The sequence below is a fragment of the Dama dama genome, chromosome 13, assembly GCF_033118175.1.
Source record: "Dama dama isolate Ldn47 chromosome 13, ASM3311817v1, whole genome shotgun sequence".
NCBI lineage: Eukaryota > Metazoa > Chordata > Mammalia > Artiodactyla > Cervidae > Dama > Dama dama.
This window is the reverse complement of record NC_083693.1, coordinates 65,553,281-65,696,852: the sequence shown is the minus strand read 5'-3', so window position 1 is coordinate 65,696,852 and position 143,572 is coordinate 65,553,281. Positions and strand designations below refer to the sequence as shown.

Sequence of the window (143,572 nt, the reverse complement as noted above, 5' to 3'; positions counted from 1 at the left end):
TGGATGGGTGGAGTTTTGTTTTAATATCCGAGTCATGATCTCAGAAACAACAAGAAGAGATACTCAACAATAAGACTTTCCTTCTTGTTCCTTTGCTAAACACGCAGTTCTTTTGTGCATGTGTGCTAAATCACTTCCGTCGTGTCAGACTCTGTGCGACCCTATGGACCATAGCCTGCCAGGCTCCTCTGTTCATGGGATTCTCTAGGCAAGAATACGGGAGTGGGTTGCCATGCCCTCCTCCAGGGGATGTTCCCAACCCAGGGATCAAATCTGCATCTCTTAATGTTTCCTGCATTGGCAGGAGACATTCCCCACTGGACCACAGGGGAAGTCCAGCACACACAACATCTTTATAACAACATTTGACCCAGTTGAACTTCCCTCCTAGAATGGATGCCCTAGTCCTCCCAGGTGCTTTCCTGCTCTCAATCTTCCCTCAGTCTAATTGGGTCAGGCTCCCGGTAAGCAGCTCTTTCCTGCCAGCCATGACCCAACTGGGCCAGCTTCTCTCCTGCCCCATCTCCACCAATCTTACACAGCAGGGCAAAGAAACCAGGATGAGTTCTCCTTGAGTTCTACTGGCAAAGGGCTGACTCGCAGAAGGTCTGGGTTGTCCACACCCTGCACATTCCAGAGAGAAGTCTGGCCCTGGATCAGCTCCTGAGATATAACCTCTTCATCCTGGAAATAGTCTTCCCAATGTGAGTGTCTTGGGGCCATGCCAGGTTATCCACACAAACAATGTGATTTATGGTGGGGGCTTTGGGCCACGTGGTACCAGTTTGACCTCTGGAGAGGCTGGAGACTAAGGTCAGCCACGTGGACCATGTTTTGATGTGGACCCCAAAACTCAGGTGAATATCTCTGGCTGTCACATGTTGCGACATGAATTAGCTCTGTCTATAAGACTCTGCTGGGAGATGATAAAGGGAAGTTCATGCCTGGTCTTTCCTGGCCCCGAGCCTGTGCCCCTTAACCCCTTAATTGGTATCCCCTCATTGTTACAAAGCATAACCATGAATAAAAATTAGCTCTCTGAGTCATGTGAGTCCTATTCCTAAACCTAAATGTGACCTTGGGGACCCTTCACTGTGTCTGCTGCCACAGCATCCATCCTGCTTTATTAGGTGTCTGCACCCCACCTCCACCCCCTCAGCCCATGAGCTAGGATCTTCATCCCAAGTTCCCACCATCCACACTAATCCTTTGCACCCTGAGCTGAATTCAACAGACAAGGCTCCAGCTTATCATAGCTTTTCCCTGAACTACCTTCGGATTTTTGCTTGACAAATGGTAAACCTGGGTTTCTCAGGCCATCACGGTCCATGACTGGCAGTTACACTCAAGCATTGTGGATTTCATTCTGGGATAATAGCTCTGTTGGCAGCTTTTATGGACAGCTCCTTGGTCTTTGATTCTGGATGGAAATCCACAATGAGCTAAGCTGTACAAGCTTGGCAGAACCTCGAAGCCTCCTTGCCCCCATCCCCATCTTCATTGCTGATTGAGCCGCCTCCCTTCACCTCACAGCTCTGATCCCAGAAAAAGTTAAAGGCCACTGGGAGCTCTGAGCAACACTTTCATTCATACCCCAAGCCATGGAGGGTCAAGGTGGCCATGGCCCTCTCAGCAAGGGGCCCCTTGGGTACCCCCCAGAGAAAGGCCAGAACTCCCCTCTGGAGGATGGGAAGAGTGCAGAACCTTCCAAAATTTGGTTTCCTTGGCAAGATGTTTTTTTTAAAAAAAAGGAAAACAGCCAAGTTCAAGAGCAAAGAAAATCCTATTTGGTGACTTCATAGCTGGACCAGCGCCTGGCCTGGCCCCACCACAGGACTGGCTGGAAAAGGCCTTATGACCCGCAGCTATGATGAAGCCACCTCCTCTCATCCCACCCCTGCCCCTTCTCCCCGTGTCCCTAACTTCTCAGAAAAGAGACGGCCTGAAAGGGTTCTGCTGTTAATGGAGGTCTAGAGATATGAGAAGGGCATATTCAGATTCTTTTTATTTTTTTAATTTAATGTTTCTGTTCAGGCAACTGGCTCGACCTCTTGAAAGAAGACAGGAATCTGAATAATATTTATGTTTTATGAAACACTTTTCCAACCATTATCGTACTTGATCTTCATCACGATCCTGGAAACTTGGCAGGGTAGGAATTTTCCTTCCTCCCCCACATTCTGCCCTTTTCCAGACAAGAAACAGGATCAGAGAGATGATGTGGCTGAAAGGGCAGAGTTAGACTAGGATAGGGGTGTTTGTATGCTGGTGACACGGTGGACACTCTCACCAGAAGCACTGGCTCTGGGAGGAAGAGAGCTGGAGGGGGAACAGGTCCCAGCCCCCTGGAGAATGGTGCCGGGCTCTGCAACTGTGCAAAGTTTGCTCACGCTGTCCCCTCTGCTGGGACCCCTCTCCCTGTTTGCTAGTCGGGCTCCTACTCATCCTGCAAAGCCCCACCTAAATGTCACTCCAGATAAAAATTCCTGGGTACTTGTGGGCCAGCTGGACTTTGTAGTTCCCTCGGCTGTCACAGCTTCTGGGATGACTTTATCACCCTGGACTGTCATTTTATTTTTTTGCCATTTACCTTTCTCATGGGATCCTAAGCTCCATCTTATATTTCTGCAGCTCCTGTTCCTAGACAGGGCCTGTCCCAGAGGACACACACTCTTTAATATCTATTGGCTATGTGGGCAGATGAATGAATGAATCAATCAGTCAAATCAAGCTGCCACTCCATGTATTTATTATCCACAAAGAAGATTTTCCATTTTCTTGTTGCTTTCTTATGCATTTACTTTCAACTACTAAAGAAGCACATAATTATATTTTTCTTGTAAGCAATTCAAGCATCACAGAAAAATCCCAATTTCCTCTTGTCAGCCTCCACTCCAGTCATATCCTATGCCTTTCTCCAGTCCAGTCCTTTCCCTAGAAGGAACTCCATCATCGGTTTGGGGTGTCTCCAGACCTCTTATGCATTGACAGACGTTTATAACTACGTAGGGGAGCATAAGGCATTGTGTATCTTTTAAGATAATTTTTTTTATCTCATTTTACATCCTATTCTGCAACTTGCTATCAACATAAAATGATATATCTTGGACTTTGCTCCTTGTCAGTCTCAGAGAGCTCCCTAAGCCATTTTTTTTTTTTTTTTTTTTTTTTTGCTCCACGGCATGTGGGATCTTAGTTCCCCAACCAGGGATTGAACATGCCTCCCCTGTGTTGGAAGGCAGATTCTTAACCACTGGACTACCAAGGAAGTCTCTGCCTTAGGCCTTTGTAGTTGCTGATCTATTATCTATGTATCTAGATCTTTCTAGATGTGTATCTATGTATCTAGATGTATTCTAGATCTATCTAGCTACATCTATGGATCTAGATGTATTCTAGATCTATCTAGATCTAGATGGGCACTTAGGTTTTCCCCAACTCTTTGCTCAGAAACTTCCCAGGTAGCAAAGTGGTAAAGAATCCACCTGCCAATCAAGGGATGCAGATTTATTCCCTGGGTTGGGAAAAACCCCTGGAGTAGGAAATGGCAACCTGCTCCAAAATTCTGGCCTGGAAAAATTCCATGGACAGAAGGAGTCTGGTGGGCTACAGTCCATGGGGCCTCAAAGAATCAGACATGACTGAGTGAATGAACATACACATACACACACGATTCTTCACTCTGACAAGCAAAGTGACAGTGTCACATTCAAGACACATAATTTCCTTTCCTGGGTGAGTCCCTTCCAGGTCTGCACTGGAGCCCCAGGTAAACCCTGGTCTCCCTCCAGCCCATATGCACAGCAGAGGGCTGAGCTCCGGCCACACTGGTGAAGGATGGTCCGAATCAAGTGCTTGAGACCAAAGGCATTTAGCCCAACCCTCGTCTGAGGTTTGTTGCCCTACAACAGCACGAGTCACTGCGTCCCAGGAACGAAGCCCTTGTTACCTCCCACGGGAAAGTCGCTTCACTGCAGGGCAAACAGACATGCTAGGCTTTGGGGCCTTAGGAAGCTGGGGGCTCAGTCTCAGATCCCTGTTCTAAAGATGGAGGGTGGCACCCCCTGCTTCCAGGGCTGCAGTGAGGATTAAAGGAGATGAGACATCCACCGTGCCTTGCAGTTCATCAGTTCTTCCCAGATGCTCACCACCATCAGCTACCAGACCCATACCCATCTTCTGAGGCTGCCCATCTGAAGCCCAGCTCAGCCCTGACCTGAGCAGCCTTCCTTCCTGGCCTGGCCTGCTTCACCCACTCATCCTTCATCCTGCCCCCATGACCTGATGGTAGGTCATAGCTAAGGAATGGTTTTCTGAGAAGTTTGGAAATATGAGGGCTTCTCTGGTGGCCCAGTGGTAAAGAATCTGCCTGCAATGCAGGAGACCCAGGAGAACATAGGTTCTATTGCTGACTCAGGAATATCCCCTGGAGAAGGAAATGGCAACTCACTCCAGTATTCTTGCCTGGGAAATCCCATGGACAGAGGAGCCTGGCAGGTTAGAGTCTGTGGAGTCGCAAAAAGTTGGAAACAACTGAGCACACACATACGTTGGTTGGTTGGAAATGTGAGCTTTGCATTTCCTTATGTAAGACAGGGTTGGAAATTCACCTGCCACCAAAGTCGCTGACAGTCAGTGTTCCAGGATTCAGAAAGATCTGTACTGGGGCCAGCTCCTTCCCCGACCTCCTCCTGGCATAATTGAGCTGAGCGTGGAGGAAAAGGAGACAGATCAGCGAAGGAGCTGCCAGGGCTAGGGTGCAGACTCCTACCCTCACAGCCTGGGCCCCAACTCAGCACAGGGGGCTCTGGAGTCATGTGGGGAGTTGTCCGGAGTCACCAAGCAAGAAGGACCCAGGCCAGGAGGTGGGCGAGGGAAGTGGTACGTCCCTCCTGGAAGGAAAAGTCCCTCCCTGGAGGAGGCTACGGGTGTCCCAGGGAAGGGAAAGGTGGTCAGGTTGGCTGACATGAGCTTCACTCGTTTACTGTGTGATGTTTGGCAAGTCAATCACCCTCTCTGAGTCCTGGTTTCCTCATCCGTAAAACGGGAACAGGCTGTTCTCTCACTGGTTTGTTGCAGGAGCATGTGTCAAGTTCTTGATGACCTCTAGAGTCTACAGCATCAGGCAGATGCCAGATTTTCCTGCCAGAACACCCTCCGAGGGCAGAGACAGCTTGCAAAAGACCAAGATAAAGGAATTGGTCCTCAGACAGATGATAAGAAGAGGAGTCACAGGGTGAGTGACAGGAGAAAGGGCAAGGAAAAATGTGGACAGGGACAAGAAAAAGCAAAGAGCTTTCTGGAAGCCCATTTCCACTCTTCCTCCCTTTTAGGTTGTTCGTACTGATCCTCAGCTCCTGTGGTCTGGGCTGATCTCTGGCGGTGTTTTGGGGAGCCGGCAGGGACTGGCTGCCACTCCAGGCAGCCTGGCCCTGGGTACCTCCCCTTGCACTTGCCGCTGGAACTTGGAAGCTCACCCTGCCAGGACTTGGAAGCTCACTCCAGCTTCAGCATCCTGATCCTCTGGCTCTCTTCATCCTCCCAAGGAGAGTCCCCCGCTCTCCCCTTCACCCCCACACACAGCTTCCCAAGTCACCCTCCCCAGCCCCCTGGCTCCTGGGAGAGGCCAAGGAACCCCCATCCCACCCTGGGCCTCAGGCCAAGGAGTCGGAGACATGAGATAGAGAAAGAAAAATGGAGAGAGACAGAGAGATGGGGTGCGGGTGGAGCTGGGGGGTTGGCTGGAAGAGAGGTGGGTCCTCAAGGAAGAAATAAACAGAGACGCAGAGATGCAGGAAGGAAAAGAGAAAACTGGAAAGACAGAAATACCAAGGAGTAGGGTCCCGCCCCTTAGAGTCTAAGGTTATTCTGCCGGATGGTCCTAGGTGTTGGGGGTGGGGTGGGGTGGGACAGGGAGTGGATCTATTGTCAAGCAAGTCGGGTGGAAAGCACAGGAGGACCCAGAAAGGTTTCTCCCCTGCAGGGCAGTCCCTGCGGCTGCTGACTTGGGTGCAGTGAATCTCCAAGAGGGGGCTCTAGGGTTTCCCAATGACCATCACCACCGAGACAGCACCGTGACATACACTGACTCAGATTCAGAGGAAAACGTGGACACAGAGAGACAGAGGCTTAGAGATAAAGGGACAGGCAGGCAGACAGAAGGATATAGAGGGACAGACATAAAGAGAGCCGGGACCCGGGGAGAGACACAGACAGAGAAACACACACACAGTCATTCAGGTCTCATGCCAAGGCAGAAGCAGGGGCAAGGCAGAGGTGAAGGCTGATGCTGAAAGAGAAGGGCAGAATCCCAGGGTCAGGAGAGCAATAGAGAGAGACAGGGGACCAGAGTGATAGACGTGATGGGCGGTGCCCCTCTGAACCTCAACCCCAGAAGAGGCTCTTGTTTGTTCTAAAATGTGGAGCCCCGCAGCCTCGGCCCCTCCTGCAGCTGGTCCAAACACCCCTCCTCCCTCAGCGGGCAGCACAGCGTCTGCCAGAACCCGAGGACAAACTCCCCGGGGAATGTCACTTGACCTGCAACAAAACAAATTCAGCCACCCCTGCACAGAAGGCCTGAAAGAGACATCAACACCCCAGCAGACGACAGATCATTCCCAGCTTCTGGAGAATTAAGACAAGGCATTAATAGTTGCCCCCTGCAGCTGTGGCTTGGCTTCCGGAGGGCAAGGCTGAAACAAAGCTCCGAGAGTTAACTGAACCGATTTTAGACGATTTGCCATTAATTTCATGGGTTTGTGAGAGCTTTCGAGATGAGAGATGGACTGGGCGACTTCAAAGACTGTTATTTCATGGGTGTTAATGCAAACTCAGCCCAACAGGCCACCGGCTCTTTTAATCCCTTGAATTTGTGCTTGTTCTGATGAAGAGCAGTCTTGAGGGATTTCTGTGGACACAAGTCCCTGCCACGGCTGATCTGTGTGGATCTTTGTCCCCGACAGCCCCAGTGGTCTAAATTTATGCTCCAGGCAAGATGAACCAAGAAGTCTGCTGCTCCAGGGGGTGATGGTTCATGGCGGTCACATGGCTGCTCTCTCCTTCTGTTCAAATGCCTTCCATGGCTCCCACTTACCACTCTGCCTGCCTGATCCCCTTTCAGTCCTGGGGAGATGTTTAGGCCTCTCTTCTCTTACACCTCTGAGGCCAGTGTCTCCCGTGCTCCCCAGGAACCCTGGATCCTTTCTGCACTGGCTTTGTGTCCTGAGATATGGATTGGCCTCCTCCCTTGTTTTCTGGCCACCTCGAGCTGGCCCGGCTTGTCTCTTGGGCATTTGATGGGCCTGGTGATAAGGTCCAGCTCTCTGGCTCTGGACTGCAGGCTCACCCTTTAGGGTTCTCTGATGCTGACGGCCCTGGTGGGTGTGCACAGGGTCTTGCATTAGGCTACAGGCTGAACCACTGTAACAGAGCACCCAAAAGGAGTGGTGGCATATTGTAAGCACAACCTTCGCCCTAGAACTCAGTTACGCCTCACACTGTGAGCCTTTACATGAGGCAAAACACACCCGTTCAGTCACTAAGCAGAGCCAAGGGCCTCTAGTTACTTCTCAAGAGTCACAGATAATATTCTGAGCCGTATCCTGTGAGCTGTTTTTCAGATACTGAAGCCCCCTTACCTGGGGGAAGAAGGTGACTACGTGATGAGAAGATGACCTCATGATGACCACACAAAAGCTGTGACATAAGCCACTCCACTTCCAAGAACTGTCCCTAGGAAGCGGGAACAAATGCTAAAACTAGAGATTAACTGTACTCAAAACAATGAAGGTGGTGCTGAATGGACGGCCACGTCACCGATATCGAGATGACTGTCGGAGCCAACTATGACCATCATCACCGATACTGAGATGACTGTCATCACTGATATTGAGATGACTGTGCCATCTTGCTCCCGCCCTCTGTCCATACAACACGGAAACTCCCCTTTAGAAACGTCTGCCTCCCAAGCAGCGATTGGGAGTTGGTTCTCAGACACAAGTCCACCTTCTCCCTCGGTTGCCAGCATCTGAAATAAAATCACCTTTCCTTTCCTCCCAACCCTTATCTCTTGAGAATTGACTATCGAGTGGAGAGCAGTTGGGCCTGGGTTCAGTAACAATATGATAGAGGTTTGATTCTTTCTCATATATGTTTCTAAATGTAAACAAACATGGTAAATTATTGGCCTATGTCATCACACCTTTCTGCACTTGTCCTGTTTGCTACATGTCTTCGCACTTTCCCCACTAGAGGCGCCAGGCACTTCTCTGCACCAAAGCTTGATAATGCTCAGCGACTTGACTCGCCATGGCTGATGCTTGTGGGTGAAAGCCGCAATGTGCCCATGAAACGAGGCTATCAGAGGTCTCGCGTGACTCTCAGCTGGCCTGCAGTCATGTGAATGGAATAAATGCTGACGGCTGGGGGCTTCACAGATTTTGCGGTTATCACAGATCCAGGATGGGGAGTCAGCTCCTTCCGGCTGAAGGCAGTGCATGTCGAGGGACTCAGCTGTGAACCACCAGCATTCGGAAGTCCCACCAGCAGGGAGAACAAGGGAATGCCTGGGTCCTGCAGGGGTGTCTGGGAGGTGCACTGCGCGGGTGCTAATTCCAGCTCTGACCACCTTGGCCAAGAGTATTTTCTGTCTCTGTGTCTCTTTCTGCAGACCTGGGGCAAGCTTTGGCCCATGGCTCCAAGGGACACAGAAATAACTAAGCATTAGCCTTCTGGGCCTAGGAGGAAACTTTCTCTTCTGAACGTCAGATCCCTCGAAGTGTCCACCTAAAGGATTCTTACTGTCTGGAGCTGCCTGGGTGTGGCTGCTGAGGTGGGAACCTGGCCCAGCTCTCAGCTGTCCGTGGTGGACTCTCCTCTCCTTCCACACCCCCAGGTGAGACATCTGTGGGCTCAGGGGAGCAGTGAGGGAGAGTGGCCAACCTGGCCAGGGTAGTCTAACCCGAGCTTAACTCTTCCTGGGCTTCCGGGCTCTCTGGGGCTCCCTTGGCTTCCGCCAAGGTGTAGGCATTCTTAACTGTCTCTGTCCACAGACCCCTGAGTATAATGTGATGGAGCCAATCAACCCCTTCTCTGAGTAATGTTTGTAAAATACAGAATTACGGAAATAGATTACGGAATTACAAAATTACAGAAATACAGAATTACCAAAATAAAAAACAAAGAATTATGAAGAAGAACGCCGAAACAATGACAGTGGAATAAACTTCTCAGAATATTGTAAAAACCAATTCTGTGACCTAGTACTACATGTGCTTTTTCAGTGCATTAATAATAAGACTGGGAAAGAGTAAACTATATCTAAGAGTATCTGATAACAATCATAATATCAAAGTAGTAATAAGCAGAGATGATATTTTGAGATATCTGTGACAACTAAAATACAATAACAAAAATATATGTGCTTTGTCTTGGTTTCAAAGTACTACTAACATTACTGTGGTTTGTTGCCTGTGATATCATTTTTCCCACCAAGTTCATGGACACCCTTGAACTCTATCTACAGACCATCTGGGGGTCCAGAGACCCCAGATTGAGAACCCCTGTGCCTTAGTGAGTCAAAAGCCAGAAAAAGTGGAGCCCAGCCTTGGAGCCAGGAGCTGGACTCTGTAGTTCCTTCCTCCTCTTGGCAGCTGCAGGACTGGAGATCGGCCATAGCAGTCATTCACCATGCAGCCTGGAACCAACTGTTACTTGTGCATCCATCCACCTGTCCATCCATCCATCTGTCCATCCACCCATCCATCTGTTCATCCATCCTTCCATCTGTCCATCCATCCTTCCATCTGTCCATCCATCTTTCCATCCAGGTATCACTCAACAGATATTTACAGAGATGGGCTCTGGGCTGATATGTCTTTCCCCAACATGCTGGGGAAGTTTCAGGACACAGGGGGCAAAGAGAAAAAGATGAGAAAAGAGAGAAAAGGATGACAAATCCAAATGCTGAATTTCTCAACAGAGACAAGCAAAGCCAGGAATAATGGAGGAATACTTTCGAGATTCTGAAGAAAAATTACCTCCGATGTAAAAATATGCAGATGGTAGACTATCATTTGGAGAAGGACTTGGCAACCCACTGCAGTGTTCTTGCCTGGAAAATCCTATGGAGCATGGAGGGCTGCAGTCCATGGGGTCTCAAAGAGTTGGACATAACTGAGCGACTAACACACACAATCATTAAGTTTATTACAGTTAGACTATCAGAAATGCAAAGTCTCAAAGTGTTTGCCTCCTGTGGTAGCCAGTCCCCAAGATGACCCCTGTGACCCCTGCTTCTTGCTTTCCCACCCCCTGGGGGAAGCCAGCTGCTCTGGTGTGAGGTCACACACGCAATGCCAAGGAGAGGCTCATGTGACGGGCAAATCAGAGGACTTCTGCCAACAGCCAGCAAAGAACTTGGTCTCTTCAACAGCCATGTGAGAGAGCCATCCTGGCAATGGATCCCCCAGCCTATGTCAAGCCTTCAGATGACGGCAGCTCTGCCTGACAGCTTTACTGCACCCTCACGAGAGACTGATCCACCCCCCACTTAAAGATGCATATATGTGGAATCTGAGAAAATTGGTATTGACGATCTTATTTACCAAGCAGAAAGAGAAACACAGTGGTAGAGAACAGACATACAGATACCAAGGAGGAATGAGGATGGTGGAATGAATTGGGAGACCGGGATTGACACATATACGCTATTGACACTATGTATAAAATAGATAAGTCTTGAGAATCTACTGTTTAGCACAGGGAACTCGACTCAATCCTCTGTGGTGACCTAAACGGGAAGGAAATCCAAAAAAGAGGGGGTGTATGCGTACGTATAGCTGATTCCCTTTACTGTACATTAGAAACACAATATTGTATCGCAGCCATACCCCAATAAAATTATTTTAAACGTTAAATAAATGATTAAACATGATGACTGACCTGGGGGAAGTCTGGGGGATAAGTGTTGGGGGGAAACTCCCTGACCTTTAGGTCCTGAGAACCCCCTCCGAATCACAAGTGAAAATCTCCCACACTAATTAGGATGGATTTGGCAGCAAGTAATCACCCAGCCTCCCGTTCCGTCAGGGAAGCTGTGAGCCTATTTGTATCTTGTAGCAGGAAGTCCAGAGGCGGGTGGTTCCGGGTTAGTTACTTCAGTAGCCCAGCCAATCAGCAAGGACCCGATTGTTGCCCTTCCTCCCCCGGGCCGGCCTCAGGGCTGAGCTCCTCAAGCTGCCACCCTCTGGACTCAGATAAGGAAGAGCAGGCAATGGATCTGAGGACAAAAAACAAATCACTGGCTTGGATTATTTTTTGCCCTTGGCAGAAGCAGAAACTGAACCACAGAGACTTTCAGTAACCTGCTCACGGTCCCACAGCAGAGCCAGATCAGTCTTCTTTTGAAGAGCTCTTTGCCTCCCATCTTCTTCCCGTCCTGTATCCAACCAGCTTATCTCCCTGCTCCTGGTGCAGGGAGGAGCAGTAAACAGGACAAAACCTTCAAGGTTTGGGAAAAGTCACCCTCTCGTGTCACGTGACAGTGGGTTTCATGCAGAATGTTTTAGAACATCTCTACAGTTGCTGCCTCCTGTGTGTCTGAGAATGTCCATGGGACTCAGTCATGTCTGATTCTTTGTGACCCCATGGACTGTAGCCCTCCAGGCTCCTCTGTCCATGGAATATTCCAGGCAAGAATACTGGAGTGAGTTGCCATTTCCTGCTGCCGGGTATCTTCCTGACCCAGGGATCGAACCCACGTCTCCTGCATTGGCAGGTGGATTCTTTACCACTGAGCCACCTGGGAAGCCTGTCTGAGAATGCAATGAGCCCAAATAAGGCTTCAGAGAAATGTGACTACGACCTGAATATTGGGTCGTTTTGGTGAATTATAGTTTATGGTATTAGATGAAACACTGAGGTTATGTAAGAAAATAGCCACACACTCCTCTTTTCTGAGATAAAAATGTAAATATTCATGAGTGAAATGACATGAAGTTTGCAATCAGCTTTAAAATACTCCAAGGAAAAGATGGGAGCAGGGTGTGAACAAAGCTACTGTGCAAACTTCTGAGAGCTGCTAACGCTGGATGCTGGGCACATGGCAACTCACTGTTCTCTCTACTTTTGAATGCTTAGAAATTTCACAATAAAAATTAAAAATATATTATTTCTAAATAAACAGCAAAAGGGCCTCCCAGTCATGCTAGGAATGAGTCCTGTGGAGTCAGTCAATGGAAACAGAGGGGCTAAAAATAGCAGAGAGATTTATTTGGTTTCTCCACATGACGTCTTTGATCATTTATCATCGATGCTCACACTTACCACATTTGTACTCTAGATGTCCTGGATGGAGCTTAGTTTCAGGGAGAGAAAGAAATAGTCCCCCATCCTCACTTGAATAAGTGCTCTTGACACTTCTGATGGTGGATTGGAAGGAAGAGATTTCCCTGCCCTGCCCCTCACTGTGAACCTGTTTCCCCGAAGAATATTAAGCCTGAGGGTATCAGCTTTGACTTCCCCCAATAGGGTCCTTGCAAGGAGGAGAGGAAATGCTGGAACTGAAAATAATTTTTTTTTAAGTCTTAATTTTTCTAATTCATAAGTGAGACGTGCTCATTGCAGAATATTTAGAAAATAAGATAAGCAAAATAAAGAAAGTAAAAATCACTCACCATATTACCCCCAACATATAACTAATATTATGGTGGTTGTTTACTTTGCATATGTTCTATTACTGTAAATTTACACAAACAGGCTCAAATTATGTAACATTTTATTCTCTAAACACATTGGGACATCCTTTCATATTGTTACAAATTCTTCCACAATATTATTTTACATTTTCATCATTCTTCTGTTTTCCATTGTGTGCCTATGTGATCATTTATTTAACCACTCTCATTGTATTAGTTTCCTCTAGGAGCCATTTCAAAGTACCAGAGACGCGGTGGCTTAGAACAAAAGACCTGTATTTTCTCACAATTTTGGAGACCAGAAGTCTGAAATCGAGGACTGATTCCTTCTTGGAGATTTAAAAGGAGAATCTGTTCCATGCATGCCGCCCTGACAGATTCTGGTGACTGCAGGCAGTCCCTGGGATTCCTTGGCTTGTGGCAGCAGAACTCCAATCTCTGCCTTTGTCACGGCATAGCTTTCTTCCCTGTGTGTCTCTGTGTCTCTTCTCCTTTTCTCGTAAGGACACCAGTCATATAGGATGAAGGATCTGTACTTTTCCCACATCATCTTAAGTTAGCTAATTCCATCAGTGCTGACTCTATTTCCAAATTAATTCATATTCTGCAGTTTAAATAAAGAGTTAGAATTTCAGCTTATCTTTTGGGGGACAGAAATCAATCACATTGGTGGGCTTTTAAAGCTCATTTGCTTTACTTTTTTTTCATTTTGCTATTACTAATGTCTCAAATTTTTTAACACATCTATGATTATTTTCTTAAAGTAAATTTTTAGAAGTGGAATTTCTAGGATGAAGATTGTATCAGTCAAAGTTAGTCCAGGAAAAGAGAAAGCATAGGTATTGCAAATGGAGAAGATTTAACATAGAAAATTAATTATATAGGTGTTAAGAAGATGAAAAGCAAAAAGATGCTGAGATAAATCAGAGATTAATAACTGCAAGAAGCAGCAGTCTCCCTAGGACTTGGGGAACCAAAGGGAAGAGTTTATGTTACTAGAACTCAGGACTGTGGCGGAGAAGCACTCTAAGCTCATGCTTGGACTCCTACAAGAGACACTGCAAGGTGAATGCTTGGAACTCTTGGGGAAGCGCCGACAACTGGTGCTCAGACTTCTGAGAGGAGGGCCCACGAGTGATCTCTGATGGAGCACCATGTGTCTGATGCTTGGACTGCTGGGTGGTGCTACTTCCAGAGGGTACAAATGGCAGGGCTGCTGCTGGTGGCGAACAGACCTCATCTGGAAGCCAAAACCAGTCATTTCTTTCTCCCTCTCAACTTCCTCTTTTCACCATTGTCTCCTATTGGCCAGTTAGAAGCCAGCAAGGTGTCTGGAAAAGATAGTTTGCAGACTTCCAGCCCTAGCATCACAGAGCAGAAATGAGGGGGCAGGAGAATGGAGATGAAACGCAAGAAATTAACTGTCTTAAAGGCTTTTGATATGTATTATTCCACTGTCTCCAAAAACATTGTACCAACTTACACTACTATTAGCAGGGCATGGAAATGTCTAGTTCCAAAGCTCAATAACATGAATTGTTGTTGTTGTTCAGTCACTAAGTTGTGTCCAATTCTTTGCAACCCCATGAACTGCAGCACACCAGGGTTTCCCTGTCCTTCATTATCTCCTGGAGTTTGCTCAGAATAATGTCCACTGAGTTAGTGATGTCATCCAACCATCTCATCCTCTGTTGCCCCCTTCTCCTCTTGCCCTAAATCTTTCCCAGCATCAGGATATTTTACCATGAGTCAGCTCTTCAAATTAGGCGGCCAAAGTATTGGAGTTTCAGCTTCAGCATCAGTCCTTCCAATGAGTATTCAGGGTTTATTTGTTTTAGGATTGATTGGTTTGATCTCCTTGCTATCCAAGGAACTCTCAAGAGTCTTCTCCAGCACCATAGTTTGAAAGCATCCATTCTTTGGCACTGAGCCTTCTTTATGGTCCAACACTCACACTGTACGTGACTACTGGAAAAATATACCTTTGACTAGATGGACCTTTGTTGGCAGTGCTGTCTCTGCTTTTTAATACACTGTTCAAGTTTGTCATAGCTTTTCTTCCAAGGAGCAAGTGTGTTAATTTTGTGGCTGCAGTTACCATCTGCAGTGATTTTGGAGTCCAAGAAAATGAAATCTGTCACTGTTTCCACTTTTTCCCCATCTATTTGCCATGAAATGATGGGACTGAATGCCGTGATCTTCATTTTTTGAGTGTTGAGTTTCAAGCCAACTTTTTCATTCTCCTTTTTCACCCTCATCAAGAGGCTCTTTAGTTCCTCTTTACTTTCTGCCATTAGAGTGATATCATCTGCATATTTGAGGTCGCTGATATTTTTCCCAGCAGTCTTGATTCCAGCTTGTGAGTCATCCAGCCTGGCATTTTGCATAAAGTACACTGCATATAAGCTAATTAAGCAGGTGACAATATATAGCTTTGACGTACTCCTTTATCAATTTGACAGGAAAAAATTATAACCTGTCTGTTTTGCACTTCTTTAATTTTTAGTGATGCTAAATATATTTCTTATGTTTTTGGCCATGATGTTCATTACTTGTTTTGCGGCTTGTTGAAATATGAAGCTAAAATAATTAGAATGTCAGATTTCATATTCTTTATTCATTTTTATTACAATATTCACCTTTATCTTATCAATTCATAACACTATGCATTAAGGCTATTAATCTTTGCTCTACAATACATGCTACAAATAATACTTTTTCATTGTGGTTTGACATTTAGTTTTATTTATAGTGGTTTTGATGTCAGGCTTTTCAATTTATATGTGGTCAAACCTATTAATCTTTTCTTTTATGAATTCGTCTTTGGTTTATGCTTAGAAAGTTCTTTTCCAGGCCAAGATTACATAAATATTTATATTTTCTTTATTCTTTGTGGTTTCTATACTTTTAATATTAATGTTTTTTACATTTTAGTCTTTGTATGAAATTTATTTGGGATATAGTATAAAGTTAGAAATTACTTGAGTCAATTTTCCTCTGTAATTTGAAATGCCATCTTTACCCTTTATTAAATTTATATACTTGTATGTGTTTCTATTTCTGGACTATCTCTTATTCCACTAGTCTGTCTTATTTTATTACATTCTCATGAAAATGTAAACTCCGTGGCAATTGTCTTGGTGCCACCAGCATCCAGCAAGAATGGTGCCTATCACAAAATCAGTACTCAAGAAATACATGTTGAATGATTGAGTGGACTATTTCTGTGCCAGAATCATGATTTTTTAAAAAAACATGATTTACATTTAGTAAGATGTTTGTTGAGTATTAATTTACATACAGTAAAATTTTCCCTTGTTAGTGTCGTTTAATGAGTTTAACAAACACACACAGTTGGGGAATCACCATCATAATCAATATATAGAATAGCTCATCACCTCAAAAAAATAAAACTGTCTTGTCTTTTTAAAGTTAATTTTTTATATAGTTTTAAAAGCCTCATATAACATAAGGGTTGCCATCTTAACCATTTTTAAGTGTACAGTTCAGTAGTGTTAAATATATTTACATCACTGTGCAATGGATCGCCAGAACTTTTACAACTTGCAAACCTGTAACTCTGTACCCATTAAATACAACTCCCCACCCTGCCTTCCTCCAGTGGCTGGCTGCCACTGCCCTGTTTCTACAAATCTGACTACATTAGATATCTCATGTAAATGAGATCACACAGTATTTGTCTTTTTGTGACTGGTTTATTTTAACATAATGTCCTCAAGATTCATGCATGTTGTGGCAAATGTCAGAATTTCTTTCCTTTTTAAGGTGAATAATGTTCCATGCTATCTATCAAGTCCTTTTGTAGTGAACACCTTCCCTACCCCTCCAGCTTCTGTCTCTGCAGTTCGGCCTTTTCCAAAACGTCATTTTAAATGGAATCCTACAGTTTGCAGTCTGCCTTTTGAGTCTGGCTTCTCTCACTTAACAAAAGGTATGTGAGTTTCATCTATGTCCCAGGTGGCTGGGTGGTAAATAATTCTCCTGCAGTGTAGGAGACACGGACTCAATCCCTGGGCTGGGAAGATCTCCGGGAGGAGGAAACAGCAAACCACCCCAGTATTCTTGCCTGGGAAAACCCATGGACAGAGGAGCCTGGCAGGCTACAGTCCACGGGGTCACAAAGAGTCAGGCACAACTGAGCAACTGAACACACACGCAATCAGGCACATGTTCTTGAAACTATTGGTAGTTCATTTCTTCTCATTGCTGAGTAATATTTCACTGCATGCATGTTTCACAGCTTGTTTATCCACTTCCTAGCTGAAAATAAATTTGGGTTGTTCCTGATGTTAATTACTGTGGTTTCATAATGCATTTTTACAATGAAACCATTTGATAAGATGTCAAATATATGCTAGTTGTAGCCAGAACTAGAGGAGTCTATGGGGATAAAATTTCTGGGAGAGAAGGAGGAACCCACTTGTGATATCATTTATTTATTTGGCTGCGATGAGTCTTAGCTGCTGTACATAGGATTTTAGTTGTGCATGCAAACTCAGTTGCAGCATGTGGGATCTTGTTCCCTGACCAGGGATCGAACCTGGGTCCCCTGCATTGGGAGCAAGGAGTCTTAGCCGCTGAACCACCAGGGAAGTTCGTTCACTTGTGTTAAATGTGGAGAGCAATGATATCAGAAGACTGGTGGGAAACAGCCAGGTCCTGCCAATAGAATTGAGCCATTGGGTTCACAGGCAGAGTCATGGGGCATAGGGCATTAAGAACATGAACTCTGAAGACAAGGAGCTCTGGTGTGAGTCTTTCCTCTGATGCTTCCTTGCTGGTGACAGGGCAGCATCTGACCTGCTGGAAACCTCGGCTTCCCGTATGTAACGTGGGATCATGATAGCACATTCCTCACATGAAGTGGTTAGTGCAGCCACTAGTCTGGAGTAAGTACCTAAAAAATGTTTCTTTTTATTAACTTCTGTCTTGGGAAAGTGAGGCTGGATGGTGGAAAAGATATTCAGCTATAGATTCATTCAGCTGTCCTTTTTTTCTGATGAGAGAATATACAAACATGGCCATGATTACAGACACTTTGAAACATGGCTGCAAATTCGTCAATATTCTTCCTTTAAAGAGACGAGCCTATTTTGGTGGACGTGCAACTGTTGCCACAAATAGAGTAGGGCAGATGGCGTGTGACCTCTGAGGCTGAGCCGTGGACAGCCATGTGGCGCCTGCCTGGCTCGCTGGGGCTTCTGCTCTTGGAGCCCTGAGCCATCATTTAGGGACAGTCAGAATCTCCTGATACCTGAAGCTGCAGGAGAGAGACCACACACAGACCACACAGAAGAGACCCAAACAGGCAGCTCGGCCCGGGAACCAGATGTGTGGGTAAAGAAGCTTCCAGAGGATTCCAGCTCCCCACCATTTGAGTCATCCCTAGCACTGGGGACTCCCCAACCAAGACCCCAGACACCATGGAGGCAAGCCATCCCCTCTGTGCCCTGCCCAAATTTCTGACCCACAGAATTTGTGCACGCAACAAAACAGTGGGGATTTTTTGCCACTAAGTTTGGGTTGTTTTGTTACAGAAATAGATAGGGCAGCAGTCTAGAAGGGATTTAGGGGGAAATTAGGGGAGAGCCAAAGAAAGATTTATCCGTGCTACACTAGCAGCTGGTGGAAGCCCCCACCCACTAGAGGAGCCTTGTGCACACGGTAGGAGAGTTAATCAACCTTTTTCATGACCTCAGTGAAACATTCCCCAAGGATGCATAACTTTGCTTCCTCTGCTTTTGTGCCTGCTGAAAACCAGCAGCTAATTCAGCCATGAGGGCCAGGAGTATTTGGGGCCCTGGAAAAGTTCAATCAAAGCTGTAAACCAATACCTCTGCTTTCTGTTTTGTACAAAAGTCTCTTAGGACTTAATATGTGTGAATCCCTTAAGCCTAAGGCTTCTGGACCTCCTTAGCAGTACAGTGGAAAGTCATGGGTTGAATCCCAGCTCTGGATCTAAGTTCCAGCTCAGCCACCATATGACCTCGGTGAGGTGCTTGGCCTCTGTGAATCTCAGTTTCCCTGTCTGTGAAATCGATTCAAAAACGTCTATTTCACTCAGCCATGACAGGGATTAAATGAGACAGTATCTGCAAGGAGTTTAACACAGGGCGTGACTCACTATCAACTGACTACTGATATTATTTCTTTTCTTTAAATTTAAGTATAGGTGTTGGTGTTGCTATTCAGTTGCTCAGTCATATCTGACTCTTTGGACTGCAGCACGCCAGGTTTCCCTGTCCTTCGCTATCTCTCGGAGTTTGTTCAAACTCATGTCCATTGAGTCGATGATACCATCCAACCATTTCATCCTCTGTTGCCCCCTTCTACTCCTGCCCTCAATCTTTCCCAGTATCAGGGCCTTAAGCATAGGTGGCTCAGTGGTAAGGAATCCACCTGCCAACACAGGAGATGGAGGAGGCTCAAGTTCGATCCCTGGGTGGGGAAGATTCCCTGGAGGAGGAAATGGCAACCCACTCCAGTATTCTTGCCTGGAGAATCCCATGGACAGAGGAGCCCAGCGGGCTACAGTCCATGGGGTTGCAAAGAGCTGGACACAACTTCATGACTGGACACGCATAGTATTAAAATATATATATATATATATACATTTATATATATATAAAAAGACAGCCTATAGAATGGGAGAAATATTTGCCATTGATGTGACCAACGCGGGCTTAATCTCCAAAATATCATTTCTTAGTTTCTCTCCCCACCTGCTGAAAAGCTTGAGGGCAGGTTCTGGCCACAGTGATTCCCCCCAAGCTCCCCTCCCTCTCGCCAGGCATTAACCCTCAGAAAACCTGGCCATGGGAACCTGGTGTCCTCCTCTCTGACCCCTCCACCTCCAGCTACGGTGCTGCACACACAAGTGGAAACTCTTGGCCTGCCTGTTGGCACCAGGGTGGCTTCCTCGGTGGACCCGGAGATGTGTCTTGACTCTGCTCCTCACCCCACAGGCTCCGAATGGAGAGGCTGAAGAAGAATCAAATAGGAGGTGACAGAGGACACATGGCTGAGATGACAGAGTCGAGTCCCTGAAGGTAAACAGCTTTGTCCCATCAATTAGTAGGACGGGAGAGAAGACGGGCTGGGGAAATTACAGCCCCATCAGGCTGTCATCGTCTCTTGCCTTTCAAGAAAGTGATCAACAGCCCTTCGACTCTCATTTTAAAGATTAAATGGGAGGAAGGATGACTCCACTGGATTTCAGCTCAGGCCACTGGCAGCCCCGAATGCCAGAAAGTGTGATGGATTGAGGGACTGAAACCCAGAAAGAAAACATGAATCACCATATATCACTGGAAGATGCCAGTCTGATCCAAGGAGGCACGTGGTCCCTGCATCTTCCAGCCTCATGGCAGAACCCTGTGATTTCTTGGAGGTCCAGATCCAGGGTCTAAAACATCAGTTTCAGGAAAGCAGGGGGATCAAATGCATTTTGATCAGCACACATGGGTGCTCAATAAATATTGGTTGAATGAGTGAGTGAATGAACAAATACCTGTTCTATCTTTCTAGATATGAGGTTTTGGTCAAGTCACTTTGCACAAGTCAAGTGGCCCGTCCTGGCCTCAGTTTCCTCATCTGTAAAATGGGACCAGGAATATCTATCTACTTCCCCAGGGTTGTTGTGAAGATGAAATGGCATCACACAAAGAAAGCACAGTGGCTGGCATACAGTACAAGTTCCCCAGGCAAGACAGAGGTCAGGTGGGAGACTCAGCTCATGAGCCAAAGGGGTAGGATGAGAGCCAGGCAGGGCAGAAGGATGGCTCTGTGGGGCACAGTCCTGAGATGTTTGGGGGCAAAAATGGCTAAGCTTTGGCTCATTACCTTCACTCCGCCCAACTCTCTGTCTGCGTCCCGTCTGCCTCAGAAGAATCATGCAGAAGGCTGTGATACAGGCTTAGTGAATCGTTCACTCCCAGTGACATGAGAACGGTGTGCACAAAGGATTCACTGAAGCAGGCCACCTTGTCAGGAACGGTTCTGAAGGAGTCATGGAAAGAGGGACATTTGTGTCCCTCTGTGACAGGCAGGGCATGGCTGATGGGGCCGGAATCCAGGAACATTTGTGGGAAAGGTGAGCCAAAAGGCCCAGCTGAGGACTTCACCCTTCATCATCAAGACAGTGGGAGCTATGGAAGGTTCTAGAGCAGAAATGATGACTCCAAAAAGAATTCCTCAGCTTTGTTAAACTATTAGGGTTTTGACTCCTCCACAAGAAGGGGTCAACAGTTCAACACTAGCACCTAGACCATCAGGAGAAAGAAAACAGCGTGGACAGGATGGCCAGAGTCAGACGCTCTGGGTTCAAGCCCCAGCTCTCCTGTGTATGGGCACCAGCCCCACATGTGGCTCACTTCACAGCTTCAAGCCTTGGCTTCCTCATCCGATGTCCGGGCGGGCAGCACAAGGATTCTGCGTGTCAACACCAGGCCGGCTTCAGCACCGGCCCCACTTGGCAGCAGGAGCAAGCAAGACTCAGCTGGGTTTTATTAGCATCTGTGTTAAACAGAGAAGGAGCGGAAAGTCTGGTGAAATAAGTTATCTTGAAAGGGGGAAAGAGGGGCAGGCAGGACCTTGAAGTTCAGGCTGCCAGATGCGAGCATCACCTGGGTGCCTTTGGGAAGTGTCTCTGGGAAGTGATGGCAGCAAAATATAACTGACCATGGGAGGGAGGTTAAGCTCTTCTTTGCCCCCAGGATTCCTCTCCTGTTCCTCCAGTTTTTCCAAAGCCCCAAGGGGCTTATGGCTGAGCAAAGCGGAGTGTGGGTTTCTTCTCTTAGTGCAGGGGCATGCTGGTGGGTGGTTGGATCCTGGGTTTCCACGGGCCAAGGGCTGCCTGGTTACAGATCCCATCTGAGCCTGGGCTTCCTGCAGATACATCCCCACTCCCACGACCGGCATGGCATCAGGATCATAAAGTCTTTCTTTTCCCCCGTAGATGAGAAGCAGACAGAGAGATGGGAGTGAGGATGAAGCCCCAGCCTGGGTCATGACGCAGCCTGCTGGAAAGGGATCCTTGGTCCAGAAGGCACGCTCTGCAGCCTGGCAGCCACTGGCCTTGGCAGTCAGCCGATGATCCCAGAGCCCGTGGCACTGACTGCTTTTCTGCTTAAACAGACTGTGCCTCTGCAGAACGGAGAGAGGGCTACGAGGCCAACGTCCACCTCAGCCCAGCGGGTGTGCGTGTCAGTCACTCAGTCATGTCCAACTCTTTGCAACCCCCGGGACTGTAGCCCACCAGGCTCCTCTGTCCATGGGGCTATCCCAGCAAGAATACTGGAGTGGGTCGCCATTCCCTCCTCCAGGGGATCTTCCCAACCCAGGGATCGAACCCACGTCTCCTGAGTCTCCTGCATTGGCAGGCGGATTCTTTACCACTGAGCCACCTGGGAAGCCACCTTAGCCCAGCAGGAGGGACCAAGTCAACATGTCCAGGCAAGGTTTGCTTAAATAAACACAGTGAGGAAACAGATCTCACTCCTCACTCAAGGCTTTTCACTTGGACCTCCCACACCTGACCCCTAGCTGTTGTTTCCTCCACCTCCAGACTCGCTGCCCGCCCGTTTACCCCAGAGCATGCTGCCAGATTTCTCTTCCCAGATTACAGCTCTCGTCAAGTTATCCTCCACCTCAAAACTTTGCCCGTGGCTGAAAACCACCAGCACACTGCTCACTGCTGCTTCCAGGCCTCCTTGCCTCGAGGCCAAAGGCAAATGCTGCCTCCTCCAGGAAGCCTCTCCTGATTTATGTTTCTGAATGGTTTGTAACTGCCCCCCTTCACAATCCCCATCAGCTTTCACTTACACCAGAATCTGTCCCAGTGCCTGGGATGTAACACGCAGAGCCAAGGAAGAGAAAAGGCTGTCCTTCCCCAGGGAGAGCTGATGGCTTCCCCAGGAGCCTACAACCACACTGCCATCTGCCAAATAAAGAGCAAGGTCACACAGAGAGTCACCCACAAAACTGAGCGGCCGGGGGTGCCAGGTGCTGGGAAGCTCTGGGGTGTGTGTGTTACAGAGAACGAGAGGGAGAGAGTACATGTGTGTGAGGGAAGCTGGGGACCTGGCAACATCCCAGGTTGACAAATTTAAATAAAATTAGAGCATTAGAACTAAAAGAGACCTCAGATCATCCAGTTAATCCTTTACACACACGGAGGCTCAGAGAGAGGGTGGGATGGATTCCCAGTTAGAGATCACAGGAGTCATCCTTTGCTTCGTCCAATCACTCAGTCATTTGTTCTTTCAGCTATTCAACAACCTTACTAAAGCTCTGTTAGATTCCATACCTCTTGCCAGACTTTGGGAACCCAGAGCTGAAGAATAAGTGGCCTGGCCCCCATGAGGCTGAGAATCCATGGGGAGTGACAAGTGCCAGTCTGGAGGTGAGCCCAAGGGGAGAGGAAGCAGAGAAGGGAGCAGAGGCCCTGCTGGTGATGGTGAGGTGGGGGGGAAAAGTGATCCTGGAAGGCTTCCCAGAGAAGGTGATGTCTGGTATGGGCGTGAGGAATGTGTAGGAGTTTCCTGGAGGGTCAAAAGTAGAGTTAGCAGGAGAACCCAGGCATGGGGACTTCCCGCCCAGTGTTCTTCCCTGCCCTGCACTGTAGGATTTTATATCTGAGTGCAGCCTGAAGGGTAAGGGAAGAAATAGGCCCTCTGTCACTCTAGCTTGTTCCAGCCTCCACAGAGCCAAAGCTTGAGGCCATGCAAGGCACGGCAGTGATTATGCAGTTGGAAAGGCCCAGAGTGACTCAGAGGCTCTGCAGGGAGACAGAGAGGAAAAGTAACTCTGCCATAGACCTTGTGTTCAACGATTGACTCCACAGTGCAGTGCTTGACTCTTGGAGAGAAAAGACTTCAGGGCTCCTTGGGGCATTTTACAGATGAAGAAATTGAGGTCTGTGCAGGGAGCACCTCCTGCTCAAGCTACACAAGAAGTCAATAGCAGAGCAGGGACTCACAGCAGGCTTCTCGACTCCCAGGCCAGTGTGGTCCCCTGGCAAGGAGTCAAAGGAAGCAGAGTTGATTCCCTAGAGGAGACCAAAGTATCATCACGCTATTTTTAAAGTCTTTAGGGACTTCCCTGGCAGTCCAGTGGTTAGGGTTCCATGCTTCCACTGCAAGGAGCGTGGGTTCGGCCCCGAGAAGGGGGAAACTAAGATCCTGAATGCCACATGGCTCAGCCAAAAAAAAATAAAAAATAAATTAAAATTCTAAACAAATAAATAAAAGACTTATAAAACTCACAAAATAGATGGAGACAATCAACAACAAATGTAGAGGTTAAAACCTGAGCCAAGATAATTTGTGAAGGAACGTCCTTCAGTATGCACTACCTGAGGTTCACTGATTCCCCTTCCTCCAGGAAGCCTTCTCTGACTCCCTTCCAGCTGCAAGGGTGCCTCTACAGAGCAGCCTGGGTACTGAGGACTCTGTATCCTCATCTATATGTGAAAGCTGCTCAGTCGTCTGACTCTTTGCGACCCCATGGACTGTGGCCTGCCAGGCTGCTCTGTCCATGGGATTCTCCAGGCAAGAACACTGGAGTGGATTGCCATTTCCTTCTCCAGGGGATCTTCCCAACCCAGGGATCGAGCTCAGGTCTCCCACACTGCAGGTGGATTCTTTACCAGCTGAGCCACCAGGGAAGCCAATCCTCATCTACACTCAAATTTAGCAGACCTCGTCTCCATGAAACAAGAGAAGCTCCTTGAAGGCAGGAATGAAATGGTGCCTCTTTTATTGCTGTGTTCCAATTACCCAGCATATAGTAGATGCTCAATAAACACTTAAGTTAATCACTGCACAAAAAGAATGAAAAAGAAATGACGAGAGATGCTTCTTCCTGATGACCAGGGAAAAGAAAAAGAAAGTATGGCCTCTTCTGTGAGTTGAATCTCCATCCATCCATTGTCTCTCTACCCTCCCATCCCTCCTTCCATCCATCCATCCATCCATCATCCATCCATCATTCATCCATCCATCCATCCATCCATCATCTCCTCCCTATCCCCTCCCTCCCTCTCTCCCTCCTTTCTTCCATCTCTCCATCCTGCCTTCCTCTCTCCTTCCTTCCCTCCATTACTCATCTATCTATGTATCCAACACCATTTTTTGAGCACCACTATGGGCATTCCCCTGAATTAAGCAAAGAGGAATGGAGCCTGGTCTCTGAAGTGAAAAGTTCTCTGTTGTCAGGGGCCCTCAGAAAACCATCATCAGTGTTTTGGAGAAGACAGAAGAATAATTTGGAGATGTGATATAATCAATAATTACTGGTCCCCTGAAATCCATCTCTGTTAAGTGACCAATAAAAAGGCAGAGGCCAGGGAAGCACCACTGAGAGGTGAGTGCAGAGAAAACCCAGAGTGACGTCTGATGGGGAATAGACCCACCTGCAGGGTTAGGACTGCTAAAACCCTGGGAACCTTTGTTATTAGTAATGGCTGCACAGGGGCTCCTGAGGACGAATGCAATGTGCAGTGTCCCCACACCCGAAGCTCTGCTGCAGGCAGCGACCACAGGTCTCAGATAATCATCTGAAAATTTCTCCTTGTGGGAAGCTTTATCTCCAGCTTGACTCCCGTGCGCCTGCCACTTGGGCCATCAGCCCTCAAGACCCTTCACCTCCAGAGAACCCGCCCAAGAGCAGCAGTGATGGCCACAGCAGCCTATTTCTGCAGCAGAACAAGCCTTCACATTCTTATCTCCTTTGAACCATTTGAAGATCCTGTTAGTCTTCCCCTTCCCAGGTAGGAAAACGGAGGCCCAGAGGGTGAACCGACTTGACAAGGTGATGAAGTTGGCAACTGTCAGCAGGAAGGCAAACTCGGTTTCCTGATGGGCTGCTCCCCTCACCAGGCTTTTCGGGGACTTGACTCAATATCGGGACATAATTAAAATCCTAAATGGCATTCTCCAATCGACACCCAGAGTGAAAACAGCCCAGTGCAGGCCAGGAAACTAGGAACCCGTATTAGGACTTGGAATTAACCCCCCAGCAGGGTGTTTCTGTCCCCCAGCCCACAGTGGGGGTGAGTTCCCCCTGAGCCCCCACTGCCTTTCAGAGGCTAACAGAGTCCTTAGTCAGAGTTCTGTATCATCCATTTCAAAGCAAAAAAGAGTTCGCGAGGGCTGCCAGCTGTCATTTCTATAATGGAATTTGCTTTCAAAGCCAGAGGCCGTGCTAATGACAAAATAAAGCAAATTTGAGAGAAGTAGGCTCAGCTAAGGCGGGTGGGAAATGCCAGGAAACCTCGGGTGGGGGCGGAGCGCCAGGAGTCGTGACTGAGTTGCCTACACTTGTGTGGGCGCGCACACACACACATACACACATGCACGTGTGCTCACACGCACCCCATGGGGAGGCTCTAGAAACCAGGAAGAAGAGGGGATTTAACCTGGGACGGAGGTCTGGGGGGCATTTGAGAACTGTGAGTATGTGACTATTTAAGGGATTGTTCCCCGGGAGAGAAATCAGAATTAATTTGAACAATGGTTGGACTATGTGCCAAGCTCTGGACTGGGAGCTTTTATCTCCTCAGTCAATCCTTCCAGCATCTGTAGGAGGGACCCTACTCATTCCCATTTAATAGGTGACAAAGCAGAGGCTCAGATGTAAGACCTCTTGTCCCAGTCAGAGCACCGGTGAGGAAGGGAGCTGGGATTTGAAAGCAGATCTGTCCTCATCTTACTACTTCACCTCCATGTAGAAAAAAAAAACAAACTATAATAAGACAAAAGGCCAGTGACACCTCAGGCAGAATGAATCTGGGAGCTGTCACAATGATGAAGCCACTGTCTCAATCCAGGAAAGAGCTAAAAGCCAGGGCTGATTCTAAGTGGAACAAGTGGTGAGACTCCTGTCCCAGGAGGTATGCAAGAAGTGGTGGCAGAAACCTGTCACTGGGCTGACCCGAGGGTCTGTTGGTTCCTGAAGCTGAAGCCGAAAGAGCTGTTCTTCAGACTCCGCACAGCGCACCCACCCCCGTGGCCTACAAGCCGGGCACTGGCGGAGGCCTCACCCATGCCTGGCTCCGCAGCCATGTGACAGCCCGTCCCCGCGGGCACCTCGTGGGCTGAGAGGCCCCCCAGGGAGTTCCCACGTAGGCCCCGCCCCGCAGTGGCTGAGTCAGGAGCCACCTGGGTGTCACCACAGCCCCCCCATCCCACAGCAGGCACTGGGGGGGGGATAGTGGCCCTGCCCACCGCCACTGAAGGTCTCAGAGCCGCCCTCATGCCCTCCGCCTCAGGCGCTGCACCCTCTGAGTGCCTGCTATGTACCAGGGCAGTGCTCAAGAGCCGGGGTCTTGCAGTCCCCCAGTGCATTCCAATTGGGCTTCCCCAGGACCACCCCAGGCCTCCCGGTTCCCCATCAGCAAAGTCTGAGGAGTCACAGTCATGACCCAGGCTGGCAGGAGCCCTCGAGGTGCTGATGGAATAAAGGGCAGAGAAGGGTGCCCAGCACACACTGGACTGCAGTCACTACAGACTCATTGAGTCCACCCAGCAGCCCAGTGAGATGGCAAAAAAGATCTCGCATTAAATAAACGAGGAAACTGAGGCTCAGAGAGGCAAAACCACTCTCATGGTGAGGCACAGAGCCTGAACTGGAACCCACAAAGTTCTGACACCAGTTCCAGGCCCCTCCTCTCTTCTCTGCTCGATCCAAACACCTAGCCATGCCTCAACCATATCCAGCAGCCCACTCCCACCTCAAGCTTCGGGTCACACCTGGGGAGGGTCTCTATGACCACTTCCTCTTGGTCCTTTCTTCCTGGGGCTCCAGGGGGAGTTCCCACACAGCTGGAGGCGTGGCTCCCAAAGAAAACCTCGGCAAAGGTGTGGAGGCTGGAAGGATGGATGGAGCCCCAGGAGAGCAGAGGCCAGCACTCCGTCCTTCTAAGGCAAGTTGTGAAGGCAAAGAGTTTGAGCAGAGTGTACCTGCTGGTTGCTTTGAGGCCAAGACAAGATATCCAGCCGGATAGATGACCACCACAGAGGGCAGACGCTGGACACAAGGAAGGAGGGTCCCATGGGCTGAGGTTCCTACAGTTAGTCACTGGTAACTTTGGGACAGATCATTCCCTGGGTTTCCCATTATAAAATGAAGAGGGAAGAATGCTTGCAGGATTGTTGGGAGGATAAAACAAAATGATGGGAAGAAATCCCGTACCACAGCGGCTGGTATTCAAGAGGCGCTTAGTGACTGAGAATTGGAATTAGGGGTGGAACAAAAAGAGCTCACCTGGTGATCAGAAACACCATCTCTTAAACAGCCTCTGCCCTAGAGCCAGGCCCATGTCTGTTCTGTGCCCCATAAGTCATTCTTTCCTTAGTTCCCCGACCAGGGATTGAACCTGGGCCCTCTGCAGGGAGAGCTTGGAGTCCGAATCACTGGACCACCAGGGAATTCCCTTCCCATAAGTCATTCTAATATTTGTTGATATTAGAACAAGGTTTTCACCAGCTGCTGCACTGAGGCTACGAAGGCGAATCAGGTGGGATTCCCAGCGTCAGATAGTGTCTATCTGGGGATCTTTGACACAAAATAGCTCAAATACATCATGTGATGCCTCCATAAAAGACAAGCAGGTAAAAAGCAATGAGTACACGGAGGCAGGAAAACAAGATTCCAGCTGTGGAGGACGTGGGGGAAGGTGGGGGGTGCAGGGAGGGGGCGGTTGAGGTCAGGAAGCTCTGGGATTTAGGCTTTAGGGAATAAATTTGAATCAGGAGATGGGTGAGGGGCTCTCATCATGGCAAGCACAGCCTCGGCAAAGATGTGGAGGCTGGAAGGACAGATGGAGCCCCAGGAGGGCAGAGGCCAGCACTGGGCGTCTCTGTGCTTCTAAGGCAGGCAAGGTACACTGGGAAGGCAAAGAGTTTGGGCGGAGTGTTGAGGCCAGGACAAGGAGGGAATCCCCGTCCACTGGATCCTTGGCTGAGGCAAGGCTACCAGCTGAAAGGGGGACAAGTGTAGCATTGTCAACTTAGGGGGAGTGTGGGGAGACTGAGGGCAAGGTGGAGACACCCAGGAGGTCATATGTGCAGGTCACAGGGTTCAGTGTGCTCAGAGTGGTCCTCGTATAAATAACCCTGTAGTGAACATCTTTGCATGCCAAGACATGTCTGTTTTGTACATTGCTTCTTCATAATTGAGTCCTTGACGTGGCTGTGGACATTTTAGAGACGTGTGACAGATGTTGGAAGCATATTGTCAGGTGGGTTCCCAAGCATAGTTGCTCTGGCTTTTGCCTCCTCAGTGACTTAAGAGAGAAGGTACCAGTCTCCACTGCACCATCACCAGGACACCATCATGTTATTATTTTTTTTGAAATACCCTCCTAATTGGATAGCAAAGAGGCATATTTCACTGTGGTGTGTACAGCTTTTCCATTTCTTTGATTCATGTTGGAGTGGAGAGTTTTTTCACAAGCTTATTCGCTATTTGTCTTTTCTCTGACTGTAAATTGTCCTTTTGCGGCATATTTAAAAAGTCTCCAAGGTAAGTCTCAGTGGAGTGATGGCCATACAGACCATTAGGAGTGAAGCAGGGAGGGAGCTTGTAGAGAGGGACTTTGTGGCTATTTCTTTTTCCTGAGAGTTCAAAGGCATGAAAAAATATAAAGCCTGGAAACTGAGTCAGGGCCATACACAGCATATTTTAAAACTAATTTAGGAGAGGAGGCTTCTTTTAAACTGTCAGCCCTCTTTCTTACATAAACACAAACACACATACACACAAGCTGATGATAGCGAGGAATTATTTACAGAGTTCTGTCTTGGCTGAGCTTTTTGTGATGACTTTTATTAATTATTGAATAATTCAATAAATAATTCATAACTTCTCTGCTGGTGAAGGCTTCATCAAAAACTCCTGAATACTAGTCGAGCCAGCCAACTCCTGGTCTTCTTGAAGCTGGAATAAACCTTGATTATATTTTCACATATGTGTGAGTGTATGTGTTTGTGTGTGTGCCTGAGTGTGGGCCAGTGAGTGTGGAAGCCTGGTGTGAACAAATGTGTGAGTGGTTGTGTGTCAGTATGTCAAGCATTTTGTGTGAGCATGCTAGTAGGAGTCTATAGCTAGATGAGAAGGAATTTCTCTGTGACTGTATTCTGTACATTGTTATCATTTCTCTGCTTTCTGATGGTAAGAGCAATAGTTCTTTGTTATCTGTATAGATTGTTCTTTTTAGAAACATTTTAGATAAAGGAAATTGTAATAAAAAATATATGCACCTGAGCGGGCAGGAAAATGGGGAAAGATAAGGCATGTCACTTGCACCAGGAAACTTTTCCTGATTGCCCAGGCTGGGCTTCTCAGTGCTTGGCACATAACAGTTTGGGACAGGGCTTCCCTGGTGGTCCAGTGGTTTAGAATCTGCATGCCAATGCAGGGTACATGGGTTCAGTCTCTGGTCCTGGAGGATCCCACAAGCAAGCAGCATGGCAACTAAGCCTACGCGCCACAACTACTGAAGCTCTTGTGCCTAGAACCCCTGCTCGGCAAGAGAAGCCACCACAACAAGAGAAGGCATCTCAGTGAGAAGTTCACTCACCACAACCAGAGAAAGTCCACAGGCAGCAATAAAGGCCTAGTGCAACCAAAAACAAATGAATCAACAAGCAAAAAAAATAGTTTGGGACAAATCATGGAAGAGTATAAAAGATATCAAACAAACTGTGGGAAATTCTGAAAGAGATGGGAATACCAGACCACCTGACCTGCCTCTTGAGAAATCTGTATGCAGGTCAAGAAGCAACAGTTAGAACTGGACATGGAACAACAGACTGGTTCCAAACAGGAAAAGGAGTACGTCAAGGCTGTATGTTGTCACCCTGCTTATTTAACTTATATGCAGAGTACATCATGAGAAACGCTGGGCTGGAGGAAGCACAAGCTGGAGTCAAGATTGCCAGGAGGAATATCAATAACCTCAGATATGCAGATGACACCACCCTTATGGCAGAAAGTGAACTAAAGAGCCTCTTGATGAAAGTGATAGAGGAGAGTGAAAAAGTTGGCTTAAAGCTCAACATTCAGAAAACTAAGATCATGGTATCTGGTCCCATCACTTCATGGCAAATAGATTGGGAAACAGTGGAAAGAGTGGCTGACTTTATTTTGGGGGGCTCCAAAATCACTGCAGATGGTGACTGCAGCCATGAAATTAAAAGACGCTTACTCCTTGGAAGAAAAGCTATGACCAATCTAGACAGCATATTAAAAAGCAGAGACAATACTTTGCCAACAAAGGTCCATCTATTCAAGGCTATGGTTTCTCCAGTAGTCATGTATGAATGTAAGAGTTGGACTATAAAGAAAGCTGAGTGCTGAAGAATTGATTCTTTTGAACTGTGGTGTTGGAGAAGACTCTTGAGAATGCTTTGGGCTGCAAGGAGATCCAACCAGTCCATCCTAAAGGAGATCAGTCCTGGGTGTTCATTGGAAGGACTGATGCTGAAGCTGAAACTCTAACACTTTGGCCACCTGATGTGAAGAGCTGACTTATTGGAAAAGACCCTGATGCTGGGAAAGACTGAAGGCAGGAGGAGAAGGGGATGACAGAGGATGAAATGGTTGGCTGGCAATACCGATTCGATGGATATGAGTTTGAGTAAACTCTGGGAGTTAGTGATGGACAGGGAGGCCTGGCGTGCTACAGTCCATGGGGTCACCAAGAGCGGTACATAACTGAGCAACTGAACTGACAGACTGATAAAAGATAAAGAAAAGGAGACGCTCTTTTATTTTTTTAAATTTATTTATTTTTAGTTGGAGGATAATTGCTTTACAATATTGGTTCCTGCCACACATCAACATGAATCAGCCAAAGGTATACATATGTCCCCTCCCTCTTGAATCTCCCTAGGTTCATCTGTACCATTTTTCTAGAGTCCATATATATGCATTAATATATGATACTTATTTTTCTCTTTCTGACTTACTTAACTTCGTATAAGAGCTAGCTTTAGGTTCGTCCACCTCATTAGAACTGACTCAAATGCACTCCTCTTTATGGCTGAATAATATTCTGCTGCATATATGCACCACAAGTTTTTTCTTTGTTCATTCATGTGTCGATGGACATCTAGGTTGTTCCTGTGTCCTAGCTATTATAAATAGTGCTGCAATGAACACTGGTGGGCAGGGCAGCAATGGAGATGCAGACAGAAAGAGCAGACTGGAGAAGGTGCTTTAAAAATGAAGACAAATCAGACCATCAGTCTTATCAGCAGGGCTTCTAGTGTGACCCTTTTGGAGGAGAGACTGGGGCTCAGTCTGAGGATGGAAGGGAAATGGCTATGGTGGCCAGTTTGAATACCTTGTATACTGCAGTTGTTAGTTAATATGTCTATGCATCTGCCTATAACATCTCAGTAAGAAACCCCTGCTCTGTGACCACCGGGGTTGTTGTTAGAGCCTTGAAGAGAAGTGACTGCTATGTGCTCGGGGCTCCCCAGACCTTCATGGGAGTGGAAAGAACAGGAGACAGAGGACACTTCTCGGCTCCTGCCTGGTTTCTCTACCATTTTCTGGCTGTGCAAAGAGGGGCAAGTCATCTTATTCTCAGTTTCCTCAAGTGGAAAATGGGGCATCATTAACTGTGAGGTGGGAGCAGATGAAATCAAGCAGGACCATGATGAGAATTAAATGGCTAACCCTGGCACAGTGTCTGCACACAGCTAGGTCATGATAGTGGTTTATTCATTTCCTGTTCATCCCCAGTGGCAGCGTCTGAGCCCACAGATAGAAGTCTAGTTGTAGTACCAGTTACTGATAAATAAGCTTTACCATCACCAACTCTGCCTGTAGATAGGTCCACTTCATTAAGTGCTGTCCACTTCTGTTTTATGCTTTTGGAAGCTATGACGTGCCACCACGTTTATGATTGTTATGTCTTTCTGTTGTGTAGACCTCTTTATCATTATAAAATGTTCCTCTTTTTCCCTAATAATTGGCTTTGTTCCTAAGTCTACTTGGTCTAATATTAAGACAGTCACATATCAGCTTTTCTTTGGTTAGCATACACGTGGTACATCTATTTCTGTCCTTTTAATTTAAACCTATACCTTTACAGTTAAAGAACACCCTTTAAAGGCAGCCTATATTTGCTGTTTTATCTAGTCTGACAATCTCTGCTCTTTAATGGAAGCTTCTACCATTTACATTTAGTATAATTATTGTTATGGTTGGGTCTATGCCTACAATTTTGCTTTTTTTTTCCTACTTGTCTCAGCTCTTTTGCATTTCTATTTCCCTTGTGCTGCTTTCTTTTGTATTAATTGATTTCTTTTTCTTTTTTAGTTTTCCATTCTGTATTCTCTATTGCAGTTTTCCTGGAGGAGGGCATAGCAACCCACTCCAGTATTCTTGCCTGGAGAATCACCATGAGCAGAGGAGCCTGGCAGGCTACAGTCTGCCAGGGCTGGCAAAGAGTCGGACACGACTGAGCGACTAAGCTTTGCATTTTTAGCTATACTTCTTTTTACTATTTCTATTGATTATTCTGGGTATTCTAATACACATCCTTAACTTACCATGTCCACTTAGAATCAGTATTGTACCACTCATATTTCACTTTCACATTTCTCAAATTTAAGAACTTGACTGCAATTATATTTATCTTCTTATCTTTTGTGATGTTATTGTCATATATTTTACTTCTACATAACTGATAAACTTAACATTACAGTGTTTTTACTTTACAACATTTTTACTTTAAGCTGTGATTTCTTTGCTAAGAAATTAGGAGAAGACAGTAAAAGCTGATATGTTCTATTTCTCAACATTTCTTATCATTACGGTACTTATCATTCCTACCTTCAGATCTGAATTTCCATCTAGATTCATTTCCATTCAGCTGGAAAAACTTCCTTTAGTGTTTCCTGCCACACAGGTCTGGTGGTGAAATTTTTTTTCAACTTTTGTTTACCTGAAAATATCTTTATTTTCCCCTCATTTTATTTTTTTTTTTAAGAAAACTTTAAATTCAGTACTGGAGTATATATAGCTGATTAATGGGGCCTCCCTGGTAGCTCCCAGTGTTAAAGAATCTGCCTGCAGTGCAGGAGACACAGATTCAATCTCTGGGTCAGGAAGATCCCCTGGAGAAGGACGTGGCAACTCACTGCAGTATTCTTGCCTGGGAAATTCCAAGGACAGAGGAGCCTGGCGAGCTACAGTACATCGGGTTGCAAAAGAGTTGGACACAACTTAGTGACTAAACAACAAAAACGTAGCTGATTAATAGTGTTGTGAAAGTTTCAGGTGGCCAGCAAAAAAACTCAGTCATACATCTACATGTAACCATTCTCCCCCAAATTCCCTTCATTTTTAAACAACTTTATTGAGATGTCAGTCTTAAAGGAGATCAGTCCTGGGTATTCATTGGAAGGACTGATGTTGAAGCTGAAACTCCAATACTTTGGCCATCTGATGCAAAGAGCTGACTCATTGGAAAAGACCCTGATGCTGGAAAAGATTGAGGGCAGGAGGAGAAGGGGACGACAGAGGATGAGATGGTTGGATGGCACCAATAGACATGGGTTTGGGTGAACTCTGGGAGTTGGTGATGGACAGGGAGGCCTGGTGTGCGGCGGTTCATGGGGTCGCAAAGGGTCGGACATGACTGAGCGACTGAACTGAACCGAATTCAAATCTCACTTGATCTATGTATTTAGAGTACAATGCAATGGTTTTTGGTATATTACAATTATTGATTTTTTAAATTGTGGTAAAATATATATAACATAGAATTTGCCGTTTAACCATTTTAGTGGCATTAATTACAATCACAATTTGTCTATCTCCATTATTTACAAAATTTTTCAATCAACCTCAAATGGAAACTGTACCTATTAAGCAATAAGGCCCCATTCCCCATCCCAGCCCTTCTAATCTATTTTGTCTCTGTGAATTTGCCTGTTTGGGTACTACATATAAGAAGAATCACACAGTATTTGATCTTTTCTCTATGCCTTATTTCACTTAGCATTTGTTTTCAAAGTTCATCCATGTTGTAACATGTGTCAGTACTTTATTCCTTTTTAAAGGTAAATAATATTCTATTGTGTGGACAGACCACATTTTGTTTATCCATTCATCTGTAGATAAATAGTTAGGTTGCTTCTACCTTTTGGCAATTGTGAATAATGCTGTTATGGACATGAATATACAAATATGTGTTCGAGTTCCTTTTTTCAATACGTTTGAGTTCATTCTTACTTTTTAAGGATATAGAATTCTATGACAGTTATTGTTTTCTGTGCTTTTAAGATCTTATTCCATTTCCCTTTGGGTTTTCCTTTATTATCTGATGAGAAGTCAGTCTTGATTTTGTGTTACTCTCCTATTTGTGATATGTCATTTTTGCCTGGCTGCTTTTTAGATCTTTGTCTTTACCTTTGGTTCTCAGAAGTCTGACTATGATGTTTCTAGGTGTGTTTTTTAAAGATTTGCTGAGCTTCTTGGGTCATTAACTCCTAAATTTTCATCAAATTTAGGAAATTTCAACCACTATTTTTCAAATATTTTTCTACCCTATTTTCTCTCTCCATGTCTTCTGGAACTTTAAATACATGTGTGTTATATGGCTTAATATCGGCTCAGGGGTCACTGGGATACTGATCATAACAATTTTTTTATATCTCTGTTCTTTAAACAGGGTAACTTCTGTGAATTGTCTTCAAGTTCGTGAACTCTCCCATATGATGTTAAATCCATTCGCTGAATATTTTGTTTCATTTCATATTGTACTTTCAGTTCTAAAACATTTATATGATTCTTCTGTTGCTATTTCTCTGCTGAGATTCCTTATCTGTTCACTCAATTCGATCATCTTTTCCTTTAAGTCCTTGAAAATATTTAGAGTAGCTTCTTTAATGCTCTTGCCTGTAATTCTAGCACTGGAGTCTTCTCTGGATCTGTTCCTACTCAGTTCTTTTTTTTTTTTAATTATTGGACACACAAGGGTTCAAATCCCCTCTCCTCAACTTTTTACATGTGTAACCTTGGGCAGATTAACAACTATTAGAGTGTTTCCCCTTATATCTACTAGGAATAAAAGCAGTTACATTGTAAGATTGTCAGAAGGCTCAAATGTGGTAATATATGTGGAGAACCTAGCACATAGTAGGTATTTAATGTAAGGTGGTTCTCATTGACCTTCAAGGTTAGGCTCATGAGACATCTCTCCCACAAGAAGCTCTTTCTACAACCCTATCCAGTCTCAGTTGCCCCTTCTCTGTGCCCCTCAATATCCTGGGCTTACCTTTCAATGGCACATTATTGTACTATCTACCCATCCCCGTCTCTCCTGCTGGACTATGATTCTTCCAAAGCAGGGACAGGTGGTGAGGCTTCTTGGGTGGCTCAACAGTAAAGAATCCACCTGCAATGCAGAAGACAGAGGGATGCTGTGGGTTTGATCAGGAGATCCCCTGGAGGAGGGCATGGCAACCCTCTCCAGTACTCCTGCCTGGAGACTCCCATGGACAGAGGGGCCTGGCGGGTCCACAGGGCCGCACAGAGTCAGACAGGACTGAAGCGGCTGAGCACACCCACAGGGACAGGTTGTACTCCGCTCTGTGTCCCTGGCTCAAAGTAGGTCCCAAAGCACATTTGTCCCACCCAACCTGTCTCTGAGAAGCCAGGAGCAGTTTCACGGGCAGCACAATTTACTACAGTCTGTAACAGGGCAGAGAGTTGCCGTGGTTCAGAAACTCCCCATGCACCAGCAAACCTGGGGTCCCCTGTGCCTCCAGCCCTGAAAACGATAATTGAAGCTCACGCTGCATTAAGCATTGCTTGTATTAGGCCTCGAGGCAGTGCAGTTGCTCTTTGCCTCTAATATGCTACTGATCTTTCATTTTTGTAGCATCAATGTCTCATTATTACACACGGCTTCTGCCATGAGACCATAAATATCTGGCACATGCATTAGACTCTTTTTCCCACGTGACACTCTCGTATCTGAAATGGTTCCCAATCACTCCGCTTCCTCTAACGCAGACACCTGACTCCTGGACCACTGTTCTTTCCAGTGAATTTGCAAGGCAGACATGGGTGATGGTGTGGATAATTATAAACACGTTCATAAAGAATAAAGCTAATGGACTGAGGGATTACCATGTTCCAGGCAGTGTGTGTGTTATCCCATTTAATCCTTACCAACTCTGAGAAATGAATGTCATTATTCTCATAGAGCAGGAGGACTCTGGAAGCTTAGGGAAATGACGACTTGCCCAAGGTCACATACATGGTAAGAGAAAGTCCGATCTTGCTGACTCCTTGCCCAGTGCTCTTTCCTGCTAACTGTTCTTGGTGCTCAGCAACCCTTGACTCCACGGACGAGTGTTTGTGCCCAGTCCCACCTGTCACAGCAGGATGCCCTTGGCTCTGAAAGCTCTGGAGACTGGTGTTGTTAAAAGGGATGTGCCTATCTGTGATGAGTAAGGTGGGTGAGGTGACCTGGGAGATCTGGAGAGGGTGAGGGCTGGTCCACACAATTGTAATGACAGACCTCATTTGTAAAGGACCCGCTGGAGCCAAAGCACACACTGAGAAACTGGTTTACATTATCTCTCACTCCTCACAACAGTCCTGCAGGGCAACAATTAGTCCCATTTCACAGATGATGCAACTGAGGCCTGGAGAGATTCAATGACTTGCAGTTGCCCTGTGGGCCTGCTCTCCCCTTTCTTCAGGCCTCAATCCATCCTCTGCCTCTTTCCCTGCCTAGGTCACCCCTGGTCCCCATTTGGTTGAACTGAGAAGTCACCTTCCTGGCCTGTGTCTCCACCAGGCTGGATCAGAGTCCTCTTGGCCTCATAGCAGGCTTTCCCTTCACCTCACATCATGGAGCTTCACACACCACTGTCCTCACTCATTTTCTACCCTGGAATCTAAACTGTGAGCAACTCACATCTTACTTGGCTCCATATGTTTAAATGGATTAGTAAATATAAAATGCCTGACACAGTCTCTGGTGCATAGTAAGCACTCAACAAATGCTATTACTTCTTTTTAAGATTTTTTTTTTAATATGGACCCTTTTTAAAGTCTTTACTGAATTTGTTACAATATGTTTATGTTCTGGGTTTTTGGATGTGAGGCATGTGAGATCTTAGTTCTCCGACTAGGGATCGAACCTGCATCCCCCACATTAGAAAGTGAAGTCTTACCACTGGACCACCAGGGCCGTCCCAATGCTGTTACTTTTATTGTCCCCATTGCTTACCATAATTCCAGGTACACAGCAGGCATTAAGCATTTGTTAAATTAAGAAATCAATGACTACCGTACAACTGTCACTCACAAAGCCAGGGATATGATTCCTCTTATCCCCGAAACCCATATATCCCCTCCATCACCCATCCACCTGCTGCTGAAGTGCCTTGACCTCCTGGACGCACCCCTACTCCTAACCCACACTTTGGGAGCAGAAGCCTCTGCGACAGAGCTCAGAGAGGTCATGCTGAAGACCACTGTTGAAAGCACCTTGGGAACGGAGGGTCCAAATTCTGTCTCTGCGGGGCTAGCAGAGGGAAGGGAATGCTCTGCAATTTTTCTTGGAATTCTCCAACATGGAATGCTGACTCTTCTCTTCTGAAAGAACAGGTTTTCAAGATTGGATATGTTAATTGGCCTTCACTGGTCATCTAAGCAAACTCCCTCCTCTTGCTGTCCCCCCTGGGAGTACCAAATGAAGGACCAAAACCTTCATTTTGGCCCAGGCCCGACTCTCTGTCCATTCTCCATGCCCACGGCCTCTATCATCCTGAGGCAACTCTTCTTCAGATGCAAGTTCCAGGCTCCTTTGCTCCTTGTTCAATTAGCTCTAATGATGCATGCCCCACCTCATGCAGTGGGGAGCCCACTGGAATTCCAGCTCCTACAGCCCAAATGCTCTTTTTTATAAAAGATGGTTGCACTGCCGGATCCTCAACCAGTCCTGACAGAAGCAGACCCACCAGCAGATGGGGGCTATGACTGCTTTTCTTGCCCAAGCTAGGAATCGTGTGCCTCAGGCATGTGCCTTGGCACTGGGAGTCCAGTGGGGTTGGGTTTCCCTCAGCCCTCTTTCATTGGCCAGGTTTCCTCTTCACCATAATCATCACCATCATTGCTAACTCTTTTTAAGAGCTTACACTGGCTTACACTCTGTCAGGCACTATGTGGAACACATTACATAGGTAAATATCATTTCTTATAACTAGATCCCTACACTACCTTGGACAACTAGGACCTGGTCCTAGAAAACAGGTCCACTTGGTGGAGGCCCTGAGACGAGACCCCCCATTCAGGTCACTAGACAGTATAACCATCATGGACAGAACACCTGGGAACTCATCCAACCTTCCTCCCAGAACCAAGGTTGTCGATGTCCCAGGTTCACCCATGAAAGTGAATTCCCTTGAGCATTGGCACTAGCCTAGATCGGGTGCAGGAACATTCTAAGACCAGGATCCCAGGTGTGGGTTGTAGGGTCTGCCAGCAGGCCAATGCAACTTTGTCTTCCTCCCCTTCCCTAACTCATGCCTGAATTCCCAGCCTGCCTCATGGCCACGCCCACCTGGGTTAGGACAGGAATTCTCCACTTGACCACCCACAGTGATCAAGTCTACCCAATACCTGATGAACTACTTGATGACTGCTGCCATTTTGAACTGCGTCCTCAATTCTTTTCCTCCTTCTACCGTCTCAGCTTTTGTAAAAGGCAGGATGTAAATATCACAGGTGTGACTCTTGTTAAGATTGAAAAAGTCCACGTAGAGACATGATTATCTTGCCAAAATTATAAGAGAAAATGTATCCCATTTTAGACCAAAGCTAAAGGGTGCCCCATGGAGAGGCTGGTGTTCCAGTTACTGTAGCTGCGAATCAAAGCATAGTGGTGTCAGACAGCCCTTTCTTACGCTCATGGATTCTGTGGATCAGGAATCTGGGAAGGGCTCAGTTGGGCGGTTTTGGCTTGGGGTCTCTAATGAAGGTGAAGTCTGATGCTGACTGGGGCTACAGTCATCTGAAGGCTTGACCAGGGCAATCACATGGCTGACAAGTTGGCACCAGCTGTTGGCAGGGAGCCTTGGTTTCTCTCCACACTGGTCTCTTCCTGATGCAGCTGGAGGGCTCGCATGACATGGCAACTGGCTTCCTCAGGAGTGAGCTATCCAAGAGGTCAAGATGGAAGCTGCACTGGCTCTTACGACTTAGTCTTAGAAGTCACACATTTTCACTTTCACCATATTCTGTAGGTGACACAGGCCAGCCATTATTCTGTGTAGACAGTGTCTACACAGGCACATGAATACCAGAAGCCAATAACCATTGGGACCATCCTGGAGGCTGTTGCCATATGCATCACTCCCAGGGAGGAAGTAGGTTCATGAGGCGGAATGGAATTGGGAACCAAAGAGAAGATGCCACCTCCTTCCCTAGGTTCTGGAATTGGAGGTGTCAAAATGTCCAGCCATGCTCCCCTAAACTGTGGGTGTTCACAACACTGTCCACCATGTGAAGAGGAGACAAAAGGACCCCGGGGTGAAAACCAAACTGGAAATGAGTAATTGTCACCAATGTTCTGGTGCCTGCCCTGTACCCACCCCCCTGGTCACCTCTGATTCCAGCTGTAGCTGTGGTGGGCAGCTCTGGCACCCTGCAGACTGTCACCTACAATGCCAGATACATTTTGCTTCCCTGCCGGATGCTCGCTTGGCCCCCAAACACAGCCCAGCCCAGAAAAACAGAGGGGTTAATAATCCTCTAACAACAGGGATGAGAGTCAAGTGGATACAGAGCCCTTCCTCCCTTCCCTTCTAAGAACAATTATGAGGCTTGTGCTACAGAGTTCCTTGGGGGGCCCCAGTGGAACTGAGCCCCAGAGGCCCACAGCTATGCAAAAATCACTTATCACTGCCTACTTCTCCTTCCCCATCCTCTCCCCTTCAGAATAAACTCCCTTTTCCCAACTCCTTGCCCAAGACTCTACTTTGCAGGGAACCCAAGCTAAGACAGCTTCACATCTTATTCATTATGAGCCCCATTTCCTCCATTCGTAATATTCTCTGCTGGTGCTTTTATTCAGCAGATGCTTTTTTGAGCACTTGATCTGCACCAGACACTGCGGTGCAAAGGTAAACCAGACATGATCTCAGTCCTTGAAGACCTCAGCTTGGCCTATGGCAGTCCCAGACAGAAACACTGACTATTAAAGTGAGTTGATGCGGGCAAGGACCCATGTGTGAAAGGAGCCCAGAAGAAGGTCTCTACATCAGACAGGGATATAGAAGTCTTCTCAATATATAAATGATGCTTGAGCAACTGAACAACAGTGATCTGAGGGGTTCAAAGGATGAAAAGTTGTTAATGAGGCAAAGCATGGGGTGAGGTTGGTTGGAGCCAGGAGAAATAAAAAGGAACATCATTGCCAAGGAACTACTGCCAAGGTTCTTTGCTGTTTTTTTTATACTTCTGGAGAGTTTTCCTAAGTGCTCAGCCCTCACTTGGATTATTTCTTGTAATCCTCATGATAATTTATGTGCTAGACACAAGTGTCGCCATTTTATAGATGAGAAAACTGGAGGTAAGAGTTCAGTCATTTGCCCATGGTGGCTCATCTAATAATGGCAGAACCGTAGTTCAAACATAGGTCAACAAGATTTCAGGTCTTAGCCCTATGAATGCACCTGCTTGTTTGGCAGTGGTACATGTGGAGATGGTGAGAACAGGGCTAGTAAAGGAGGTGGGGGCTAGATCGCAGCCACAAATTCTGAGTTTAAAGGAGGGAGTGGAGACTTCCGTGGTGGCCCAGAAGCTAAGATTCCATGCCTCCAGTGCAGGGGACCTGGGTTTAATCTCTGTTCAGGGAGCTAGATTCTACATGCAGAAAGTGTAGATCCTCAAGCAGGAAGTGTAGATCCCTAAGACTCATCACAGACAAATGATGCTAAAAAAAAAGAAATAAATAAATAAAGGAGGGAGTGACAAGCACACGTCTGGTATTTTCCAAAGATAATTCTGGGCATGGTCAGATCCTTCTCTTCTGGGTTCCAGAGGAAGCAAGAATGGTTTTTGTCCGTACTGGGCCCAGAGGGGTAAAGGGCAAGCAGCGGCCCCATGAGGCTGGAGTAGGGATGGCAGCAGTGATTAGCACCACCCTCCTCCGAGGCAAAGGGTGACTTTCTCCCAGCAGAGTTCAGCAGTCCCCATTCCCTCCCCCACTACCCCCGCCCTCACCCTAAGAAAATGAATGCCCTGCAACACTAACCTTCCAGGACATGGGATTTTATTAAGGGAAGTGGCATTTTCTTTCAGGTTTATCCCTCTTGGAAAGCATAACAAGCATTGCCTAATGAACACCAAGGGCCTCCAGGGTGCAATGCTATGCATGATGACTATTTTTGACTCACCCTGCTTTTTTCCAGAACAATCTTAATTAAGTCGAAGGTGTCAGTAGCTCTAAAAGAATTTACGAACTGCCTCTCAAAGTAACTCTGATTAATAGCAGAGGCACAAACGTGTGGCCATAACCAGGTCACATGACATAATACAAATGACTGTCTGTTGCTATTTTTAAATAATGTTTATTAGAATCCCTTGGCGCGTAATAAATTTAATTTACAGCTGCTTGCAGCCCAACTTACACATGGCCTCCTGTGGCTTAGCTCATTAACACACTCAGGGACGAAATGAGTTTTCTTTTTAATTCTCCCATTCCATTTCTCCCTTCTAATGAGGCCACATTGTGAAACTCTTTAGGAGAGAATTTCTCCACTGTCTCCACTGTGAAAAATTGTTCTTAAATGTTCAAATTTTTAAATTATCACAGAAGCACATGGCACAAATTAATGTGAGATAGTTCGGGGCAGAGCTGGAGGAAAAAAAAAACAGTGAATCATGCATGCTCACGTGAGTGGGTGCGAGCCCACGGAAGGGAGGATGAGAGGAGGAGGCCTGTGGATACGAAGCACAATCCAGTTGGAGGTTTGGAGGCCTTTAAACAAATCCAACTGGGCTTTCCAAGTGGCTCAGTGGTGAAGAACCCACCTGCCAACACAGGAGACATGGGTTCAGTCCCTGGGTTGAGAAGATCCCCTGGAGAAGGAAATGGCAACCGACTCCACTATTCTTATCTGGGAAATCCCATGGGCAGAGAAGCCTGGTGGGCTACAGTCCATGGGGTTGTAAAGAGACACAACTTAGGTACGAAACAACGACAAACAAATCCAACTATAATAAGTCCCCTACATATCAACCTTCAAATTGCAAACTTTCAAAGATGCGAATGCGTTATTTGGTTCCAACAAGGAAGCCAGAACCTGTGTCATCACGTCAGGCATGAACGAAATTGCAGCTCACCCTCCGTCTCCTGTTGCTGACAATCCTGCAGCTCCACCATCTCCCGCCTCCTCTCCCTCCTCAGTCAGGACCTCTTCTTGCCTGTTCGCTCAGTGCCAGCCCCTGTATGCCGGCTGTTGTACTGTACTACTATCCTTTCAAGGTACCATACTGTAAGATTAAAAACATTTTCTTTATTTTTGATATTTGCTTTTTACGTATTATTTGTGTGAAAATATTATAAACCTATTACAGTACTATGTAGCCAATTGTTAGTTGGGTATCTTAGCTAACTTTGTTGGACTTATGAACAAAACTGGACTTAAGATGCTCTCAGAATGAACTCCTTAGTGACTCACATTACTATTTATCAGCTCCTCTAGAAAGTAGAAGAAGAGCTCTGGGCCAGGAGACCAGAGACTGGGATCTCATTCTGTTTCTAAGTTTCGATTAGAAACTCTTCTAGGAATCACATTCTTCTCATTTCTGGGCCTGAGGACAAAATTCAAAGACGAAACATCTCAGTCAAACTATCATATAGAACAAGAGTGGACACGCTTGTCCTGTAAAGAGCCAGAGAGTAGATATTTGGGGCTTTTCAAGCTAAGAGGCAAAATCAAGGATATTGTATAGATATCTACATAATATGAACAAATTTCTATGAGTAATTATTGAAGAAATTAGAAATATAATAATTAAGTGTAAATTCTGTATAATAGGTCCACAATGAGAAGAATGGAATTCATTTTTGTGGGATAGCATTTGTTCAGCTGAGGTTCAAAGTAACTGTTCCCTGTTATCAAACCAATTGAAAATATTCATCTGTAATAATCATTCTTAGCTTGTGAGCTGTACAAAACCAGGTGGTAGACTAGATTTGACCAGCAAACCATAGTTTGCCAACCACTATAGACCAGAAGAGCATCTAAGAGTGTGGGCTCTGCAGGCAAGCTCCCTGGATTCAATTCCTGGCTGTGTCAATGATTGGCTGGGAATTTACATAGTCTCCTGTACAAGCTCTCCAGTGACATGATAATGATGCTAAAACTCAGTGGTGTGCAATGAGAAATATCTACCTAGCTCCTGGATCTGTGGGACCCCCTTGATCTGGGTAGGCTCTGCTGATCAATTGCAAATTGGCTGAGAAGCTTTGCTAATCTTGACTAGGATCACCCACAGGTCTGAGATTCTCTTGACTGTTGGCTGATCTAGGGTGGCCTCAGGTGGGAGCAACCCAATTCTGTCCTTCACCTTCTGGCAGGCTAGCCAGGGCATCATGTGGCCATGGAAGAGAAGCAAAAGTAAGAAAACCCAGTTACATAGCACCCTCCAAGCTTCTGCTTGCATTACACTTCCCAACATCCAGTGGGTCCAAAGTAGGTCGCAGAGGCCCAGAGTCAGTGGGAGGACAATACCAAGTCACATGGCATGGAGGATGGATGCCACAAGGGGCATTCATCTACACCGGTACAGGCTCCTTACCTATAAAATGTACAAGAACTTCTTATAAAGTTGCCATGAGGATATAAGGAATTAACACAGTTATACCTTTGAAACAGAGCCTGGTACTTAGTAAAGTGAAGTTGCTCAGTCATGTCCAACTCTTTGTAACCTCTTGGACTGTAGCCTACCAGGCTCCTCCGTCCATGGAATTTTCCAGGTAAGAGTACTGGAGTGGGATGCCATTTCCTTCTCCAGAGGATCTTCCCGACCTAGGGACTGAACCCGAATCTCTTATATTGCAGGCAGACACTTTAACATCTGAGCCATCAGGGAAGCCCTGGCACTTAGTAAACAGCCAAGAAATATTACTCATTCTTATTGCCTGGTTCACCTAACTCTGGGTTCAGTTCAGTCGCTCTGTCGTGTCCGATTCATTGCAACTCCATGAACTGCAGCACGCCAGGCTTCCCTGTCCATCACCAACTCCCAGAGCTTGTTCAAACTCATGTCCATCAAGTCAGTGATACCATCCAACCATCTCATCCTCTGTCACCCCCTTCTCCTCCTGCCTTCAATCTTTCCCAGCATCAGGGTCTTTTCCAATCAGTCAGTTCTTCGAATCAGGTAGTCAAAGTATTGGAGCTTCACCTTCAGCATCAGTTCTTCTGATGAATATTCAGGACTGATTTCTTTTAGGATTGACTGGTTTGATCTCCTTGCAGTTCAAGGGACCCTCAAGACTCTTCTCCAACACCACATTTTAAAAGCATCAATTCTTTGGTGTTTAGCTTTCTTTATGGTCCAACTCTCACATACATACATGACTACTGGGAAAACCATAAGCTTTGACTATTTGTCGGCAAAGTAATGTCTCTGCTTTTTAATATGCTGTCTAGGTTGGTCATAACTTTTCTTCCAAGGAGCAAATTCTGCATACCAGAATCTTAATTCTATTAGTCGGGTAGAATCTACGTGTGCTAAGAATTTAAAGATAAAAGTACCTGGAAAGAATGATTTACTCTGGGGCTCTTTTAAAGCTTTCTCTACACTCAGTTCGATGTGGAACATGGATTCTGGAGGAAGTTTGGTGGTATCTTGTCTCAGCTTGCAGCTCCACCCATCAAGGAGATGCAGAGAGGCTGAGAGAGAGTGTCTGAGCCTCCGGGTAGACATTCTCACATGTTCCAGGTTGTGTGGCCCTGTGTTGTCCATATAGGCTGGCTGTCTCTGGTTTAGAGCCTGTTTTACGCTCTTGTAAATCTCAAGCTTGCCTCCCTCCTGACGGTTCATTGGACAGCTGCTAACCCGGGGCCCTCAGCCCCCTGCCTCTCAGACCTGAGTTCCATGAGGCTGTCCTCTGTCTTTGCTCATCATCATGAGGTTACATCAACTCAAGGGTCTGCTCAAGCCACCCCTAAGCAGGTAAATGTCACTTTCTGCTTTAGGCCCCCATCACTGGGGGAAAAGGGATATCCTTGAACCTCTTATATAACACAATCAAGCATTGCTCCTGCAACACTGTCTCTGGGGTTGCTTTCTTGTTCAATGTCCTTTGGGTAACATACATTTCACTTTTAAGAAATCTAACATATGAAACTGAACAATGCATATCAGGAAATTGCTAGTTGTCTGACTGTCCCTCAATATTAGTATCTCTCTTATTAATTAGTAATCACATTTCTGATTTTAAACTGGGCACATAGCTTCTCCAAAATGTTTTCCCCAGCTCCTCTTGCAGCTAGGTGTTGTCATGTGATTATGCCCATGTCCACAGGATGTAAACAGAAATGTCATTGGATACTTCCAGAAAGTGTTCTTAAAGGGAGGAACATATCCTTCTTTTTCTCTTCCTTTTCCCTGCTGGTTGGAATGTGAATCTGATGGCTGGAGTTCAAGCAGCCATCTTGAACCACAAGGTAAAAAGCAACCTATATGCTGAGAAACTTACATGTATGCTAGGGTCTAGAAAAAACCTGACCCCTACTCTGTGGAGCACCATATTAGACTCAGGCTTCCTTCTACCAGAAATAAATTACCATGTTTAAAGCCCCTGTTGACTACCGATCATGTCTAGTATTTGCATGGTATTTTAGAGCTGACAAAACCCATTTGCATTTATGTTCTCTTCTGATTTTTCCAGGAAAAGAAAGTAAATAATTGTTCCCATTTTCTAGATAAGGAAACTGAGGCTCAGAGAGTATAAATGATTGTCCAGATCACACAACTAGATAAAAGCTGCTATTCAAACCTGGACCGTGTGGCTCTAAGTCCAAGCTGTCAGCCAGCACTTGGCTTGCCTGCCTTCCATCTGCTTATCCCTTCATCCAAATCCCTCTTCCCCATGATACCAACATGATCTTAATAAATCACAATGTATGATGCTATTCTCTTGCTTAAAACTGTTTAGTGCTCCCCTACTGCCCCCAAAATGAATTCTGAATGTGTTAGCATGGCTAATGAGGCTCACCATGGTCAAGTCTTTACTTCCCACAGCCTCTTTCCTTGTACTTTCTCATTTCTCACACTCTCCTTAAGCCATGCCCAGGAACTATAGCCGGGAAAAAACAGTATGGGAGATCCAAACCAAGCTCTCTGACATCAGAGTCAATATGTTTTTCTCCTGAATCATGAGCCCCTCCCCACCAACTCTGTCAATGACTAATCACTCACACAAGAGGGTATAAAGGGAAGGATTCCCACAGCACAAGACAGGATAAAGTGAGGTGTTGGGATAGGAGAGGGAATGTTTCCTGGGGGAAATGATATGTTAGGACTTGAAATATGACCAGGACTTTGTCAGGAAGATGGAGAGGAAAGCATTCCAGACAGAGGAAACTGTACAGGCAAAGGTAAGGAGTGGTAAATAGCAAATGTGTGCAGAAGATCACAGTTTGGGTAATCTGAAACAGAAAGTACGATTACACTGAGAACCCAAAAGCACTAGGTTCTTCCTGCAAGGTTGCATCCTGTGCTCAGCTCTATAACAGCCCTTCTCGCATCATATTTTTTTTAATTTATTTTATTTTACATATTTATTTTATTTTTGGCTGTGCTGGGATTTCGTTGCTATGCACAGGCTTTCTCTAGTCGTGATGAGTGGGGACTACTCTCTAGTTGCTGTGCGCGGGCTTCTCGCAGAGGCTTCTCTTGTGGAGCACGGGCTCTAGAGCATGCGGGCTTCACTAGCTATGGCTCCTGGGCTCTAGAGCACAGACTCAGTAGTTGTGGAACAGGGGCTTCGTTGCCCTGCAACACATAGAATCTTCCCAGACAAGGGATGGAACCTGTGTCTCCTGCATCAGTAGGTGGATTCTTTACCACTGAGCCAAAGGGAAAGCCCTTCACATCATATACATAATCATCTCCTCCCTCCTCTGTCTCCCCTACCAGCCAGGGGCTCCTGGAGGACTGTCAGGGACCCTGTCTCAGGCATTTCTGATCCCCATTGCCCAAGTCGGACACAATCTGTGTTCTATAAACGCTGACTGAGTGCCTAAAAAGGCATGGATTAGCTCAATTATTTCAGGGACAAACACACCAAAGTAATCCTTCTCATCATACTCCAAGATAGGCATGCTCTTTGAACAGTTATAACAAATAGCTGAGTGCTGGGCTGGTCAAGGCAGGTCTTCAAGCTCCTGGATGCTTCTGACATTTCTGACTAAAGTAAATAGGAAAAAAAAAAAAACCCTCATTCCCTGAAAAAAATCTACAAAGTTCAAAGCCAGGTTTCCAGGCAGAAGTTTCATTCTGTGAAAATCCTAGTGTAAACAAGAAGAAACAAGATTCAGCAAATTCTCTTTGTGATTAAAAAAAAAAGTCACCCAAATATTTCATCACAAAGCAAGATGCAAAATGTAAAATCCTGTAAATTGTCTCTCTTTCTGTTCATTCCTTCAACAAACATGTAGCAGACCCTCATAGGTCAAGTATGCTGTAGGCGTGGAGTGGAGTGGTCTCTCTTGGGTTCTCCCAAAAGCAGAGATGAGACCAGTATTCAGGCGGGTGATGTGTTTGGGAGGTGAGCCCGGAAGGAAGAGGGAGGATCCAGTTAAGGCTGTATTAATCAAGACTGTTACCCCCACAGTCAAAAGGGCCTCAGTCCACTGGGATCCCCCAAGGAATTGTAAGAATGAGCCTCAGAGGAATCTTCTCTTCTTAAAAGCAATTAAGCCCGAGTGCCACAGTGACTGAAGCCTGCATGTCTAGAGCCCATGATTGAAATGAGACAAGCCACCACAATGAGAAGCCCATGCTCCTCAACTAGACAGTCGCCCCGCTCCCCACAACTAAAGAAATCCCGCATGCAGCAATGAAGATCCAGCATAGCCATAAATAAATGAATGAATAAAGAAAGAAAGAAAGAAAGGCCAGGGTATGTGTCCAGAACTCCAGTGACTCCATTGTTCAAGTCCTTCTGGAGTCTTTACCCCCTGCGCTTCGGGTTTCTGCCTGCTTTCCTTGACTCTCAGGCAGAAAAGAGACGAGCAGCTTAGTAGGGAGTTGGGGACAGGAGAACCCCAGTGTGCAGAGCAGCTGTCCATCACGACTGTGCTGAAACCAGAAGTGGGTTGAGGGCGGGGGGTGCAGGATGCAGGAAGTGTCTGCTCAGGGCCATGCAACCCCCTGTCCCGAAGGAGCTTACATTTTGGTGAGAGGGAATACATACTAACCACAGGAAACAAGCTTTTAAAGTGTGTATTACTAAACATGTATTACCGAGAAAAATCAAACCCTGCAGGAGTAGGAGGAGAGCCAGTGTGCGTGGGCTGTCCGTTTAAATAGGCTGTCAATTTAAATAGGGTGGTCAGAATGGGTGCGGTTCAAAGAACGACATGTGAGCAAAGACTTGAAAGACTTGAAGGACTGGGTCCTGCTGAAATGGGAGAAGGGTGTTCCAGGCAGAGGGAACAGCCAGGCCAAGACCTTGAAGCAGGCTTGGGCTTGAGTGTATAAAGAGCAAGGAGGATGAGGGAGGGGTACGAGGCAACAGTGAGAAAGGAGGTTGGAGAGGGAAGGGGACCCTTCTACAGAGGTCCAGTGGCACTGGATTTACTGCTGCTGCTGCTAAGTCACTTCAGTCGTGTCCGACTCTGTGTGATCCCATAGACGGCAGCCCACCAGGCTCCCCCGTCCCTGGGATTCTCCAGGCAAGAACACTGGAGTGGGTTGCCATTTCCTTCTCCAATGCGTGAAAGTGAAAAGTGAAAGTGAAGTCGCTCTCAAATATTTATGGAGCTCCTGTTAGATGTTGGTGGCTGCCAGGTGCCTGCACTCAAAGATAAACAAAACAGAACCCCTGCCCCCAAGGACTGAAAAATTAGGAGGGGAGACAAGCTTGCAACTAAATAAAATGGACATGATTTCTTGTGGACTTGTGCTATGAAGTCACTGCGCTCAAAGCTTTATATGTTTTATTTCTAATACTCCCCCCTTCAGCCCAGCAATCATAAGGGATTTGATTTAGGTCATACCTGAATGGTCTAGTAAAATTTCCCTACTTTCTTCCATTTAAGTCTGAATTTTGCGATAAGGAGGTCATGATCTGAGCCACAGTCAGCTCCCAGCCTTGTTTTTGCTGACAGTATAGAACTTCTCCATCTTTGGCTGCAAAGAATATAATCAATCTGATTTCAGTTCAGTTCAGTTCAGTCGCTCAGTCGTGTCCAACTCTTTGCGACCCCATGAATCATAGCACGCCAGGCCTCCCTGTCCATCAGCAACTCCCGGAGTTTACTCAAACTCATGCCCATCGAGTCGGTGATGCCATCCAGCCATCTCATCCTCTGTCGTCCTCTTCTCCTCCTGCCCCCAATCCCGCCCCGCATCAGGGTCTTTTCCAATGAGTCAACTCTTCTCATGAGGTGGCCAAAGTATTGGAGTTTCAGCTTCAGCATCAGTCCTTCCAATGAACACCCAGGACTTATCTCTTTCAGGATGGACGGGTTGGATCTCTTTGCAGTCCAAGGGACTCTCAAGAGTCTTCTCCAACACCACAGTTCAAAAGCATCAATTTTTCGGCGCTCAGCTTTCTTCATAGTCCAACTCTCACATCCATACATGGCCACTGGAAAAACCATAGCCTTGAATAGACAGGCCTTTGTTGGCAAAGTAATGTCTCTGCTTTTTAATATGCTATCTAGGTCGGTTATCACTTTCCTTCCAAGGAGTAAGCGTCTTTTATTTCATGGCTGCAGTCACCATCTGCAGTGATTTTGGAGTCCAAAAAATAAAGTCTGACACTGTTTCCACTGTCTCCCCATCTATTTCCCATCAGGTGATGGGACCAGATGCTGTGATCTTAGTTTTCTGAATGTTGAGCTTTAAGCCAACTTTTTCACTCTCCTCTTTCACTTTCATCAACAGGCTTTTTAGTTCCTCTTCACTTTCTGCCATAAGGGTGGTGTCACCTGCATATCTGAGGTTATTGATATTTCTCCCAGCAATCTCAATTCCAGCTTGTGCTTCTTCCAGCCCAGCGTTTCTCATGATGTACTCTGCATATAAGTTAAACAAGCAGGGTGACAATATACAGCCTTGACGTACTTCTTTTCCTATTTGGAACCAGTCTGTTGTTCCATGTCCAGTTCTAACTGTTGCTTCCTGACTTGCATACAGGTTTCTCAAGAGGCAGGTCAGGTGGTCTGGTATTCCCATCTCCTTCAGAATTTTCCACAGTTTATTATGATCCACACAGTCGAAGGCTTTGGCATATAGTCAATAAAGCAGAAATAGATGTTTTCAGTATTGACCAATTGGTGATGTACCTGTGTAGCGTCGTCTCTTATGTTGTTTGAAGAGGGTGTTTCTTGGCAAAACTCTGTTAGCCTTTGACCTGCTTCATTTTGTTCTCCAAGGCCAAACTTGCCTATTACTCCAGGTACCTCTTGACTTCCTACTTTGCATTCCAGTCCCTTATGATGAAAAGGACATCTTTTTTTGGTGTTAACTCTAGAAGGTCTTGTAGGTCTTCATAGAACCATTCAATTTCAGCTTCTTCAGCATTACTGGTTGGGGCATAGACTTGGATTACTGTGATATTGAATGGTTTGCCTTGGAAATGAATAGAGATCATTCTGTCATTTTTGAGACTGCATCCAAGTACTGCATTTCGGACTTTTTTTGTTGACTATGATGGCTACTCCATTTCTTCTAAGGGATTCTTGCCCACAGTTGTAGATATAATGGTCATCTGAGTTAATTCACCCATTCCAGTCCATTTTAGTTCACTGATTCCTAAAATGTTGATGTTCATTCTTGCCATCTCCTGTTTGACTACTTCCAATTTACATTGATTCATAGACCTAACATTCCAGGTTCCTATGCAATATTGCTCTTTACAGCGTCGGACTTAACTTCCATCACCAGCCCCACCCACAACTGGGCATTGTTTTTGCTTTGGCTCTGTCTCTTCATTCTTTCTGAAGTTATTTCTTCACTCTTCTCCAGTAAAATATTGGGCACGTACCGACCTAGGGAGTTCATCTTTCAGTGTCATTTTTTTTTTTTTTTTTTTTGCCTTTTCATACTGTTCATGGGGTTCTCAAGACAAAAATACTGAAGTGGTTTGCCATTCCCTTCTCCAGTGGACCACGTTTTGTCAGAACTCTACACTATGACCCATCCGTCTTGGGAGGCACTCACAGCATGGCTCATAGTTGCATTGAGTTAGACAAGGCTGTGGTCCATTATACAATGGAAGAGACAGATAGACTCAAGGGATTAGATTTGATGGACAGAGTGCCAGAAGAACTATGGACCGAGGTTCCTGACATTGTACAGGAGGCAGTGATCAAGAGCATCCCCAAGAAAAAGAAATGCAAAGAGGCAAAATGGTTGTCTGAGGAGGACTTACAAATAGCTGAGAAAAGAGGAGAAGCTAAAGACAAAGGAGAAAATGAAAGATATACCCGTCTGAATGCAGAGTTCCAAAGAATAGCAAGGAGAGAAAAGAAAGCCTTCCTAAGTGATCAATGCAAAGAAATAAAGGAAAACAATAGAATGGGAAAGACTAGAGATCTCTTCAAGAAAATTAGAGGTACCAAGGGAACATTTCATGCAAAGATGGGTGCAATAAAGGACAGAAATTGTATGGACCTAACAGAAGCAGAAGATATAAAGAAGAGGTGGCAATAATACACAGAAGAACTATACAAAAAAGATCTTAATGATCCAGATAACCACGATGGTGTGATCACTCACCTAGATCCTGGAATGTGAAGCCAAATGGGCCTTAGGAAGCATCACTACAAACAAAGCTAGTAGAGGTGATGGAATTCCAGTCAAACTGTTTCAAATCCTAAAAGATGTTGCTGTGAAAGTGCTGCACTCAATATGCCAACAAATTTGGAAAACTCAGCTGTGGCCACAGGACTGGAAAAGCTCAGATTTCATTCCAATCCCAAAGAAAGGCAATCCCAAAGAATGTTCAACCTACCACACAATTGCACTCATCTTACATGCTAGTAAAGTAATGCTCAAAATTCTCCAAGCCAGGCTTCAACAGTATATGAACTGAGAACTTTCAGATGTTCCAGCTGGATTTAGAAAAGACAGAGAACCAGAGATCAAATTACCAACATCTATTGGAATACAGAAAAAGCAAGAGAGTTTCAGCAAAACATCTATTTCTGCTTTATTGACTATGCCAAAGCTTTTGACTGTATAGATCACAACGAACTGTGGAAAATTCTGAAAGAGATGGGAATACCAGACCACCTGACCTGCCTCTTGAGAAATCTGCATGCAGGTCAAGAAGCAACAGTTAGAACCAGACATGGAACAATAGACTGGTTCCAAATTGGGAAAAGAGTATGTCAAGGCTGTATATTGTCACCCTGTTTATTTAACTTCTATGCAGAGTACATCATGTGAAATGTTGGGCTGGATGAAGCACAAGCTGGAATCAAGATTGCCAGGAGAAATATCAATAACCTCAGATATGCAGATGACACCACCCTTATAGCAGAAAGTGAAGAGGAACTAAAGACCCTCTTGGTGAAAGTAAAAGAGGAGAGTGAAAAAGCTGGCTTAAAATTCAACATTCAGAAAACTAAGATAATGGTATCGGGTCCCATCCCTTCACAGCAAATAGACGGAGAAACAACAGAAACAGTAAGAGACTTTATTTTCTTGGGCTGCAAAACTACTGCAGATGGTGGCTGCAGCCATAAAATTAAAAGACGCTTGCTCAAGCATTTTCTTTCACAGCTTGGAAGAAAAGCTGTGGAAAACCTAGACAGCATGTTAAAAAGCAGAGACATTACTTAGCCAACAAAGGTCTGGCTAGTCAGAGCTATGGTTTTTCCAGTAGTCACGAACGGATGTGAGAGTCGGACCATAAAGAAAGCTGAGCACTGAAGAACCAATGCTTTTGAACTGTGGTGTTTGAGAAGACTCTTGAGAATCCCTTGGGCTGCAAGGAGATCAAGCCAGTCAATATTCAGTCCTGAATATTCATTGGATGCTGAAGCTGAAGCTCCAATACTTTGACCACCTGATGTAAAGACCTGACTAATTGGAAAAGACCCTGATGCTGGGAAAGACTGAAAGCAGGAGGAGAAGGGGCTTACAGAGGATGAGATGGTTCAGTGGAATCACTGAATCAGTGGACATGAGTTTGAGCAAGCTCCAGGAGCTGATGATGGACAGGGAAGCCTGGCAGCTGCAGTCCATGGGGTCACAGAGTCGGACATGACTGAGAGACTGAACAGAACTGAACTTAACCCAGCAAAGTGAGTAGCAGCATCTTTCTTTTGCAGACAGGAAAAGTGAGACTCAGAGAGGTGAAGGGAACTTTCCATATTCCTCCTACATTCAAGCAACACCAATATCCAAGTTCTTTCCATTAAGTCCATGCCCTGTCGTATCCCTAACTGCCCATGTCCTGATAATTAAAGAGCCATGATGGAGCAGTGTGTAAGATCAGGAGAAGGGAATCAGGGATGACTGCATAGGAATTAGTCAAGTTGGCAAAAGGAGAGGGGATTCTCAGTGCAGGAAACAGGGTGAAAAGGGCATGGAGATGTGAAACAGAAGGAAGTGCTGAAACATCAAATACAAAGGGGTGAGTGGATGGGAGGGTGAGGGTGGCAAGGGTCAGGGGTGCTTGGGTGCTAGGTGAGAGTTTTTTGGGGAGTTTAAAGCAGGGAAGAGAAGTGGCCCTATTTGCAGTGTAAGGATCATGTATATTTCTTCTCCCTTGACTAGAAAGTGCAGTCTTGGAGGCCAGGATTTGTCTCCTTCACCTTGATGGCTCCTGCTTGGCCCAGCACATGGAAGAGAAGAGATGAAGTGGGCTCTCCCAGCTGGGTGGGCATTTGGATTTGGCCTGCTGGGCCAGAGAGGTTGCCCACCAAGCAGTTCCAACCCAATGTTCTCTTGGACCATATCTGATTGGACTCTCCCATGACAAAAGAAGTTGGCACTGGGCCAGGCTGTGCCACAAAACTTTCCCAATCCAGACACTTTTCCTCAAAGCTTTGATCTGTCTTAGGATTTAAGAAAGGATGACTAAGGTGGTTTTAACAAAAGTTTAAAATCTGGGGTTCTTCCTGACTCTCCTCTATGTCCAAAGGTCTGACCACAAGAAATCCAGACCAAAATGTTCTTGGGGAAAGTGCCTAACTCAGAGCTTGGGGCAAAGCAAATCTGCTCACAGAACCAACCTAGCTCAGTTCTTAGATTACTGGTTGGAGTGTAGGACCAACCTTAGAAAGACCAGTTGAGGTCTGGGACAACAATACCTAGAAAAGACTTGGGTTCTCCCTCCCCCATACGAGGTCCATCAGGAAAATGTCTTTTCTGGACAGAGTGACAGCTGACCTATAAAATATGATATGGATAGTTAAATATTTAATTCAAGCAGAGGTAATGAACAATTTGGACAACACCAGTGTCTTTTTCAATAATTATTTACTTGCAGCATTTCAAGACATAATTAGACTGTGTAATTTCATGGTTCAATGAGTGCTCTTTTGTTGGTCATAAAGTGCTTCCTTTGTTTCCTTGTGTTTTAGTCAAAAAGATCCTTGATGCCAATTAGCACTCCTGCAAAGGGCCGGCATTTTATCCTTCAAAATAATTAAAGATGCCTTCCTTAAACAGTTACTATGCATCAGGCTAAGTGTTTATATGAGTTAGCTCAGTTAATTCTTCCAAGAATTCTGCAGTCTAACTTGAAGTATTGTTATAATTCTTGATAGACAAAGAAAAGGAGGCCAGCTTTACAGTTCAGGGAACTCTCCAAAGGTTCCACAGCTGGTGAGATTCAAGTAGTCTAGGTCAAGATCTGGTGTTCTCAAGCTGCATGAAGTCTTCCCAGCTAGAATTTGCCTAGATGCACAGGAGTAGGGGCCTGAGGAGCACCATTCAGATACTTAAAGAATTTAAGTATTGAATTTGAATTTGCCACAGTTCTTCAGAGTGCAGATATGAAATATTCAGTTTTGCCGTGGCATCCTACTTCATCTTCTACACTTGACCACACCTTCTAGGGTCCACCAAGCTTCTAAGAATTTGTCTAAGCCTAAACTCCCCAGAAAAGGGAACTGGAAGTAAAGCAGATATAATAACACATTTGACACTGGCAGGGAGGTGCATTTCTAGGTCAGAAAGAATGAGAGGAAATAGGCAGGGAGGCAGGGAAGGAAAGAGGGCAGAGAAAATGTGGGGCCTTCACTGGTCCGACCATGGGTTTCACAGGTAGCTCAGTAGTAAAGAATCCACCTGCCAATGCAGGAGATGCAGGTTCGATCCTTGGTCAGGAAGATCCCCTGGAGTAGGAAATGGCAACCTACCCCAGTATTCTTGCTTGGGAAGTCACATGGACAGAGGAGCCTGGCAGGCTACACTTTCAGGTCATATTCCTTGGCCTCTATAGATAGTTGCTAGGAAGTCAGATCCCACCCACCACAGTGTGAGGCTCCACATGAGTATGGAATTGGTGGTAGAAGCCCAAACCTCCATGAGTCTGCTTAGGCTGGGCGTGGCCCCATTGCTGCTGGGGACCCTCCCACAGTGGGCATGATGGAGGCCACAGTGAGGCTCAGCTCTGCCGTGGGGAAGGCTGAGACAGGCACAGTGTTAGGAGATGGGACAGTTGTCTTCTCTATGGAGCACAGTGAGGAAGCAGGTTTGTTGTTATTCAGTCACTCAGTCATGTCCCTCTCTTTGCAGACCCTTGGGCTGCAGCACTCCAGGCTCTCCTGTCCACTGTCTCCCAGAGTTTGCTCAAATTCATGTCCTTTGAGTTGGTGATGCCATCTAACTATCTCATCTTGTCATCCCTTCTCCTCCTGCCTTCAATCTTTCCCAGCATCAGGGTCTTTTCCAATCAGTCAGCTCTTCCAATCAAGTGGCCAAAGTATTAGAGCTTCAGCATCAGTAATTCTAATGAATATTCAGTAATTCTAATGAATACTGATTTCCTTTAGGATTGACAGGTTTGATCTCCTTGCTGTCCAAGGGACTCCCAAGAGTCTTCTCCAACACCACAGTTCAAAAGCATCAATTCCTTTGCATTCAGCCTTCTTTATGGTCCAACTCTCACATCCATACATGACTACTGGAAAAAAACCATAGCTTTGACTAGATGGACCTTTGTTGGCAAAGTAATGTCTCTGATTTATAACTCACTGTCTAGGTTTGTCACAGCTTTTCTTCCAAGGAGCAAGCGCTTTTTTAATTTCATGGCTGCACTCACCATCTGCAGTGATTTTGGAGCCCAAGAAAATAAAGTTTGTCACTGTTTCCATTGTTTCCCCATCTATTTGCCATGAAGTGAAAGCAGATAGAACCAAACAAATCCAGGTGCCTAAATAGGGTCTAGTGCAGTCCTTGCATTATTCAAAACTGATCACATCCTCCTATGCTATTTGTGTCTAACTTGAGAAGAAAATGCCATCAATTTGAGAGCAAAGGTGCAAGTCTGATTTTTGAAGTGATTGATTGTAACCTCCTAACAAGACAGAGAAGGCGATGGCACCCCACTCCAGTACTCTTGCCTGGAAAATCCCATGGACGGAGGAGCCTGGTAGGCTGCAGTCCATGGCGTTGTGAAGAGTCAGACACGACTGAGCGACTTCACTTTCACTTTTCACTCTTCATGCATTAGAGAAGGAAATGGCAACCCACTCCAGTGTTCTTGCCTGGAGAATCCCAGGGACGGGGGAGCCTGGTAGGCTGCCGTCTATGGGGTCGCACAGAGTCGGACACAACTGAAACAACTTAGCAGCAGCAGCAACAAGACAGAACAGCATGAGCAAATCAAGCTATGTCCTGCTGCTGCTGGTCTCAGGGCCATAATTGATTGCATCATCTTCACCCACCCAAACCTCCCACTCTAGATTTCTACAGCCAGCTTTTCAGTTGATCTGGGGTCCTACCTGGAGGGTCTTTGGATGTCTTTAACTGCCCATTCAAGTTATCTCTGAGCAGAGATGCTCCAGAGAATCCCAGAGTATCAGCTCGAGCTGCTGTAACAAAACACCACAGGCTGGGTGACCTAGACAACAGAAATTCATTTTCTCACAGTTCTGGAGGCTGCAAGTCCTAGATAAAGGCCCAGCAAAGTCAGTTTCTGGTGAGAGCTCTCTTCCTGACTGGCAGGGCCTTTCCTCTGAGTACATGCAGAGAGAGAGAGAAAGAGAGTTCTGATCTGTCTTCCTCTTCTTGGAAGGGCCCTAATCCGATAGGATTAGTGCCCTACCCTTAGGACCTCATTTAACCTTCATTTCCTCCTAAAGACCATTTCTCCAAATACAGTCACACTGGTGAATTATGGCTTCAGCATATGAATTAGAGGAGAGTGTACAGAACTCAGTTAATAGCACCAGGTATGCACTACGCTCACTGTGTAACAAAGCCTCCCCAAACAAAGCTCAGTGGGTAAAGAATCTGCCTGCAATGCAGGAGACACAGGAGATCCCTGGGTTGGGAAGATCCCCTGGAGGAGGACATGGCAACCCACTCCATTATCCTTGCCTGAAAAAATCCCATGGACAAAGGAGCCTGGTGGGCTACAGTCCAAAGATTCACAAAGAGTCACACATGACCGAGCATGAGCACAAGACAAGACCCTGTGTAACAGCAATCCAAGATGCCCACGGTGATCAAGGATGATCAGCCTATCACTGTTGCAACTCCTCTCTCTGCTGGTCCACTGGCAAAAGAAGCCCAAGGTGCCCAGGTAGTAATTACAGCTTTCAGTTTTGTGCAACCCTTACCATTGCATTGGTGGAAACTTCAGCTTCTAGGAGCCAGGACCTCTAATCCTTCAGAGTCTACATTTGCAGAAGCAAGAAGCACAGGCTCTGCAGGAATCTCACTGGTAGGTGGGCTCAGAAGGGCCAATCTTACCTCACTTCTTGGTCCCCAGATTTTGTGTCTTTTTACTGTTGGAGACACACCTGTCAACTCACACTACATCCAGGAGAACAATGGCCCAACCCCACAGGTTGTTGTCTCCAAGCTGAGGCCATAGCTCAGCCTTCACCAGATCAGGCTGTCATTCAGGGGAGCACCCAGATGACCAGAGAGAAAGGCTGGCTAACTTCCACAGGATGGGTCATGCTTGTCCAACAGATTGCAGAGAGCCTCCCTGGCAATCAATGCTCCCTGGTGAGTATGAATATGAAACAGGAAACTCGTATCTTTTGCGTCCACTCCCATGAGTGCATCCATTGACTGTGTACCTGACCTCCATGCCCCTGAGTTTTCAGTATTGTTCTTTCCGTAAGCAACTAGTTGAACCACTTATTCCTGCAGGCCCAAGATTTTCAGGCTTGTTCACCCCAGTATTCCCATTCTATATCACAAGGTCCAGCTTCTTACCTATCAGAGCCCTGATGTGAACACCTGTATGGCTCCAAGTGTAGTATGCTTTCCAGCTCTGCCACTCTTAAAATCAAATCCTGAGTCTACTTTTCAGCACAGTCTGCTTTGTGGGTGTCAAGAGATGAAAAGTGTCCTTAAAGCTTTCACAAAACTTGCCTTAATCTGGCAAACAGCTTCCCTATCACTTCCATTCTGCAAAACCTTTAGGACTGTCAGAAGAAGCCATCTAACCTCACAATCCTTATGATTATCATTTCCTTGCATTGATTAAATGTAGTGGACACTAGACCTCCCATAGCCTTGCTTTCTATTCCATCTCATTTCACTAAGCCAGTGGCAAAGCTTTAGAAATAGTAATGTCAACTGCATGCCTGATATGATCTGCTTCCCATCAGTAATGGGGCCCCTGTGGCTTCCAGACACATGGGAAGTGCAGCTCCAACATCTCATTATAAAGACTTACTTTCTCGACCACTTGTGGTACCCACTGTCCCTGGTTTCTTAGGAGAAAGAGCATGAAGCAATGATTGCTTGCTTATACTTTATTGAGGGCTACAGTCCTAGGGCAAGAAAAATAAAAGGAAAAATGAAGTGAGGAAGGAATTGCTGCTGCCTCTAAGTCGCTTCAGTCGTGTCTGACTCTTTTGTGACCCTATGGACTGTACATAGCCTGTCAGGCTCCTCTGTCCATGGGATTTTGCAGGCAAGAATACCGGAGTTGGTAGACATTTCCTCTTCCAGGGGATCTTCCTGACCCAGAGATGGAACCCAGGTCTCCTGCATTGCAGGCGGATTCTTTACCACTGAGCCACCGAAGGAAGGTGGGCAGTAAATATGAGGTTGTGTGTTAATCTGAGCTGGCTGCATCTTTGGAAAAAATGTTGCCAGTTACTCAATCACATCTCCTGGACATCTCCTGACAGGTCAAAGGAACTGCTACCATCCACATGCAGGGCCCTTCCCATCTCTTGTCTTTTGTTGGTCAAAATTTGCTACAAGGTTTAACTTTCCTGAATTTTTGAGTAGAGATGCCTGGCCCAGGTAGGCAGATCCCAGACATCCCAGACAAGGTATGGGTTTCCATCTGGGTCTAGAAGGGATGAGAGGAGTCAAGCCTCTCTGGGTCCTGCCATGGCATGAGGGGGTCCACGACAGAGCCTCGTTTTCACCCTCAGGGAGGTGTCATATTTTACCGTGTTAGGAGAGTTGGGAGAAGGTGGAGCCAGGTGACACTCAAGAAATAGACAGACAGGGTTCAGTACAGGAATACTGATGACAAGAATGGATAACGCAGGCTTACCAGCACACATAACCCACCTAGGTTCTCCTGAAGTATCAGTCTTCTGTTTGGGGCCAGACTTCTGAATCCCAGGTGAGCAACTGTGTGATTCTGGAAAGCCTTATCTCTGAACTTATCAAGTGGGGCAATCACATTTACCCCACAGAGATGTAAGAATTGAATTAAAATCTGATTTAAGAACATTTTTCAGTAGCACAGAGCTCCATATTAACCTCAGGGGCTGCTGTCACAAGAAAAGATTGAAGTCACAGACTTAACCAAATACCCTGGCTAGCTTAAATGGGAAGGTAATAGAATGCGCAGTGTTATTTTAACCTCAGTTGATCAATAGGGTTCATTTGATGCCTCATTCTCCTGCTTCAAACCATTGGTGAAAGAAAGTCATCCAGGAAGCTTCTCTCTCACAACACCAGAACTGTCTTCCCTCCTCCCTAGATGGTGGGTTCCTTAAAGGCAACACAGCTGATGTGTCCACTGTCGCATACCCAGTACATAATGGTCTATCTGATCCTTAGTAGGTATTCCCAGACACTATATATGGAATGAATGAACCAATGAACAAGTATCTCCACATCTTTGCCCAAGGGGTTCCCAATGCTTGAAATATTCCCCCACTCCTGGCAGGTTACCCCATCTTGCAAGGCTTTCCTGACCCTCCCTCCAGTCTTCATTGCTCTGACCTCCGCTTATTGTGGTTTTGTCACATTATAGCTGACAGCAGAATGCCAGTGGGATGGCTGTGGACAGGCGACTGTCTGGCTTTATTATCTGTCTCCTAGTGTGTGCTCAGCCTCAGTCCTGTCTGACTCTTTGCGACCCCATGAACTGTAGCCCCTACAGGCTCCTCTGTCCATGGGGTTTTCCAGGCAAGAATAAAGCACTGCTGCTGCTGCTAAGTCGCTTCAGTCGTGTCCGACTCTGTGCGACCCCATAGACGGCAGCCCACCAGGCTCCTCTGTCCCTGGGATTCTCCAGGCAAGAATACTGGAGTGGGTTGCCATTTCCTTCTCCAGGAGATCTTCCCGACCCAGGGATCGCACCTGCATCTCCTGCATTGGCAGGCAGATTCTTTACCTCTGAGCCACCAGGGATTTAGATGTATCCTAGATCAGACACCAAGCTGTTAGAGGAAAGGGACGGGGCCTCATTCTCGCTTGGATCCAAGCATCTCACTGGCTCAGATGCGTCTGTCTCTACAGAGAGTGTGTGGAGGAGAATCGCCTGGGGTCAGCATTCAGCACAGAAGAGGTCGCTAAGAAATTTGTCTGAAAGCTGGTTTGCAGAGCAGCTGATACTCAAAAAGTGTGTGTTTATATGGGGTAACAAGGATGCCTGGAGAGATGGGGGAAAGAAACTAAGTAAATGTTCCATCGATGAATGAGCGATGATGTCAGGCTCTCCGCTCGCTGTCCTGACCCCAGCTAAAAATAGGATTGTCCATGCCTTGCGGGAGGACGGAGTGGGGTGCTCTGGAAGGCCACTCAATCAATCAAAGCGCTTGCCAAGTGCTTCCACCCCATCAGCAGAGGCCATGCGTACCTGCGGTGGAGGCCGGGGGCCCGGGGCGGCTTGTTTCAGAGAGATATAACGCGCTACTTCGCCACCGACTTGTTGACAATCTCGCCTCAAATAGGAGTTTGTGAAAAGCAGTGGTGGAGGGTGGAGAGGCCCTCCCCAGGAGTCACCGGCAACTCCTTCCAAGATGCAGTCATCTGGCCGGAGCGGTGTCCAGGCCCGGGACCACAGAAGGGAGAACACCGCACTTGGCCCCGGGAGGGGCGGCCTGCACCTCCAGCCCGGGCCACCCGGGCATTTTCTCCTCCTTCGGAATGGGGCGGGGGAGGGGAGGGAGTCCGCAAGGATCGATCGCAACTGAGGGGTCTCCGCAAGTCAGTCCTTACCCCCTTCTCGCCGCCTCAAAGAAACTTGTAAGGGGCGGGGGCGGGAGGGGAAGAGGACAGCAGGCAAGGAGCAAGACCCCTCGGGAGCTGGGAGTCCTCTTCCTCGCGGGTGGATAAATAAATTATAAAGCGCCCAATACACAATAGCCTCGCTAGATGGAGACGAGGAATCACTGCAGCGGCGCTGGCGGCGGCGGCGGCGGCGGGGAGCGCGGGCGGGCGCGCAGCACCAGGCGGGAGGCGGGCGAGCTCTGGCTCGGCTCACGTCTGTTTTCCTTTTCCGTGCATTATTTATTTCGCTTCCGCCCGCGGCCTTGCGGCCCGAGCGGGCGCTCCCAGCCAGCGCCTCTATCCGCTGCTTCTCGCTGGCCGGCGTGAGGGGCGGCCCGAGCCCGGGCACCCCCGCGCCCCGGGCAGCCGCGCGGCGCCACCGCGAAGGGCGGGGACCCAGGGAGGGCACGCGCTGCCGGCTCCGGGAGGCTCGGGGGAGACTTTCCCCGCCCTCCGCCTCCGCCTCGGCAGCCCGCCCGGGCCCTGGACGCGGGGTGCCGCCCCTCCCGCCCCGCGCGCGGCCAGGCGCAGCCCGGAGCCACCGCGCCCTGCGCCCCGTGCGAGCGCGCCCTGCCCGGGCCCCGGGCTCAGCAGCCCCGGAGGCCCAAGCCGCGCGCAAACTTTTGCTCCAGTGCCCGGCGTTCCTCCTGGGCATGTGAAGCCCCTCGGCGCCCGCGCAGTCGCCAGGGTGAGGACCGAGGCCCCGCCTAGAGGGCGGGGGACTGGGGAGGCGGCTGGCTTTAAATGGGGGCCGTCCGGCGGCTCGCGATCAGATTCTGCCTCGGGCGGGGGGAGCGAGCGAGGACCTCTCTTCCCCGCGCCGAAGATCGGTGGGGGCCGCCGCCAGGCAAGGTGGCGTGAGGCACTGGAGGGGTGCGGGCGGAGATGGAGACGCGGGGGAAGCCCCCGCCCTGAGGCGGGAGGCCGGGGCTCGGCGGAGCGCGCGAGGGCTGGCGGGGAGCGCACCGAGGTGCCTCTGTTGCAGTGTGCGCAGTGAGGGCCGGCGGGGCAGACAGGGTGCCCGCGCGCGGCGTGTGATTTCACGGTGCCGTACCTGCGGGGGTCAGCGAGTGTGCGGGCAGGAGTCGGTGGGTGTGAGCGGCAGGTTCTGTGGGTGTGCACGCAGGGTGAGCGGCGCCCGCCGGATTTGAAGTGTGCTCACAGTGGGAGAGAGTTGTGCACGACTGTTTCGGGGAGGTGCATGGGCTCAAGAAGAGCGCTTGGCTGTTTCTGGAGGTGTGCCTGGGGCCAGGGTACGCACACAGGATTTCGTGGGCGTGCGCCACGACGGACTGTGAGTTCCGGAATGCCGGCCTCCGTGAGTGTGCACCGAGGGTCGGCGAGGGTGCAAGCTGGAGTGAAGGGCCAGGCTTGGGTCACGAGGGTGCCCCAGGGTGCGGGGAGTGCCCACCGTGTGCGGACTGCTGCGGGTGCGGGTGCGCCACCAGGATGGTGCCTGTGGCGCCCGGCTGACTCGAGCTTTGCTCCCCTGACAGTTCGCCCCGGGAGCGGGAGCCGCGGGCCGAGATGCTCCTCCGGGATCTGGTGCTGCGCCGAGGCTGCTGCTGGCCGTCACTGCTGCTGCACTGCGCGCTCCACCCGCTCTGGGGCTTCGTGCAGGTGAGCGGCGGCGCGGGCTGCGCGCCCAGGACGACCTCCTGGGCAGGTCGGGGTAGCGGGTGGTTGTCCCTTCACTCCCACGACCCTGGCTTTCTGCGGTTGCCCGTCCGATTGGTCCCGGGAAGAGTTTAGGGAAAGAAAAGATGCTCTGGCTCCCCGTACTTTGGCCATGGAAAGATAAGAAACTCCTGAAGGAGACTTCAGTCCTGGCCTGCAGAGTGAGGCCCGCAGGACAGCACCTTGGAGCACACAGGTCACAGGGAATGCCTTCTGGATGATAATATTCCATTGCAGAAATGCAGAGAAAGAAACCTTAGAGCTTTGGCAAACTTAGAAGGAGAAAAATGATCCCAAGAATATACCTTCTTGATTTCCTATCAGTTCAGTTCAGTTCAGTTCAGTCGCTCAGTCGTGTCCGACTCTTTGCGACCCCATGAATTGCAGCACACCAGGCCTTCCTATCAGAGCCACTAGTAAAACTTCACAGTAGCCTTCTTTAACTGGACTTCAACTCAGAAGTGGTTCAACTCACTACTCTTGCAGGTAGTGGAGCTGAGGATGTGGGACAGATTTTGCAAGGTGGCCACTGATGGGGGAATGTAGGAAGGTGCTGTCCATCTGTACGGACTGCCTGAGGATAGAATCCTCACCCTGGGCCCACCATGCCCCCAGGACAGAGACCAAATAGCCACCAACTCCAGTGACCTGTGTTAGGGTCAGAGAGATGGTTAGATGGGATGTTCCCTAGAGCTTCCCAGAATACAGTCAGTGGTCCATTGGAATGGTGAAGAGGTGGAATTTGCTGCCAGCTCCCTGGGTTGGGAAGATCCCCTGGAGGAGGGCTCAGCAACCCCCTCCAGTATTGTTGCCTGGAGAATCCCATGGACAGAGGAGCCTGGCAGGCTGCAGTCCTTAGGATCGCAAAGAGTTGGACAAGACAGAAGCAACTTAGCACATATGCATGGTGAATTTTGAGCCCCAGCTCTGCCCCTTGCCAGTTGGGGGACTTTAGGCAGTGTGCTTAACCTCTCTGGACCTTAGTTTCTACTTCCTCACTGTGCAATTATAAGTACCTGATGAGACAAAGATGATTTAGTGTGGTGCCTCGACCATGCTAAACACTGAATGGAAGCTGTTTCTGCCATTATTGATGTTAGGAAGTCACCAACAGTAACATCGCGCATCTGTCTGGCTAGCCGTTGATTGCTACATAGTCCCAGCAACACTTTTGAACTGCTAGAGGTTCAGCAGGGTCTGGAGGACATTTTTACCATTTCAGACATTGAAATGCCCACTCTGGGATATTTGCAGCTTCGTGTTCTCCTGGTGGCATCTTGGGGGCTGGGGACTATTCAGATAGTTGCCCTGAGTAGGAGGTGACAGTCCAGAGAAGAAGGGATGGGGCAACCCTGCTTGCCAGGCCACCAAGTTTCACGAGCTGTCCCAAGCGACAGGGCCCCGCTGAGAACGAGCTTGGTCAGTCCTGTTTGGATGGCAGCCCTGGTGGCCACTGGGAGAGAACTAGGAGCCCTGATGCTGGAACCAGCTATCTAGGTGGAGAGCTTGAGAAAGTGGGTCTGCTTGAGTGGGGGCGGTGGGCTGTATACACCACCCCTCGCCAGCACCAGGCCCATCCTCTGCTTTCTTCTCTGACTTGCCTGTCTCACTCACAATTGTTTTCCCTTAGGAACTGACAGCTTTGTTTAATGTGTGAAACAGCAGCTATTAAACTCAGCTGTGCCTTCTTGGGATCCAGAATTTTGTCACTTCTAAACATTTTGGGAGGTTTGGGACCAGTTCTTCTCATTCAACTTTTAGCTGAACCTCAGATGTTCAGCTCACTTCCTTTTTATATTCATTTTGTTTACAGTTTGCCCTCTTCTGGGAGACTTTTCCAGCTAGTATGGAGAGCAACATGGTGACGTTGTTAATCTCCAAGAACTGGAATTCTGCTGTGGGAACTAGCAGGAAAGAGACAGCAGACCTACCACCTCCCCACACACCCCCACCACCAAGAGAAATAATTCTGTAAAGTAGCTCCTTTTTTAAGCAGTGTCCTTCAGCCAGGCAGTACTTCCACCAGCAGATGTGTGTGTATGTGTGTGTGTGCATGTGTGTTTCAGATGTTCTTACTCAATATAAATCAATTTTTGTGAAAATCAATTAGAAAGAAACCCTCCAGACAAGTAGGATGGATAAAATCTTGGCTGGAGGCGCTGGAAAAATAATCTACAAATGATAAGGACTGAGAAGCCAAGGGGAAAGGGGGCTTTGGAATGAATTGATCTGGTTTTTGAGCAACAGAGCTGAATTCAGGAGAAGAGAGGGGAGAAAACTTGAAGTGAGCAAAGCCATGTGTTTCCCTTTAAGTGGAGAGATTATCATGTGTGACGTCATAGGAGTTTCTTGAATAGAAAAAAATCTGTCTATGCTTTCATGAGCTTTTTGCTGGAGGAGTTGTAAACATCTGGCAGTGTGAGCCAGCACAACCAAGTCCTGTAATTAACAGGATGGTTGATGAAGCCAGAGCTTTGTGTGGTCCCTCCAAGCACCAGGTTCCAACCTTGAGATCAGCCCGGAGCCTCTGGCTGCTGCCTGGATGAAAAGAAACTTAATCATTAAAGTCAGATGACATTAAATAGCCACAAGGTTGGTGGGGGCACTGTTAAACCTTTTCTCTTTTTTTCCTTCATGTGTCTGGAATTGAGATTCTGAGTTTTTGTGATTTAGGGTTCTTCTAAGTTCACTTCCAGATGAGTCCTTTTTTTCTGCAAGTAAAGAGGATGACAGGCTGGCGAATTTATTAGGTGTGACAGGAGTGTGTCTCATCAAGTTACTGTGGTGCTGGCCTGTCTTGATAAAAGATGCCAGAAGCCATCATCTTTGTGGGCGCCCTCCAAAAGCAGTCATCGAGGAGACAGGCTCAGATCTGGGCCTGTGGGTCTCTGAGCGGCAACAAGGAACCATCCCGGACCCAAGCGATTGCCAAGCCCCCGCCCCTGTGGACAGTCATTACAGCTTCACTTATTTAGTCAGCTGCATTTATCCGGTACCTACTGTCTGCCAGGACCCGTGTTAAGGGCGAGGGATCTAGTGGTCCCTGCCTTCATGGCACTGACAGTCTGGTACTGGAGAGATTGTTAAGTCATGGTAGGCAAGTGCGCTCAGTAGGAGCAAATAGCTTAGAGATGGAAGCTGGTGGAAGATCCAGAGAAAATGCAGGTGCAGTGCTTTAGCCGAGACAGGAACAAGAAGTCAGGAGTCAGGATGCAACTGTGAGTTGAGTGAAGTGTCCAGACTGTGGAGGGAACAGCCCCCAGGTGGGAGGAGAGGGCAGGGCATTGGAAGAACCCCGGGGAGGGGTTCCCCAGGCGAGGCTTCTGTTGTAAGCCACTAACATTGTGTCTTACAGTTCGGACTTGATCCTGAAGACTCTGGGGGCCAGGAAAGTTTTTCTAAGAAAGAGATGACACAGTCTTAAATTAGCATTTTAGAAATCTCCGACCAGCTTCAAAACAAGATTAGGATTCAGGGAAGGAGCGAGGCAAGGGGTTGATGAGAGTCAGGTTGCCAGATTTAGCTAACAAAAATACAAGCTGGGGAGTTCCGTTGTGGTCCGGTGGTTAAGATTTTGCCTTCCAATGCAGGGGGTGCGGGTTTAGTTCTTGGTCAGAGAGTTAAGATCCCACATTCCTGGTGGCCAAAAAACCAACACATAAAAGAGAAGCAATATTGTAATAAATTCAATACAGGCTTAAAGAAGTGGTCCACATCAAAAAAATTGTTTAAAAAGAATATAGACTGCTCAGTTAAATTTTCAGATAGACAATGGATTATTCTTAAGCATAGGAATACCCCATACAGTCTTTGGGATAAATTTATACTTGAAAATGTTTATTGTTTACCTAAAACTTTACAGGGTGTCCTATAATTTTTGATTCCTATAGTTTACCAGGCAGCCCTGGAGAGAGTCAGGGAGATGTGAAGACGTGGTGGTGCCTTGGTTTAGGGCTGTGGCCGTGGAATAAGGAGAAGTGGATGGATTCAGGGACTCATTATCATTTGTAGATTATTTTTCCAGCGCCTCCAGCCAAGATTTTATCCATTCTACTTGTCTGGAGGGTTTCTTTCTAATTGATTTTCACAAAAATTGATTTATATTGAGGAAGCCAAGTGTGGGAACTGGCTGCCACGAGCCCCGTGTTCCCCAGACCACAGTGCCGGGGACCAAATGCCAGGGACTGTGGGACCTCTCGGGACCTCTCTGGACCTCGGGATTCAGCCTCAAGAGAACACTGCAGAGCGGAAAGGAAGGCAGGTGATGACAAAACTGGAATAAAAGGTGATCACAGGCTTTAGGTGGGTCACTGACCCTCTCTGGGCCTCTGCTCCTTCTTGGTCAAGTCCAGCTAAGAGCAGGTGACTTAGGGGCAAGTTTACTCTCCTGTGAGACTCCCCAGGATGTAACCCAACCAGGCCAGGGATTGAGACAAGCGTGTGGTATCGCGGATTCCCCTTCACTGGTCTAAACAAAACACTGCCGATCCGCGGAACTAGTGGACCCGGAGCTGGTGTACGGGGTAGGTTCCATGTTTGCCCACTGCCGGGCAGACCTTCCACAGCACACGTTTGCACTGAGCACCAGCCGAGTGCCGGGCCCTGGGCAACTCTGGTCCATCACTCAGCCTTGCCCAGCCTGTCGTCCTGTAGGTATGGATGATACCAGCTCCATTTCTCGATTATTCTCGTGGTGAAATCAGCGCCTGTGTCATAGGACTGACACACAGCAGGGCTCAGGAAGTCATGTTCCATCAGGACTCATCAAGCACAGACCCACCTGCCTTTCTGTTCCAAGATGCTCACCACTAAGTGTGTGTGAGTGTGTGTGTGTGTGTGTTGGGGGGGGGCGGGGAGACAGACATTACGTAACAGGGGAAAAGTGCCCCCAAAGAGGAGGGTTTATGGAGTGAAGGGGCAGCTCTGGGTAGCTGGGTCTAATTCTGGGGGCTGTGGGCTTCAGGATAGCTTGCCTGGGAAGACCATGTAAGAGCTGGGCCTGAAGGATGTACAGATGTGGATGAAGGGCCTGTGTTACCAGCTGTCAGTCAAGGGAGGTTCAGCAGCCACCAGCTTGTACTGTCCAAACCAGTGAGGGACCCAGGTGGGCCCCCACCTCCGGGAGAAGGACAGCCCACCCAGGCTGGCTAATAGGGTGATGCCAACATTAGTGTGTTCTTGTGGCTGGTTAAGCAGTTGTGCTCACTCACTTTTCAGTGGGACCATGATACTAGAGACTGGATGCTTAAGATGTAGGGTGTGCCTTCACTTCCCCGCCCCCTTCCACCTCGAAACTCGGTCCTGGTTTCTCTACTTGTAATTTCATCACATGAAGCCCTCTGATCCATCTGTGCCCTCCTAGCCTCTCACAAAAACAGGTCACTGGGTTGGGCTAGGTTAACCAAACGTGCTCATCGTGAACCTTCTCATGTAAACTGCACCTTGGTGGGGGGGCGGGGTAGTAATTGTTTTGGCAACGGCATTGCTTGATGTTCACACACTTGGTGGAGTTCAGTGGAGAAGCGATCTCAGAGGCCAGAGGTTGGGAGAAGGGAGCTTTCAAGCAGGCCCCAGGGTCTTGGAAGGTCGTAATCCAGAGAACAGTCTCAATGATGGGTGATGAGAGGGCTGACCACTGCGCTGGGGGAGAACCCAGTGGTTTGGCCGTGACGTCTAAGGAGTTCATCGTCTCCATAAGATAACTGAGAAAAGGCTCACCATCTGAGGATATGTTCTTGCGAGATAAGATGGCCTTCCAGGGTTTGAAATGCAGTCAGTGGTCCTTTAAAAACACTAAAAGGTGGTGAGCAGGAGCTTTGTGGCCTTGTAGATATTCAGTCAGGGCTGTTAATCAGTCCACCTCCTGCGACCATTACCCTTCCTGCTCACATCTGCCATGTGTCAAGGGAGCAGCTGAGCCCTGCTGGCCGTCTCTGCCAGCCCGGGACACGTGCAGCAGAGGGTCTACACTGGCCTCCAAAGACAGGTCTACACTGGCCTCTAAAGGCAGGCCTAACCTAGCCAGTTCCAGAGAAACTGGGGTTGTGGGTTTCTACTCATGGGAGATGACAGCCAGAGAAATAAACTGTGGGCCTCCTTGAGGTAGCAGGTGACCACCAACCCTTTCCTTCATGTCTAAATCAACTGTTCTCCAGGACAGGCAGAGAATGCTAGAATCCAAGATGTATGGCGGTCTGCCATAGGGAGGGATGCTGGGAGTGGGTCTAAACCAGCCATCCTCTCACTGGCTGCACACTGGAAGTTTAACCCGGGATGCTTCAACAAAATTCGCATGCCCAGCTCCACCTGCAGAAATTCTGATTTGAGTGGCATGAGAGAGGCTCAGACATGAGTATCTTTTAAAGATGCCTGGAGATTCTAACGTGCAAGCAAGGCTGGCATCCCCTAGGTGAACACCCACCCACTTTTGCTCCCCTTTGTAGCTTACACATGGGGAAGCTGAGACTGAAGTCCAAAGAGCACCAGTCCAGGATTCAAGAGGTGTGGATTCTGGTAAATTTCAGGCAGTTGCTTAGGTGATATGAAGGCGAGAGGAAAAAGGCCTGACTCCTGACCCTACAGACCTTAGAGTCCAGTAACAGGAGGATGAATTGGGTAAACACTCCAATGTGGATTTCTGTCCCGTAGAATGAAATCCAGTACCAGGAGAGCTTGTAATGGCGAGGTGACCTGGCCAGGGCGGTCAGAGATGCTTCCCTGAGGAGGTGATATAACTGAATAACGAGCTGAATAACGGGTAAAGGAGGGGGAAAGGTGTGGGAGAAAATTCCAGGAGCAGCCAGTGCAAAAGGCGGGAGCACGGCCAGGAGCCAAGGACCGGAAAGAGGGCTTTGAGAGCAGAGCAGAGCAGAGGGCCAGAGCATGAAGGGAGGGCCGCCCTCCCGCGCAGGGCCCTGTGGATCTCCTGAGCTGTGGACAGGCATTCAGGGCTGGTGGGGGCTGGGTGCAGGCAGTTTGATCAGGTGTATTTCCCACAAGACCACTCGCGGGCCTCGTGGATAACACTGGGAATGTTGCTTTAGTCCCCTTAGTCACATAGCCACCAAAGAGGAGGCCTGGCTGGGTAAGGGTCCTCCTTCAAGATGAGGGGACGCTGGCCCAGAGTGGACACAGGAAGGCCATCCAGAGCTGTGGCCAGAGAGGAGGCCAGGGTTTGGTCCTATCCCGGAGCAAGGAAGACTGGAGAAGCAGGCAGTGGGTCGGGTCACTGAGGAGGTGGAATCAGCGTTCTGTCACTGTCTGGGTGTGAGAGCCTCAGGTGGCCACTTCTCCCGCCTGGGCCTCAGTTTCCTCGTTTGTTTGGTGGGGAGATTCTAGGAGTTCACCTTCGAGCATCTGTCTGCCTCTCACAGGTACCCAAGCCTATTGCCCCCGTCCCATGGCTGGTTCCTGGCAGGGCTAGAAATGAAACCTTGCTCTCCAGTCCTGCTAGGCCAGCCTCCCATAACACGGTTTCCTTTGAGCCAACCCAGCTTCCGTCCTTCCTGCCCAGGCCGGGGGTGGTGAAGTGTGGGGGGCGGTGGGGAGAGAGCATCTGGGCTCCCAGTTGCCTCACTGGCTTCTCCTGGGCACCTGTGCCCATCTCTGCAGGTGACGCACGGCGAGCCCCAGAAGTCCTGCTCCAAGGTGACCGACAGCTGTCAACACGTCTGCCAGTGCCGGCCCCCGCCCCCGCTGCCGCCGCCCCCGCCGCCCCCGCCGCCTCCCAGACTCCTCTCCGCCCCGGGTAAGCAGGCTCCCTCCGTTTCCGGTTTCTCTCTGTGTTTTCCGGGGCCCAGGAAGAACCCCTGAGGAGAGCAGAGGGCAGCCTTGCTTTCTTTGTAATTTTCCACTGGCCGAGCAGGAGGGAAGCCAAGGCCTAACTTTTCCCTGCAGTCTGCAAAACGCCTTTCCCACAGCGTGCTCCTGTGAGATGGAGAAGGATGTTTCTCCATCGGGTAATCAGATAAAAGTCAATCTCCATTTGATGAGTGACTCTGCCTGGATTGTTCCGAAGGCCAGACCTTGAAGAGGGGGCAGCCACGGACACTGGCCTGAAATCCCCCTCCCGTGAGCACGGTTGCGTTTTCTGATTTTCGTCCACGTGTAAGACAGCAATTAGTATAGAACCCAACTGGAGGCTTTGGGAGCAAAGTTACACAGATGCCTCTTGCCTATTTGCAGTCTATTCTGCTAACCTCCCCCTCCCCAACCCCCACTTGTTTGCCTGGATTTCATCTCTGAACAATTTGATTGCAAACAAAGGAGGGCTTCTTTATTTAGCCAGAAAGAGCCTCAGTCCTGACCCATAGGGGTTAAGTTCCGTGTCTACAATCACCAGTTGATAAGATCTGTAACAAAAGGTTCTATATTTTGGTTGGATCACCCAAGTTGCAGCCTGTAGAATGTGCCAGCACTGTGTGTGGCTCCACCTCATTAAACATATCTCCCTTGAGTTATTTGGGGCATATTTGAAATAACCTTGACGAGGTTTGTTCTCCGGTAAGCCCTGTTTCCAGACTCTCGGTGTCCAGGCGGGGATGCAGTGTGCTGGGGGACCTTTGGCAGTTCGTGTGTGTTTCTGCATTTTGTCTGTAGGTCCCCCCAAAAAGTGAAAGTGCTAGTATCTCAGTTGCATCCAACTCTTATGACCCCATGGACTGCCGCCTGCCAGGCTCCTCTGTCCATGGAATTCTCCAGGCAAGAATACTAGAGTGGGTTGCCATTCCCTTCCCCAGGGATCGAACCCACGTCTCTCTCATTAGAGGCAGATTCTGAGCCACCAGGGAAGCTGTAGGTCCCTACCTATGTCCAGTCTTCCCTGACATTTGTGGCTCAGTGCTTTTCAGAGAGTGGCCCTCAGCGTCACCTGAAGTGTTCATTTTAAAGTGGAGCTTCACAGGCTCACTGTAACCCACCGAGTCAGAGCCTTTAGGAGTGGGGCTTCAGAGTTGGCATCCTGACAAGTTCTGAGGGGATTCAGATGCAAGTTAGAGTCAAGAACCTCAGCCTACCAGGCCCTCTGTGGCAGTACCACGCAGGATCCTACTATCCCAAGATGCTCACCCTTCTCCCCTCTCCTGAAGGAAAGCTGTGGGGCCCAGCCCCAGGCCCCTGCCCCTCACTCCCTTTCCTGCCTTAGAATTCCTTCTCCCTCCACTTTTCAGACTCCAGGCCTGTGCTCCCTCCAGGCATGTTGGTACCTGATGGATCCACATCCCCCAGTTAGAGCCTGTTCAGTTCATCCTGTGCTAACTGAGCCTCTAGTGCCAGACACAGACCTGAAAGACCATTCTGGTTTCTGGGATCTCTTGGCCTCAAGGAACCCACACAGAGTCACTTGAGAGCACAGAAATTGCTCTCTAGGCCCACTGGAAATCCTAGAGTAGCTGGGCCAACTCCAACCTTAGGAAACACTGACATTGACTTGGGTCTTCATAGTAAGTGCAGTTGTTCTAGATTGATGAGGAGGTTATGGGGAAAGGGCATCGGGGCAGGAGGAGCGGCAAGAGCAGAGTCTTAGACATCTGACTCTGTAAGTCGTCTTGGGAGGCCCAGGCCCCTCCGACGGTTTGAAGGAATGTCAAGGGGTGGACAGTGAAAGGCCTCGTGTGCCTGGCTGAGTAGGTTACATTTCATCCTGTTTTACCGTTGTTTGCCAAACATTCACCACATCCAAATACCTCCTGTGGTTTGCCTTCTTTCTTTTTTTTTTTTTTTACTTTAAACAGACTTACTTTTGTGTTTATACAAATTGGTCTCCAAAGGAAACTTTCTGTAACTACTCTCAATGCAAAACCGGAATCACTTACATAAATAGAAGGTGACTGTAGAAACAAAGGTGATGGACACGAACCAGCGTTTTAACGTTCCGGCCTGTCATGGAAGGTTCCGAGCTCGAGGCCTTCTCTCTTTCTGCTAAAAAGGGAGCGCAGTAGGTTGGAGAGACCTGTCAGGGCCACACTCGCCCTGTGCAGAGATGTTCTCTAGAAAGAAATCAGAAGGTTTGCAAGAGAATCAAAAGGAGCTTAAGTTTCCTGTTATATTACCATGTGTCTGGGACCTGGCTGCATGTGCTGGCCAAGACCAGCTCACTTACCTACAGGGACCTGCACCCCATCCTGTAGGAAACCCTGCTCTGCGTAGCCACGAGCCCATGGAGGTATTAAGCAAAGAAGTGACACACGGTCTGCTTCAGAAACTCAACTTTCCTGACAACGCAGGGGGTGGATTGGGGTGAGCTGCCTGAGTGGGGTCAAGTGGGGACCCTTGAGATACTCCAGGCCCCAGATCACCCACGAGGGCCTGAAGCCAGGCAGGGGACTGTAGCGAAGGGGAAGTGGGCAGGAGTGCCAGGTGTGAGGGAGCAGAAGCCTCGTGTAAGTGTGGGGCCTGAGGTCCCTTCTGGGTGAGAGGACAGCAGGTGTCGTTTGTTTCTATGACGCAACTTTTTCAGTTAGGAGTGGCAGAAACCCATCTTGAAGTGGCATAAGTGATGCGAAAGCTAGAGAGAGATGTTTGGTTTTTGGCTCGTGTGGTGGAATATTACAGCAACAGGTCTTATATGATGAACTGGGTTTCTGTCTCCATCTCCCTCTTCTGATTTCTCCTGGGTCTCCTTTACTCTCAAGCTGGCCCAGTCCCTGTGGCTCCAGTTTCCAGGATTCCACCAGCCTTGCAGTTAGTCATCTCCTCACTAGGAGAGCTTCTCTTTCTCAATCATTCCACCCAAAGCCCCGAGGCTGACATTCATTGGACCAGCTTGAGTCACATGTCCATCCTTGGACCAATCATGGTAGCCTGTGAGATGGAATGTGTTGATTGGTCAGGCCTGGGCCATGTGACCACCCTGGACAATTGAAGTATTATGGATAGGGGTTAAAGGGATGGTGGCTTCTCAAAGGAAAATCCAGGTAGAGGGGTTGTAACCCAAGGATGAAGATATGGACGCTGGGCAGGAGGGGAGTGGATGCAACTCCATAGCCTTGGTATGCCTGGTAGATTAGACCAGTAATGGAGAATGTGTTTTATACACTCTCTTGATCCTCACTGAGCTCAGCCCAGAAGCTCACCCTTGAGTACAGCCCAGTAATCTCAGACAGACCTATGGCCACATGCACAACTTCTGCTCATTCTGTAATCCTTGAGGAACTAGCCTCCCCCAGGGGGAACAGGGCTTCAATGCTGTGAAGCCTGTATGGTCGTCCAGCAGGTGTGCACAGAGCTCCGCAGGTACTGGCACATGCCAGGAGCTAGGACGTAAATGGTGAGCAAGAGAGGGGCAGCTCCTGCCTGCAGGGAGCTCACGGTCCGGCGGCCCATCTTCTGCAGAGGATGTCCATGGGAGAGTCTTTCCTGCCATCTTTCTGGATACACTGGCTCCGAGCGTCTGGCTGACTCCAGCAGTAGGTGACCCATCATCCTGATTTGGCCAGGACTAAAGGGTTTCCCAGGATGCGGGGCTTTGATCCTTTGGTCATCAGAGGTGTCTGCATCCCCGCCACTCACAAGGGCCTCTGGTTTACCTGGTGAACATTTGTTGAGTGTCTGCTCTGCATCCAGCCCTGTGTTGGGTGCACTGGAGGCCCAAGGGGACTCGTCCTCACCTGCACGGCCTGAGTAATGAAAAAAAAAAAAAACTGAGAACACAGCTTAACAGGCTGAGGCCCTGAGCCTGGGTTGGTGTGTTAGCACTGCCACCTTCTCTGCATGATTTTAAGAGGGCTGGTAAGATGTTTTTGAATTTTATATTGGTGTATAGTTGATTTACAGTGTTGTGTTAGTTTCAGATGTACAACACAGTGATTCAGTTATACATACACAAATATCGATTTCTTCTCAGATTCTTTTCCCATATAGGTTATTACAGAGTATTGAGTAGAGTTTTCTGTGCTATACAGTAGGTCCTTGTTGATTTTGTATTTTATATATAGTAAAATATATATGTTGATCCCAACCTCCTAATTTATCCCTCCCCCCACCCACCTTTCTCCTTTGGTAGTGTAAGTTGGTTTTCTAAGTCATTGAGTCTGTTTGTTTTTAAATTAATTCATTTGCATCACTTTTTAAGATTCCACACATAAGTAGTATCATTTATATTTCTCTGTCTGGCTTACTTCACTTAGTATGATAATCTCTAGGTCCATCCATGTTGCTGCAAATGGCATTATTTCATTCTTTTTTATGATTGAGTAATGTTTTATATATATATATATATATATCAGTCAGTTCAGTTCAGTTCAGTCACTCAGTCATGTCCGACTCTTTGTGACCCCATGAATTGCAGCACACCAGACCTCCCTGTCCGTCACCAACTCCCGGAGTTTACTCAAACTCATGTCCATCAAGTCGGTGATGCCATCCAGCCATCTCATCCTCTGTCATTCCCCTTCTCCTCCTGCCCCCAATCCCTCCCAGCATCGGGATCTTTTCCAATGAGTCAACTCTTTGCATGAGGTGGCCAAAGTATTGGAGTTTCAGCTTCAGCATCAGTCCTTCCAATGAACACCGAGGACTGATCTCCTTTAGGATGGACTGGTTGGATCACCTTGCAGTCCAAGGGACTCTCAAGAGTCTTCTCCAACACCACAGTTCAAAAGCATCAATTTTTTTGGTGCTCAGCTTTCTTCACAGTCCAACTCTCACATCCATACATATATAACACATCTTCTTTATCCATTCATCTGTGGAAAAACACTTAGGTTGCTTCCATATCTTGGCTATTGTAAGCAATGGTGCTTGTATCTTTTTGAGTTATGATTTTCTCCAGATATATATCCAGGAGTGGGATTGCTGGATCCTATGGCAGCTCTATTTTTAGTTTTTTAAGGCACCTCCCTGTTCTCCATAGCCTCTGCAACAATGTACATTCCTACCAACAGTGTAGGAGGGTTCAGAAAGGGCTGGTAAACTTAAGTCTGAGTTGAAGGTGTAAGGTTTTCACCCACCAGTGGGGTTGACTGGAGGATTCGTGTAAGTGGATACTGGACTGGTATCCATTGCTGCTAATTGTTCCATGAAAATCATTCTGATGAAGAGCACCCTGTGAGTGATAGACTTGGGAAAGGAAATGGTGCTTTGGGGAAGGGTATTTCATTCTGAAAAGGGCAGGAAAGGAGGATCCAGGATGACATGGGAGAATTCCCAGGTAGACCTTGGATAGGTAGGAGCAGAGGGAGGCCAGACAGTCCTTAGAGTGGCTGAAGCAGAGGAGTTAGGAGCATCAGGATCACACAGGAGGGGCCCTGCTGTAGAATGTCCTTCTTCAGGAGCGTGGACCTCAGGGTGTGTGTCTGGGGCAGGGGGAGAAAGAGCACACAAAGGAAACCTCTGCACCTGCTCACGCAGACAGGTAAAGACTCCTGTAAGGATGGATCAGAAATATTTGCCAGAATTGTGGGGCATCATCCCCGTGGCCAGGCAGGTCTCCCCTTTCATCCAAATAGCACCTGCTGCTACCCTGCTGCTCAGGGCAAGCAGAATGTCTTGGGTTGGCTGGAACTCTCCTGGCTTTAGCCCTGGAAGCTCTGCATCCCAGTGTCAACTTAAAAAATATTCACAACCTAAAAGTTGAGAGTTATGTTTTATTAGATGAGAATTTTTAGGACTTCAAGCCTGGGAGACAGCATCACAGGTGACCCTGGGAGAACTGTTCCAAGGAAGCGAGGGTTATATAGAAGTTTTGCAACAAAGGACAGGTGGCCTGAACATCAAAATAGTATTGTTACTTAAAGAAAGCCAGATATCCCAAGTTAAGAAATCTAGTGCTTTTCTCTGTATGGGAAGATGAAAGAGTCTGGGCTCACTGCAATCATTCCTTTCACATGTATCTCAGCTGTCCTGGGCCAGAATCCCATATTTTTTACACCTTGAGCTCCCTCGGGGCTCACCATAGGGAGTGGCTGCAGTCTTAATGTCACAGGTATTCTTCTCCCTCCTGAGTGCCCTTAAGGCTTAGGAACTCACTTTGGAGGCTGCAATCGCTGATGACTGTGACACCCTTGTTTACTGATATGGCAGGAAATACTCCATTTCTCACCCAGAAACTCTTTAGTCCTGGGCAGACCAGGATGATGGGTCATCTATTGCTTGTCCACCCTTCTTCTGGCAAAGGCAACATGGTTTTTCAGTTTATTTCTTGTTGTTTTTCCTGTGCTTGTTTTTGTTCCACCGTGAAACTTTCAAGAGCACTACTCTCCCCACCCCACTTCCATACTAGAACTTGCTGATCATAGGGGCAGCTCGGCCCACATTTCCCTGTGGGCCCCCAACTCAGCTGCCACTCCCAGCAGCCTTGGACGTCTGTGGAGATAGCCCTGCCCTGTCTTGCCTGATGGTTGAGAAGGATCCTGGAAAGTGTTCTTTAATGCGGAAGATTCTTGAACAGCATCTCCACTTAGTGTGGAGATGCTTTGTTTCCCAAGCTCTGCCCGCAGTGCTTTGCATTGTAAGTTTTGCAGACTGTGGGAGGCACTAGACCAGCAGTTCTCTAAAGCGGAGTATGGTCAGAATCCCCTGGAGGGCTTGTTTAAACACAGGTTGCCAGATTCCATCGCCAGAATTCCTGATTCAGTAGGTTTGGGGGTGGGACCAAGGATTTTGCATTTCTAAAACTTTCTCAGGTCAAATTGATTCCACTCCCCACCCCCCTCATCCCTACCCCAGCCAGGGTGCACCCTTTGAGAACCAGCATCCTAGAGGATGGCAATCAAGTCAAGAGACTTTGGAGTCAGATGCAGCTCTTCCACTCTTAGCTCTGTGACACTGGGCACGTCTTACACTTCTCAGCCTTAGTTCCCTCATCTGTAAAATGGAGCCAGTGACACTTACCTGAGGGGGCTTTGCAGTGAAGACTGGAAATTATACAGCCTGTATTTGGCAAAGACAACATACTTAAAAGTGATGTTACAACACAGTGGCTCAGCCTGGTTGTCCTGCCTTCTAGATCTGGGGTCCAGCCTTGTTCATGAGCTAAGTGATTTGGGCAATAGAGCCTTAATTGCTTGGAGCCTCAGTTTCCACATCTGTAAAATGAGGCTAATGACTGCATTTGGGCACTTGTGAGAATTTGATGCTATAAAGTTCACACAGCACAGAACCTGGAACCCAAGTTAACACTCACTCACTGGCATCTCATAAGTAATATTAATGATAACTAATAAAAAATGATATCTATTTAATAATAATAAATACTAGGTCACTGACCTACAGGTTGGGAGTTGTTTAAAAATGGTTCTGGCACCATTTTTAAGCAGAGAAAGGAGTATCTGTTTAGATACTCATGGATGAAAGGATGCCTTAAGGAGGTGTGGACACCCCTAGGTATTCAACAGAAAAGGTTTGTCCAGAGTACCACTCATGCCCCATTAGGGGCAGCCATCACCAGGCTTGTGATCCCCAGGGTCAGCCCCAGAACCCCTGGGTGGAGGTATTTCTGCAAGACGTGGACAAGGGGTGAACTCTGGCAAAGCAAAGAGCACACATGCTCGAGGGCCCGACCGAAAAGCCCACGGCAGCCGCCAGGGCTCAGGACCCAGCCGACTTTGTAAATGTCAGCGATGGCCCGCTCGTCCCTGTGTGTGATTCAGATGCTGCGGTCAAGGAAGGAGATGTATACCAGCCCTCAAGGAAGAGCACGTACACCCCCTCCACGAGACCTGCTTCTGAGGCCGATGGGGCCAAAAATAGCTATGGCAGCACAAAGGCGTGAGCCTGCATTCCCATAGTGCCTGTCTTTAAGGAGCTCAGAGCACTGAGATTGATTTGGTTTTTGGCATTTATTTTATTTTTAGAAAAACCAGGGACTTCCCTGACGGTCCAGTGGTTAAGACTTTGCCTTCCAGTGCAGGGGATGTGGGTTCAACCCACGGTCAGGGAGGTAAGATCCTGCATGCCTCATGGCCAAGAAACCAAAACATAGAACAGAAACAATATTTTAATTAATTCAATAAAGACTTCAAAGATAGCCCCCATTAAAAAAGAGAGAGAGACAGAGAAGCCAGAAGAGAGGTTGGCTCCCTCAAGATTGCACAGCCGTGGTGGAGACAGGAATGGGGTCACTTGGTTCCCCTACTATGTGCCAAGGGACATGTTTTAAAGAGGGAAACAAACAGGACTGTGAAAGTTCTAGAATGATTTTATTACTCACCCAGAACACTAGGAAGAACCAGTACTCAGTCCTCCCATTTTGAGGTGGAAGCTCTGTGCTTCTCGTCTCATTTAATCCTCACGTACTCATTTGCAAGGAGCTCAAACCAGTCAATCCTGAAGGAGATCAATCCTCAATATTCATTGGAAGGGCTCATGCTGAAGCTCCATACTTTGGCCACCTGATGTGACGAGCTGACACATTGGAAAAGACCCTGATGCTGGGAAAAATTAAAGGCAAAAAAAAAGAAGGGGGCAACAGAGGATGAGATGGTGAGATAGCATCACTGACTCAATGGACATGAATTTGAGCAGACTCTGGGAGATAGAGAAGGACAGAGGAGCCTGGAGTGCTGCAGTCCATGGGGTTGATTAGAGTCGGACATGGCTTAGTGACTGAAGAGCTCCTTTGTAGGAGTATACACTAGTCCTCGTGTCTGCCAGGCTTCCCCCTCAAAGTAGTTAACCTCAGCTTGGGCAGATCTGAGTTCAAATATTCTCCAGGAAAACCTTCCCTGACTTCCACATTCCCTGTTCTGGTTCTCTATGGCCATGGAGTCAGTCTCCCCAAAAGTTGGTGGTTAAAGAAAACACAAATGTCCTGTCCTTTCCTCTGACAATTACAGAGGGTGACAGGCTTCACCAGGAGGGTCTCGCTTGGGGTCTTTCACCTGACTGTAATCAGTTGGCTGGGGCTGGAGCCATCTGGAAGGCTTCCCTGCTGGTGTCTGGTGTCTGGTGGCTGGTGCTGGCTGTTGGCTGGGTCCAGAGCTGGTCTTGTTCACCGGAACACCTCCATGATGCTCCCGTGTGGCCTGGGCTTCCTCTCAGCATGGCGGCTGGGTTCCAAGCTTGAGAAGCAGGTGGAAGCTGAACCCCCTTGAGGGTGTAACTGAGGTCGTGCAGCATCATTTCTGCTGCTTTCTGCTCCTCGGAATCAAGTGACCAAGGTTGTTCACCTTCTAGGCAGAGGGAATTCTATTTTACTTCTTGGTAGAGAAGTGTCAGAGAATTTGCGTACATTTTAAACCCACGCACATAGATGCACACACTCTTTGAACTTTTCATTTTCCTTTATAGCAGTCATCCTACTCTTAAAATGTCTAGTCAATTTCTTGATTGATGCCTGGGTCTTTTGCTGGATATAAGTCATTGCCATGTGTCTGCTGTGTCCATTTAGAGTTCCAGCTCCTTAGTACATGCCTGGCACCTCACAGGTCCTCAGTAGCTACTATTTGCTTCTTTTGCAAAGATTTTTATACTCTGCTATATGCCAGGCACTGTGTAAGGTTTGGGGAATGCAGTGGTGAACAGGACGGAAGGGTCACTGTGCGTATGCACAGTCAGGGCAGGGAGGCTGGGACAGAAAATAAACAAACCAAAAATAGCGCCAGAAAAATAGAAGGTGACCTGGGCTACAAAGGTAATAAAATCATAAGATCTGATGGGGGTGAAAGTGTTAGTTGCTCAATCATGTCTGACTCTTTGTGACCCCAGGGACTTTAGCCCACCAGGCTTCTCTGTCCGTGGGATTCTTCAGGCAAGAATACTGCAGTGGGTTGCCACTTCCTTCTCCAGGGGATCTTTCCAACCCAGGGATCAAACCCAGGTCTCCCACATGGCAGGCAGATTCTTTATTATCTGAGCCACCGACTGGGTGGTCACTTAGATTGCGTGGTCTGGGGACAGGAGATGACGCTTCAGCTGAGAACCAATTGAAGGGAAGTCGTGGGCAAGGAAGACCTGGGGGAAGAGTGTTCTCAGCAGAGGGAACAGCAGTGCGAGGTCCCTCAGGGTGTGTGAAAGACCAGCGTGGCTGCTAGCTGCTGGGCAAAGCAACGCAGGAGGAGGCGAGGCCCAGAGGGAGGGCCTGGGAGGCCAGGGAAGGGGTTGGGGTTTTATCTTAAGTGTGAGCAGAAGCTTCTAGAGGGCTTTGAGCAGGGCTGTGGCCTGGCCTCATTTACACTTTACAGAGACAGGCTCCCAGTGAGGGGATTGTCACTTCAGTCCAGGTGGAGGGCCAGTGAGGCGGCCCGGGTCGGGGAGGGGAGAGGCAGTCAAGCCCTGGTCTGATTTAAGATGATGTTGGAGGAGAGGTGATGTCTGTGGTTGTAGGGGGAGGGAAGCCAGGGTGCTGTTAGGTTCTGTGGAGTGAATGAGCCTCAGGACATCACTCACAGGCTGCTCTCAGATGTTTGTGGCCTCAGCCATGGGATAAGGAAGCAGACTCAGGTGTGCCAGGAAAGCTGAGCATGTGATGAGGGACTCCAGGCATCAAACACAGGCCATGTCACTTGGATTGTTTCTTGTTTTACCGTCTGTGTTGGTGCCAAGCTGGTCTTCACTGTCACCATTGATGCAGACCTTGGGATGCTGGATGTTCATTATTTGCTGAAAGCAGGTTATCTGTTCTGTGATCTTTGTGCCAGTTGCCTGGTCCGATAGTAGAAGGACCAGGATGCCGGGCCCAGCTCTGGCACTCACTCAGCCTGCAATTCTGTTTCCTCATCGGCAAAAGGGGAATCAGGATGTGGTCCTCCTAAGGTGCTTGTGGGAACATGAATAATATGTGGGCCTAGCCCAGTACCTACTGCATTCACACTCCCAGAAAACAGACTCTTGTCAAACCTCTTATCCAAACCGATCTCAGCTCCCACATCCATAAAGAGGACTTGTTCCGCCCTGTATTTCGCTCAACACTGGTCATCAAGCGTATGCTCAGGGGTTTCTGACTCTTTGCAACTCCATGGACTGTAGCCCAGCTGGCTCCTCTGTCCATGGGATTTCCCAGCAAGAATACTGGAGTGGGTTGCCGTTTCCTCCTTCAGGGGATCTTCCCGATCCAGGGATCAAATCTGGATCTCTTGTGTCTCCCACCTTGGCAGGCAGATTTTTTACCATTAGCACCACTGTAATGTGATTTTTCTGCCTGAACCTGAGCATCTGATATCCATAATATCTTTCATCATTTCCTGCTCTTTTTTAAAAGTGATTTTTAGAGTTTATTTGTGTTTATCGGAGTCCAGTTGCTATACAATGTCATGCTAGTTTCTTCTGTAGAGCAAGCAGATCTGCTATATGTATACATATATCCCCTCTTTGTCACCAGGAGCATTGAGTAGAGTTCCCTGTGCTATACAATAGGCTCTTATTAGTTACCTATTTTATTGATTTCATTTCTGTAAGTGCTGAATTTTATTTTTCCCATTCAGTGCACGGAATTGTCTTTCGTGTATTTGCTTGTATCCCACAAATAAAAGATTACATGTTAGTTTACTCAACAAACCCATATTTAGAGGTAGGTTGCCTAGTGATCCTGAGGAAGCTGATGTGTTATTCCTTCTCTGCATTGAAGGATCAGGAAGTTTGTTCTCTCTGCGTGGCTGAGAAGTTTTTCACCTAGCAGGACGGGGGTAGGCAGTGGGGTTGGGGGTGGGGACAAATGTCCCCATAAAATAGAGCGCAAGCTGCAACCTGCGTTTGGCTGTAACCCAGGAGTAACATCAGAAACAGGTGAGAATGACCACCTTAACTCACCGGGCCCGTCGTACTGAAGTAGGGAAGAATTCTGAAAAGAAGGTAGAAAGTGAGGAAGACATGAATCAAGACCGAAATCAAGACAATGAGGACACTGGAGATTCTAAGGATATCCGCCTCACCCTTATGGAAGAAGTATTGCTCCTGGGACTAAAAGATAAAGAGGGTTACACATCTTTCTGGAATGACTGCATATCATCTGGCCTGTGAGGTGGCATCCTGATAGAGCTGGCCATGTGAGGTCGAATCTATCTAGAACCCCCCACCATGCGTAAGAAGCGACTACTAGACAGAAAGGTACTGCTAAAGTCAGACAGCCCAACGGGTGATGTTTTACTGGATGAAACTCTCAAGCACATCAAAGCAACTGAACCCACAGAAACTGTCCAAACATGGATAGAGCTACTCACCGGTGAGACCTGGAACCCTTTCAAATTACAGTACCAGCTGAGAAATGTAAGAGAGAGAATTGCAAAGAACCTAGTAGAGAAGGGTATTCTAACCACTGAGAAGCAGAATTTCCTCCTATTTGACGTGACTACTCACCCAGTGACCAATACAACAGAGAAGCAACGACTAGTGAAAAAACTTCAAGATAGTGTCCTAGAGCGGTGGGTACATGACCCTCAGCGTCTGGACAAGCGAACACTAGCACTACTGGTGCTGGCCCACTCCTCCGATGTGCTGGAGAATGTCTTCTCCTCTCTGACGGATGACAAGTACGATATGGCAATGAATCGAGCCAAGGACCTAGTAGAACTGGACCCTGAGGTAGAGGGGACAAAGCGCAGCGCCACAGAGATGATCTGGGCTGTGCCGGCAGCCTTCAATAAATCATAAAGCCAGCTGTTGGGTTTCTCCTTTTCCATTGCTGGCCAGTGACTGTCAGAGACACCATCACCAAGTTTTTGTGTGATGAGATGTTTTCCATCATTTTTTTTTCCTCTTGAATCAAATTTGTTATTTGGGGAGAGCAATTCAGGGCTTCTCTGTAGACCTTGTCTCTTATAAGCAGGCTTTATATCTCCTTATACTTCCACTCCAGAGGTGAATAAATTGGGTGAACCAGCACTCATCCAGTAAACATTTTCTCTCGTTTCTTGGTTCACTTCCATCCAGTGTGGTTTTGGACTATCAGGAATATTTCAGTGAGATTTGGATTTCTCTAGCCATAGAATGTGAATGAGATATAGAGCAAACCATTTATCTCATTTTTTAAAGTTTGTTTTCTGTCTTAAATATATGTTTTCAGCCTATCTCCCAGGCTCTGCTAAGTAATGTAGCTTATTGAAGTAACCATCTCTTTGAATAAGGGGAAATAAAACTGATTTTTGGAAAAAAAAAAAAAAAACAAACCCATATTTAGGGAATTCCCTGGTGGTCCAGTGGTTAGGACTCCAAGGTTTCACTGCTAAGGGCGTCGTTTCAGTCTCTGGTGGAGGGACCGAGATCCCGCAAGCCTCACAGCAGAAAAACAAACAAACAAAAAACTCCTATGTTTATTGATTTATTGAACAAACGTTTGCCAAGAGATAGGTCCTGGGGCTGCAGAGATGAACTGTGCACGGCCTTGCCTGCCTCTGGCTGGAGGCCTGAGCCCCGCTACATGTCAGTATCCCCTGGGAAACGACTGATGTCTGGGCCCACCTCAAAGGAGGTGGTGATACTTGCATGAATCGAGGTTGAGACCCTCGGCTGTAACCAGAGACCCGGAGCAGAAAGGGATTTGCGCTGAAAAAGAGGAGAAGTGAGGTACGATGGGATCGGGGCCAAAAGGCCAGTGAGACATGCACAGGAGTGACCTCTCAGAACTGCTGCAGGGGCTGTGATGACCCCAGAATTGGGGCCAAACTGGCTCCTACCCTCCAGGAATTCAGAATCTTGTGAGAACCTGAGATGAAAATAGGAAAACACACATCTCGGCAAGAGCACACATCCAGGCCAACATGTGCTTCCTGGGGACTCCAGATGCACCGTTCTAACCATTTTAAAGTATATGATGGTTTTCTAAAGCATAAGGTTTTCAGTATATTTACACTGTTGTGTAACCATCACTACCATCTAGTTCCAGAACATTTTCATCACCCCAAAAAGAAATCCTATACCTCCCAACACACCCCCTCTCCCCCAGTCCTAGGCAACCAGTAATCTGCTTCCTGTCTCTATGGATTTGCTGTTCCGGACATTTCACATAAACCTGGGTGTTCTAGGGCACTCTGAACCTCAGTTTCCTCATCTCCCAGTGAGTATGAAGCCTCCTCCCTCAGTGTTATTGTGAGGGAATTCAGAGGACGTAGGTAGGGTCTGCCCACTGCCTGGAACAGGGCAGGGAGGATGTGGCCCCGATAATGGAAGGGAATCCTGCTCGGGAAGGGGGGTCTGATCCTGGTTAAAGGGCCCCACCTGTTGTGCTGGGATGGAGGGCTATTTCTGACACCCTGTGACTCTGTGTGGACCTCGTTTTCCTCTGGGCTGTTGAGAGGGTCACATGAGTCTGAAGGAGACGGTGCTTAAAAACACTGCCAGCACAGGGCGATCACCCTGTTGGAGTTAGCGGTTTCATGTTATTACAGATTTCATCTAGGATGTCCCACGTGTGTCTTGGTCAAAGCAGCCAGCCTGACCTGTTAAGTTTCTGATCTAATTGTCCCGAGACAGCTCAGAGTTTAACGTGGAAAGTGCACATGGAGTGTTTGAATGTATGAATCCATGTGTGACTAAGTGAGACAGACAAAAGAGAAACTGTCCAGGACAAGGGCGGGGAGAGGGAGGGACTGACATTTTTTTAAGAGTCTGCCATTTTCCAGGGAGCACTTGGGACCATGTCTTATTTGGGGCTGGACGGAAGTGGGGTCAATTTCCTCAAGCAGAGCTGCAGCCCTGGCAGTTGCAAGCCCAGTCAGCAAGCCCAGAAAGGGCATGAACAGCATCTGCTACTGGCTGTCACCTTCTTCCACTGTGATTGCCACAGGTGACCTTGACCCTGGTCAGACCCCCATGGGTCCACTCCTAGCTCCTTCTAGGTAGGAGTCCACACCTCTCTTCAGCACCAAAGAGAGCTCATCCACATTCAAGCGAGTGTTCTCCTTTCAGAAGGATACCTAATTTATATATTTAAAGAGCAATAAATCACTCACATACAATTACTCATTCAACAAATATATGGAGAGCTCTCCGCTGAGGTCACAGACTAAGGAGGATGCAGAGGTTAAGACAGGGTGAAGCCAGGGAAGGGTCAGTGGAGCACAATCAGGGTTCTGCTTTATCTCATGTGGATCTGGGGATGCCCATGGACAGCCAGGGGAGGCAGAACGCACAGGAGTTGTAGGTTCAATGGACCGCCAAGAATCTAAAGGGGGTTAGTCCCCTGAGAGGAGAGGGTCTGTCCTAGAGCAGGTATCCTGAAGGAGGCCCTGGCTGAGCTAAGGAGATTGGATAATTCTCCAGGTGAGGGCTGGGCGTGCTTGCCAGAGGGAACAGCAGGGCCAAAGGTTGGGAAGCCACACAGAGCCAGTTCATCCCAGTATTGGAAGTGATGGGAGGCGAGGTGAGAGAAGAGTCGGGGCATGGCAAAGCCTGACAGTGTGCAGGAATCTCAGGCCCACTTTCCTGGAGGTGCCGAGCCCTGGAGGGTCTGAGTAGAGGGCTGCCGCCTAAGCAGCCTTTACTCAGCCCTGCCTGGGGACAGAGAGGAAGGAGGCTAAATGCAGAGGATGGGGAGGAAGCTGTGGCCTGCACTAGGCAATGGCTGTGGGCAGACCCAGATGGGTCCATTCAGGATTCAATGACCAGCCACTATCAGGGATGAGGGAAAGGGAAGACTCTGTATGACAGTGTCTGATCAGATTCCGCCTCTGGAGATAGGACACAAAGGGAGAGAGATGGCCGCAAGAGTTCCAGGCTTTGCCATGTGCCATTGGAGGGGGCACAGGACAGCAGAGGAGATGGTCAGCTGGTGGGTCTGGAGTTGAGGGCAGAGGTCTGAGCCAGCCCTATGGATGGTCTGGGAGCACCAGTGGGCTTGGTACCAAAACCACTGGAGATCAATCACCTAGGGAGAGTGTGGGGAGGACAGATCTTGGGGCTTGGGGGAAGAGGAGCCCAAAAACAGGGCAGCGAGATAGGAAGGAGGAACACTAGGAGAGGTGAGCTGGGAGGGGGCAAGGAGCCGAGGGCTGGAGAGAGCTCATGGGATTTGTAACCAGGTGCTGGTATCCACCCTCTTGCATCTGTTTATCTGCTCCTCAAGAGTGGAGAAGAATGAAGGGGGAGGAAGCTTGAGAACTAAAACAAATGTGTGGCTCCCACTTAGGGACCATTGGAAGTCAGGTGGTGATAAATTTAGTCTAATCCAGGGAGGCTTCAGGGAGGAGGTGAGTACACTGGTGGGGGTTCAGAGGCAGAGTCCCCAGAATGCCAGGAGCTGAGGCTGGAGGAAGCAATGGCAGGGCCCACAGACCTTTATTCATTTGAATATTTCTTGTGCCAGTCTACATTCCAAGAGCTTGGGCTATACCGTGGAACCTTTGTAGACAAAGCTGCCATTCTGGCATAGGAGAGAGAGCAGAAAACTATAAACCCAACAAACTTGTGGGCTGTAGAGTGTGCTAGAAATGTAAGTGGTGTGGGAAGAAAGTGAACTAGAGCAAGCCAAGCTTGGGCCACGTGGAGGGAAGACGGTGCTGGAGGGAAGATGGAGCAAATGCATGAAGGTGACGGAGCAAAACTCAATCATACTGGGAGAGGCTGTCCCTGGTGGAAAGGACAGCCAGACTGAGGCCTGGGGTGGCTAAGAAGCAGCCAGGGGCCAGCGGGGCTGGAGGGGAGTTGGGGTTTGGATGGGAAATGAGAATGCAGGGAGGAAGATGGAGTGGGGCCTGATAGGCCCTTGTGAGGGCATCTTCTGTAATTGCTGTCCAGTGGGGGCCCCCGTGGGGCTCAGGTCACGATCTGACTCACCTCTGATAGGATCGATCTGGCTGCTGTGTTGAGGCTAGACCAGACAGTGGGTCAGGATAGAAGCCTGGAGATGAGCTAGGAGGCTGCTGCAGTAATCCAGGTGAGAGGCGAGAACCTCTGGGAACAGGTGGCACCAGAGGGGTGAGAAAAATGAGACTCTGGATAAGGGCTCATTGCACTTCTGAATAAGCTGGGTTCCAACAGGAGTGTCCTGGGCGACTGGGACAGGGAGCCATGAGGGGTGGCTGGACCCTGAAGTTCCTCCAAGGCAAGCAGCACCAGTGATGCTTGGGAACCTGTCCCAGAGATGCTGGGCAGGGACTGTCCTGGAAGCAGGACACAGCCATTCAGTTTCAGGTCCCAGACAGTCCCTCAATGAATGCTCCAGTTCATACAAGGCTCTGATAAAGGGCTTTGTAAGTGGGCTGGTATTGGTGTAATTAGGAGGGGGAAAGGAGTTATGCCTCTGCTGGGTGATGGATGAACTCCCACCACCCAGTGCTTCTGGTTGTGAGATCCGAGTCCTTCATCACTCTCATAGCTCTGTGATCAGCCACACAGCCCAGGTTTGCCCCACCAGCACCCACCAGGACCCTGAGACTGACATTCCCAAAGCTGCCTCTCGGGTCTTCATCCCAGTACCCAGACCTGACCCAGGGCAGAAGCCTATTGTGGAGGAATCATCAGGGAAAGTTATTGCTGTGGATACAGGAGGAGAATTGAACTCTACAAGAAACATAGGGATAGTTTCTCTGAAGAGAATCAATGTTGACAAATGAAAATAACAGTAAAGAGGCTAAATATACTCAGAAGCAAGAAGTTACTCTTTTTTTTTACTGAAGTTATTATATAACTTACTGAATTTATTATATATATATAAATTACTAAAGTTAATATATAATATTATATGTTACAGGTGTACAGTATAGTGACTCACAGTTTTAAAGATATACTCCATTTCTGATTATTATAAAATACTGACTGTATTCCTTGTATTGCACAGTATATCTTTGAGCTTATTTTATACATAACAGTTTGTACTCTTAATCCCTACCCCTATACTGCCCCTGCCCCTTCCCTCTCCCCACTGGTAACCACTAGTTTGCTCTCTATGTCTGTGAATCTGCTTCTTTTTTGCCACTTTAGGTGTAACATTAGGTTGTTTACTTGAGATTTTCCTTGTTTTTTGAGGTAACCTTGTATCACTATAAACTTACCCCTTAGAGCTGCTTTTACTGCCTCCCACAGATTTTGGATCACTGTGTTTCATTTTTCTTTGTCTCTAGGTATTTTTTGATCTCCTCCTCGATTTTTTTCTTTTTGCCTTTTCATACTGTTCATGGGGTTCTCAAGGCAAGACTGCTGAAGTGGTTTGCCATTCCCTTCTCCAGTGCACCAAGTTTTGTCAGAACTCTCCACCATGACCCATTGATTTTTTTCAGTGTTCCACTGGTTATTTAGTAGCATATTATTTAGCCTCCATGTGTTTGTGGTTTTTTCCTTATATTTGATTTCTAATCTCATAGCATTGTGATCGAAAAAGATGCTGGTATGATTTCAAATTTTTCTTTAATTTACCGAGACTTGTTTTGTGGCCCAGCATGTGATCTATCCTGGAGAATGTTCCATGTTCACTTGAAAAGAACGTGTATTCTGCTGCTTTCAGATGGAATGCTTTATAAATATCAATTAAATCCATCTGATCTAATGTGTTATTTAAGGCCTGTTTTTACTTATTGATATTCTGTCTGGACGATCTCTCCACTGATATAAGTGAGGTGTTAAAGTCCCGCACTATTATTGTATTACTGTTAGTTTCTTCTGTTGTGTCTGTAACATTTGCCTTTTATATTAAGGTGCTCCTGTCTTCTGTGCATACATATTTATAGTTGTTATATCTTCTTGGACTGACCCTTTGATCATAAAATTTCACTCTTTTTTATGGCTGAGTAGCATTCCATTACATATATATACTGTATCTTCTTTATCCATTCATCTGTTGATAGACACTTAGGTTGCTTCCATAACTTGGCAATTGTAAATAATGCTGCTGTGAACATTAGGATGCATATATCTTTTTGAATTAGTGGGGTTTTTTTTTTTGGTGGGGGGTAATACATACACAGGAGTTGAATTGCTGGGTCATATGGTAGTTCTATTTTTAGTTTTTGGAAAAATATTCATCAATAAACCACACTTGGTTTTTGCTTTAAAAAAAAAAAAAAAGCTCACAACCCTAAACCCTTCTAACTTTGTTAGTAAAGAACCAAATGAAACTAGAGTTTATGTGTCCAGGGGGAGGTTGTTGCAGGTGTTCAAACATCTGCTGAACTCTTGCTCTGGGCTGGATGCTATCGCAGGAACCATATATATATATATATGAGAAGATATAGCAGTGGAAACAGGGCAGAAGTGGAGACTATGGAGAGAGCCCTACCTTGGACAGAGTGGCCAGGGTATGTCTCTCCAAGCTGTCTGACATTTGAAGAAGAAGGAACTAGCCTTGTGACGACTAAGGGAGGGCATTGCAGGCAAGGAACAGCATGTATGATGGCTCTGTGCGTGGACAACTGTCAGGGTTGTGCTGGGCATGGTGATCAAGGGGGAGAGTGGTTTAAAATGATGTTAGAGATGTTACTGCCGAGTCATGCAGAGCCTTGTGAAGCCCCGTTTACAGACTACAGAGCTGGATTTTTTCCAAAGTGCCATGGGAAGCCATTAAAGAAGTTTGGGCTCTGAAGGTGGCACTAACACTTTTACTTTTGAGGACAATCATTGGTGACTGAGTGGAGAGTGGGCTGGAGGGGCAAAAGAGCTGTAGGGAAGACCAGCCCGGAAGCCACAGCTGTTGTCCAGGTGAAGGAAGATGACTGCCTGGATGAGGGCAGTGGCCAAGGGGAAGGAGAGGTCGACAGATGGAGCCCAGATGCAGTTTGGAGAGAGAGCCAGCAGGATGGGGTGGAGGGAAATGAGGAGGGAAAAGAGAGAGTCTAAGGGAGGAGATAGGAAGACTATAAGTTGATGCCAACCAGTGTCTCCCAAGAGTTTGTTGGCCCTGGGACCATCTGCCGAGCAAGGCACTGATTCACTCAGCTCACTTGTACGTAACACCTCCTATGCGCTTAGTGGGTGCTCAGTCAGGCAACACAGAGAGAAGTCAGAACTGTTCCCTGCCCTGGAGGAGGCTAGAAGAGGCGGGGATAAACACAGAGAGAAGCCAGAACTGTTCCCTACCCTCACTGGCTAGAGGAGGGGGGGGTAGAAAGCTGTCCTCAAGCAGCATACAGTGGATACAAAGTGCTGCTGAGCACAGAGGTGGGAGCTCTGAGCCACCAAGGATGACTGCTCGGAGGAGGTGGCATGGAGCTGTGACTCGGAGAGCAGTTAGGACTTTGACGAGCAGATGGGGTGAGGGCGGCGGGAGAGCAGCGTATGAGCACTGACGGAAGGTGAAACACGTTCACTCCAGGTGAGACAAACAGCGTGAGAAAAGTAGGCAATCAGGAGTCCCAAGGTCTGTTGGAAGCCTCAGCATGGTCCCACTTGGAAGTGTAGGATACTGGCGAAGGGGGGGAGGGAGGGTGATGGGAGAGTAAAGCTGTATCAGGATGGACCAGCTGAGGATTTGGGATGTGATTTTAGAATAGTGAAAGCTTTTGAGCTGAGTTAAGCTGATCCGGTGGTGTTTGAAGACTATTAATCTCACAGAGATGGGAAGGAGGCTGAGTCCCTGCACATTTGTGCGTCTAAGATCATGCCAGGATGTTGGCCTTGTTTTGATCCTTGTTACAGCCTGGTTCATTGGGACTTGATTTATGCTCCCTCTCCATCCCATTCCTCTCTCTAAATATGGTCAGGCTGCAACTGGGGATGGTGTCTGTTAGTCCTTCAGCGAGGGCCTTCCTTCAGTTTATCTAGACTGGCCGGGACCTGGCCTCCATGCTGCCCTTTGCCCTTTGGCCTCTGAAGAAGGAACCCAGTAAAGATTTAAGATGTCTGGGACCAGTCTGTCTGGGAAGCTTTCAGACTGTGATGTTTACACTGGGGCCTCTGCCCACATCCAGAGCAGGTGGTGACAGCAAGCCCTTCTTCTTGGTCACTCCTCTTCCTCCCCTCCTGGACTCCCCTGGAGTCCTTCCCTCCTCCAGGTCTGGAATTTGGGATTACAAATGGGTTGCTCCAGCAGCCACCTGAGACAGAGCTGTTTTTTGTTTGTTTGTTTGTTTTCCTTTCTTACTGGGCCAGGAGAATTGCTGAGCTCAAGAGATTCTAAACTCTGATTGTGCTGGAAATGCAGATGGCAAGAGTGAACATCAACATCTTAGGAATCAGTGAACTAAAATGGACTGGAATGGGCAAATTTAATTCAGATAACCATTGTATCTACTACTATGTATAAGAATCCCTTGATTCTCTGTAACAGGCACTTTTTCTCTTTCCCTTCTCCTCCCTTTCAAGTCCTTTCCCTTGTACTCCAAGTTCACTCTTTTTCCAAGTTCTGATGAATCTTCTCTTCCCCACCCTACCACACACACAGGCGGTGCCCTGCCCTCCTCCACTCTCCCTCCCTCTCTCACCTTGAGCTGACTTTGCTCCCACCTGTGGTTCTCAATGGTGGGGGGATGTAAAAACAGCCCCCCTAGAGTCCATTTAGAAATGTGGGGATTCCTGTCTATTGTCAAAATGACTTGGGGTGGAAGTGACATTTGATGATTGGGGCCAGGGATGACAAATGTCCTGCAGGGGACAGTTTACACAACAAAGTCCCTCCTCAGAGGAGTACTAATAGGAACCTGCTGAGAAACTGCATAGCCACCAAGCCTTGTTTTGATGCAGCCAGATTTCAAGTGTCCCGAGGAGAGTTCATTCTTTCCATTTTTGGAAAACTCAGTGACCCACATCGCTGCTGCCGTGAAAGACAGTTACTGTCTCTTCTGATGATTCTGTTTCAGTTCGGATGATGGCTTGAGGCTAGTTCACATTCATTTCTCAACCATTTACAAAGCACCTTGCCAACAGCAGAAACATGAAGAATAGGCAAGACCTGGCCCAGGTCCTTAGAGAGAGCTTGTGGCTATATTGCTGAGTAACTCTAGTGGTCTTTGAGGACCCCACCAACTCACAAGCCCCTGGAAGGCAGAGAATGGGTCCACTTCATCCCCATGCCTACCCCCACAGAGCTGTAAATAGCGCCCTGCTCCCAGACTCTCAGTGATTTGCGGCGTGTTGTACGGACCCCAGGGTGCTGGTTGTGGCTGTTGGCATCCTGGTTGGCTGGAGGGCAGGACTCTGTGTCCGTCACCAGGGATGTTGTTCTTCTTGTGCTGTCGGTGCCGATATATGAAGTTGAGCTTGGACACACGGTCTTACATGGTCAGGTGTTTGTGTTAGGTTGTGTCTTCACGGGCGTCATGCTTTTCTTGACTTTCATCGGTCATCTCGTCTTATGTCAGGTGCCCTGGGGCAGAGCCTGAGCTGGGTTCAGGTGTGTGTTATTACTGAAGGAGGGCTTTCAGGAGGAAGCGGGAGGGAAGTGAGAGACACAGGACTGGAAAGGGAAGGAGCCGATCAAGTGTATGATTTCAGGGGAAACCATAAGGAGCTTGGGATGGGAGCGGCCCCAGCCTTTTTTTTTTCTTCTCACTCTGTTGGGTCGTAGTTGTGGCACGTGGGCTCTTCAATCTTCATTGCAGCATGTGGGATCTTTAGTTGCAGCAAGTGGGATCTAGTTCCTTGACCAGGGATTGAACGTGGATCTCCTGCAATGGGAGTGTGGAGTCTTAGCCACTGGACCACCAGGGAAGTCCCAAGGGGGCAACCTTTTATGCCTCCAAATCACCAACTGCCCTGGGGGAACCCCAACAGCGTCTCCTCATTCCTCTTAGAAGCCAGGAGGATCTCCATCAAGCTAGGTGCCCTGTAACATGCTCTCAGTTTCTCGGATCAAATCTGGCAGCATCTATCACTATACAGACCTACCTAGTTTTGTCTTAATACCTAGGAGATTTTTAAATGTCTCCCTCAGCATCTCCCCACTTTTTCTCTTTTCAGTCTCCTCGTCTTCCCTTTCCACTGGTCTCCTGTTGCCATTAGGACAGAGCCCAGTGTGCTGAAGCCCCCTGCTCACCACAGAGACTTGGAGAGTTTGGAGGGCCACACATGGAGGGGGGCTGGTCACCCCAGCCCTAAGCCACGGCCGACTTGCAGCAGAAAGCCCCCCCTCCAGGCCCCACTCCCAAGGCCAGAACCCTGCATTCCTTCACAGTCAGAAATATACAAAGGATTTTTGTCTCATTTCTGAGAACATTCTGGGGCTCACAACCAGCAAAGCGGTTCATCTCTGTACTCAACTCTAAGATGCTTTCCGTGGGCCCCTTAAAGCCCTGTGGGATTTACTGGCTCAGGTATTTCCACCAAACTGCTCCTCATTCCGAGAGACACTCCAGGAGGGTGAGCGTGAGGTAGTGGTGGTGGCAGCTGACGTTTATTAAGTGTTGCTGTCTCCGAGGCACAGCCATTAAGTAATACGGTTAATTCCTTTCTTGCTTGCTTTTTTTTTTTTGAACGCACATCCCACAACTCCTCCATCCCCCCTGCTTGGAAGTCTTCCCACTCTGTGCTGGCGTTAGCAGTTCCATCACTGCCTGGAAAGTTTCTAGATTCTTCCCTATTAGGATTTGAACCTGCATGGCCAAAGTTCAGCATCTGATTTACATTTTGCAAGGAAGATTCTGGCAGCCGTGTGGAGGACGGATGAGGGAAGGAAGAGACCAGTTAGAAGGCTGCTGTCAAGGGGGCAGGTGAGGGCAGAAGGGACTGGAGGCCAAGTTCAAAGGAAGAACTGACTTTTGTTGGATTGAATGGAGGGAGCGGTGGAGGGGGAGAATGGCAGGAAAGACGCCCAACTTTCTGAAATGAGCGGCTGGGTGGATGGGTGACTGGGGGAGGAGAGGGCTGTGGGGTGAAAAGGAGTTGGTTTTGGGACACAGACAGTCTGAAACGACCTGTGGTCTATCCAGGTGGAAATGCTCAGTCAGGAGCTTGGGAGAGGTGCTGGGAATAAAACTGTAAATATGGGAGTGGCTGGCACCTGACTGCTGTTTGAAGGCCTGGGACTGCATGCATCTTCTGGGGAGCGAGTGTGGAGAGAGACAGGAAAGAAGCCGAGGCAGGCCAGGGAGAGGCCACGTGCAGCCCAGGACCTAAGAACATGGCCGCCACTTTCTTTCCCTTTTTCAAGATGACAGCTTCCTTTCCCTCCTTTATTCCCAGAGCTAGATTAAAGCTGATCCACTACCGAGGCCATCACCCAGGTGGATGGTACCGGAAGGCATACCACACTCATGGGCTGTGGCCTCACGGGCCACACCCAGTGTTTAAAAAAACGAAAGAAACAATAGTGTTGTTTCTGAAATGAGCAGGTGGGTGAATGGGTGATTGGGGGAGGAGGGGGTTGTGGGATGAAAATGAGGAGTTGGGTTTGGGACACGGGCAGTCTGAAATGACCTGTGGACTATCCAGGTGGAGATGCTCAGTCGGGAGCTTGGGCAAGGTGCTGGGAATAAAAGATACCTTTTAAAAATCCCGATTTCTGTGTTCTCTTAAAAATCAGCATCTCCCTGTGCTATTGAATGGGAAGTGTGAACCAAGGTTCAGAGTGGAGTCCTCAAGGTGACAAGGGGAGTTTGAGGCAGTGTGAGCTCGGGGAGGGGAGGAAAGGAGAGAGAAGGTGGCTGCAGGTGGCAGGAGGGACTCTGGTGGGGGTTGGGGAAGGGGAGCCTGGAGGGACTGGAGGGAGTCTGTGTTCTTTGCTAAGCTTGGTGATCCTTTCCTGCTTCTCTAGGGCAGCAGTCCCCAACCTTTTGGCACCAGGGACCCGTTTCGTGAAAGACAATGTTCCCCTGAACATTGGTGGAGGATGGTTTTGGGATGATTCATGTAAAAGTGTGTTACATTTATTGTGCACTTTATTTCTATTATTATTACCTTGTGATATATAATGAAATAATTGTACAACTCAGAATCAGCTCATCGGACTTTAGACTCTCACAAGGAGCACGCAACCTAGATCCTTTGCATGCACAGTTCACAGCAGGGTTGGAGCTCCTTTGAGACTCTAATGCCGCCACTGATCTGACAGGAGGTGGAGCTCAGGCGGTAATGTGAGTGATGGGGAGCGGCTGTAAATACAGATGAAGCTTCACTTGCTCTCCCTCTGCTCAGCTCCAGCTGTGCGGCCTGCTTCCTGAACAGGCCACAGACAGTACCACTCCATGGCCTAGGGGTTGGGGACCCCTGCTCTAGGAAACCTTTGGCAAATGCTTGTTCCTCATTACTGCCTGTAGGTTAGTCCTGGAGATGGGGTCGGGGGAGGGGAGATGCTGAATTGGTGTCGGGGTGGATCTGAGACAGGAACCAAGGCCACAGGAACTCCTTGCGTCTAGTTTACCACATTTCCACCTAAGAGAAGTACTGGAAAGGCTCCACACCCTTTATCTGAAGCTTGGAACTAGCAGTGTTTCAGAATCAGAATGCTTCAGATTTTACAAAAGCAGTGTCACATATGTACTGTGGATTAAATATCACCCCCAGGCAGTCCAGCACCTGATAATAGTTCTGCAGTGAAACGTGTGGATGTTCACACTAAATGAGATGAATCACAAACCCACTTCCCCACAACTCAGGTTTTGCAGCAAATGACAGAGAGTTGAGGTCCTGCATTTGAAAGACAGTCTCTTCCGAACTGACTGGCTAAACTGTGGTACATTCATACCATGGCACGCCATTCAGCAAATTTCTAAAAAGGCAGCTCTGATCATACTGATGTGAAAGCACTGCCAAAATATAATAAGTGGAATAAATATTCTACCTGATAACATCCCTAGTGTGTGTATGGGATGCTGTCTCGCAACCGTGGCATTTGTTTATGGTACCTCGGGTTTCTGAAGCAGGTGGACACAGCTGGTTCCTGAAGCATCACCCTGTCTGTATGAGGCAGCCATCACCTCGAGGCCCCATTGATGTCCCTGTCAAAGGCAGGTGATGGGACTGTTGGTTATGGTGACCTGCGTGGCCAGCTGTCATGAAAAATAAAGAACAGGTGACAGTGTCTGGGTTCTTGAAGTGTTTAATGGCCATTGGATTTTGGAACAGTGTGTCTAGGGAGACTATGACTATATGGAATTAAAGAGGGGAGAATTCATCCTGAATGTCAAATGAAAAGTTACTCCCTAATCTCTCCCTTGCTGAGAACTTTATTTCCCTTTTCCATTGCTCCTGGGGTTCAGGGTGGGCATGAAGCAAGCTTTGTGTTCCTAGGTCTTGAGCATGTCACACAGACCCTTTGGTTGAATAAGCCCTGCCCTCCATCCTTAAGAGGAAGAAGTAAAGGGCTGGGAGTGTGGCTAGGGACATTCCTCAATGAAGCCACAGGTCGGAGGTCCAGGCACCCCCAGGCAATGTTCTAAACTGTTCTTCCAGCCACACCAAGGTGCCCTGCTGCTAAAATCTAGTGACAGTGGTCTTGGCTTGGTCCAGCAATAGGATCTGTATGGTAGAAAGAAAATGGACTTGGACATCAGTTGGTGCAGGAATCCTGGCTTCTCCCGTGACCTATCCTTACTGAGCTTCTGAAATTGGGGACTAGCTGGGGACAGTGACACCCACATGCCCTGACGAATCAAGGGACCTCAATCAGATGATACGCATGCATGCAATGTGACTTAACAAGCAATTACTAAAACAGCGGGGTGGGGGCGGGTAGAGTGTTATTATCGTTATATTTTTATTAAGCTCCTTAAAATATTTTTCAGATATAAATGTATTCCTCCATAAAATCTTCTGAAACCTTAGGCATTTGCTCACCTGTCAGATGACAAACAAGAAACGTTAGTGAAGGCTCAGAAACAGCCTGGTGGGCCCAGTCTAGAGGTCTGGTGTTGCATGTGAACATAGATGATAGTGGCCATGACTTTGCAGATGGTGATCACAGCATCTTTGTACAACAGGCAAGTTGTTTCTCGTTCACCTTGTGGGGTTGAATGCATCCTGGGCCTTGGTCTCCTGCACTGGGACATTGAGTTGCTCTGCCTGGAATAGGACAGAGAAACCCTGCTCCACTGTACCTTCCACCATCGAGGGAGTGCTGTTTGAAAGAGGGTGGTGTCATCTCTCCAGCTAAGCAAGGGATGGTCTCTGGTGACTTTTTAGAAGAACCACTATTATTGGGCCTCCTCCCCAGGAGAGATGACAGAGTTCGGCCTGGCGCGTCAGGGAGAAACATCCATTGGTTTATGTCCCCTTCTTTCACCAAAGGAAAACAAGACAATATGAGCAGTGCCTGTTCCCAGCTCCCCAGTTTCTGTGTCACCCTCGCCAGCAATCAGAGAAGGCCAAAGGCCACCGTTTCCTGGAAGAGATGTCGGCCTGGCCCCCGCTCCTCCCGAGAGAGAATGGGCTCCTTGTTCTCCGATTTAGAATGAACTGGACTGTGGGTGGCACAGGCACATTGTCTCCTGCCTTGGCAGAGAGAATCATGGAGGCTTTGGAAAATAATGCCTTCGCCTCTTCTTGGACGCTATTACGGGCAGTTCCGCCGCACAGCCTCTCAGTAGCTGGGGGTCATCGTGGCGGCCATTGGCCTGGAATCTCAGGTTCCAGCCGGGAGGGCATCAGGTCTGACTCCTTCCGTTGGCTGGGATTGGTGCGGTGCACTCTGGGGGGCGGGTCTGGGCTGCACTGTTGGCTTTGCCCACCCTGGAGGCATCCGTGTCTGCGCCACGTGGAGGAGCCAGGGAAGAGCCCTGGAGGCCTTCCAGTCCCCTGATTTTCAACTGGGAGACTTTGTCCCCAGGGAACATTTGGTCGTCACAGTTGGGAGAGGGATGCTAGTGGTATCTAGTGGGTAGAGGCTGGCATCTGGCGTGTCTGATGCACAGGATAGCTCCCCCAGCCAAGAATGATCCAGCCCTGCCTATCAGTAGTGTCGAGGCTGAGGAACCCTGCTCCAGACCAAGGTCACCACTCCCGTCTGCCCCATGGGTGTTTGAAGTCCAGACTAAGGAAGTGACTTTCAAAAGTTCCAGGGGTTTCCAAGCAACCCCTTCAGCTTATGTGGCCTTGATCTTTAGAATGAGCTGCTTGTTCAGAAAGAGAACAGAATCCCCAGGCAGGAGCCAGTTGCCACGTTTGAGATCCTCCACCCAGTGTCAGCGTGCCCCACCCTTCAGACAGGCCAGCATCATAGAAGTTGTCTACGGAGAGTGTGGTGGTGGGGTTCTCGTGGGCCTGGGCCCCTTCCCCAGCAGCGAAACTGCACAACTGCTCATCACAGCGTGCACAGCCACTCGGTAGACTTCTGCCTCACTATCTCAGAGACATAGTGACCACCCTTCCGGTCACGTGTTCCACTCCCCGAGTCATGTGGCTGTTGAGGGTGCCCGCCAAGCGTGGGTGTTGGGCTGTGCCCCAACACACTTACATCAGAGAGCTGAGTTGTTGGGCCTCCCCACTGCTCCCATCATCCCCGCAGTGGTGACAATGACGTATTAAGTGTCGCATCTGACTCTTTGCAACTCCATGGACTATAGCCCATCAGGCTCCTCTGTCCATGGGATTCTCCAGGCAAGAATACCAGAGCGGGTTGCCATTTCCTTCTCCAGGACCCAGCAGCGGGAGCAGAAGCCTGACAACTCAGAAGCTCCAGTTCTGTCCCTCTACCAGCAGTTCTGTGATGTTGCATCTTTGGTCCGTAGGAACCCTCAGTCTCTTTACCTATAAAATGGTGCTCATGAGTCCTGCCTTGCCCTATTTGCAGGGGAGGAGAAATGAGAATGAAATAAAAGAATCTGAAGAAAAGAATGCTTTGAAAATAGCACTGTCACCATATATGGGGCTATCAGATTTTGTTTTCCACGAGGTATGAAAACTACTCTTGGCTGCCTTTTTGGAAAGGGAAGTAGAACATCTCACCTCGCGTCACCCTGGACCAGTGCCAGCCAGTACAGTTCCTGCGATGATGTGAATGAACCGTATCTGTGCTGTCTCTATGGTAGCCATTGACTACATGTGGCTACTGAGCACTTAAAACATGGCTAGTACAAGTGAGGAACCGAATTTTTAACTTAATTAAACTAAGGTGGTCACATGGGGCTGGTGGCTTCTCTGTCGGAGCTCAGCCATGGACCATCCGTATGAGTTTCTTTTCTCCTTAATATTATGGTTTTATCCCAAAGCCACAGACACTGCAGGCTTCTTCCTTTTCAAACAAAAACCAACTGAGCAGCAGTGATCTCTTCTAGCTGTGTCACCATTCCTTTGAAGTTGCGACCTAGACAAAATTCATCCTTAGATTAACCCAACTAGGACCTTTAAAATAGGACTTGGAACTAGCAAAGGGGGGTTCTGGGAAGGAATAATCAAGAACATAGAAAGTGTACATGAATTTCTTTGGGATGCAATTTCATCTATATTATGCTTAAAAGGCAGACCATGATCATTCAGTACCCTGGTGACCTTATGTTTGGGGCTCTTGACATGGACCCTGTCCTCAGAGCTAGGTCAAGGATTCTTTTTTTTTTTTTTAACTTTTTGTTTTATACTGGAGTATAGCAAATTAACAATGCTGTGATAGTTTCAAGTGGACAGCAAAGGGACTTAGCTATACATATACATATATAAAAAGCAGAGACATTACTTTGCCAACAAAGGTCCGCCTAGTCAAGACTATGGTTTTTCCAGTGGTTATGTATGGATGTGAGAATTGGACTGTGAAGAAAGCTGAGTGCCAAAGAATTGATGCTTTTGAACTGTGGTGTTGGTGAAGACTCTTGAGAATCCCTTCGACTGCAAGGAACTCCAACCAGTCCATCCTAAAGGAGATCAGTCCTGAATGTTCATTGGAAGGACTGATGCTGAAGCTGAAACTCCAATACTTTGGTCACCTGATGCGAAGAGCTGACTCATTTGAAAAGACTCTGATGCTAGGAAAGACTGAAGGCAGGAGGAGAAGGGGACGACAGAGAATGAGATGGATGGTTGGATGGCATCACTGACTCAATGGACATGAGTTTGAGTAAACTCCGAGAGTTGGTGACGAACAGGGAGGCCTGGCGTGCTGCAGTCCATGGGGTCACAGAGAGTCGGACACGACTGAGCAACTGAACTAACTGACTGATACATATATCCTGGACTTCCCAGGTAGCTCAGTGGTAAAGAATTTGCCTGCTAATCCAGGAGTCCCAGGAGATGCAGGTTCCATCCCTGGGTTGGGAAGGTCCCCTGGAGAACGGAACAGCAACCTGCTCCAGTATTCTTGCCTGGGAAAATCCTATGGACAGAGGAGCCTGGCAGGCTACAGTCCGTGGGGTTGCAAAAAGTCAGACACGACTGAGCGCGCGCACACACATACCCGTTCTCCCCCAGACTCCCCTCCCAGTCAGACTGCCATGGGACATTGAGCAGAGTTCCCTGTGCTACACAGTAGGACCTTGTTGGTCATCCATTTTAAATATAGCAGTGTGTATAGAGACAAGGATTCTTTTTTTTTTTTTTTTCAATTTTTATTGGAGTTTAGTTGCTTTACACTGTTGTGTTAGTTTCTGCTATACATCAAAGTGAATCAGTTAGACGTATACATGTGTGCATGCTAAGTCGCCTCAGTTGTGTCCAACTCTTTGCGACCCTATGGACTATAGCGCCCCCATCCTCTGTCCATGGAATTCTCCAGGTAAGAATACTGGAGTGGGTTGTCATGCCCTCCTCCAGAGGATCTTCCTGATCCAGGGATTGAACCCATGTCTCTTAACATCTCCCACATTGGCAGGCAGGTTCTTTACCATTAGCACCACTGGGAAACCCATGTATCCATATGTCCCCTCTTTTTTAGATTCCCTTCCTGTTTAGGTCACCACAGAGCATTGACTAGAGTTCCCTGTGCTATACAGTAGGTTCTCATCACCTTTTTTTTTTTTTCTGAGCAGTCATTCATTTATTGATAGCATTGTCTTTTTCCCTTTTTTTAAAAAAAATTTTAATTGGCAGGTAATTACTTTACAATGTTGTGGGGGGGGGGGGGTATGTGAATGTGTATCAGTCGCTCAGTCTTGGGTTACTTTCTGCCATACCTCCATGTGAGTCCGCCATAGGTATACACATGTCCCCTCCCTCTTGGACCTGCCTCCCAACTCTGACCTCATTCCATCCCCCTAGGTTGTCACAGAGGTTCTTAAAGGAGGTGTTCCCAGGGGAGACTAGAAGGAACTGGAAGAGAGGGGGACAAGGAGGGGGACGAAGCCAAGTGAGAGTCCAGGAGGCCTGAGCCTGATCCTGCAGGGGCTCTGAGGGTTAGTGAGGCCTCTCTGTTGTCCCCAGCCAGTGGTGAAGGCTGGATTGCCCCATCTCATACCTGGCACTGGTTGAGGACTCTCTGGGCTTCCGGGGAGTAAATTCCCTGGCTGTCTGCCATTCCAGCAGCCCGGGGCAGTCTTCTAAAGAAAATGCAGGTGCCCAGGAAAGTCAGGGTAGCTGCCCACTTCCTGCACGCCAGCACAGGTAGGAAGCAGCTCCCACCCTACCTCACATACCTTCACAGCCAAGTCTGGGCTGGGGCAGCTGCAACATCTGATGTCCAAATGCCCAACAAAGAAAAAGACCCTGATGGATTTACCTGGTTGTCCAGTGGTTAAGACTTCACCTTCTAATGCAGGGGTTCGATCCCTGGTCAGGGAGCTAAAATTCCATATGCTTCAGTGCCAAAATACCAAAACATAAAACAGAAGTGATATTGTAACAAATTCAATAAAGACCTTAAAAATAGTCCATATAAAAAAAAATCTTTAAAAAAAGAGATTGTACCCTAGGGGCCTTTGGGAAGGAGGAAGGGTCAGAGGTTCCCTGAGTGCTTAGAACTGTCAGAGGAGGAAAGAAACACAGCTGCCTGTGCCACTGCTGAGAGGCTAAGCCTTTCATCAGAGCTGGAGCCAGAAGTGTCTTGGAGCCTGACGCCAAAGTAGCCGGCTGTCCCAGCCTTAGGAGTCAGCCTGCTCCACTGAGGGACACTTTAGGCAGCTCCTGGGGATGTCAGTCCTAACTGCCTCCATCCCGTTACCTCTACTCACGGGCCCTAGACCTGAATTGAAGAACCATCAAGTGTGTTAGGGTGGTAACCCTGCCCTTGGTTGTTCGCCCCTGCAGTAGAGCTCCAGACGATACTTGGCATATTACCATAGTAGATCACCCCATCAACCTTCCAAGGAGTGTCATGCCCACCCGGGAACTGAGCACTTAGCAGGTGTGGTGTGGCCAAGTCACGACTGTCACTGTTGGGCTTCCCTGGTGGCTGAGATGGGAAGAAGCCACCTGCCAGTGCAGGGGACACAGGTTCGATCCCTGGTCCGGGATGATCCCACATGCCACGGAGTCACTAAACCCGTGAGCCGCAACTCCTGAGCCTGTGCTCCAGAGCCCCTTCTCTTCCACAGGAGAAGCCACTGCAATGAGAAGCCCGCACACTGCAACTAGAGAGTAGTCCCCACTCTCCGAAACTAGAGAAAAGCCTGTGCAGCAACAAAGACCCAGCACAGCCAAAAATAAATAATTTAAAAAGAAAAAGAGACTGTCGCTGTTAAACTCCCAGACAGAACAGGCCGTATGTTCCACATCTAGACACCTCCCGCCAGGGCACTGGTGTGACATTTGGAGTAAAGGGACCTTCTAAAATGTAAAATGGAAGGAGTGGACTGTTTACATGGGGAGTATCATTTTAGGGGACTCTCAGGTCAATCTTCTAAGCTTGTCTAAGAATCTCAGGCTAAGAGCACCAGAAGTTAGGGAGGGGTGGACACACTTGTTCTGTAAAAGGCCACAGAGTAATAGCTTAGGTTTTGTGGGCCATACAATTTCTGCTATAGCTACTCAACTCTGCCCATGCAGCAAGAAAGCAGCCATGATATTATGTAGACACATGGGCGTTGTCTGTGTTTCCAAAAAACTTTATTTACAAAAGCAGGTGGTGGGCCAGATTTGGCCTGTGGACCAGAGTTGGTCAACCAGTGGTCTGAGTTTATCCTGAACCCCTCTTCACAATTATTACAGCTGTTTGGACCAAGCAGATTCTACCTGACCAGGAAGTTATGAGACTCCATCATCTAAGTGCCCTCTGGAAGGGGAGAAAGTGATCCAACATGTATTGAGTATCAACTAGGTGCTGGGCATTTAACATAAACCACTGGGAGCATGTTCCTGTCCCAAAATCATGAGCTGCTCACAGGGATGAGCCCATTGTTCACAGTCAACCTATACTGGCTCTTTGGGTTCAGGGAATTCTTTTTTGTTTTGTTTTGTAGTTTTCTGCTGTTTGTACCTAAGGCACATGCACAGTTATCTCGCTGAGGCAGGAGTCAAGTATTCATTTAGCTGGTGGTTACAGAGTTAGTGTCCATTCTCCAGCAGCCTGGATCACAAGGGCAGGGTCCCTGCCAGCTGACCTTCATCTCTCCAGCACCTGGCACAGGATAGACTCTCAGTGGATAGGTATCGAGTGAGTGAATGGATTTGCCCTCGAATGATGAGTCAGGCTTAGGTGGTCCCCCAGAGCTTTCGCCCATGGCACTGTCTCATCACCTCTGGACAGCACTGTGCCGTTCTAAACTGGCAAATGTGGCCCTTCTGGGTCACAGCGCATCCGTAGCCCTGGGAGGGAACTGAGCCTCACGCATCTGGGGAGGGTCCCCAGGGCCGGGCACAGACAAAGGGTGGGCTACAGCTCCGGGAAGTCAGCAGGGCTGCCGAGGACAAGTCCCGGCCTTCAGAAGCCTCACAAAGAGGACTGTTTGGGCCAAGAACAAGGGGAGACGTGTCCTGCAGTCGCCGCCAGAGGCAGGATGAATGGTCCCAGGCAGCGGCCGGCTGTTCTCAGCTCCTGCCCGGCCTCCGCCTATACCTCTCCCTGACATGGGGAATGCCGAGGCCACCCCCACCGTAGAGACTTCAGTCCAATTCATAATTTTCCTTTCCTAATTAGGCCCAGGAATGATGGAGACAGTTATTAATAATGTATCAGGCTTTATTTAGTGCCTTCCTCAGGAGCCGAGCCTGAGAAATGTGTGTCTTATGATAAGCAGCCACACTGCCACCATGCTGGGCTCTGTGCCTGGGATGCTGGGTGGAAATAAATCAGAGGAGTGAACGTCCCATGGAGCTTGGGGAACCGGCTGGGACTCACAGATGGAAGGGCCTGGTGCCCCTCTCCAGGGCTTCACCCCTCCAAGCACCGGTGGAGAAACAGAGATTTGGGGCACCAGCTGCCTGTTCCCGTCCCTTCCATTGTGACTTAGGCCAACCCAGAGAGGACCTTTCTACAGGGCTGTCCCCTCCCCTTAACCTTGCAGGATCAGCCAAAATGCCACCTCCTCAAAGAGTCTTCCCCACAGCCGAAGGTGACACTCATCTCTCCTTTCCACACGCGGCATTGTTCCCTCTGGGTTTGCTTGCTCACTTGTTTTTCATCTGTGTAGCAGTTACGGGTCCACCCTGGAGCCAGATGTCTGGTTCAAACCCCAGCTCCAGCACCCACCCAAGTGAAGCTGGACGCCTTCATGTGATCACTTTCTGTGTCTCAGTTCCTGCCTCTGGTCCTGAGTTCACCCCCCAGGTGTGCCCTCAACCCCTTCACCCTGCGTTCACTTCATCATACATGCTGGGCCAACCTGACTTCCCCTCGGCAACTGACGGCAGCTGGGCAAAATGGCCAACCTGGAACTGGACATCCCTGGTCCTTTAAGCTCCTCCCTTCCCCAGCCAGTCACTCACCTGCCCTCCTAGAAAACCAGATCACACCTTCTCTGCTCCCCTTGAACACCCATCACCTGTCCTTCATCCTTCTCTCAGCTGCTGACCTGCCTCCCTCTTTGCTGAGATGACTGACACTGTTTGAAGGCAGCTTCCACCGACTCCCACCTGTCAGCCACCCCCTCCCTCCCCCTACCTTTCTTCCACAGCACAGCACTTCCCACCTGTGTTCAGGCCGACCCTCCCCTGGGTCACACCCACCAGCACACAAATGCTCCACCTCCCATCTTAGAATCCTTCCCTTCCACCATTTCTCCCCCCAGCTATGGCTGCATGTTGTTCTTCCCTTTTGCAACAAAACTCCACCAACAAGCTGTGCACACATGCTGTTTCCCTTTCCTCTCGGCACATTCTCTCCAATATGGCCCCAGTCAAGCTTCTTCCACTGCTCCTGCAAAACCACCTCTATGATGGTCAACGGTGACCACCATGTTGCTCCATCCAGCAGTTGGCTCTGAGACGCATGGCGCTTGTCTCTCAGCCACAGTGGGCACAGAGGCGCTGACCATCCCCTCCTCCTCGACATCCTTCCCTGACTCGGCCACAGGACTCCACCGTGCCTTGGCTGGTACCCCTGCTGGCCTCTCCTCCCGGCCTCCTTGCCTGCCTCCTCCTCTGCTCCTTGGCCTCTTCACGTGGGGCCCCTTGGGGCTCAGGTCTAGACTGTCTGCACTGCTCTATCCATAGCTTTCTCACTTGACGATCTCACGCCATCTCAGGAATTGTGCTGACAGTCCCCAAGTGTGTTCCTTCAGCAGAGCTTTTGCTTCTCAACCCAGAATCTAGATCCCACTGCTGGGTTGCCTTCTCCCTCACATGTGTGATGGGAATTTCAGACTTCACCCCCGACCTCACACCCTCCTGCCCCAGCTTTTCGCATCCCTCCATAGCAGCTCCATCCTTCTGCGTGCTCAACCTCAAATCCTTCAAGTCATTCTTAACTCTTCTCTGTCTCTAACACCCACATCCAAGTTTTCAGGGACTCTACCTTCCAAACATACTCAGAATCTACCTTTTCTCACCACCTCCAGAGCTGACACCCTCGACAGTCACTGTCAGCTCTCTCCTGGGCTATCAGCAGTATCCTCCCAGCTTCCCACACTCCCCATCACACACACACACGTGTGTGCATGCATACAAACACACATGCATACAAACGCACACAGTCTATAGTCTAAATACAGAGTGATTGAGCCGACACGTAACTCAGACCTCATCACCCTCTCTCCAGCCTCGCTGGGCACCTCGTTCTTAGTGTAAAAGCTCAAACCCTTCTCACAGCCTCAATTCTGAGCCACCGTTTCCTTTTGTCCTCCCCTTGCCCACGACACACCAGGCCTGCAGTGACCTCAGGACCTTTGCTCTGACTCTTCCCTCAGGTACTGGTGTGATGAACACCTTCACCAAATCCAAGTCTTTGGCCAAAAGTCACCCGTGGAGGTCACTCTACTTTACACTGTAACCCACCCAGCACGCCAGCCCCACCCCCCCCCCAGAGCTGCTCTGTTTAGGGGTAAAGAGGACATGGCAGTGTCCATGAGGGAAAGAGGCCTGCCTGTTTCCATGCCTCTCCTTCAACAGCGAGGAGACAGTTGTGGAAGCGCCCAGCAGACATTCCCCCTCATGTCACTGGCCAGAACTGGCCAAGGCCTCCTGAGTTTCCATAGAGCAGTGATCTCAGTCTACAGTGAACAAAAACCAGGAATGCTCAGCTGTGGCCTCCACAGCCCAGCTGCAGGAAGCGGGGTCCTGGGCCAGATTTGGGAGGCAGTGGAGACCAGGAATAGGACGGAGGGCAGGGTGATGGACGAGACAGACCCCCCCACTCCAAGTAGCCCCAGTACAGCCCTGCTTCCCAAGAATACCACCTCCTCCCTGCCCTGGACTGGATGCCGGGACCCACATTCAGGCTGCAGTGTCCAACCTGCAGGGTGGAAAGGGAGCGCCGCTGAGTTCTGGAAAAGGTGGGGTGCGGAGGCTCCCCCCAGGAGCCAGGAATTCAGACCTTCTGCTGGCTGTTATTGGTCAACCAGGGGCTTCCTGCTCTGAGAACCTCGGGTCTGGGGGAGGCACGAGCAAGACATGAAAAAGGGGGTCTCTGTGCTGCACCCAAAGCCAGATTGCCATTGGCAGAGGACAGGAGGAAAGACCCCCCGAACTGAGGTGCAAAGGATCACTATTTTCATGTGGGCCAACTCAAAAGAGACTCCTCCTTTCTCTGTAGAAGTGGAGGCTCATTTCGGGGGTTTGTATAAAGCACCAAGATCTGAGCCTGTATCTGTGGTTTTTATAAAGCCGGGCCACACACTCTGGCATCTTTGGGGAGGAAACGAGCGAGGGCCCCACTCCGAGCTGGCCCAGGCGGGCGGCTGGACGCCCCTGGCACAGGCCTCCCCATGGAGGTTGGGTGCCCATGAATGGAGAGCAGCGGCCTGAGTTGGTCCCTTGTGTCCAGAGACAATGGGCTCTGTGTGGGGGCGGGGCATGAGGAGGGCCCCGCCCTGCGCCCCCTTCCCCCCACAGTGGACTTGCAGTCTCTGTCAAGCAACTCAGCAGAGAGCTGGGGGCCCCGGGGCAGTGAAGGGAAAAGACCGTGAAGGAACTGCAAACCCAGGTCCTTCGTGGTCCTTGGGGGCATCACATGAAGCAGGGCTGGGGGGGCCTGAGGCCCAGATCTGCCCCCCACCCCCAGCCTCAGGTTCTCCTTTGTCTGAAGGGTCTGAGGACCAGGTTTTGCCATCACACAAGTGTATTAGCAAAGTTCCTGGACCCCTTGCTGTCTTCATGAACCAGATAAAACCAATGGGTGTTTAGGTGAGCAGACTGAGGCAGAGCGAGAGAACACATCCTCTTCATTGCTCTTCAGACACTCCATCAACTTGCAGCAGATTCCTAGACGTGATGGACGGGGTCCTCAAGGCCTTCTGGGTGAGCAGGAGAGCATGGACCCAAGAGGGAGCCCACCCACCCTGAGGGCCAACTGTGCCCCGAGACTGTCCCTTGGATTGATGCTGTGTGGCCCCCTTGGCATCTACTCCCAAAGTCCAGCCCAGCCCCTGACACCCGAGGCTGGCAAGTCCCTGGCCATGTCGTGAGGCTGGTCATGAGGCTGACTTCGGTTTCCACAGCAAAGGCTGAGTGTGTCCACTGTGGTTTGAGAAGCAGGTTCACAGACCTTAGCCCCTCGAAGGAGATGGGTCTCTGTAGCTCAGGGGACCCTACACAAGCCGCGCTCAGCGGCTGTGATCTGCCTGGTGGGCTGGGAGCTGAGTCGCCGCTCTCTGTGCGGGTCGCCCCTCCTCCCCTGGCCATGACCGAGGTCAGCTCCTGGGCATCAGTCAGGAAGCCTGGCCATGAATTGCCAAACTATGAAAGTTAGAGACATCTAAGGATGCCCTGGCATGCCTGTGGTGTTACCAGCAGGGCCTGGCACTCAGGCTGCACTCAAGAAATGGGGGGGCCAGGTGAGCAAGGGGCTGGCCTCTGCAGGTGGCCACGTGTGGGTCCAGAGGCCGAGACATGGATAAAGCACAGCCTCCACCTCACAATGGTTTCATCACCGACTCAATGGACAAGAGCTCAAGCAAACTCCAGAAGATGCTGAAGGACAAGGGAGCCTGGTGTGCTGCAATCCATGGGGTTGCAGAGTCAGACACAACTGAACAACCACCACAACCTCACAATGGAAACATCAGGTTAAAACAAAGAACACGGCTCTCACTCCCTTCTAGAAATCCTAGAAAAATATCTTTCTGGACTAAGGTTGTTTCCTCCTAATGTGCTGTTCCTTTGATTCATTCGTGCCCTACTTGATTCCTTCCTGTCAATCAGATATCTCCAATGCACAGCCAGCGCTGAGGACGATATGGATGTGGCCCGTCCCAAGTCGAAGGCAAACATGTACTGAGTTCGCTGTGAGTGCTGTCACAGGCACACAGGGTTCCAGCCCCAGCAGGTCCCTGGCTGTGTCCCCACTGCAGAAGGGGGCCGCAGAAGCAGCCTCGGGGGTGATGCTCAACAAATGCTGGTGCTCCTCCTGGTTCCCTCAAGAACACTGTCTCCGTCATCCCATTTGATAGTCACAAACACCCCGTGAGGAATACAGGGGAGGCGCTTGAGAGCAGGGGACCTCATGCAGTTCCCCCGTGACACCAGACTTCAGGCAGGTCTACCCACCCCGACAGGAATCTCCTTGGTCTGCTCAGCGCCCGTGATGTGTGATCAGATGGGGACATCTGAAGCGACCCCCTCCCAACTGCTTCTTTTCCAGACACTTGTGGGGGCATCTTGGCCTCTTCTCCGTTTCTTTTCCCGCACTCGCCCCAGCATGTAATCATCTATTTGTGGGCGGAATTACTTGTGTGCTGTTGGCTCTGTCTGCTCTTCTGGAAGTCCCCTTGGGGGACTCTCATCTGTCTTGCTCCCTCCCAGCCCAACTTCCCTGATGTTCTGAGTGGGCTGGACCGGGGTGGGGAGGGTCTCGCCCTTCCAGGACTGATATTTGGGACCTGTCTCCCAGCAGTAAGCTAGAGAAGCCATAGAGCTCACCTCCTTCGGATTTTGGGGTTTTGGGGAGAGCTTTTTTTGGCTGTGCCACTTGGCTTGCAGGATCTCAGTTCCCCGACCAGGGATTGAACCTGGGCCATGGCAGGGACAAACTGGGACCCTACCCACGAGGCCACCAGGGAACTCACCTCCTTTGTTTCTTGTCTCTCAAGGATCTGCCTTTTGTTACCTTGATGTCCACTATTTGGAAAACCATTTTTATATTTTTGGTATTTTTTTGAGATGTTTCCCGGATGGGGTATAATGGTGCCAAGTCTGGCCCTTGTTACCCCATCTTGGCCAGAAGCAGAAGTCCCGAATATGAGCTCTTAATGATGCATTTCTTGACTGAAAAGACAGCAACTCCATTGATAAAGCGAAACTCGGCCCATGTCGTTCTAAATCGCTCTCTGGATGCCAGCCTCATTATCTTTACAGGCATCAGGAGGGTTTAATGAATGCAGCAGACAAAGCCCCATTGAGTTCCAGGAGAGAGGGTGTCGTGACCCCTGAGATATCATGACAGCTCCTGCCTTTCTGTCTTGTTTGCAGAATCTTGGCTGAGAGCGAGGCGGGTGACAGAGGCAGCGCTCTGGCAGCCTCGTGTCCAGGGAATTCACACTCTGGTGGCCTCAGCCTCCTCCATCTGACCACCTGCCTCTCACAAGGCATCACCTCTCTCCCTTGAACCCTGGCGCCAAGTGGCTTCCTCTCCTTGGCCACAGATGACCTTGACCTTGCACGTTAGCACTTCTGGGTCTCTTCTCTCGGAGACTGCTGGCTCCTTAAGCGAGGTGATCAGATTTTGGGCAGCTGGCGTTAAGACCTGGGTTGGGCACAGTTGACATCCAATTCATCCTTGTACTCCCAGCTCCCAGCATGCTACCAGGCACTGAGGGTGCTTGTTAGTAAATGTTTGGTGGATGAGCAAATGAATGAAAACCTTCATTTTTATTCTATTTTCTTGAATATGAACCTTCAGTCTGCCCACAGGGTAAAGATTCTTGTCTAGACAGACTGGAAAGCAGGAGAGGCCACACCCAGTGGGAAAGAAGTTTGGGCAGGGGTGGACCTGGCCTGCAGCCTAAAGATCCAGTGTCCTCATCCTGGCCCCTGCGAAAGCTGTTTGATCCTGTGCCTCACTCAGTATTTATTTTCTTTTCTGAAGTGACCCCTCCTAGCCTTCCTCTCGGGCTTCTTAGGTGGCGCTGGTGGTAAAGAACCTGCCCGCCAATGCAGGAGACATTAAGAGATAGGGGTTCCATCCCTGGGTCAGGAAGATCCCCTGGAGGAGGACGTGACAACCCACTGCAGTATTCTTGCCTGGAGAATCCCATGGACAGGAGCCTGGCGGGCTACAGTCCATAGGGTCGCATAGAGTCAGACACGACTGAAGCGACTTAGCACACACACTCAGCCTTCCTCTGACTCCAGCATCCCCTGATCTTCTCTAATATAAAAAGAATGAGTCAAGCAAGGATAAATAAGGATGCATTCTTTGAACACAATAGCTGTTTTCTTGGCAAAATCCACGATTTATATCTTGGACTGTTTCACAGAACACCTCCTTCTTTTCACATCTGGTAGTATTTTTGCCTGGGGTGCTTTCCTCACATGTAAGCAGTGAGTAATATTCACACTGCTGAATATTAGCAAGGAACTCTCTTGCAGAAGGACCTTCTCGAACAAACCTTCCTGCTTTCGGCATCAATTGTGCTTGAAAACAGTCAGCAAGAAGCAGATTCTCGCCTCATTAATATCGAATGCAAAGAAAAGAACATCAAGAGAGGCGCTCTGAAATTTAGCATCTAATTCCAAATGAAGTTTAGAATCAACTTGTCCTTCGGTTTCCAGTGGATGGAATTTCTCAACAGGGACCCTGGTGGGCTTTTGGAGGGACAGTTCTACCACGTGTGGGAGTGTTTGACTCATTGTTGCTAACATCCATAGTTGTTGGGTGATCAAAAGCAGCCCCTCCCACCCCCGCCATCAAAGATTTCCAAGTGCTGCCTGGGGAGGGGTGCTGTCCCCACTGAGCCCACTCTCTGGTAGACAAATGCTCCAGCCTTGGCAATGTTGGGTAAACTGTGGGCCCCTGGTGTGAGCATCCCACGGGCTGCAGGCCTGGCCCTGGAGACCGGCCCAGAGGTGTCGCAGCCCAAGGTAGAAGTGACAAAAACCAAAATTGCTTCCCTTTGCAGTGAAAATGCAGACCATTTGGGGTTGGGACCCTGTGTATCTAGCTGCTCTCCTGATTCTCCAGCTATGACCAGTGCTGCAGGCAAGATCTGTGCCCAGTCCCCTGGGGAGACTCAGGCAAGCCAGGGATACCCCATGATGAATGATTTGGGGGAAGAATTTCGTTTGATATTTCACAGAAAAAGCACTGAAGAAGTTCATCATGGGGGAAATGAGAATCCTTTTGGATTACCTCTCCCTCATTCTACAGGTTGTCTTTTGAATTCTATATTCTCTTTTTTTTTTTAATTATTTACTTATCTGGCAGCATTGGATCCTAGTTGAAGCACGTGGGCTCTTCATTGTGGTGCACAGCCTTCTCTAGTTGCAGCTGGCGGGCTTAACTGCACCCTGTCATGTACGATCTTAGTTCCCCAACCAGGGATGGAACCCACCTCCCCTGCAGTCCAGGGCTGATTCTTAACCACTGGACCACCAGGGAAGTCCCTTTCTATCTTTTCAGTGTTAGGGCTTCTAAAGGCCTGTTTTTACCCAGGCTGACAGAGTCATGTAGCTCAGTGACATCCTCATCCCAGTCAGTTCTTAGGAAACATTTCTGTATCTACTTGGTCTCAGTGAGGATCTCAGCTCTGCCTCTGGTGACCTTGGTTTCTGTTAATGGAGCTTTAGTACCTGATCCCTGAGAAGCACATAAAGGCTTCCCGGATCTCCTAATCCAGCTGCAACAAAGCCACAAAATCACTCCTTTCTCTGCATCTTTCCTTGTTCCGAACAAGAGTACAAGGGCTTGGGGAAAACAACAGAGCATAGGGCTCAGTGATCCCACTTCTAGTTATTTATCCAAGAGAAATATGAACATGTCTATACCAAGAAAGCATGTCTATACCCTATTTGTGAATGTTTACAGCAACTTTGTTTATAAAAGTCAAAACTTGCGAACAGCTTAGGTATTCATCAACAGTTGAACAGGATAAACAAACTGTGGTATACACATATCATGGAATACTGTTCAGCTGTAAAAGAAAGGAACTACGTAAATATCCAACATTGTTGGTGAATCACAAAAACACTGCTAAATAAAGGAAGCAAAAAAAAAAAAAAACCCAGGCACTGCATGATTCCATTTATGTGAGTTTCAAGAACAAGCAAATCTAATCTGTGATTTTAGAAAGCAGAACAGTGGTTGCTTCTGGGGTCAGGACAGACTAGAAGCACAAGGAAGCTTTCTGGGGTGATAATGATATTGTGGGTCATGACAGAGGTTTACACTAGTGTATGTATTTGTCAAAACTGATCAGATGGTACCGTTCAGATGGGTGCATTTCACTATATGTAAATTATACCTTGATGACTGAAACAACAACAATATCATCAGTAATATAATAATGAAACCACCCATGGTATCCTTTGGGAAATCATTCACTTATTCCCCACATACTGTTGCACCCTTCATGGTGCCTATTATTAAATCTAGGGCATAGTTTTGATTCTTTTACATATATTCACATGTCTTGAAGGACTGTCCCGAACTAGTAGTGTCTATGTATCTATTTGTCCCTCCACCCTCTCCCTCTCCCCTTTTCTCTTTCCCTCACTTCCGTTCCTTTTGCAATTCCAAGCAATTCTTTCCAGTTGGGTGTAGGTCTTCCAAAACCTCTGGGGTAAAGCTGTATGATATCTCTGCTTTTCTCAGAGCAGAGCAAACCGACTTTGTTGCAAGCTTTGTCTGTGTGTGGGTCCCCTCACCCAGCCTGTGCCAAAGGGAAGGACGGGTTCTCCCCAAGGACCCCATGGACTGAGTAACAAGAAGGGTGGTCCTGCAGCAACCCCTGTCATATGCTTTGTCAATGACTTTTTTCAAATTGTGGCCACTGTGCAGGCTGAGACAGCTACTGGTACCCACCACAGGGACCAAACCCAAGAAGACAGAAAACTTGTCTCTTGCAAAAAAAAAATAATAGCTTAAGAAACTGATGTTGACAGGTCTCCCTTTCTCTCCTCCCTGCTCCCCCCCTTCACCCGTGTGCTCTGAGCCCAACTCCTCACTCCCACCTTCAGAGGAAGCAGATTTAATACCCACGCTGAGAGAAGATGTTCTGTTATTTTTCATGGGAAATTAAACCTGACCCTGCTGTCAGTTAGCTCATGCCCAGGAAGGATGGATGGCCCAGGGTGCAGTGCTTAACCCCAGCTCAGAGCACGTCACCTGGCTGGGGGCCAGCCATGACGTCACCTGCCACTGGGTGGGGGTGGGGACGGCAGGACAGGTTGGAGAGGCTTCATCTGGGTGATGGATGGTGGCGAGGCCAGCCTTGGTGTCACCTGTAACAGTTCGCCTCTGACACCAGCGTGGACCCACACATCCAGGGGACACTCAGGCTGCTCCTGTCTCTTTCAGCTCCCAACGCTACCTCGTGTCCTGCGGAGGAGAGCTGGTGGTCAGGGCTGGTGATCGTCATCGCGGTATGCTGCGCCTCCCTGGTATTTCTCACTGTGCTTGTCATCATCTGCTACAAAGCCATCAAGAGGTGAGTGTTCACCCAGCTCTGGAGCCAGAGGGGACCCTAACTGGGCTCAGGGCTCCTCCACCCACCTCTATTCGGTTTTGTTTTTTAATAATAAAAATCGTTAAGCATTTAAGAAGCAGAAAGAATGTACAAAGAACACCCACCTACCTTCACCCTGATTCAACAGTTATCAAGATTTGGCTAATATTTACTGTTTCCTGTTCCTTGTATCTTTTTCTTTGCTAAAGTATTTTAAAGTTTATCTCAGATATTATCCCCCCCCCCATCATTTTAGGGGGTTCTACGAGCATTTGATGAGCACTGATTATATGTCAGGCTGGAGGCAGGATAAAGCTCCTCTACCTGTAAGTGGCAGGCCCCGCTGCTAGGGGCTCACTCCAGGCCTGGGAGGATGGAAATAATTCTTGCAGGGTGGGTGATGAATCCCCTGGAGGGGGCACCATGCTGGTTTGGAGCCGGAACTGGGTTTTGGAATCTGATCAAAATTCAGACTCCAGTTCAAGCTGTGTGACCAGGAGGAAATCACTTTTCTGGCCCTCAGTTTCCCTATCAGTAAAACGGGGATAAAGAATAATTATCTTGCCCCCAGGGAGCAGTGAGATGCCCTCTGTGAATGGTCTGCACAATATGTATACTCAGCAGTGTCTGGTATAAGTGCATGCTCACCAAGAGCTGCACCAGCTTTCACTGTTTCCATAGTGGAAGACAGAAAAAGGATGACAGAGAAGGGAGCAAGGTTCTCTTGGGAGAAGGAGAAGTAGAGATGCCTCAGAGAAGGTCTTCTGTGAATGCTTTGGCCAACTGATGCGAAGAGCTGACCCCCTGGAAAAAGACTCTGATGCTGGAAAGATTGAGGGCAGGAGGAGAAGGGGGCGGTAGAAGATGAGATGGTTAGATACTGATTGTCAACCATCACTATCCATCACCAACTCAATGGACATGAGTTTGAGCAAACTCCGGGAGATACTGAAGGACAGGGAAGCCTGGCATGCTGCAGTCCATGGGGTCCCAAAGTCAGAGACAACATAGTGACTGAACAACAAGAAGGCTGGGTTTTGAAGGATGAATAGGAGTGCTCCCAAAGGGTCATGAATGACCCAAACAGCATATTATCTTTCAGTAACACTTGGAAGGAAAGTTATGACCAACCTAGATAGCATATTAAAAAGCAGAGACACTACTTTGCCAACAAAGGTCCGTCTGGTCAAGGCTATGGTTTTTCCAGTGGTCATGTATGGATGTGAGAGTTGGACTGTGAAGAAAGCTGAGCGCCAAAAAATTGATGCTTTTGAACTGTGGTGTTGGAGAAGACTCTTGAGAGTCCCTTGGACTGCAAAGAGATCCAACCAGTCCATCCTGAAAGAGATAAGTCCTGGGTGTTCACTGAAAGGACTGATGCTGAAGCTGAAACTCCAGTACTTTGGCCACCTCATGCAAAGAGTTGACTCATTGGAAATGACCCTGATGCTGGGAGGGATTGGGAGCAGGAGGAGAAGGGGACGACAGAGGATGAGATGGCTGGATGGCATCACCGACTCGATGGGAATGAGCTTGAGTAAACTCCAGGAGTTGGTGATGGACAGGGAGGCCTGGTGTGCTGCGTTTCATGGGGTCGCCAAGAGTCGGACACAACTGAACAACTGAACTGAACACTTGCTGTTATTTCTGTTAACTACCATCTCACTTTGATGCTTTTGAACTGTGGTGTTGGAGAAGACTCTTGAGAGTCCCTTGGACATCAGGGAGATCAAACCAGTCAAGCCTAAAGGAAATCAATCCTGAATGTTCATTGAAAGGACTGATGCTGAAGCTAAAGCTCCAATACTTTGGCCACCTGATGCGAAGAACTGACTCATTTGAAAAGAGCCGGATGCTGGGAAAGATTGAAGGCAGGAGGAGAAGGGGATGACACAGGATAAGATGATTGGATGGCATCACCAACTCAGTGGACATGGGTTTGAGCAAACTCTGGGAGATGGTGAAGGACAGGGAAGCCTGGCATGCTGCAATCCACAACTGAGTGACTGAACAACACCACCATCTCACTTTGCCTTTCAAACAAGCAGGCACCTTGTTGAGTTGGGGTCTGAAGCTCCACATTGTTATTGTTGAGGCCTGAGGCCGTGGTTTGACATCCCCTGCGATTACAACACAGTAGCTCTGGCCCCACCCCTCAATTTCCAGTTCTTAGCCTCCTCTCAAACAACGGCCTCCCTGGCCTTGGGGGACGTTCAGTCAGTCAGTTCAGTCGCTCAGTGGGTCAGACTCTTTGCAACCCCATGGACTGCAGGGGACGTTAGGGGACAATATAATCAAAAGAGGAACAATAATGTTGTTTGCAAAACACCAGAGGATTTGTTAATATGTTTTTAAGAAAGTGTTTTTTTTCAATTCCCTAAGGCCCAAAGTTAGAGGATCTCTATTGAGCAATCATAAGACCAAAGTTATTTAAACTTTGCCCTTTTAATCAGTTGTTCTATGTGATTTCACTTTAATAATTCAAAAGCGGAAAGAGTAAACCATTAAGTTGAAATTCTTAAAACCTGCATATGGTCAGGCACCCAGGGAGAAGGGCCTCATCAGGCCAACAGCCAGGACCAGGCAGGAGAGGCAGGAGTCACGTGAACCCTGATGTGGATGAAAAATCGTTTCAGCTGCGAGCCTGCTGCAGCGGGAGGAGGGTTTTAAGAAGCAGAGCAGGGCAGGCATTCAAAAGCACCAAGCACCAGGAAGCCCCTGTGATGGGGGTGGGATGGGGAAATGGGGGGCGTGGGGGGGTTGGAGATGAGGGTAGAGGGAGGCCGGAGGAAGCCCCAAGCCCGACAAGGGGAAGTGGTTGTCCCACCAGGTGTAGCCGCTGCTGGCCCATGATTCAGTAGACACAGGGAGCCATTGAAGGTTTTAGGGAAAGTGTTCAAGATCCACCCAGGGCACCGTCAGAGAGTGGGGACACTGCCAGAGAGTGGGGGCACTAGTCCCCTCAAAGACCCCCTTCCCTCAGAGACAGGCTACATCATCTTTTTTTTTTAAGATTCTTTTCTTCCCATATAGACCATTACAGAATAGTGAGTAGAGGTCCCTATGCTATACAGCAGGCCCCTACATGCTAAGTCGATTCAGTTGTGTCCGACTCTTTGCCACCCTATGGGCCATGGCCTGCCAGGCTCCTCTATCCATGGGATTCTCCAGGCAAGAATACTGGAGTGGGTTGCCATGCCCTCCTCCAGGGGATCTTCTTGACCTAGGGGTCAAACCCACGTCTCTTACTGGCACGTGGGCTCTTTACCACTATCGCCACCTGCAAAGCTCTGTAGGTCCTTATTAGTTATCGATTAACATCTTTTCTATAGAAGTGTGTATAATGTCGATCCCAGTCTTCCAATTTATCACTCCAACCCACCTCCTGGTGGGTTTCCCTGGTGGCTCAGTGGTAAGTAATCCACCGGCCGATGCAAGAGAAGTGGGTTCAATCCCTGGGTCAGGAAGATCCCCTGGAGAAGGAAATGGCAACCCACTCCAGTATTCTTGCCTGGAAAATCCTATGGACAGAGGAGCCTGGCGGGCTACAGTCCATGGAGTTGAAAAAGAGACACGACTTAAGCGACTGAGCACAAACTTATTTAAAAGATGAGGCATGCATCTTTTAGAATTATGGTTTCAAAATGCATCATCTTTTTAATAAACTGAGGCTCTTCCAAAAGATACGCTTCTGCCTCCTCTCTGCTCCAAACCTCTCCTGAAGAAACGGGCTACCTGCTCCAACAGCAGGAGGGCTGGGCGAACCTAACAGGTGAAGCAGCTCACTTGGATGTCTCCGCTCTGTGGCGTGTCCGCCGCGTCTGTCCTGCCGGGCTTTGCTTCCACGGAGCTGGGGGACTCCCGGGAAGGCGAGGGAAGGTATCACCCCACCTCCCGTCAGAGCACCAGAGGAGCCTCCCTCGTCTCCTTCCACCGGCTCTGGGGTCTTGGTTCCCGAGCCTGTCAGCCGCCTGGAAAGACAGACAACTCACCTCAGACGGCTTAGTGGATCCCTCCCGAAGCGTGGATGGGACGCCTTCCGGGGTGTGGGCGGCGCTTCCTCCCCAGGGGTGTGGGCGGGGCTCCAGCCAAAGGAATGGGCGGAGCCCCCTCCAGGGGCTGGGCAGATCCTGAGAACAATAGAATTCTTGAAGCATTTCACGAATAACAGAGGTGCAAGCTGTTAGCACCCCCCAGGACAGAGGATGGGCGCAGTACCAGGGAAACCTACAGGGCCTGGAGACTCAAAAGAGGGGCTAATCAGCAGGACCTGTGGTTGGAACTGCTGGAGATGCAGCCCTGAAAAACAAGTGGGTGGAGAAAACTCCTCAACCTTTCTCCACGCTCCCAGCTATCCTGAGGTGCCTCCCATTGGCTGAAACAGGGGAGCCCAGGAGATAACAGCAAAGGTGTCAGCACCCCAGCCCATGTAGTAAATGGAGCGCAGTCCCTTTTCTGCCTTGGCGCCAAAATCTGCATCCTCTTCTGGAGCAAGACCCAGCCCTCTGCCAGTCCAGATCCTCACGGTCCAGAGAGGGCGTCCCTGGCGCCCAAAGATGGATAATCTGTATCAGGAGTGGGTGCTACTCAGGCACCCGAGTGGCCAATGGAGGCAACAATAGAGTCTGGTTCTCCCAGAACCCTCCTGGAAGGTAGCTTGACCTGGAGAAGATGGATCAGCCCCTTGTGGGCTGCGGAAGAAGGAGGCAGCAGAAGTTACACCCAGTGCAGGACAGCAAACGCCCCCTCCCCACTCCCCCAGCTGACCTCTGTAAGAGATAGCCTAGCCAAGCAGCTGTCTGTGTGCATTTCTCTCCAGAGTAAATGGAGGATTTCTTCCTCTCAATCAATTCTCTTTGGTTAATAATTCATCTGAAACATGCCTTCTCTCTCAGGAAATAAAAGCGTTGCATGTCGCTGTGAAACCATTAGAAGGGAAATTCAGTGATAAACCCTGCTTTCTTAAAAAAAACCCTCTCACCGCCTGGAGTCCTAGGGGAGGACTTCCTAGAGATCTTTGTGAATGGCCACAACACAGCCTTTTGGAGCCAGATTGCTTTAAGGATTGTTCTAGAATCAATTGGGATGGAAAGGAGGTGATTCTGCAGGTGCCAGCTTGGCTTGGCATGTGGGGTGGCCTTGGGGAGGGGAGGTAACTCGGGAGCAGATGCAGACAGAGCACCTTCTCCGTGCCCTCTCTAGTCATTGACCTTGATAGCAGGGAGGTTGGGTGTGGTTAGGACTTTCTACATACAGACCCTACTTCCCAGGGGGTACTAGTAGGTAAAGAACCCACCTGCCAGTGCAGGAGACATAAGAGACGCCAGTTTGACCCCTAGGTCGGGAAGACCTCCTGGAGGAGGAAATGGTAACCCACTCCAGTATTCTTGCCTGGAGAATCCCATGAGCAGAGGGGCCTGGTTGGGCTACAGTCCACAGGGTCGCAGAGTCAGACACAACTGAAGTGACTTAGTATGCATGCACATACACACACACTCAGTGGATCAAATTTCATCTTGTGACTCAGCAAACATTCCCAATGTCCCAGCTCTGCTAGGTGATAAGGTGCACAGGGGGCATCCAGGTCGGGGGAGCCCAGAGGAAGGGGACCTCACCCAGACCAGGGGCCCTGAGAAGTTTTTTTGGAAGAGGATGGGCATCCCACGTGTTAACCAGTGGGACTAACACATGCAGTGGTCCCCAAGTCCTCTATCAATAATCCAAATTCTGGAGATTTCCCCACCATGGGAAGCCCACACAGTTTGCATTTCAGTGGCTCATTGCCCTGGCTTTGGCGTGAACAACTTCTTTATCCACAGGCACAGGATGGTCAGGCCCCAGAGCCCTTGGGTGTTCTGGACGTCGTGCTCCATCCAGGCCTCCTCCCCACCCAGGGCCTGGCATGTACCTGTCACATCAGACCACAGGACAGCCTGGAGCTGTTTGAAGAACCCAGGACTGGGTGTCCAGACCCTTGCATTCCATTCCCAGCCCCAACCCAGTTCAGTAGGTATCACTACCCTCATCTGTAAAGTGGGGGAGCCCTCCTAGTCTCTACCCAGCTCCCTGAGCTTTTGTTTCCCGGCCCTGGGATGTCGGGGGGACCAATGTCACCAGATCCTTTCGCTGCCAGGTGTGTAAGTACTGGGCCAGGTGCCAGGGCTGTGCTTGGCCTGGGCACTCTGGTGGTGGGCACTTCCAGCACAGCCCCTGGCTCACTGCCCACACTTCTGCGAGGACACCTGGGTGTTAATCAAACCCACCCCCCCACCCCCCCCCCCACAGTTCAGTCACTCAGTCGTGTCCAACCCTTTGCAACCCCATGGACTGCAGCACGCCAGGCCTCCCTGTCCATCACCAATTTCCAGAGTTTACTCAAACTCATGCCCATTGAGTCGGTGATGCAATCCAACCATTTCATCCTCTGTCGTCCCCTTCTCCTCCCGCCTTCAATCTTTCCCAGCATCAGGGTCTTTTCAAATGAGTCAGCTCTTCGCATCAGGTGGCCAAAGTATTGGAGTTTCAGCTTCAACATCAGACCTTCCAAAGAACACTCAGGACTGATCTCCTTTAGGATGGACTGGTTGGATCTCCATGAAGTCCAAGGGACTCTCAAGAGTCTTCTCCAACACTATAGTTCAAAAGCATCAATTCTTCGGCGCTCAGCTTTCTTCACAGTCCAACTCACATCCATACATGACCACTGGAAAAACCATAGCCTTGACTAGACTGACCTTTGTTGACAAAGTAGTAGTATTGCAATGGGAGAGTCGTGTCTGGAGGGAAGACCAAGGCTCTGTGAGCAGGGAGGAGGAACCTTGTCCACGGTGAGACAAAGACAAGCTCCAAGGTGCACGGTGTCCACTGCCTGGGTAGGAGGGCCAGGGAGCACCCGACAGGCACGAGGACTCCCAAGACTGGGGCCGCTATCCTAGGTGGGTTTGTAGCCTCCACCCTTCATGGGGAGAAGAGGCCGGTGTGGCGGAGACATGGCCCCACCCCTCCCAGGCCCCTCCCTGGAGCCAGCCCCACTCCCCAGGCGCAGGAAGAGTGCGCCGCCTCTTTTGGCCGCGCACAGCGTGGGTCTTGCACCCTCTGCCATCGATTAGCCATTAAGTCACTTGACAGCCATTTCCTTCTAATTTACAGGGTATTGGGTGAAAGACCAATAAAAGGATGTGGAACAGTTTGGCAGACCCTGCAGGCCGCTAATTGCAGACAACGAGCAAGCCTGCGGCTCCTGGGAGCAAGAGGCAGTGTGTGCGCGTACCCGAGTGTTCCCGGGCACGCGCGTCAGCTTTTTGTGGTCGAATTGCTTCCAGTAGAACAGGCACTTTTGAACACCCAGGTCTGCTTGACCGGCCTTAGGACCCACTGACTGGCACAGACTGCTCACACATATTTATTGAGCACCTACTGTGTGCTGGGGCCCAGACTAGGCGTTGGGGATGTGGTGATAAGCAAGACTGAGTTCCTGTTCACCCCCTCCTAATGGGGGAAGCAGATCAAACATATACACACCAGCAAATTAATAAACGAACTGTTTTAAAAGGCTATGAGTGCTATGAAGAGGAAAAAAAAAAAAAAAACTCAGGGTAATGGGGGAGAGGAAGTGAAGGGGGTGAAAGCGAGGTTGCTTTCTCCATCCCAAGTGTCAGTGTCATGCGTGCCCCTTGCGGGGTCTTTATGGTTGGAAAGTATGGTTAGGGCTTTGAATGTTCATTATCACTTTTTAATTCAATTTTTATTTTACTAAAGCAATATATGCAAGTAACTAAAAAAGTAAAATGAGTCTCAGCCTATTAAGAAAACCAGTAGCCCCCGATTGTCCCTCTTTCTCCCCCAAATCTCATTCGTAAGAGGCAACCACTTTTTAAAAAATATTAACTTACTTATTATTTGGCAGTGTCAGGTCTCAGTTGTGGCACATGGTCTCTCCAGGTATGGCCCGGGTTTAATTGCTCCATGGCAGGTGGAATCTTAGTTCCCCAATCAGGGATTGAACCCACATCCTCTGCATTGCAAGGTGAATTCTTAACCACTGGACTACCAGGGAAGTCCCAAAGGCAACCACTTTTGAGTGTTAGTTGTTTCTCCTGGTATTTCCCTAAGTGATATGGATACTCTACATTTTCTGTTAATTTTAAACATTATCCACTGATTTTTCACTATAGAAGGTACAAGATTTAGAAACCTAATACTACTCTGAAATTTATAATACAAAACACCTGCCCTCTTCCCAACTACTTCCTCTAGGTACCTCCAGTGAGGGGATCAGTGACCACCCAAGGTCCCCTCCGTATGACAATGTATAAATATTGTTCACAGCTGAGTCATGTAGTGTACTATGATTAGTTTCCTTCTCTGGAGTTAGCAGTGCCTTCTCCCAATATGGTCAGATGCGTTAGGTGATCAATTTGTCAGTTCCGTGTTTGTCTTGGAGATTCCGTCCTCCTCTGCAGGTGAGTGGTAGCTCTCTGGGCTTGATCTGCAGCCATTGGGCTATCGTTGTCTTCAGCAGCTTTCCAAGCCTCCCCTCTGGGAACTTGTCACACTCAGCTCTCTCCCTCTCCGTCTCCCACTCCAGTTCTTCGTTTCTTCAGCTTGACTCCATCATGGAAGATTTTTCCAAGATCTTTCCTGAATCATAGACTCAATAGCAGATCAGTCAGTGAAGTTAGTTTTCTTTTTAGGATTTACATTATTTTGGGAGCTTTGGGGTGGCCCAGCAGAGGGTTAGCTCTTATTGAGTGTGTGACAAGTTGAGAAGCCGTGGTTCCCCGGGCAGCTGGGAGACTGTGGAGGAGGGCAAGAGAGATCCCTCTGTTGTCTGAGCCAGAATAAGCCCCCATGGTCATAGGAGGAAGCTGTGGCTCAGGGCACAGAGGTTTCCAGCCTTCCTCTCTCATTCTTTGAGGATTCAGGTAGCTACCCTCCTGGCTTCCAGCTGAGTCCTTACTGCTCACTCAAGACCCAGTTCAAACACACCTCCTCAGTCATGGTGCCCTGGGCTGGGGTGGATCTTTCTTTCTCACCAGGTTCTTTGAGTTGTAGCTCTCCCTGGATTTGTGTTTCTGCTTTCTGCTCTAGGTCAGTTAAAAACATTTGGTGTTTGCATGTTCGTGTGCTCGAGTGTGTGAGTGACGGTGCACACACACACACATTAGAGGGGGAAGCTGCCATCCTTTCTCACCCATGATGTCTCTCTCCGCCACAGCGCCTGGCATGTACCTGGCAGGTAGTAACTCTTCCATGACTTTCCGTGTCATGAATGGAAGCTTGTTTGTGTAGATTTGAGAAATTCCACCTTTAAAACTGACTCAGACGGTAAAGAATCTACCTGCAATGCAGGAAATCCAGGTTCAATCCCTGGATCAGGAAGATTTCCTGGAGAAGGAAATGGCAACCCACTCCAGTATTCTTTCCTGAAGAATTCCATAGACAGAGGAGCCTGGCGGGCTACAGTCCAGGGGGTCGCAAAATCTGGACAGGAGTGAGCAACTAACATCCCTCTCCAAGGGTCCTTCGTGCTGTGATAGGTGATGAAATCCCCTCCCAGCAGTAGGAGGCAGGTTGCAGGGCCAATTGCTCTGTCTGCCTGGGATCCTCTGCGCAGTGGGGCCGTGGAGCCCAGTGCTGGCAGATGGGAGACTCAGACAAGTCTCTGCTTCTTAGACCTTTTTATCCCTAAGAAACTCCATTCTCTTGGAACTCAGCTTTCCAGATACACTGGGTCAAGGTCATGGGGTAGGGTAAAGGGGTAGATAGCAATTCCTCATACAAGAAGTCCTCGATGGCTCCCACTGCACTCAGAATAAGATCCAGAGGCCTTGTCCTGCCAACCGGGTCCCAAGAAGGACCCGGTCCCAGAACCTCCGCAGCACCATCCTTCAGCAGACATGGCTGAACATGGAAACCCTTGGCAGGGGTGGGGGCAGGGGCAGTGAACACAGGCGGCTTGACTGAGTGTGGGGCTATTCATATCCACATGCCTGGCTCATCTTCCCTGGTGATGGCAGAGGATTTGGGGCGAGAAATGGGGTGCTGCTTCTCATTGTCAGGGGACGCCCTCAGTGGCCCAGAAAGGCTTTTTTTTTTTTTTTGGTTTCTAGACCCAGATTTGGAGAAGTCTGCAGTGTACAGAGGCATCTCATGATGGAATTCTGTGTATGTGAGTGTGCATGGATGTGTGTGTGTGTGTGTACGTGTATATGTATACATGTGTGTATAGGCATGTATGAGTGTATATGTGCATGCATGTGTGGATGTGTATTATTGAATGTGTATATGGGCATGGATGTGTGTGTGCTGGGGGTGGGCCATGGGGAGAATAAATACCTTTGGAAGAGGAAGTCTGAGACCTTTAACCTCACGTCGCTTAGAACAGACCTTGCATGGGCTGTGGGACACAGGAAACAAGCCAGCAGCCTCCACTCTCAGGGTCTCAGAGCTGTTCTTTGCCTCCAGCTCCCCCCACCCCCAACAGAGCAGGGGGCTGAGGGGGGAACCCATCACAGCGCTGTCAGCAGGAACCGAAAGGGGGTCCTGGCTCTCCCTGCCCAGGCATTCTGCTGGCGGTGAGCCATCAGGGCCGCCCTCCAAGCAGAGAACATGGGGCGCCCAGGGTGGGAGTTTTCTCAAGGTGGGAGACCCTGCCCTGCGACATTTGGGAATTGGACATGGAGCCAAGGAAAATCTCACTTCCCTTTTTCTTGATTTTAGGAACCAGGCCATGTAGGCAGCCGTGTGTGCCCAGCTTTTCCTGCACCCAGGCAGAAGGGTGTTTCTCTGGTTTAGCAGGAACCAGAGGTGGCTCAAAGGGGGCCGGGCTGGGTCCCCACCAGCCCCCCTAGCACTCAGGAGCCCCCCGGGGTGCACACTAGGTAGGAAGTCTCTGCAGACTGGAGACCACTGGCAACAGGAGCAGCTCTGCACTGACCCCTTTCCAGCTGTATCATACTGAGAACTAACATGCACTTATGGAGCACTTACTGTATGCCAGATGCTCCTTGAGGGGCTTGACATGCATTAACATATTTAATCCTTCCCGTGGGTCTATGAAATGGACCCCGTTATTGTGCCCGTTTTATAGACCAGGAAACCGAGGCATGGTGAGGTTAAGTGACTTGTCCAAGGTTACACAGCTAGAAGGTGGGAGAGCTGGGTTTAGTGAGCCAGACATCTGCTTCCCAGCCCTTCCGCAGCGTCACCCTGAAGTGCTGTGCTGAGAGAGAGGTTGGGGATGGGGGTAGGTGTTCAAAGCAGAGCATTGTCCTACTGTAGGTAAAACTCCAGTGTCCACCAGGCTCCAGTGAATCATGGAAGGGCTTCGGGGAGTGGGCTGGGGCAGCAGCCCAGGGAGCAGAGTGGCTGACAACTCAGCTCCATGGGGGAGGGGAGCAGACCAAGTGTGCTTCTCAGGAGAGCCCTTGGGAGAGCCCATTCTCCCCTCGCCACGCCCAGGCTCTTGGACTGCTCCTGAGAGGTGCTGCGCTAACCAAAAGTTGCCCTCTTTGCTGGATGGAGCCCCCACTGAGACACCCTTTCCTGTCTGGGAAGCTGGCTGAGCCATTGAGAAGGCCCTGGGACTCTCTACTGGTCCTGACCCCAGTGTCCCTCCAGCCACCGTCCCCTCCACCCAAGTCCCAGGAATGGGGGTCTCACAGCCAGCAGCCTGGCTTTAGAAATGTCCCTTCTCCTCATGGAGGAAGGAATACTGCTCATTTCCTACCCCCTCCCTAAAAAGGGCTGAACTCTGTGCCCTCTAGGCTCTACCCATCTCCGTTTAAGTTCCAGGACCCCTTCATCTTGGCATTATCTACCCTCAAAGGCCCTTAAGCCTCATCTCCCCTGTCCTTACCCATTTCAGTTGACTTTTCAGACCTAGCCCAAGACTGAATATTTATTAGGGAGAAAAGCAGAGAAATCTTTGGGCCCAGAGATTTTTGTGGGGAGAGGGGGCAGAGATTTTTTACTTTATTTTCTGGAATTCTGATTCTGATGAAATCCCTCTGTATTGATGATAAATTTAGGAATTTCAGTTAAGTCCCTCAGGGGCCTCATGTTGGGGGCCACACAGGATCTCACTGTAAGAAAATGCACCCCCACCCCCAATTTTCAGGTCAGGTAGAACTCACTGAGTCAGAGTCAAACCCACACAGCAAGGTCAAAAGTACGTGAGGCCCCTGGAAAGGGATAGGTGGGAGGGAGGAAGGGTAAGAGAAACAGAGGGAGAAAGGCCTCGGGGGAGAGGGAGACTCAAAGCCTGTCATTTCCAGGAGCCCATCACAAACAAGGCAACTCTTCTGAGCCTTTTCTGAGTTCCAGAAAGTGTCTGTGAGCATCTATAGAAATGGGGTTTGGGGGACCCTAGAACACAGCATGTGCTGGGTTAAAACAAAATGAGACAGGCTTCTGGGAGCAGAGTCTTGAGAACTTAGGGGAATCTCTAAGAGGAGGGTGGAGGAGGGCCTTCCCAAGGTGATTGGACTACAGGGCCCACTTGGGGATGAAGGGTGGGGGAGGCCCGCTTTATCATCAGTAGCAGCAGAATGATGATTCAGTAGAAAGATGTTTGGATCAAGACATGGTAGGAGTGAGTGGTGCTCCAAGCCCCACCACATACAGGTGGGTGGGGTAGGGGGTGGTCATCGGGCAAGTCACAGCTCTCCCAAAGCCTCAGCTTCCCTATGAAATGAATCTCGCAACTTCAGGCCTGGCTTCTTCAGGGGACCATTGTGAGAGGGGACAAGAATGTGGCTGCTCATCATGTTGCCTCTGAACAGGCCTGATAGTCCCGTCCCCATGAAACTACTGATAACCACCTCACAGACCCTCCCTCCCCTCAACTAATCACCAACAACCTTATCCCATAGGCATCAAGCTGTCTGCCTACCAGTCCTCCTGCTGGGTTTGGGGAGGCGCTAGGGACATTTGAGAAGGCTTTCAATCAATCCCTAGGCTTTCAACGATGACCTAAACATTCAGTTTAGACAACACACAATGAAGGCCAGTTCAGGCTCAGCCCCAATGTTTTTGGGGTTACAGGAGGTGACTGAGCTGCCACCTCTTGGGCCTCAGGTCCACCCAAGAGACAGCAGGATTGTGCCATGGGGTTGGGCTACACAGCCTGTATGGTGTGGACCCATCAGGAGGCTGTGGTCACTCAGGCCTGGGACTGGGAGCTGGAGTCCTCCCGAATGACCAAGAGAGGAGGTGGGATCTGAGCCAGGCCAGAAAGCAGTGCTGCGAATTCAGAGTCTCAGCAAGTGAGCACAAGCCTTCTCAAGGTTTCCCTCCCAGCCTTCCCCATGCCCGGCGTGCCTAGGAGGAATGGCTCCTGGGGTTAAAGGGCCTTTGGAATGAGCTTCCAATGATGCAACGTGAAGTGTTTGAGAACCACGGGTGTGCACTGATTTAGTTTGGACATTCACCATCACTATCACCACTGTCTCCCTCTCTGCCATCACCATGATGATCACTGCCATCCACTATGCCACCGTTTCTGTTAGCGCTGCCATCACCACCATCCACCACCATCACCATCACTGTCAACACCACCATCCAGTCCACCACCACCATCACCATCACTGTCATAACCACCATCCAGTCCACCACCACCATCACCATCACTGTCATCACCACCATCAACTCTCCCATCCTCACCACCACCACCTCCATGACTATCACCACCATCTCCGCTCACCGTCACCACTGCCTTTACCATCGAGGCCACCACCCCATCATCTCCATCCCCAGCCCATCCACCGCCATGACCAGCAACAGCACTACCACCGCCCACTTCATCACATTTGCCTCTTGCCTTTGACCACCCAGAGATAAGACTACAAAGCCCAACCACGAGCACCTCGCCTCTTTTAACCCTCTGCACCCCAAATATTCGTCTTCATGTCTATTTGCTCATATCAAAGAGATCAACCAAAGGCTGACCAGATAGCATAACAAGCTGAGCATACATTGTGGTTTGTCCAGAACAGTTCCAAGTCACACCTGTTTTCCCTGCTTTGTTATTCACCATGTCCGGTTGCCTGACACAGTATATGGTCACATATATAAGACCACAAGGGCTAGCACCCCAAGGATGCTGACCTGGAACAGAGCCTGGTGGGGTGACTGGGAGGGTAAGATACACTCCCACCAGCCGCTGATAACTAATGGATGTCCCTGCCTCCCCCTCCTTTGCCTTCCCCACTCCTCCACCTGCCCCCAGGAAACCCCTGAGAAAAGAGGAGAACGGCACTGGCGTTGCTGAGTACCCTATGACTTCCTCGCAGAGCAGCAAAGGGGTGGACGCGAACAGCGCCGTGGTATGAGTCCGTAGGCCCTGGACTGCTGGCCAGAGGGACACCTTGGTGGCACTGGTGGACGCGGGAAAGCAGGTGGACACGAGCTGACACTGGGCTTCCCCAGGACTTCATCACCTTGCAGGCTTCAAGCCTCCCAAAGGAGAAAGCCTCCTTTGCCCAGCCTCACCCCTTGGTCAGCCCACAGCGTGGATGCTGCGGACACCAGGCTGAGCCAGGCTCACCGGCGGGCAGCCTCCGGGGTAGCGCCGCCATCTGAGGCCCCGTGTCTCTTCCTCCTCTTGTGTCTGACCCACGGACAGCCCCCCGGCTGGTGCCTAAAGCACACACCCTGAGAAGGCTGGGAGCCTGTCTGCCGGGGCGAAGAGGTGCCCCCGCCCCTTTCGCCTAAAGGAGACCTCCCCTCCCCACCAGGAAGCCTACCTGCTTCTTCCCTGACCACGCTATTCCCGACAGAAGCCATGGGCGCAGCCACGAGACATCCCCGTTCAAAGGTGCTCCCACCCATCTACCCGCCGCCCCGTCGTTGTCTCAGTCTTCAGGGCCTGCCTTCTCCCTCCCATCTCCATCACACCCAGGGCCCCTGGCTCCTGACTCCCCGCCACGGGGGGCTGTGCGCCCTGCCTGCGGAGTCCGGACTGAGCCAAGAAGCCCGGTCACACCCCCGGGTGGGGTCTGACCATCCAGGGCAAAACAACGTCCTGAACCCCAGGCTTGGGGCCCCGGAAGGACGGGGGCCACTACGCCTGTCCTCAGACTCACTCCCACGTCTGACCCTCAGAGGAGCCGACGCTTCCCTGTGAGCCAGGCCCTGCCTTCCTCCCGGCAGAGGCTACCCCCGTGCCAAACCCACCACCAGCGCTCGGGCCTGGATCCACCGGCCTGGCGCTGGGCCCCTGAGCGCTCCCTGAGGCCTGGTACTCAGACCCTCCCCGGAGAGCCCCCAGGCCTGCTGTCATCCCGAGGGAGCCCGCATGCTTCTATGGGCGCCTTGAATGTCCCCTGTGCTCTAAAAGTGCTGAGTCCTCCTGAGTGGTTGGTGGACGAAGGGAAGGAAAGGAGATGGGAAGAGAGGGACCCTCCAGGCCTGGTGACCCCCATCTACTGGCCGAGTGACCCCCACCTGCCAGCCTGTTTCGCCGGCGCCCAGTCACCCTGTGGGCACATCACTGGGGCCCCAGAGACAGCAGCCTTGCGGTTTTGCACTCCCGGAGGGCTGGGAGAACACTTCTGGGGCCCTGGTTCCCTCTCCCTCCACGCACTTGCTGAGAGGAACCCGTCACAGCCAGGGGCTCCGCTCTCTGGCTATGTAGGGTCCGAGCCGGGGACCCTGCCTGCCTTCCAGACCACAAGTGTCAGTTGTTCTCTGGAGGGCGTTTGGGCCGCAGGTGAGACTCTCACATCCAGGGGAGACTGACAGACTGAAAACCAATCCCCGTTTGGGCTGAACCTTCAAACACCCATCGTCCGGGAGCCCTGGTGCCCACGGAGGCATCTGTGTGCCGAGAGCAGGGCAGAAGGTGAACGCGCCGTGACCTTGGCCCAGGTCCTGTCGCCAGGTCAGTGGGTGCGGGCTGAGGACAGGCCCCGGGCAGAGCCCCCCAGGAAGGCTCTTCCCCCTCTCAGTGCTCCCCGCGTGAGGACTGGCTTCTGCTCTCCCTGTGTGCCTTAGCACGGGCCCCCTGTGGCCTTCCTCCCTGCCCCACCCAGTGGGTACTTGACGGTTCGTGCCCTCCACTTGCCAAGGATGCAGAGCTGAGTGACAAGCAGGCCAGAGGCTGTGCGCCCCTCAGCAGGACAGACCCCATCCCAGCGTGCTTTCCTCACTGCCTGTGGCTCCTGCTGATCCCCTGCCTGTCCCCTGAGCAGACACCCAGGCAGGACCCCAGCCCGACGCACACACTTTCCTGGTCCAGGAGTGATGGGAAAGCATCTGTGACCAGAGGGAAGAATCCTGGCTGAGTGGTCGTGGAGTCCTGGGCAGTCAGTCTGGGGGGACATCGAGGGAAGCAGGGCACACTCCAGCTTTTGCAAAAGCCCATTGATCCCACCTTCCCCAGCCTGGGCTTAAACCTGAGTGGCTCAGATTTTGCAATTAACTCAATCCTCCAGCCCCAGCCAGGCTCCCCATCAGGATCCCCAGAAAACCATCAGTCCTTCACTCTGGAGCCAGTATCCACTTCCCTGGGGACACACAGCCCAGGCTCCGTGAAAAGCTAACGTTTGCACATAAATCCCCCCAAATTGGGTTTGTCAAGCCTCCTCTCACCCAGTTAGTGAAAACTAAGAAAAGACCCCAGTTTTTAAAAGGGAATTCACTTGAGAACAAACCCAGAACCGGCCATTTGGAAGACAGCCCTCACGGGTGCAGGGAGAGACCCCCCGTGGATTTTCAGCTTAAGCAACAGAAGATCCATAAAACCACCCAGCCTGGTATTTGAGCTTAAACTTAAATTTCAGGAATATATCTTCAGCCCTTAAACACGGACCAATCCTCAGGCTACTCTGAATCTTTGAGAACGACAGGCACATTCCTTTTCTGCATTTTCTCAAATAGATATTTTTCGACCGTCTCCTGTCAAGCCCAGCTTTAGAGTGGCATATGGGATCTTCCAGAGGTTTCAGGTGTTCCTTAGATGCTTCTAAAGCAAGTTTTGGAAGAAAGACTAATAGCTGTAAAAATAGACATATATATTATATATAGTTATATATATTTAAAGAGATATCTATCTATATATATAATTACTGTACTCTCTGAATCTGTACAAAGTATGATTTCAACAGCCCAGGTAGTGTGCGGTATCTAATGCATGAATGTAAATACCTTGAGACCTGCCTTCCTCACGGTTGCTAAGAGTGCACGGGAAGATGGCTCCTGTTCCCAGTTCTGTCTCAATGGACCAATACACACGTCGGTGCCCTCCTGTCCACCAACGAGCCTCTGATGTCATCTCTGTGCTGAGATGTTTTGCAGGAAGCAGGACAGGCAGCGTGAGGGGTGTGCTACATGCTACTTACGAGGAAGAAAGCATCATGCCTTTTTATTTTCAATAAAAATATACTTATAAAGATGGCTGGCTGTTGTCATTTGTGGTGGGGGCTTGGCCGGGGGCAGAGTGGGAAGGAGAGGGCAGACAGTGCACAGATGTGGTCCTCCCTTGAGGCTCTGCTACAGACCTGGGTACCTTGGATACCTGGCTGGTCTTGGTCCCTTGCCTGCCTGCTTTCTATATGGTTTCATCGTAATTCCCCGAGGTCGGCATTTATGGGGATTCCAAGGCACTCAGCTTTTCCCTCACCCCAGATCCAGCCACTTTGATCCTTGACTCAAGCAAGAGGAGGCTGGTCAACCATCCTAGTTCATCTGGGACTGGGAGGTTTTCCTAAAACGTCAAACCTTTGGTGCTGAAACTGGAAAAGTGCCAGTCAGATTGGGCGAGCCAGTCACTCTCATTTGACAAGTCCTCGTGGGAATCATGGGGGGCAAGAACCCGCGGCCCACGCTGGAGGGGAGATGGCCGGAGCTGTGGCCAGGGGCGGGGCTCCTGCTACGTCCACCCCCGGTCCGGACCTCGGCCCCCACTGGTCTGCAGCGCCTCCTCACCCAGCTGCTCAGAGCGCTGTTGTGGCCCGCCCCACACCCCCAGGCAGATGGGTCCCAGCCCTGAAGGAGCAGTCCTCTTTCCCCGGGTTTTTGGAGGGAAGGGGTTCCTCTCTGATTGGCAGGGTGAGATGGAGAGAGACTGCAGCCTCATCGGTTTTATCTGAGGGCTGAGGCAACAGTTTGGAGACAGCCAAGGTCACGCAGACACAGACAGTGGGTGGGGCTGGGTTTGCACGCAGACGCGAGTGTCTTCAGCACACAGCCGCTGGGAATGTGTAAATACCCTGAGGGAATCCCAGGACGGAGGGAATCCCAGTCCAGACTATCTCCCCACAGGTGGGATGCCGCAGGGCCCCATCACCTGGGTCCCCACGGCTTCAGAGTCAGCTCCACAGAGGCAATCGGAAGGGTTCTGTGTGCCCAGAGTTGGGGGGTCAGAGTGCTCTCCAACCCGACAGTTCAGGGGGATGTCGGCTCAGCACAGGGTCTCAGGAGGAAAGGGCCCATGTCTCAGTTACCTGGGATCAGGGCAGAGTGGGGAATCCATGGAGGTCCCCGCTGAGAGCCAGGAGGTCGTCATCTCAGTGGTACCCCCTGGAATTCCACGAGCTGTCATTTGCTGAAACCCATCACAGGTCCTGGCATACACTGGGCCCACAGTGGACAGTGGCCATCACTGCGATCATTGTCACTGCTGTTGTTAATAAAAAACTGCCATCTAGGCCATAGCAAGAGCTCTTCTACCCGCTGGTGGCCCACTCGGGTTCCCCCTGGTAGAGATCTGGTGGAACACTTCAGGCCTCGTCCCGATGGCCCTGCGCTCCAGCCTGGTAGAATTTATGAGATCAAACCCCGAGGCCAACCAGCCAGGAGGCAGGCGGCACCAGGCCTGTGTGCGAGGCACTGCCAACTCCTGCAGGTGCCCGGGCAGGGAGTGGAGGGTGAGGGTGGCAGCAGGAAACAGGGCCGGCCTGGGAGAGGGGGCAGGGAGGGGCCGAGGACCGGGGCTGGGGAGCCGTCAGCACAGAGAGGCAGAGTCCCCTGCCACGTCCCGTCTCCACTCGCATCTCTGGGACTTGTTGCTGAGATTCCAGCTCCAGAGACCAACATGGCAAACAGCAGCGTATGCTCTGCCCACCTGCCGGCTTCATGCCCACCCATGAGCCTCCCACACCTCCTGCTTGGGGTCCCGCTGCTGCCACCCTGGGGTGAGACACAGTGGGATCCACAGGCCCCCCGGGGGGGCCCCCCGGAGGTGTGCTGGAATGACTGCCCCTGACCAAGGGGGAATGGCCACTCTTCCTTCTCCGCAATACCGCACTGAGACACACCGAGTGTGGCATCTCAGAAGATGGTTCGGTGAGCGGGAGTGACCAGTGGCACTTGATTCCAGGCGGTGGCCTCCCTAAGGCCTCATCCTGGGGCACACACACACACCCCGCCTGACTAGTGACCAGCCCCACTGGACACTCACTTTCCTCCTCCACTCTCCCCTGCACCCCCCCCCACCCCAGGCACTAAATGCTTTCAAGTTCCCCTACCCCTTTCACCCAATTTGTTGCTGCTGCTGTTGATCAGATGCTAAGACATGCTTGACTCTGCAACCCCATGGACTGTAGCACGCCAGGCTTCCTTGTCCTTCACTGTCTCCGAGTTTGCTCAGACCCATGTCCAGTGAGTGGGTGATGCCATCCAACCATCTCATCCTCTGTCGTCCCCTTCTCCTCCTGCCTTCAATCTTTCCAAGCATCAGGGTCTTTTAAAATCAGTCGGCTCTTCACAACAGGTGGCCAAAATATTAGAGCTTCAGCTTCAGCATCAGTCCTTCCAGTGAATATTCAGGGCTGATTTCTTTTAGGGTTGACTGACTTGATCTCCTTGCAGTCCAAGGGACTCTCAAGAGTCTTCTCCAGCACCACAATCCAAAAGCTTCAATTCTTCAATGCTCAGCCTTCTTTATGGTTCAACTCTCATATCCATACATGACTACTGGAAAAACCATAGCTATGACTGTACGGACCTTTGTCAGCAAAGTGATGTCTTTGCTTTTAATATGCGATCTAGGTTTGTGGTAAAGAATCTGCCTGCAATACTGAACACCCGGGTTCCATCCCTGGGTTGAGGAGATCCCTTGGAGAAGGAAATGGCTACCTACTCCAGTGTTCTTGCCTAGAGAATTCGTGGACAGAGGAGCCTGGCAGCTACAGTCCATGGGGTCATAAAGAGTCAGACACAACTGAGCGATTAACACTTTCATCTTCACTAGGTTTGTCCTAACTTTCCTTCCAAGGAGCAAGTGATTTTAATTCCATGGCTATAGTCACCATCACAGTGATTTTGGAGCCCAAGAAAATAAAATCTGGTCACGGCTTCCACTTTTTTCCCTTCTATTTGCTTCAAGTGATGGGACTGAATGCCATGATCTTCGTTTTTTGAATGCTGAGTTTTAAGCCAGTTTTTTCACTCTCCTCTTTTACCCTCATCAAGAGGCTTTTTAGTTCCTGTTCACTTTCTGCCATTTAATACTGGCACCTGGACTCTAAGGATGCCCTCAACCCCGGAGAAGGACCCAGAGATAGGCCTGTACACAGGTGGTCCCTCCTCTCTCACTCTTCAAGGAGGTCTCGCCCCAGTCATGGGGGCCACAGACTTGGGAAGCCCCTCGACCAAAGGTGAGGCATCCTCACTAGGCCCCCGGGGAGTAGTGAGGGCTCCTGGAAAACAGAGAGGCCTGCAGGGCTTCCCAGAACAATGTGAATGGCAACCCTGGGCCGCCCGCCTCCCCTTGGCCGGAAGCACAGAGCCTGCTCCTCCCCACTAGGCCCGTTCCAGGGCTCGCTGTGAGGAGCAGTGGCCCGAGGCTCCCTTGGAGCCTGACTGTGGGCCTCACTCTTGATGGCTCTCTGTGGGTGACTGGGTGGCATCAAGAGGGTCTTCCTGGGACGGCTGCTCAGGGACAGGAAGTAGAACTCTGCCCCCGTGAGCTTACACTGGGCTCTCACCCTTTAGCCCTCTGGTGGACACGGTCACCACTGACGAGGCTGCAAGGCGGTCATTCCGTCATCCCCCTGACAGAAGCCCCTGACCTTTGACCCCAGCCCAGTGCTGCTGCACGCATGCAACACCCCCATGTCTTCAGGTTTCCTCAGGGGGTTTGGGGTCGTTTCCTATTGGCTAACCACAGCCAGGGCCATCTGGGGCCAACAGAGAACGGTGAACCCCAAAAGGCAGGAGGTCCAGGCTTAATCTCTCTCCTCTTCAGAGCTGGCTGAGGGCAAGCGTGCTCCTTTGCCTTTGCCCTAGGCAAACACAAGCCACCCTTCCCAAAGGTCATGAGTGCGTACTGCCTGCCAGCTAAGAGGGGCCGTCAGGAAATCCTCCCACAGCAAAGAAGTGACTTGTTGTCTCCACCGTTAGAGACCAGAAGCAAGCACAAAATTTGGTTTGTTGATCTTCACGTCCCCTCCCGACACCCCTTAATTTTTTCAAAAATGTCTTCCTTTTCAGACTCACCGATACGTGAAAATAACCCAATTACTTAAAGGGAGTCGGGCAACCCCCCCACCCCCCTTCCCGCAAAGAAAGAGGCACTCTGATGGTGGGCATGCAGGTCAGGGGACGTCAGAGTACAGGGCACCACCCCCTTGACGTGAGCCCAGCCCAATATCTACCCAGAAAGACAAGGGGTCCAAAGGATGGTGGCAACATAGCCCACCACACAGACGGTCTCCAGTGAGTCTGCTCTGAACCTGTCCTCAAACAGAAGGACTGACAAGTAGGGGGCCCCTGTCCTGTGGAATTCCAGGGGGCTGGCTTCACGCCACTGATTTTTCACCTGGAGGTTTGCCCTCAACCTTTCAAGTGGGATATATTATCAGGGGTTCATATGTTCTCTGTGAGAACTTAATCTTCTATTTCATTTTTATGTCAAACTAAAAATAAGTGTAATAAGCATGTCTGGATCCTAGGAATGAGTACATGAGATTTCAGGCCCACAGTTGTGTTCACTGCCCAGCGATGACAAACAGCACCATTTTAGTTGTCGAAGGTGATGAGAAAAGACGTTGGCCGGGCGCCATGGCCGGCTTGCCTCCCCCCGGCCGGGCCTCTCTGGGGAATCCCTGTCGTCTGTCTGCCACACCTCTCAGGGAGCTCATCCTGTCCCGCCTTCACCTCCCCTCAAATGCATACCATGCCCCCCCATCATCCCCAGATCTGAGTGCACCAGACCGCACACTTGCTGTCCGGGGGCATCTTGTCAAACCCAGAAGGATTCCTGACTCTTGCCCACGACCTCTCTTCACCCCATTGTCCTCACCTCCACACCTGGCCCCTTCCACCACCACTGTTTCTCTGCCCAAACCCTGACAATCAGCCTTTATTCCTCCTTACCTTTCAAATGGGACATGTTCTCAGGGATGAACATCTGCCAGTGGCCAATAAGCCAGCAGGTCTTCCGAGGTGGCACTAATGGTAAAGAACCCACCTGCCAATGCAGGAGAAGTAAGAGACACAGGTTCAATCCCTGGGCCGGGAAGACGCCCTGGAGAAAGAAATGGCAGCCCACTCCAGTTTTCTTGCCTGGAGAATCCCACTGACAGAGGAGCCTGGAGGGACCCTGTCCATAGGGTTGCAGAGTCGGACACGACTGAAGTGACTTAGCATGCATGCACGCACACAATAAGCAAGCAAGTCCTATCAACTTCGTCTCCAAAACACTTACATCCGTCTGCCTAATTCGGCCCCAACCGCCCCCATCCAAGCCACCATCACTTCTTGCCTGGACCACAGAGATAACCCCTGCCTGGGTGCTCTGCTTCTACCCTGCCGCCCTCTGGATCCTTCCCACAAAAGCCAGAAGGGTCCTTACAAAACTTACCTCAGATCATACATGAGTTAAAATCCTGCCCCCGACATTTTTTACACTTAAAAGCTGCACTCCTTACACTGGCTCACAAAGCCTCTGCTTCTCCTGCACCCACACCCCCTCACCCTCTCTCCCAGGCCCTCCTCCCCTCGGCTACCCTGTCCTCTCTGACCTCCTCACGTATGCCAGCCCCTTGCCATTTGAGGTATTTGCAGCCACTCTCTCTCCGGTTATCAGCTGTGGCTCTCTTCAACCACCCCTAGTCCTCTCTAAATGTCCCCTTAGTTTATTTTTAATATGGCGCATCTCACCAGCTAAGGTCTTCCCTGATAGCTGAGTTGGTAAAGAATCTGCCAACAATGTGGAAGACCTGGGTTCGATCCCTGGATTGGGAAGATCCCCTGGAGAAGGGACAGGCTAACCACTCCGGTATTGCGGCCTGGAGAATTCCATGGACTTGTATAGTCCATGGGGTTGCAAAGAGTTGAACACGACTGAGTGACTTTCACTTTTTTCACCAGCTAAGGATACTTGTTGATGAATGTATGCATCTCCTGTCTTTCCTCTCCCATATAAAGTAAGGAGTATGAAGACAGGGGCATACTCTACTTTTGGGTCTTGAAAGTTAAAGTGGAAAAGTGGAAATGAAAGTCACTCAGTCATGTTTGACTCTTTGCGACCCCATGGACTATACAGTCCATGGAATTCTTCAGGCCAGAATACTGGAGTGGGTAGCCGTTCCCATCTCCAGGGGATCTTCCCAACCCAGGGATCGAACCCATGTCTCCTGCATTGCAGGCAGATTCTTTATCAGCTGAGCCACCAGGGAAGACTTTTAGGGTCTTGAAGTGAAGTGAAGTTGCTCAGTCGTGTCCGACTCTTTGTGTTCCCATGGACTGTAGCCTACCAGGCTCCTCCATTCATGGAATTTTCCAGGCAAGAGTACTGGAGTGGGTTGCCATTTCCTTCTCCACTTTAGGGTCTTAGTCGTTGCCAAATCTCCAGACTCCCGAAGTGATTGGCACCAGAAATATTTGTAGAATTAATTAATTGATTATTTAATTGTGGGTTACACATTTAACACTGTCCACATAGCATCAAGAAGAGAATATAGCATTTTATTCCCCATAACTGTTCAGAGCATATTCCCACCTCACTGAGCATGGAAGGGAGCGGCTGAGGGGCTAGGAAAACTTGAATTTGCCAGCTGTTGGTGTCTGGGCCTCCTCCAGTTTCCCTGGTCTCTTTTGGATGACTCAGTCTCTTTGGGGTAGGTGCTCAGACTGAGAACTGCCTCCTCAGGCCTGCTCCCCTCCAGGAGGCACCCAGCTGGGTTCTGAGTGGGGGTCTGTGGTCTCTGGCGCGGGTAGAGTCAGGTTCAGACCACGTGTATCTTCGGGGTCCTGGCAGGTCTCATGGCCGGCCCGGGCTCCTTCCAGGACAGGTGACTGCAGGGCTATGTCTGGGCCCTTCCGGTCTGTGAGGGTGGCCATGCCTCCCGCTGCCAGTGTCCACACTGCGGCAGGCTCCTTCTCCCGGCCACAGGTCTGCCCGTCTTCCTGCTCTCTCAGCCTAGCCACCGGGGCTCTGGAATCTGCACGCTCAGGCAAGCCGGGAGAGGCTGCTGGAGGTGGGGTGCGGGCTTCTATTCACGGCCCCCCAACCCCACCCCAGGGCTGTAGACCCTTCTCCTGGAGGCTGTGTGCCACCATGTCGTGGGCGCCCTGGTACATTTCCGTCTGGGCACACCATTCTCACCCCAGGGAGGGAAGCTGCAGACAGGCCCACCTGGCCTCCCAGCCCCGCCTTACATCTGTCTGCCTTTGCCTTCGGCCACCAGTCCACTAGGGTCCAGAAGAGGCAGACTCTCCGTTCCCTCCACCTGTGTGGTCTGAACCTCCTCCCACCCCACGCCAGCCCCAGAGCTAGGCTGGGAACACGGTGTCCTGGAGAAGAACAAAAGACATATCCATTTATTATTTTCAAAATATTATCCCCCTGACAAACACAAGGATGTGTTCACACCATACGAAGTCCAAATGACGAGGCAACGCACCATCTGGGCGAGGATTTCCCAGTTGCTCATTCAGACAGAGAAACGTGGGGAAGCCTTGAGTCACACATGCAGCCCAGCAGCGTAGGAATGCCGCATCCCAAAGAATGGAGCCAAATGCCCATTTGCAAGCTGTGATTTCATTTCAGCAAAACACCAGCTGTCACACGACATTGCAGTTGGAAGAAGAAATGGCTGCCTGAGTGTCAGCTGCTTAGCCCAGAGCTTGGCATTCCTAGGAGCCTGGCATTCCTAGGAGCCTGGATTTCCTAAGGTGATCGCCGTTAAGTTTAGCACTTCTTCCTGTTCTATGATTCCCTCTCTGTACTAAGTACTCGACAGACATCATTTCATTTACTCGTCACAAAAATGTCAGGAGAGGGGAATTACCATCTACATTTTGAGCTGATGAAACGGAGTCTTAGCCAGATGGAATGACTCGCTGGTGGTCAGAAAGCGGATGGTCGGGAACGTCCCTGATTGACCTGGCTGCAGAACCTGTCTGTGTTCCCCACCATCCGCCCCCCAGCCCTTAGCCCCGCAGTGAGCTCTCTGAGCTGAAGGCTCTGGGCACACACCCTGCGGTCTGAACTTGGCCTGATCCGCCTCTTTGGAGCCCTCCCCCCGCCATGCCCGCCCCCGCCCCCGCACCCCCATCTGAGCAGCGGGATTGTCCTCACCTGGAGGGTTTCTGTCCTTCATGCCTGATTACTTGCTGGTTTCTTTCTTTTCCAAGTGGCCACTTGAAGGAGTGGAAATCAGGGCGTCTGCCAGGCAGCCCCAGGAGGCTCCCTCTCCACTGGCCGGAGGGCAGGGGCCTGTCTGGACTGCATGATTCAAAAGCCAGTTCTTCGTTCCACCAAGTCCGTGGCTTCCGCCAATGTCCCGCGCACCCTTCAGAGATGAGCTGTTGCCAGGGGGCTCACCTTGGAGAGACCAGCCCTGACCTGGAATGAGGTCAAACTGACTGGTGGGGGTGTGTAGAGGCAGGGTGGCAGGCCATAGTCATGTAGATGGGGGCGTTGATGCTAGGGAGAAGTGGGCACCTGAGAGGCTGAAAGCATGGCCTCGAGTCCTGCTTGGCCACTGCCTTGCTGAGTGACACTGTGGCAATCCCACCCCCACGAAATGAGAGGGTCTAGGCAACTTACAGGCCTGCAGGGTGGAGCAGGTGAATGAGTGACGCCCCAAGCCAGAGGCTACAGGGTGTTGGCCGAGAGGCTGTGGGGTCTTCCTGCTTGGGAGTCAGAGGAGAAATGGCAAGTTCAAGCTCATCGAAGAAAATATGCCGTGGGCCAAGTTTAACCAGCAGGCCGGTGAATTCTGGTCTATATAGTTCTAGGTTAACTTGGCGAATAGCAAAGGATCTACCTATCACTTACCTACCAGGATTATGTAGTAGAAAGAGCCACGTTTTTGGAGGCAAATATATCTGGATTCAAATTTTGCTCTGCCTTTTACTGAGTGACTCCCACAAATACTGTCTTTCCAGACCTCAGTTTCTTCATCTGTAATATGTAATAATAGAAATGCCTGCCTTACGCCATTGTCGAGAAGATTAAATGAGATTACTGTACCTAAAGGGCCTAACATGTAGTAAGCCGTCACAGAGGGTCCCTATGATTATTTGAATTAGGGGCATGTCTCCATAGGGCTGAGTGAACGCTTAACAGACCCCTAATCTAATCATCACAATCTGTAATTCATAAATTTTATTCTTTGTCATAAAACTATTAAGTGGGAAACTGTGATTTCATTTGTGAGCTACAATTCTTTCAAATGAATTCCCAAAGCAAAGGAGAAAATGCCTTTTCAGATGAAGTGACACGGGCTTGAGAGAAATTTATTATAGATGATTAATAATAAACAGAGACACCAACAAGACTGGGCTGCCTCAGAAGAAGCCCTCAGATTTGTATCCCCATGCTCTTGGCACATTTTAGCCAAAAGAGCCCAGACCCATAAAAAGCGGGGGCGGGGAGGGGGAAAGAGAAATTAACATTTACTGAATGAAGCTCTGACTTGAAGTCAGATGGCATTTTGGCATTTATGCGACTACAGCCACCTGCAGTAGTGTGACTTGATGTATGCAGTGTGTATGTCGCATGACTTGATTATGTAATTATGTATGTAGTACGACTTGGATGAGTTATTTAACTTCTGGGCCTCCGTTGCCTTACCTGCAAACTGGGAATGATAATAACACCTATCTCATGGGGAGGAAAGGGCTAAGAGGAGTAAAGATAATGTATGTGAAGTGCTTAGGACCTAGCTGATGCTCAATAAATGGTAATTTTTGTGGTCTCTCTGGAGTTCCCTTCACAAGAGGCTCACTGCAGCGAAAGGAACTGACTGACCAGCCTTTTACTAGTAACCCTTTTTCTCCCAAAAGGTTCAACTCTCATAAAAACATAGCTTGGTTCTATTTCATTGTGTTCCAATTGCTCCCTTCATGCTCCTTAAGATCATTACTGTTAAAACACCCAATATACCCCAAATACATATTTGCACATTAATTCTATTAAAGAGGTATATTAAATGATCTACATTGTCCAATTAATGCCAGAAGCCCTTGAGTCCAAGCTCACGAAAGAGTCTGGTGCATAACACATCTTCTCCGAGCCAATCCAATCTGATTGGCCTATTGTTGCTTGGAAAT

At 49.1% G+C, this 143,572-nt stretch overlaps 1 protein-coding gene and 1 pseudogene across 2 annotated transcripts; both read left to right on the top strand.

Moving 5' to 3' along the window:
- The first annotated feature begins 63,400 nt into the window (after positions 1-63,400).
- Positions 63,401-133,423, top strand: PRIMA1 (proline rich membrane anchor 1). 2 transcript variants are annotated; one of them, XM_061159338.1, is made up of 5 exons: positions 63,401-63,461; positions 64,106-64,229; positions 71,898-72,033; positions 115,918-116,047; positions 130,296-133,423. In XM_061159338.1, the coding sequence occupies exons 2-5, from the start codon at positions 64,137-64,139 to the stop codon at positions 130,396-130,398; spliced, it is 462 nt and encodes a 153-aa protein (XP_061015321.1). In that variant the 5' UTR covers positions 63,401-63,461; positions 64,106-64,136; the 3' UTR covers positions 130,399-133,423. The 2 variants fall into 2 exon arrangements, with proteins under 2 accessions (XP_061015321.1, XP_061015320.1); XM_061159337.1 differs by lacking the exon at positions 130,296-133,423 and adding an exon at positions 123,215-123,506.
- Positions 83,871-84,809, top strand: LOC133068473 (Golgi phosphoprotein 3-like; annotated as a pseudogene).
- Positions 133,424-143,572: the final 10,149 nt, after the last annotated feature.

Bases quoted from the DNA above. Each gene is read 5' to 3' on its own strand.
- PRIMA1 (XM_061159337.1), top strand. From the start codon at position 64,137: ATGCTCCTCCGGGATCTGGTGCTGCGCCGAGGCTGCTGCTGGCCGTCA. The intron at 64,230-71,897 runs GTGAGCGGCGGC...CCATCTCTGCAG, and splicing joins CGCTCTGGGGCTTCGTGCAG to GTGACGCACGGCGAGCCCCA. The intron at 116,048-123,214 runs GTGAGTGTTCAC...TCTAATTTACAG, and splicing joins TGCTACAAAGCCATCAAGAG to GGTATTGGGTGAAAGACCAA.